The sequence below is a fragment of the Salvia miltiorrhiza genome, chromosome 7 (genome assembly GCF_028751815.1).
Source record: "Salvia miltiorrhiza cultivar Shanhuang (shh) chromosome 7, IMPLAD_Smil_shh, whole genome shotgun sequence".
NCBI classification, from domain to species: domain Eukaryota; kingdom Viridiplantae; phylum Streptophyta; class Magnoliopsida; order Lamiales; family Lamiaceae; genus Salvia; species Salvia miltiorrhiza.
In genome coordinates this window covers 41790679-41933345 of record NC_080393.1, presented here as the reverse complement: position 1 = coordinate 41933345, position 142667 = coordinate 41790679, and the positions used below count along the sequence as shown (strand labels likewise).

Genomic DNA, 142667 nt, shown 5'->3' with positions numbered 1-142667 from the left:
ATCTCTCTGCGGACACATCACAAGCCTACCGTCGCCGCCGCCCGCATTTCAAGCGGTAGCGCCGCCTTCCTCTTTCCCTAAATCCTAGATTCCCACATCCAACCACCATTGCCCTTTTTCCCTGCTGAACTCTGACACCTAACTCTCTGTCAGCCCCCATCTCTCTCTCCTGGCATCGGACAGGAATGAGCGACCAACCATCGTAGACTACCTTGCTAATTTGCTTTATTTTTGGATTTTTTTGTTGCTTTTCGTTAGTTGGTTTGGGCTAAAGAATTAATGTTCATGGGTTTGAGATTTTGGGAGGTGGTCGAGGCAGAAAGACTGGTGGTGGCTGGGGATTTGGGTGGTGGGGGGAGGAAGACGTGGTGGTCGGAGGTTTGGGGGGTGGGGGTGTTAATACATGGTATAAACATATTTGTATAGCTAGAAGACATGTTTAGGAGACTGAATTGTTTGTGTTGTATTGCTTGCCTTCTTTGAGTATTACAAGCTCCCTTTTATAGGGTTACAATTGAACTAAATAAGGTAAGTAAGTAAAAATGAAACATCTATCATGGATCTTTGATTGATTCTTAATTGATCTCTTTCCTTTCAACACTCCCCCTCAAGTTGAGTGACGGGATTTCCGATACTCAACTTGCCAAGAACTTCTGCAAATGTCTTAGAGTTCACGGCTTTGGTTAGGATATCTGCAAGTTGGTCTTCTGATCGTACAAACGGTAAAGTCACAATGCCACCTTCAATCTTTTCTTTGATAAAATGCCTATCAACCTCAACATGTTTGGTTCTATCATGTTGAACAGGGTTCTCAGATATGCTGATGGCAGCTTTGTTGTCGCAGAACATTTGGCATGTTTTTGTTGGATGAAGACCTAACTCCATTAATAATCTCCTTAACCAAAGAACTTCAGTCAGCCCACTCTTGATTCCTCTGAACTCTGCTTCTGCACTTGAGAGAGCCACCACCTTCTGTTTCTTACTTCTCCATGATACAAGATTACCTCCAATAAAGGCAAAGTATCCCGCTGTTGATTTCCTGTCAATCGGGTTTCCAGCCCAATCAGCATCCGTGTAGGCCTGTATCTCCAGATGTCCCATCCTCTTGAACAGCACTCCATAATAAAAGGTTCCTTTCAAGTACCTCACAATTCTGAGTGCAGCTTCCAAGTGGTCAGCTTGTGGCTGATGCCTAAATTGACTCACAACACCAACAACATAGGCAATATCAGGTCGGGTATGAGAAAGATAGATGAGTTTTCCCACCAGACGCTGATATTGTCCTCGATCAGCTAACTCAGCTCCTTTCACAATTTGTAGCTCATGATTTACAGCAATAGGAGTTTCTGCTGGCTTGCAATCTAGCATCCATATTTCTGCTAGAAGATCTAGAGTATACTTCTTCTGGTTGATGAAGATCCCCTTATTTGATCCGAGAACTTCAATTCCGAGGAAGTATTTTAGTTTTCCCAAGTCCTTCATCTTGAATTCTTTGAACAAACTTTCTTTCAACTTCTGAATCTCCTCTGTGTCATCCCCTGTTATGATCATGTCATCAAGCATAAATCAACATGTAAGCGGTTGATTGACTTTGCACGCGGTTGATTTTGTATAATTGTACACAAACTCAAACAACTGTGTACAAGTTATACATGTGATTTTGTTAACTGTGTTATTGTGGATCCAACTGTGTACTTAGGAGACAATTGAGCCCAATTGTACACAATTATTTTTGTTCATTGTGTCATTATGAAACACAACTATGTAGTTAAGAACATATTCATAGCTCCCTATTGTGCCATTCCAATCAAGCATTTATTTTATATTTTTCATACTTAATATGGTATTACATGTGAAAAAACTAAAGTTTATCATTAGAAAACAACAAATCATGATTTTCATCTCAATATAATCTTAACTGTGTTATTGTAAACACAATTGTGTACTGCACGATTACTATGTACAACTCACTAAAAAATCAGAAATTAATTTATGCAATCGATATATTTACTATGAATTTAACATATATACCTAAATACAATCAAAAGACCCAAACAGTTTCGATCAATCCAAGCTTTTTCATGTAAAAAATTGTCATTTTTTGGCTAATTTTTGTGGATTTTTTTTCAAAATCTAGAAAGAAAAGAGAGAACAAAAATGATTTTCATCACTTTTCATGTATTTTCCTTCACCAACCTCCGTTATATTAGCATTCTTGTCCATTAAATTAGTTCTACAATAAATCTATAATATGCGAAGCTATGCAAAAAAAAAAAAAAACGAAAAAGAAGAGGGAGAGGGAGAGGTTGCACATATGAGAGAGAAATAAAGAATATGACTTTTAGGATCTGTTTGTTTTTTTATCCTTCTAAATGGAGAGATAACAAAAATTTATGTCTTTAAATTTCTCCTTTCTTATCCCACATTTTACACAAAAGAGAAGTTCATCATTTTTCCTTCGTTATTTTCACTTCAAGGAGGGAGTGATAATATTATCACACCAAAATAAGGAAAAAAAAATGGTGAACTTCTCTTTTGTGTAAAATGTAAAATAAAAAGAAGACATTTAAAGGGATAAATTTTTATCCCTCATTTTCTCATCCATCAAAGTGAATGCACCCTTATTTTTTAAGAGAGAGAAAAGTCACCTCAGTTGTAGGCTTAGATATTTAATATTTTTATTTATTTTTATTTTTATTCATTAAATAGTAAGGATATAAAGCTTACCTAATATTAGTGGCTAAATATGTCTTTTAACCAATATTTTAATATCCCTACCTTAACTCGTAGTAGAAATTTGATTGTAGCAATGATTACCTCAGACTTGAAAATCAACTATTTAGCGGGAAAATTACATTCTCCACTCTTGCCTCCCACTCTCCCCATTCGCCTTCCTCACCACTCGCCGGCAGCCGCCGCCGCCGCCGCACTCACGATGAAGAGATGCCGGCAATCAAAATCCGTAGCAAAAGAGACATTCGATGTTGTTGACTTAGAAGATATCGGCTTCAGCAGAAACGATATTGAAGAAATCAGGGCTTCTCTGCTACAATGGTACGACGAGAATCGAAGGGATTTACCATGGAGAAGGATAAGCAGCAAAGAAAGTAAAGGTGGTGTTGAACAGAGGGAACGGAAGGCGTACGCTGTGTGGGTGTCTGAGGTGATGCTTCAGCAAACTAGGGTTCAGACTGTCATTGACTACTTCAATCGATGGATGGAGAAATGGCCTACAATCCATCATCTTGCTCAGGCAACTATTGAGGCGTGGTTTCCCCACCTGCATTTTTGTTTGAACAGTTATGATTTTTTATTTGTTTTTCCAATAAAAAAAGTTGTGATGTTTCTGCTGTGCTATGTGTGAGCAGGAGGTGAATGAGACGTGGGCGGGTTTGGGCTACTACAGACGGGCCCGGTTTTTGCTTGAGGTCAGTGTTTGTATGGCTTTTCACCTTAATTTACGTACAAAGTCTGTCATCGAAGTTCCATAAGCTAATGCTCAATTGCTCTGTGAAGTCTTGATTTGCAGGTTTCACGAGTAGAATGCTCCTTATAGCAATAACTAATTTGTTTTGTTATGCAAAATTTTTGTCTCTTGGTTGCAGTCTAGAAAAGTTGGAAAAAGAAAAAATGGAAGTGAATAAGTCTTTATTTGTTTATTTAACTGGAAGATTTTGCATTAAGAAATAATACGGTATAATTTTTGGTGATAAGTAGTTTCTTAGCTGCTTTTGTTAATTCCATCAAGGAGATTCCTAGGTCTTTCTTCACTGCTGTTGAGATAGGATCTATATATTTGAAGGGGGAAGGTGGGGGTTTATAGATCTATATATTCTCCCATCAATATGGAGTACTCATGATTAAATGAGCAAGAAATGGAGATTAGTTTCTTTCTTAAATTTAAATCAATCATGTTTTCACCTTACTTTGTAGACTGAATTGAAGTTTCTCTTTATTTAGACATATATGTTTTGCTTGTCTATTATCATGCTGATGTAGTAGGATTCTTATTTGCAATGGCCTTACTGTTCAGAATATGTTGTAGGGAGCTCAAATGATTGTTGAAAGTGGAGGTGAGTTCCCAAATACAGCATCTTCTCTTCAGATGGTCAAAGGGATCGGAAGCTACACTGCAGGAGCAATTGCATCTATTGCCTTTGATGAGGTTAGCGATATACATTCTCCTTTTATCCTATGATGACCTAGTTTGGTAGTTAAATGACGTGATAGTGCTATTCAGGCAGTACCAGTGGTCGATGGAAATGTAGTTAGAGTAGTTACCAGGTTGAAGGCCATATCGGCCAATCCAAAAGACTCAAAAACAGTCAAGGATATATGGTAAGATTAAAGATTGTAATCATTAGAATTGTTCTCCTCCCTCCCTCTCTCTACACAGACACACAAAACACATTGCCAACAAGAATGATTGTTGGAGAAAAATACAGAATGACTAACTTGATGAAATTAGTAGCTTTACATGTCTCATGTGTGTTTGTATCTATATACATTGTTTTCAATAATTTTCATCTTCTGTATTTTAAACTGCTCAGGGAACTGGCGAGGAAGTTAGTTGATCCTTTGAGGCCTGGGGATTTCAACCAGGCTGTCATGGAACTTGGTGCAACAATATGCAGTCCAACAGCTCCGGGCTGCTCCCGATGTCCTATATCCCCTCAGTGCCAAGCACTCTCTCTCTCCATGAAGCAAGAATCAGCTAAAGTGACAGACTATCCAATGAAGGTTGCAAAGGCCAAACAAAGACATGATTTCTCTGCTGTCAGTGTTGTGGAGATAGTTGAGGAGGGATCTCAATCTGACAACAAATATCTTCTAGTTAAGAGACCAGAGGAGGGGTTGCTGGCTGGACTGTGGGAATTCCCATCAGTTCTATTAGAGGGAGAAGCTGATTTAACCTCACGAAGAAAAGCGATCAATAGTTTTTTGAAACAATCATTTGGTTTAGACATGAGAAAGTCCTGCAAAGTAGTTTTAAGGGAAGAAGTCGGTGTATATGTGCATGTATTCTCACACATTCGTCTCAAGATGTACATAGAGTTGCTAACTTTGCGCATGACAGGTCTATCCTCTGCTCTCTGCTTTCCCCACCACCCCCCCACCCCACCCCCCCAGCAACTGATGCACAATACTTTATTTGGTTTGAAGGTGGGACAGATTCTATACAGGAAAAGCAAGAAGAAAATACAACTATTAAATGGAAATACGTTGATGAAAAGGCACTTTCAACTTTAGGGTTGACATCTGGTGTAAGAAAGGTAATCTTCTAGTACTTCTCAATTTTTTTGAGTCTACATTATGGATCTTGTGTTCAATCAATTTTTTATTGATATAGGTTCTTGAAAACTCATACTGCTAGTAGCTACTTTAGAACATAGATGAAAAGATGAAAATATGTTTTCTATTTGTAGTCAAACCTGCTTTGTAGTTTATTATCTGTTTGAAGGCAAAATTCTCTTTCCAGCTAATGGTCCCTAAATCATGAGATAGATTTCATAAATTTTGGTTGAAATTTATACAGTCGCTAACCATCTGCTTATCTTTTGTGATGCAGGCTTACACCATGATCCAGAAATTCAAACAGGATAATAAGTCCAAATCTGTCCCTGCAACTGCAAGAAAGAGAAGAGACAAAAAATCATCAAGTGTCACCCATCTAAGTTACAAATGAAACTCCTATCAGTTCAACCTTTTGTCCCAAAGCAGTTACCATCACTTTTGGAGAAACCTACCACAGAAAGATGTAGAATTGAAGGATGTGTTGTTTCTCTGCTTCGTGGTTCCTTTCGTTGCTTCCACCACATTTTTGCAAGGTAACATCAGTCGCAGAGGTCAAATACAAATGTTCATTCTGAACTAATTGAGTTTAGTTTCTTGACAGAGTTAGCATTGTGTGCCTCATAGCTAGTTCGTATCCAGCCTGAAGAAATTCATCAGATTTTGAAGTTTTTGCTATCAATTCATGAGTTGTATGTTAGCATTGTGATGAATTGTTTAGGTCACTCATATCACTGTTTATCATTGTTTCATGTATATTGGATCTGTAAACATTGTTATCAAATGTAATCATAGAACAATATTTAGTTAACCAGGGGGCTTAGCCCACTGGCCACCAGGTCCTCACTTAAGTGAAGTGACCCGGGTTCGATCCCTCTTGGGAGCGAATTGGAGATTGGAGATATAAGGTGAATTTGGTGAATGAAGAGACAAGGTGGTTCTTGGAGTGGATGGGGAACTAACTACTAACATCTAACATGACTTTGCCCGATAAAAAAAAAAAAGAACAATATTTAGTTCAAATTATTATTTTATTTCATCAACTGATTCCATTGCTTGTTAGCAACGATTTTCCAGTTTGTTCTTCCCTGAGAATGCAACGAATTTATTCTAGATAAACAACCAACTTCAACTAAAAAATCTCATGCGACAATTATTGAAAATAACAAAAAATTCAGAATCTGCAATAATGTAAATTAGGAAGTTAAATATAGTTTCATTCCAATGAAATGGAAACCCTCTTTGTTGGTTATTTGATGAGAGTTTGCTCTTCGTTGAGCTAACACTACATAGAGCAGATACTCACTGACAGTCACTGTCACACACCTAATAACAAAACGACATGAGAAATAAATTCCAAGTAATAATCTATATATATAAAAGAGGAGTCTAACGTAAACTTTTTCCCACCAAATTTTATCTCTCTTTATTTTTCTTTTTGTAGTTTTGATTTTCTTTTAAAATCTTCAACTTTACTTTATAAAAAAATATTCGATATGGATGTCAAATTAAAGATAATGAAAATATCTTTAATTTGATGTAAAAATTATAAAAAATAAATTTAAAATAAATAAATTATTATAATTCAAAGTTACAAAATTATTTTTCTTTTTCCCTCTCTCCTCTCTCTTCTCCCTACATATTCTCTCTCCTTCTCATTTTTCAAATTGTCACGGTTGTTTTTTCTCTTTCATTAAATTTTCCATATTTTTTTATTTTATTTTTTTATGTTTATTATATATTAGTATTTTTATATTTACTATTTATATTTCTATTATATCAGTTTAATGCAATTACAATGATGAAACTTATATTTGTTCAATTTTTAATTCTTTAGCTTAAAAATATATTTGTAAAGGTTAAATTTATATTAATATAAATATTTTATAGATAAATAACTAATTATATATATTTATATATCTTAAAATCGAATTTTTAAGCTTCAAAATAACTCATTGAAAAATCATTAATTGGAGAACCATTATCGATTTTCTTTAAAAATAAAAGTAAATTGAAGAGTTTAATTTTGTAGTAGCACGTTTATTTAAATTTACTGAAATTGTATACATTTTATTTTTGAAAATGAACGATACATATCTCATGTTAAACCCTTTATTTTTCCACTTTCCAATTGATAAAAAAAATTGGATACGTTGATAGGAACTTTATTTTAAAAATTGTATTTAAACAAAATGACCTCATAAATATGATTTAAATATATGTATTCGAAAACTATATTAAACTATAGTTATATTATTATATGTAAATAAATAGTTTTGTCCATCTTAGAATATTATATAATCCATAATAATTATAATTACCATCTATACTTGCTTTTCATATTTCATAATTTATATATTTATACACATTATCAATTAAATCGTTTTCGATGATGGTCGTGCATCGCACGAGTGGGCACTTACTAGTAGTTAAATAAAAAGCAGTTGCGGCGAAGTTCCACCCATCCCACACTACAAGAAACTGGGCGATTAGCGACGGAATTTTCCGTCGCTAATCCCCAATTTTCCGTCGCTATTTTCAATCATCGACGGAAGGCCGACGGAGGCCGTCTGTCGCCGTAAAACCGGTCGCTAAATCGAATACCGACGGAATTTAAGTCCGTCGCTAAGTTACCGACGGAAATAGCGACGGCGCGACCGTCGGCGGAAAAACGACGACGAAGGCGTCGTCAGTCAATAGCGACGGAATTTCCGTCGCTAAATAGCGACGGACTGAAATTCCGTCGTTATTTTTTTTTCAAAAAATAATAAAAAAATATATATTTTTTTTTAATATCAATCTAGCTTTATTCTCCACAAGTATTTTGGTATTTATAATGTATTTTGAACTTAATTGCATACGTTAAGACGAACTTCCCAGTGGGTCACCCATCTTAGTTGTGCTCTAATTCAAGCACGCTTAACCTTGAAGTTCTTTTCGAGTGGTCACCAGTACAGAACACGCGTATTATTGATATAACTATCACCTATTAATTCATTTAAACTTTATTTTAATATACAATATCATTTATTCATGACCTTAGAATATGCTGAATTCATATCTAAGACTTGTGGTGCCGACGAAAGAATGACGCTAAATATACGATCGCATTTAAAATAAAAAAAATATTAATATTATAGTTAGTTAGTTGAAAATAACAATAAATTTAAAATATTCTTAATAATTTAAAAATAAGAATAAATTAGAATATTAATTAAAAAAAATTAATAATATTTTTCAAAAAATAAAAATAACAAAAAAAATTTAAAAATTAAAAAAAAATTATATTTAGCGACGGAATATTTTCCGTCGCTATCTGTTTACGAAAAATAATAAAAATATATATATTTTTTAAAAAAATAAAAAAAATAAATAAAAATAAAAAAAATAAATAAATCATATTTAGCGACGGAATATTTTCCGTCGCTAATAATTCCGTCGCTATTTCTGTCGGTATATTTAAAAAAAATTATAAAAAATAAACGAAAAATAATACTCCCTCCGTCCGCCAAAAGTATTCCACAATTACTATATTTGGCGTCCGCAAAAAGTATTCTACTTTCCTTTTTAAGCCGTGGTCCCACCATCCACCTTTATATTTTATCCTTACAAACACTCTTTATTTACAAAAAACTCACCCCAAATTCAATTCCAACCACACATCTCATAAAGTGGTGGGGCCCTTTCTCCACTACATCAACATCATCACACATTTTATTAAACTTCGTGCCCGGCCAAAGTGGAATACTTTTGGCAGACGGAGGGAGTAAATAATATTTAACGACGGATTATTTTCCGTCGCTAATAAGTCCGTCGCTATTTCCGTCGGTATATTTAAAAAAAATGATAAAAAATAAACGAAAAAGAATAAATAATATTTAACGACGGATTATTTTCCGTCGGTAATCCGTCGGTAAAATTTTAAAAATATCTTCGTCAGAATTTCGTCGCTGTTCTGTCGGTGATTACCAACGGATTATTTTCCGTCGGTGTCCGATATGTTTTTTTGTAGTGCCAGCCACCGCCACAATCATCAAAATTGCACCAAAAAAAGTCTTCATTGCTACCTCATCTTATATATGCAACGCACTTGTATTACCTTCAAATATATGTATATTTTATAGGGAGAGATAAGCTAGCCTTTGTTGCTCAAGTTTTGCATGACCAACCTAATTGCTCATCATTTCTGTGCCTTCACATGTCACCAATACTCCCTCCCGTGCACCCCATGATATGTTTTATAATTTTTTTATTATCAGATTAGATAAAGAGAGCACTTTTGAAATAGCCATTTTGAAGAAGGAAACACAATATTTGGCTACTAATTAAAAAAACACAAAATCTGACCATTTATTACGTGTAAAGACTGTTTTGCCCTTAATTAGGACGGATCAAATTCGGGTCGAATTTGAGTTTGCGCGCGGGTAAGGCACATATGGCACTATTAGTGCCATAAGTACCATTCGTGCAACACTACATAAGAGAGTATATGACACTAATGACACTAATATGGCCATAAGTACCATTCGTGAAGCACACTAAATGGAGAATCTAAACCCTAAATGAGAATTTAAACCCTAAATGGATAATCTAAACCTAAATAGATAATCTAAATCCTACGGAGAAGTGTTCAAAATGGTCATATAACTGTATTCATCTAAATAATATCAACGCACACGTATATGCACTAATGGCACTAATATGACCATATATAAGTACCATTTGTGCAGCACTGAGTATATGGCACTAATAGTTCCATGTGTGGCTAACCCGTGCGCAAGCTCGAATCCGACCCGAATCTGGTCCGCCCTAATTAAGGGTAAAACAGTCCTAAAACGTAAAAAAATGGCCAGATTTTGTATTTTTTTTTCAATTAGTGACCAAATATTGTATTTCCTTCTTTAAAATAGTCATGCGAGTATATTGTTTCTAATGTAAAACTGTCATAACATCATTATTTACACAAATAATGTTTATTTTTTAAAAAAATTATTAGTTATTTCATACATTTTCATGTGTCTATCATTTATTAAGTCAATTTTCACATTAAATATTTTCATGCAGATATTAATCAAGCAAGAAAACTTTCATTTCTCAAATCAATTAGGTTACTATAATCTATATGAAAATGTAAAAATCATAACATCTATTTGTTCTTACGAAAAGGATATCATGAACATTTTCTTAAATTCCTGAAAATTGTAAAACTAAGTGCTTTATAAGTTTGTAATAAGCACCAACTTTCTCATCTTGATGTCCCGGAGAATGGGTATTAGTGGCCAACTTTCACAACTAGTTTGTCATGTGTAAGAAAAAAAAATTAAAAAAAAATTGAATCATTTGTGATTGTTTGTAAATTTTGACATAAATTCCTATCAAAATACAAAGAGATTGAAACAAATGATTCAACTATAAGCATACCTGGAAAAGCAATGTGTTAGATCAATATATGCTCATAAACTTTGGACACTATGATGTAGATTTCTCTCCAAAGTGCACCACTCCAGTGATGGAAGTTGGAAACAATTCATTGTTCCAATAGGAAATGAAACGAAACTCTCAAAAATTTCAGTAAACGATCGAAAATTAATTTAGTAAACTGGTTGTGACGATCGAAAATTAATTTAGTTAAACTAATTGTGACAATGACTTCCCGGTGTGTAATTTAATCGGTAGCAAGAAATAGGATCTTGCTTCAAATACATTTGTGATTTAGCATAGTTATCTTGCAATGTAATGGAGTAACATTAATGGAGTCATTTCATATTTTTGCCACTTTTTAATAAAGAGAAATCTATTTTTTTTTTTTTTTAAAGCTCTTAGCTGTAGTTTGTAACTACTTAGAGTAAGAAGCAAATGACCACATCAAAATTCAATCTCACAAGCAGCCTCAAAAATCTTAGAAAAATAGAACAAACAACATAAATTGATCCAAAAAGTGATTTCGACAATGTTGCCAGAGCATAAAAGGAACATTAAATTTGTTGAAAAAATGGGAGTGTAAATGTTTAATTAAATATTATTTATTTGATTAAGTATTTATTAATTTGTTCTACTCGTCTCGTTGAGTAGATTGTAGTATGTTTATTTTCTCAATGTGAGTGAGAAATGATAAAATCGTGTGTTGATGGACTTCTCTGATTCTATTTCAAACCGTAGTATAAACCGTAGACAGTTTGATTCAGAACCTAAGAAGGTCCAAGGAGGTATACATTTATGTTCCAAAACGTAGCCCAAACCGCAGACGGTTTGGTGTAGTGCGTCGAACAAACAGTTTGATTCAGAACCTAAGAAGGTCCAAGGAGGTATACATTTATGTTCCAAAACGTAGCCCAAACCGCAGACGGTTTGGTCCAGCACACAAGAGGTTTTATTGCCTACGAGCCTTGATGGTATTCAAGGTGTAACTCCCAATTTTGAATATGTGGTTTATGGCTATTCATGCTATAACCGTTGTAACAAGCATATGGATGATTATTACACTTAATTGTGTGTTATTTCCCCATGATGAGACCAACCTATAAATAGGTCTAGAGCATGGCATTGTTGGACACACAGAAAATCTGCACTTTCATACATTACATACTAGCTCAAATTCTCGATCATTGCTCAGTTTGTCGGAGCTCATCGGATTGTGGTGCTACATCCAACGAGACATTGTCGTTTTACCTTTGGGGAAGAATGGGTAACACCGAGAGCACTACCTATGATATCCCAATATTTCCATAAGAGAAATAGAAGACCTTTAATTAGTATATTTGATGAGGACTAAATCCTCCATCAGCGTTGTACTTAACAATATCGAAATATCTCTCTCAATTATTACTATTATTAAATAAAGCTAACCAGCACAGATTTAATTGAAGACGTGGGATCATAAAAGGAACTCGAAGCACCTGCACAGTAAAGAGAACCCGAAGCACTTGCGCAGCCGAGAAATAATGGAGCTTCCGGCACAGTCAAGCCAACACAGGCGACTCAAAACCAAAGTTAATGTAATAAGGGGCTTAGGCCCAATTATCTAAAGAATGGGCCTAAAGGCCTTAGGGCTTACTCTCATACCTATAAATAGAAGGTTTATCATTAGAGTTAGAGGATGGATTCTTAGTTCACTTGTAATATGTAAACATTCTCAAATCATAGTGAAAATATTCGTAGATCTCCCGTGGATGTAGGTCTTAATGACCGAACCACGTAAATTATTGTGTCATTTATCGTTTTATAGATAGGTGTTGATTTTTAAACTTATCGTTTATCGTCTGTAGGAAATTGAGCTAAGGCGTGAGTATTTTATTATTTCCCGGTTACTATTCATAAAAAAAAATCAGAAATCCTTTTTCCGGCGACAATGGCTGATGCATCTCAATTTCAGTTTTCTTTCCCAAAATAGCTGTCTCTCTCTCCTGCATCCATCGATCTATCATTATTCTCACAAATCTGAAATTCTCGCCGACAATCTTTGGTGAAAAATTGAAACTCAATTCCCAGCAAAACACTCGGTTCTGTCAAAAATTCGGCAACACCCGCCGCCACCTCCTTATCTGAACTCCGGACGAGGCCGGCGCCTCGTCCGGTCAGCGATGCCTTCGCATGACTCACCATTTCTATCTCTCTCTCTCATACACAACAGAACAAGCTCCCAAACAGATTCGAACAACGCCGCCGCCTTATCCGGCGAAAATCGGTGCCGCGGAGAATCACCATCCACCGTCGTGCCCTAAGGGTCCCCAGTTCTAACCTCCAATCGAATATCAAAGAGCAAGAAAATCAAATCCCCAAAAATCGACCAAAATCAGATCCACAATCTCCATCATCCCAAATTTCGAGAGATCTCATGTGAAAATTGATCGGTGAAAGGAGAAGAAGTTCAGCTAAATTTCGAATAAGAGTGCTGCACTAGCGCCACCTCGAAGTTACGGCGATTTCACCGACACACCGCCTCGCGCTGTGCAGCGCCATCGTGGATCAGGGGCGTGACTCACTGGATCTCCCAAATTCACGGCCGAGCCTTCAACTTTCACTCAACAATTTTTTCTGTATTTCTTATTTTCTTGCAACTTGAGACATACATCGTAACTAACAGATAGCTCTCCATGTCCCATATTCATTTTTACTTGATCATTGCTCGCCTCGGCGACGTTCGAGGCTTGCAATGAAAGAGCCATTTTCTTGGAAGTCCTTCTCAAAATGAAACATACTGGTGCCATTGATAAGATAAGGGCTGGGTTTACTGCTCTTTATAGCCGCCTGCTTTGCTCAAACGACTCTAGTGGGAAGAGGAAATATTTTGTCTGTGCATGCCAAACATGGAAGGGAAGGTATACACTGGGTGTTCGTGTTGAGATTATACTCGTTTATTAAATTGAGATTTGCAAATTTGTTATCGTGATTTTGTGAAATCAATTTAGCTAACACTTCGAATAAGATTTTGGAGAAACGCAAACACTTAGCTTGATTTTGATACTAAATTTATGAGGTGGATTGTTATTTTGCTGACACAAACACAATAGTAAATATTAGTATCTCACAATTCCAAAAGGTCAATAAATGGTCATCCTCATTTTATCTCGATGTTGATGCTTAATTTCCACTTTGGTGGTGTTCATGATGGTGAATTATTTAATAGTTGGGATATTATGCCATGATTTCAAGTACGAACCAAAGGAAAATAGAATTTTCATGGGGCTTCATCTTGGTTAACAGGTGCATGCTGGTGTAGTGCGTCGAACTCGGGCTCCCCCAATTCATCACACACAAGGACGTTCAACGTCTTAGGCGGGCAGCGGTGAAGGGGTCAGAAAGTCAGACCGCAACGGAAGCAGGTACCAGCGGCCAAATGTTTTTGAATCTCTGATTGCGGCAGTTGGCGAAAGTTTTTGGCCTTGCTTAAAGGTAGTGAGGCGGCAGAAACCGTGGAGTCGGAAGAGTAGGTAGCTGTGGCTGTTGGTTGGCCGGCTGTGAGAGGGGTAACATGGTGGAAAAACACGGTAGGGGTACTAGGACGGGCAGCACGGCGCGCTGCGCTGACCGCAGAGGTGTAGTAAGTGAGAGCGTTATCCTGTATCTGCTCTCGCACCGAACGCTTGAGACCACCGAGGAAATATCCTAAGCACTGGTCATCCGAAAGGGGAGGCAGATGGGCCACGCGGCTTTCGAAAGCAGCGATGTAATCCTCCAGAGATCCTGTTTGATGTAATAGAAACAAGGCCTCGTAGGTGTTGAGCGTGGAGGCATCGCCAAAATGCGCCAATAAGGCTTGGGTGAATTGTGGCCATGCCGGGTTGGGGTTACGACGCAGGAGTAGTTGTAACCAGGAAATAGCTGCGCCAGACATGCCGATAATAGCAAGCTGCAGCTTCATGGCCGGGAGAATGCGATGGACGAGAAAATATTGGTTGGCTCGAGCAATCCAGCCCACGAGATCAGATCCATCGAACCCGGGTAAGTCAGATTTTTGAATCGGAATAGTGGTGGGGTTGGTGTTGTCGGGAACGAACGGCTGTTTCCTAGTGGAAGAGTCGTCGGGATCATCTGGAACGAAGGGTTGTTTCCAGAGGAAGAGACGGCGGCCAATATGGCTGCAAGTTGAGTTTCCATGGCAGAACGGTTAGCGTCGACTGCTTTGGTGAGGGAGGTCAGCGATGTCTGCAACTCTAACACCACCTTCTCTAAATAATCCAGTCGAGACTCGGTGCTGCGCGTCGTAGCAACCATGGCAGGTCGAACCAATTGATAGAGTAAAGGTGGAGAACGAGAACTGAACGGTAATATTATAAATGATAGAAATTAAAAGAAACTCCTCACCTGAGGCCTACAGCAATAACTGTCCTAAACAATACTATAATTCCACATAAACGACTCTAACTATGATAAGCCTATTAAATAGGTAAAGAGGAAACCCTAACCCTAAAAGCCCATGCACACGTTATAGGCCTTTAGCCCAAACTATTTGACAAGAAGAACTAAGAATAAATAACTGACTCAATTAAAAAGAAAAAGAAAAGAAAACAGATGTCACGGTCTATCACTTAGCGTGTGGAATAAATGATTTTAAGGGTGGTGGTGGTTTAAATACATTAGCATAATCTTTAATAAATAAATATGATAGCAAAATATCTCATTATTTGATGATTTGGGGTTTGCTTTTATCTTGATCTACAGATCTATTTTCAGAAGTGTAATTACACTATGACTTGATTAATTCTAAGAATAGGGAATATTTTGTTATGATAAGCATAGTGAAATCAATGTGTAGCAATATTTTATATGATCAAGGTTTTGGATTTTCTCAATAATTGGTTTACAGCTCTCTTAAAAGGGGCTCTCATATTTTACTAATATTTTTGCTTAAAAGTTCTTAAAGCACAGGATAAACATATTTTGGGAAAAACACTTGAATAAGTATGATACATGTTATAATGCGAAAAGGTAATCCACTAACAAGTGGTGACTCAGGTACTTCGCAGAACTATAATTTCTCACTACATTATCTTATGATTATCTCATCGAAGCATGTAAGCATGATAGGGATTTAGGAAATGTTATATTTTATCACTTGAGAAAAATCATGACTTATATTATCTTCTAATGGGATTTGAGAATTTGATATTATCTAAGAAACTGCACTCCTTCTGCATATGTGCCTAGATATGTGAAATATGAATTAACTAGCATACGAAGCTGCACATCTTTTGCATATGTGCTACGGCTTGAAACATAATTTGAATATTTTACTTCATGATTATAGTCATGTCAGCGCTGTCACTAGCGTCATAAGTAGGAACACCAATCACAAGCATACACATAACATGTTTATTTGAATCATGCACATGCTACTAAGGGGGGTGGAGGGAGTAGGGTATATGTCACTATTTGTATTCTTCTTGAAAAATTTACAACGTAGGAATAATAGTTGACAGCGCTGGAAAACCTGCTTCGGCAAAGATTGAGCTTTAAGTGGCAACTCAGCCGCAAATGCGGATGTACCAATGAAAGGGGCCATAACATCGGCACAGGGGCTGTAAAGCATTTTAAGGGGCCATAACATCGGTACATGGGCTGTAAAGCATTGAAATGGGCCATAACATCGACACAGGGGCTGTAAAGCATTGAAAGGGGTCATAACATCGGCATAGGGGCTGTAAAGCATTTTAAGGGGCCATAACATAGGCATAGGGGTTGTAAAGCATTTTAAGGGGCCATAACATCGGCACATGGGCTGTAAAGCATTTTAAGGGGCCATAACATCGGCACAGGGGCTGTAAAGCATTTTAAAGGGCCATAACATAGGCACAGGGGCTGTAAAGCATTTTAAGGGGCCATAACATCGGCACAGGGGCTGTAAAGCATTGTAAGGGGCCATAACATCGGCACAGAGGCTGTAAAGCATTTGGAAAGTTCTACAAGTAAATTATGTGGAATCTGGGTCTTCTCAGTGCAGGTCATCTGGGTCTTCTCAACACAGATTATCTGAGGTATTAACAGTGCAGTTATCTCAGCGCAGTCAGGGCAGCTATCTTAGTTATCTTAGCGCAGTTATGGCAGCTATCTTAGCTCAGTCAGCGCAGCTTTCTCAATTAGCTCAGCGCAGTCAGGGCAGTTATCTCAGTCGGCGCAGATTGTTTGGGTCATCCTCAGCATAGGTCATCTAAGTTATTTTCAGCACAGGTCATCTGAGTTATCCCCGACGCAGGTTATCTAAATTATTCTCAGTACATGTTGTCCAAGCTCCTGTCATCTTTGATGATGCTCAAAGGACCAAAAGGAAAAATTACTATCTTCTTTATCTTAGTTCATTTGCATTGCTAAAATACTTTGTCACTATTATTTTGCAAAAATTGACAGTTCTTATCTAATAAGTTGCAGGGAATCATCTATGTTTAGTTGGCTCGGGGAAGCAGCACATCGCTGACTCTACACCATAATGCACCACTGGTTGAACACGAACAAAGACACAGTTCAACCAGACTATGGGGAAAGTAGTTGATGAGGACTAAATCCTCCATCAGCATTGTACTTAACAATATCGAAATATCTCTCTCAATTATTATTATTAAATAAAGCTAACCAGCGCGGGTTTAATTGAAGACTTGAGATCATAAAAGGAACCCGAAGCACCTGCGCAGTAAAGAGAACTCGAAGCACCTGCGCAGTCGAGAAATAACGGAGCTTCCGGCGCAGTCAAGCAAGCACAGGCGACTCAAAACCAAAGTTAATGTAATAACTTAGGCCCAATTATCTAAAGAATGGGCCTAAGGGCCTTAGGGCTTACTCTCATACCTATAAATAGAAGGTTTATCATTAGAGTTAGGGGATGGATTCTTAGTTCACTTGTAATATGTAAACATTCTCAAATCATAGTGAAAATACTCGTAGATCTCCCGTGGGTGTAGGTCTTAATGATCGAACCGCGTAAATCCGTGGGTGTAGGTCTTAATGATCGAACCACGTAAATTATTGTGTCGTTGATTTTTGAACTTATCAATATTATTGATACACACCCAATATTAAATAAATTATGCTTTTCCAAAGAAATTTCATAAGTTGTATATCAATGATATTAATTTTGGCTGATCAACAATTATGAATTATTACTAAATTATACTCTCCCCGTCCACAATTTAAAGCCCTATTTGCTCTTAAATTTTTGTCCACAATTTAAAGCTCTACTTTGCTTTTTGTACTTTTTTTACTCTTCTTCTTTTGATATATTTACTACCCTTTGCCACTAATGGACCCACCTTAAAATACCTTTATCATTTTAATTTTCTATATTTACTACACTTTATCACTAGTGGACCCACTCAAAACACCTTTATCACTTTAGTCAACTACCTTTATCACTTTAGTCAACTACCTTTATATTTCATCCACATCATATTTTTCAGTTTTCTTAGTCTCCGTGCCCACACCAAAGTGAGGCTTTAAATTGTGGACGGTGGAAGTATGAGATATACTACTATATATATATATATATATATATATATATATATATATATATATAAAATATTCATTTTTCTCTTCCAATTTTTGCTGTGAACACAGGAATCATTGTATACAAGCATAAAACGTTCTTGCTTTCAGTATACAAATCCAACAGATCTCTCATAAGCACGCAAACTAAACTCGGGAAATTTTCATATCTCATCATCAATAATCAATTCAATCATTCTATTATCCATTATTAAGTCCAATTAGCACATAAATATGATCAATTCAAGTATTGATACCATTAATAAAAAATCCCTAAATATTAGTAAACTAAATTTAATCAATTTTAGCCATTCTTAATGATTAATCAAATTGATCATAAATAATCATTTTTAACATGCTCAATATCAATTATGCATAGCCAAATTAGACAATTAACACATAGATCAAAAGTCATAATTTTGGTAAATTAAACTTTTTGAAAATCTACAAACATGTATGAATCATTAATCAAACTTTAAAACTAATAAATTAACTCACTCAATTGCATAACTAACTCATCAATTAACAATTTATAGCATGAAAACAATTTTACTTAACTCTCATCAAACTAACTCATATCAACTTTCACCAATCCACCTCAATCGTCAATTTAATCCATCAAACATCATATTAGCCTCATCAATAACACATATCAATCATCACTTCATCAATAAATCCTCAAATTCAAGAATACCGAAAAATAGGTAAACTACACTAACTCAAAATCCATAATCCAATGTAAATCCATTCTTTGCATTTAGAAAATGACTAAATAGGATCCCAATAGCATAAATATGCTATCAATTTAAGAATAGAAGATGCATTTTATTTGAAAGGGATTTAACCCTAATTTTCGAAAAATTGAAAGAAATAAAAGGTGGGGTTTTTCATGCTATTTTCATCCATATATACACATATCTAACTCAAATATGATTAGATCTAGGTAGATCTAACACTTACTCAAGGATTTTTTAGTAGAAAAGATAATCTCCTCTTCTTGACTCAAGCTTCAAAATCCTTCAAAGGTGCCCTTGATTCAAGGATATAAGGCTTGAAACTTGATTTTAATGGAAATCTAAGTATAGAATGGATATTGGAAGCTTAGAGATTGATTATCCATGGTGGTAGAAAGAGAAAGAAGGGATGGGGAGAGAGAGAGAGAGAGAGAGGGTGTTGGGCGAAAATGGGGGGGAGGGGGGGGGGTAGAAAGAGAGAGAAAGTTGTTTTGTTTAAGTGCTACAACTTGATCCCTCACATGCTCAATTGCAAGTGGATAAAATATCTCCAAGTAAAATAATTAAATATTGTATTAGAGCTAAATAGATAATCAACTTGCCCACTTGCACTAATTACCAAAGGTTAAAAGGTAATAATTAGTAAATGGTAAAATTTGTGTAGTAAAATGTGTAGGGAAAATGTGATTTAGCAAATCACACTCGGATTTTACGTGGTTCGATCATAAGATCTACGTCCACGGTGGGTCCAAGCTAATATTCATGCATTTATAAGCCTTAATTGGATAATAACCATAATGGATAAGTATAAATAAAATGATGTCCAGCGCTGCTAAGTATTTTGCTCCTCATCAATAAAGGTTAATTAAAAATATTAATGTATTAATTATGAACAATTTAAATTAAAAAAATTGAAATTTAAAAATGAGTGTATTTTGAAAATAGTCACTTTAGAATAGTAAGTTTAAAAGATGGGACATCATTGCAAACTAATTATTTCTCGGTAATAGTAAATTTAAGTTTTGCTGTGAAATAAATGTGGGAGGTGATTGTAAAAATCTATACGTCAAAAATAAATGTATATCAAATACATCACAAAAAATAAATGCGAGGCGTGAAATTCCAGGTGCTAGGATGATATGCTTGAAGTGAGCCTCCATACATAGGGTGATGATGCATCACTCTATCCAAACGGTCAATCAGGATCCGGAGCTCATGCATGCAGAAAGGATATATCATCCGACCAGTGCTGGTCATAATGCCACCAGGCCTGGTCCTAATGCCAACCTGCATGCCGATGGTCTGCTGCAGGCTCGTCGCTACGATACCTACATCATCATATGAACCAGATGTAAAACCACATGCATGTAACCCCAATGCGGTATAGTGCCTGATAGCTAAACGGAAGTAATCCTCGGGGGTGTATCCAGATAAGCAGGGCCGGTCCTGAGAATAATGAGGCCTTGGGCGAAATTATAAAAATGGGCCCTCAATATATTAGCGCATCAATATATTAAAAAATAAAATTTTCCATTACTTATAAAAAATGACTTTATCTAGTAAAAAATTTTACTTGCAAAATCATCGACATGTTATCTAAAATCTCTTAATCTCTTTTTCTATACATAACTAGTATTACTCGCGTGCGATGCACGGCAAACAAAATTATATTTCTTAGAATATTATATTTAGAAAATAAAATTCTATAAGTTACTTATATTATTATCTAAAATAACTCTAATAAAGATAATAGCATTAAAATGAAGATAAAATCATCTTATAATTGGAGGCATATAAAATGAATGACCAAGATCTTGACAAAACCTTTTTAACTAACGATTATTATTATCTATTTAAAAAATTTCCACCAAAATATCTAGATATTTTTCTTTCAAATTTTCCAGTAGTTTTGAAAGGATTTTTGGAACTTTTAATTACTTTTTACTGATTTGCATTTCATAATATATTTTTTTGAGACGTTAATTGACTGTAAATCCACAAACTATTAGTGAATTTTGCTATTTTTTCAACTGTATAAAGTTGCAATATAAATACATAAACTTTAGCTCATTCTGGAATTTTCCCTGAATTTTAATTTCGTTCATACATGACAAAATTAAAGATGATATAATATATACACATTATATTAAAATAACTTATACAAAATTTCTACTGAAATATACATAGTACTAATATATGTGTGTGTGTGTGTGTGAGTGTGTTAATATATTATATCTATATCTATTATATATATATAAATATATATATATATATAATATATATATATATATATTTATATTTATATTTAATGAATATATAGTGAAATAATTTAGTGCCCCAAATTACCAACAAAGTATAACTGTGTAATTAAAAGAGTAATGTTAGCAGGAATGTTGATAACAGGATGTTAATAACATTCAAACTAACATGCAGCGGAAATTAAAGAACACACAGGAATATTTTTTCACGGATTATATCACTATAATCCGCGAGTGCCTCAAGGCTAAAAACACTATGATCATCAACAATACAGAGTACAGATTTGAGATCTCTCGGAGATCTATCTTTACAGAATGGCTGCCTAAGATAAATCAACCTATCTACTCACTGCACTAGAATGTTGAATCAACACAGAACCAAAACACCCTGCTACGCTCCAATGGCCTTGTACTTCAATTCTTACCCTTGACATCCCGTCAATACAAAGTGAGACTTTACAGATTAGCTGCCTAAGCCCCCTTTGTGAAAGCAATCCTTGAAGAACCGGTATCACGTTTGCAACATGAATGTTGAAACAACACAGCCGAGTAACTCGGACAAAACAGTCTGCTGCACTCCAATGTCCTCGATCTTCAACACTTACCCTTGACCTCCCGTCAATACAGATTGAGCCTTTACAGATGGGCTTCCTAAGACTCCTCCGTCAAAGCAAGGTTTGAAGAACTGGTGTCATGTTTGCAGCAAGACAAAATGACGAGTTAGTTGTGAGCAAATGTTAGGTCGGTGAAAACGCACTCCCAAAACGTGTGGATGAATGAGGCTTCTTGCTGCTTTTATAGACCTTCATGTCGTGGTTAGTTTCCTCCACTTCCCACTTCCAGAAGCTTCCTATAACCGCCGCAATCCACCTCCGAAAACTGCCAGTCGACCAGTCTGGAATATTGGTTGAGAGATCATGGGTCCTGAAAAATAGGAACTAACAACCCACTACTTTGGACCATGATAAAACACCTTTCCACTTATTAAAAACGTGGTCAACAAGCATAAAACCTTTATTCCACAACCAAAGAATAATAAAACGTGAAAGGAAGGTAAAGATTAAATATATACAATTACCAATGGAGAGTCAAAGTATGAAGTCAAGGCAGACTCCGGAATGTTGGTTGCAACCCAGAAATGTTGACACCATGAATGTTATCAACATTCCACCCAACATTGAAACCATGTATGTTATCAACATTGGTCCCAACATTGTCGGAGTCAACATTGACTCTAACAATCTCCCCCTTAATCTTTTCCTTCCTGCAACAAAAACACAAACAAAGAAAAAACTATATACAGAAAAGAATTCTATATTACAGGATTTCAGATTAAGAAAGAGTTAGAAACTCCCCCTTAATCAAACAAGAGGTGAACCTCAAAAACAGTCCAGAAGAGATGTTGGAACAACACTCTCCCTAAAACAAACAAGAGGTCAACCTCAAAACAATCCAGAATGAATGTTGGTACAACATTCTCTTTGGAGCAAGAACGAGAGAGTTTGGAACTCCCCCTAAATCACACAAGAGGTAAACCTAGAAAAAGTTCAGAAAAGACGTTGGAACAACACTCCCCCTGAAATAAACAAGAGTTGACAACCTCATCACAGTCCAGAGAGAATGTTGGAACAACAATCCCTTTGAAACAAATTACGAGAGAGCTTGAAACTTTCCCAAAAATCAGCAACACTGAAACCTGCAAAACAAATGTCAGTGAAACACAACAAGTATTGAACTTCAAATCTCCTTCTCAACCTTATAAAGGTCGGCCGAAGGCCAAGACCTTCATTTGCGATGTTGGGATCTGCGAATTCAAAAGCTCAACACAAAATAAAATATACTAACAGTATATTAAAAACAAGATAAATGTTGAACCAACAGATAATCAAAAATCAAGATAACATAAAACGATGTTACCAAAACAGGTGCTCATGCACCAACAAACATCCAGGGTGTGAAAACACCACAAAAACAGATGACAACATCAAACTTCAGCATATCAACACCAACTGCATCAGCACAGGCATCAACGTTAGTTGATCATTAAAACAGAAACTACTCCCCCTTTTTGTTGAAGGAAGAAAATTTAGAAGTTGTTGGAACACTTCCTCTAGGTGTTCAAACCGTGCAATGATGGCATCGCCCATTTTTTCATGCTTTCTATCAACATTCTTGACTTGGCCTTTGAAAGTAGCAAAATTCCACCATAGCCTTCTTTAGTTCATTAATGTCAATAGCAATATCCACCTCTTTTGTTCTGGAATCAGCATGTGTGAGCTCTTCGCCGTTCTTGGAATGAGAAGAGGAGCCTGCAAACAAGTGTGTCTTTGCAGTGGAGATGTTAGTAACATTGGATTCAACATCTGTACCCCAGACAGTTATAGCGTCAACAACATTTTCCTCAGCCTTCATGGCTCCATAAGAATTCTTCATCATTATCATGATCATTCTGAGCAATTATGGGTCCACCAAGCTTCGTTGGACTATATGGAAGATCCTTCACACGATCAACAAGTTGTGGGTAATGTTGGGGTAGAGCCTGCTGACTTGGATGTTGCACAACTAATGTTAGCTAACATCAATTCACCAAATATAAAAACAAGAGGCTTACAAACTTCATGAAGAAATTCAGCCTGATCATGAGTAAGCACAGTGGTGTTTTTACTCGGCATCCATTTGTAGACATCGATCTTGTGCAGAAAAACATGCTTCCATATTAGCCAAAGGCAACAATTTGATGTCCATTCGGTCAGCTTTTCACCAGTCAACATCAGCATCATTTCGTTTTCATCAATGTTGCTAACAGAGGAATCAACATTCTCCATAACAAATGATTTATCAACGGTAGTAGGAGAAAAAACAAATACCTCATAATATCAAACACGCACATTTTCATGTTTTCCAAACTCAACATTGAAGACTTCACTCACCAAACTAGCATAGAATATCCTAATAATCTCCCAATCATATCAATGAACATTCATAATTGTCCCCACATCCTTGTATCTTGTAAGAGCACATCAAGCTTATAAATTTAAAAGAAATTTTCATCAGCATGACGTTCATTCAGGAACTTCCTAGACATAGTCTTAAGCAATCCTTTGGCTTCACTAGAATAGAACTTGGAGGAGTAGGACTTGCTTACCTCAACCTCTTAAATAGAGGTGTCGTCTGAAGTATATCTGTGGGAGATGAAGTTTGAGAGACTGTTTGAAAAGAGGTTGTTGCCTTGCCTGATTTAGTGGGATGAGAATGAGAGATCTTCATCTTCGGCAATGAAGGCTTGGATGTTGGTGCAACATCAGACTCAGAACGGTCTGGAAGATTGAGGTTCTGTGAGACATGGAGTGTGGACTTCAATCTGGTGGATCTCCGATATCCTCTTAAGGACACAACCTTCTTCTTTCAACCTCCTCACAAGAACCTTGGGCAACTACAATATCAACATCAGCAACAGGGGTATCAACATCTGGAACATCAGCAACAGGGCATCAACATCTGGAGCAACACCTTTCTCAACATGTGTGCCAACATCCATCGAAGAGCTTGAAGAGCTCTGTTTTGGCGAAACTTTAGGCGAGGACACCAGAGATTTTGTGGATTCTAGAAAGTTGGCCATTGAATGTTAGGACGATAAAGAGAGTAGTGCTGGATTGGACGTCAGTAGGGTAGAGAGAAGTTTTGCAGCGATTTCTGGTGAGCTGAAGTGTTGGATGAAGCTTTCAAAGAGTTTACTCAAGTCAGGATTTTGGTCCATGACTCTTGGATTTTAAGGCCTGCACAACTCTTCGAAAAAGCTTCCAACAACCAAGGTTAAATCATGCAAAGTTATGAAAGTGAGGCACATATATAACCCAAGACACCAGCCAACATCAAACTCTCCAGCACAAGGAGATAACTTTTAAATCCCATAAAAATCTCTTCAAAAAACATATCAATTCAGTACCAAATCAATCAAAATCTGGAGAGATAGGCAGATAAACATGAAGAAACAAACCTAAAGAAAATCAAAATTGCAGATAAACTCACACGCGATCAGATAATGAGAGATAAAGAAAGAAGAAACAACGATATGCCTAATGAACGCAAACATGGAGGAGACAATGTTATCTACCAATGTTGGAACGCCACCAGATAACATTAACAACCAACATTCTCAATTCAGAGAACATATCACCTTATGCAGAGAAGATTTCTCCTTTTCTTTTGAAAAACATTTGAGATCTTTTGTTCTCAACATCTGTTTTCCCTGAGTGCATCGTCGCAGCGAACGCCGTGCCCCGAGTACTTAGATGAGAGTTCTTTGTCTCTTTTCTTGGGGATATTTTATGACCATTAAGCCTCACTCTTGTGCTACCGGTCTTATAACATCAAAGGATTTTTGAGAAATCAACATCTGCTTATGAGACAGTCTCACATCAAGTCAGTTAGAAAATCAAAGTATCCGACTTTGTTCAGAAATGTTAGTAACATTAGTCTCCACATACATATGCCTAAAAAAATGAAAAATAAAACATAAGAAATAGAAATTAGATGTTGGGATCCAACAAACATCCTAAGTCCCAACATCCATGACATGCAAACATCCTACATGCAACATAAACCGAAAGACTTCCTAAGAAGGGAAAATCTCTCAAAATCAACAACCTTAGTGAATAAATCTGCAAATTGTTTTTTTCAGTAGGGATGCACTCCAATACAATCAACTTTTTCTCAACAAGATCTCTAATGAAATGATGGCGAATATCAATATTTTTTGTGAAAACATGTTGAACAGGATTTTTTGGAATCTCAATGGCACTAGTGTTATCACACATCACAGTGAGAATGTTATTTTTCATACCATAGTCATCCAACATCTGCTTGAGCCAGAGAAGTTGTGCACAATCGTTTTCAGCATCAAAGTATTTTGCCTCAATTGTGGAGAGTGAGGCACGATGTTGTTTCTTGCTAGACCATGGCACAACTTTGTTACCTTGAAGATAACATCCTCCTTTTGTCCTCTTGTTGTCATCAACATCATCTGCCCAATCAGCATCACTAAAACTAACAATGTTAGGATTAGTGACATTTGAAAACAACATTCCAAATTCTGCAGTCCTAGCAACATAACGAATTATTCTCTTGACATTCAAATGAGACTCTTTGGGCATAGCTTGATACCTGGCGCACACTTGCACACTGTACAGAAAGTCAAGTCTACATGCTGTTAAGAATAACATACTGTCAATCATACCTCTATATAATGTTGGGTCAACATTGGCACCAACATCGTTCCTGCACAATCTGTCAGTAGAACCCATGGGTGTTCTCATGTGTTTGGTAGCGTCCAAACCAAACTTGTTCACTAAGCACTTGGCATATTTACTTTTAGATAAAACAATGCCATCAGATGTTAGTTTCACTTGTAAATCTAGGAAGTAGTTCAACTTACCTACTATGCTCAACTGAAAAGTGGTAGGCATTACCTGAGCAAACACTTTAACAAGCTTATCATTAGTAGCACCAACAATAATGTCATCAACATCGATCTGTGCAATAATGATGTTACCAACATGTTTTTTAATAAACAATGTTTTATCAACTTGACCTCTAGAGAAACCATAGTTAACAAGAAACATTGTTAACCTTTCATACCATGCATGCGGTGCTTGTTTTAAGCCGTACAAAGCTTTTTTCAGTTTAAACACATGGTCATGTTTACTAACATCCTCAAACCCTTTAGGTTGTTCAACATAGGCTTCTTTAGTCAACACACCATTTAGAAAAGCACTTTTAATATCCATCTGTACCAGAGATATCCCAACCATATCTTTGTAGCTGGTCTCCTTCCTCTTTCGAGTTTGCATTTGTTCTGACACATCACCAATAAGCTGAGTGTTGGTGTGATTCTTTCTAACATGTCCTGGAGGATCGCACCTACTGGAGTCATGAAGAAGATGTCTTCCCTGTTCATCATCGAGGTCTGATGTATTTTCAACTGACTCAGGTTCGGGTGTTGAGTCACTGGATGTTACATCCGATGTTGGGTCAACATTCACATTTCTCTGTTGTTCAGACGTTTGCTCAGATTCCTCATGTTCTTCCAGTAACACTGACACATCTTCATCATCTGGTCTCAAGTAACCTCGATTGATAATGTGACATGCAGTGTTAACTGCTTCAGTCCACAAACATTTGGACAACCTCTTTGCATGTAACATTGCTCTCATCATCTCTTGAAGTATCATGTTCTTCCATACTGCAACACTAGTCTGATAAGGGGTTTTGAGAGTCGAGTACTCAAGAAGAAAATAATGGTTAGTGCATAAATCATCAAACAATAAGTTCTCAAACACTTTTCCATGATAAATTATGATTCTGCCAACATTCATTCCATATTGTGCACCAAATATTTTATACAGTTTATCAAACTGACAAAAAGTTTCAGATTTTATTTTCATGAATGCAACCCATATATATTTTGAGTACTCATCAGCACAAACAAGAACATTCCTCTTACCTCCAAGACGTTTTACCTCAATATGACTTATCAAATTCATATGTAGAAGCTCAAAGCATCTGGTGGTGTTGCATGTTGACAACATTGGATATGCAGTCCTTAGTTGCTGCCCCTTCTGAAAAGGTTGGCATACAACATCAAGTTTGATCACAAACTTTGGGAGTCTACGAACAACATCATGTGCAATGAGCTTCTGGAGATTTTTGAGATCAATATGGCCGAGTCTTTGATGCCACAGCTCGACATCATTCAGCTTGGCAACATTGCAAATGTTATCATCCTCAGATTTGTAGCTGATGTCAGAGGATCTTCTACACATCATCACACATTGATTGATGTTGTCAAACACTTCACATATGTTCTTGTCAAACTTCACCAACATGTCTGCTCTAAAAGTAACATTTCCCCCATTTGCTGAGACATAGTCAGTGAGCAACGCTTTAGAACCTGTCATGTATCTTGAACAACCACTATCAAAATACCAACTATCAGAGATGTTAGCATGTGAAAATATGTATATAACATTGCAAGGTTCGTCATCTTTTTCAGTGTTGGACATTGCTCCAAAAACAAACCTGCTAATGTTACTAACATTCGTTTGGTAACAATCAAACATCTGTTTGGCAGATAGATCATCAACATCACTGATGCATTTAACATTGTAGGGTTTAATGTGACCTGGAGTTGAGCAATAATGGCACGCATAGGATTTAAGTTTCCTCTTTGATTTTTCTTCATGTGAAAATCCTATGCTAGTAACATTTTCCATGATCACTCCAACATTTCTCTCCTTAGCACACACAGTGGTATTGTGATGTTCATTCAACATACTGAGCCCTTCAATTATGTATCCTAATCCACATTGACCAGTTTGAACTTGAGGTAACACTTCGTTAAGATCAGAGGTACCTTTGTTCAGATGCTCAAATGTTCTTTCAACACTGACGACCTCATCATTGAGCTTACCCAATTCAACAACACATTGTGTTAGAAAACCTTCAATTCTGGTAACCTCATCTTTCGACTTTTGATTCTCATCCAGCAACAAACAAAGGTCATTCATCAATTCTCCACATTGATTGTCCACTTCTTCATACAAGGCTTCATTGTTCTCCATTTCTTTCAGTGGATCAATCACCTGTTCTTCAACAACAGCAGTACAAGAAACATCTGGTATGTTAGTATTGAATTCACCAAGAAAGATTATTTCATACCAGTTTGTTGCGTTAGTGGAGATCTCCATATCATCAACATCTTGAATGTTTGAAACAATGTTATCAACATTATCACCAACATTCGTCAAATCTGGTTCAGTAACATCATCAGATATTTCAACATCAGAGATAACATCAAGCTCTTCAAGGACTTCTATCACTCCGGCTTCTGACAATTCATCTTCATCAATAGTTGCAGACCACTGAAATTGTTCTTCCTCAGATTTTGAAAAAGAACTAAAGACGGGTGTAAGTCCAGCTTGTCTTTTTCTTGCAACTGTAGGACACTCATTTTCATAATGACCCATGCCTTGACAACCCCTGCGTTGAATGTTGTCAACATTTATAATCTCTGATGCTGGACTAATGTAGTTCCTCTTAACATTACAGATGTTAGATGAGGATCCCACTGACATCCTTTTGGCTCCAGATTTGTTCTTCGCTTTCTTCAGAGACTTCATCATGTTGTTGAAGTTCTTGGCCAACATGACAAGATTAACAACATCATCATCTTCCAGATCAACATCTGCGCTCTCAACATTGTCAGTAACATCAATCGCAGAAGTAGATTTGTCAACATGAAAAGCAACATTCTTAGGATAGTAACCGTGTTTTTGCTGCTCAAGATTCATCTCAAATGCTACTAACATACTAACCAAATCACCAATTCTAATCGAAGTAACATCAGCAGTTTCTTCAATAGAAGAAATTTTCATGTTATACCTTTCCGGAAGTGATCTCAACATTTTACTTACAAGTCTCTTGTTGTTGATCGGTTCTCCAAGATCAACTGCCTCATTTGGGATCTCACACAACTTCTCATAATATGTTGGAATAGTCTCATCTTCATGCATCCTCAATATTTCAAACTTTGTGGTCAACATTCGCAATTTTATTGCTCTAACACTTCGCTAATCCTTCACATTTTTCCTGTAAAATAAACCAAGCATCACGAGCTTCAACACAGTTAGAGATCATGCGAAAACAAGGAACATCAACTGAGATGAAAATAGCCTTCAAAGCCCTGGAGTTGTGACTGGAAATGAGTCGTTCATCTGCACTCCATTGACTTTCTAGTTTAGGAGTAATGTTGCCAACATCATCAGTAACACGCGGTGGAGTCCATCCATCCAACACAACAACCCAGGCACATTCATCAATGGATTTTATGTACATCTTCATCCTAGTTTTCCACAAGGAATAGTTCTTTCCACCACTATCCAATATAGAAGGACGAACCGGAGCATTAGACACATCCATTGGTGGTAATTTTGCACACAGGAATCGATTCTTAGATCGTCAAGAACCCGCTCTTGATGCCAATTGAAATAATTTAGTGCCCCAAATTACCAACAAAGTATAACTGTGTAATTAAAAGAGTAATGTTAGCAGGAATGTTGATAACAGGATGTTAATAACATTCAAACTAACATGCAGCGGAAATTAAAGAACACATATGAATACTTTTTCACGGATTATATCACTATAATCCACGAGTGCCTCAAGGCTAAAAACACTATGATCATCAACAATACAGAGTACAGATTTGAGATCTCTTGGAGATCTATCTTTACAGAATGGATGCCTAAGATAAATCAACCTATCTACTCACTGCACTAGAATGTTGAATCAACACAGAACCAAAACACCCTGCTACGCTCCAATGGTCTTGTACTTCAATTCTTACCCTTGACATCCCATCAATACAAAGTGAGACTTTACAGATTAGTTGCCTAAGCCCCCTTTGTGAAAGCAATCCTTGAAGAACCAGTATCACGTTTGCAACAGGAATGTTGAAACAACACAGCCGAGTAACTCGGACAAAACAGTCTGCTACGCTCCAATGTCCTCGATCTTCAACCCTTACCCTTGACCTCCCGTCAATACAGATTGAGCCTTTACAGATGGGCTGCCTAAGACTCCTCCGTCAAAGCAAGGTTTGAAGAACTGGTGTCATGTTTGCAGCAAAACAAAATGACGAGTTGGTTGTGAGCGAATGTTAGGTCGGTGAAAACGCACTCCCAAAACGTGTGGATGAATGAGGCTTCTTGCTGCTTTTATAGACCTTCATGTCGTGGTTAGTTTCCTCCACTTCCCACTTCCAGAAGCTTCCTATAACCACCGCAATCCACCTCCGAAAACTGCCAGTCGACCAGTCTGGAATATTGGTTGAGAGATCATGGGTCCTGAAAAATAGGAACTAACAACCCACTACTTTGGACCATGATAAAACACCTTTCCACTTATTAAAAACGTGGTCAACAAGCATAAAACCTTTATTCCACAACCAAAGAATAATAAAACGTGAAAGGAAGGTAAAGATTAAATATATACAATTACCAATGGAGAGTCAAAGTATGAAGTCAAGGCAGACTCCGGAATGTTGGTTGCAACCTAGAAATGTTGACACCATGAATGTTATCAACATTCCACCCAACATTGAAACCATGTATGTTATCAACATTGGTCCCAACATTGTCGGAGTCAACATTGACTCTAACATATAGCTTAATTTTAAAATTTGTATTTTGATAAAATTAACAAATAAAACCTAGCAAAGATGAAATTTAAAATTTGTCATGATCAAGGATCATAACATTTTAAAATTTGTTTATTTTATTTTGTTTTATCATATTTTTACTATATATTAATATTTTTATATTTATATTTTTTATTATAACAATTTAATGCAATTACAAAGATTAAACTTATATTTGTTCATTTTAGACCTCTTTAGCTTAAAATATAAATTTGTAGATAAATAATTATATATATATATATATATATATCTTAAAAATAGAATTTCTAATATGGTTTACATTTATTAAATTTTTAGTACGTTTTTGTATGAATTTATTATTATTATTATTATTATTATTATTATTATTATTATTATTATTATTATTATCTGGTGTAGACAAAATTGATAAAAAAAATAGAAACAAAAAATTATTTCCAAAAATACTACAAAAGTTTACATACATAACAGTGCATACATAACGGTTTTTTTAAAGATAACGGTTTGGCAAAAGTCCGTTATCTATGTACTGTTGTCTATATGAATAGATAACAGTTTGAATTAATTCGTTACGTATGAGCGTTATGTATTAGTTGCATACATAACGGTATTATCGAACCGTTATCTATGAGCGATAATACCGTTATCTATGAGCGTCTTTTTATAACGGTTGTTTTAATCGTTATATATGAGCGTCTAAAAACTGTTATGTATTATTTTTTATATTTATTTTTAAATTTAATAATATTATAAAAATTAAAACTCTAACATTCCTCCCTTTACCTCTATCTCGTCTCTCATCCCCCAGCTTTCTCTCTCTCTCAACTCCGGCCATAGAAACACGCCCTCCCTCTGTCCTCCGCGGCCACAGCAACGACAGCCACCAAGCTCGTCACACTTCCCTCGTCTCCCTTCCCTCGTCTCCCTCTCCCCCATCTCTCAATTCTTATGAAGAAGACACAAAGCCCCAAATTTACTCACAAAATCGTGCCCTAGCTGCTCCTCCGGCGAATCGCCGCCGCCAGTGGAGGGTCGGCGAGGTGCAGCCCTTCCCTCTCTCTTCCTCTTCACTCAATACTTCTCATTTTCTCAAACTCCCAACCTCAAAATCGTACCGAGCCCTAATTATTTCTCTCTACCTGAACCCAGCGATGTCACCGCGGTTCCAGTTCGATGTACCGTCGTGCCATCGACTTGGGTTCCACAGATTGTGTTTTGCTTCAAAGAAAATCAGTAAGGGCTGTCGTCGACGCTAGGTCCTGAAACGGTGAGGTTCGCCGTTCTAACTTGATGGGAACAGGGCAGTCGGGCTTCCTAAGAGCTAAGTCTTACTCTTGTCTCATTTCTTATCCATTGTGATATAGTATCAATGTAAGCATGTTGACTTCTTTGAGTAAGAAAATATCAGAACTTAACATCTATCAGTGTGAGTATGTCGTGGCTAAAATTTATGTTCGATTTGTGCTATGTGGTCCCTTTTGCTTGTCAGTAAAATCTGTTGAATTTATAAAAAATTTACTAGGATTTTAGGTGGTAGAAACCATAGATTTTGGGGATTTTTTTTTTCTCTCAAATTCAACATATATGCGAAAGGTAAAACACCCTACTTTTTCAAGTGTCCTTATCTCTTTGCGTCGATGCTTAATTAGTTCTTTTAGTTGTTTACCAATGCATCCATGCACAGGTAGTCAGGTACCTCTTGTTATTTAACCATAATATTTGACCTGAAGGTGGGGAGTAATCATTGTTTGCATTGCTGGATATCTATTTTCTCTGAGAATGACTAATCTTTAGTTGCTTCAGGTTGTTTCTGCAATGGTAAACAATGACTTAATGAGCATAGCAAACACCAGGCCTCTGAAATCATGGAAGGAAACCCTTGCTCTCTTTTGTACAGTAAGTCTATTCTTTCCTGTAAACAAAGTTGGAGTTTGTAGAACTCCAAATTGTGGTTATATCCGGCCAAATTATGTCAACATATTTTAGATTGTAGTTCTTTACTCAAATAGCTTCTACTTGCTGTTTGTCTTCGCACTCTGATTCTTTCAAGGATCAGTGTTTTTTTAAGAAGGAAGGTTTAGTGTTTGGTTGTCAAGACATTATACTGTATTCTGTATATCATGATTAAGAACTCAGGTTCGAATAGTGGAGCAATTTGCAGATTTCATGTTATAAACTTAATGATTGTGCTCGTTTACCGAGGTGTAGATGATGGACATCTGTGTATGGTAAGACAAACACTGTGTCTCTTACTATATACAAGCTTCAAAGGCCTAGACCGAAACATTTTTCGATCAGAATTCTGGCTAATTGGTTTTGTGAAGTCCCCACTCACAGTATTCCTATGATGTGTGGCTTAACTCTGATTTTACCATTCTTTGTCAAATCTTTTCTCTCATAACTCATGACTTTGTTCTGTGTGTTGCCTATGTGTGATTGACTAGTTTGGTGTTAGTTCAGAGTGTGACCTTCACATGGAATATTTTGCCTATGTATGATTGGTTAGTTTGATGTTCGAATCTCAGCAGAACTGTTGTATTATGTGACAGAAGATCCCAGTGTTGTCCTTAATTCTGAAAGAATTTGCAAGTTATGAAATAATATAAGCTTCACTTGTTAATCATCTTATGTATTTATTTTCCTGTTCTTATACATCAGCTTTTAGCTTCGTTGAATATCTTGAGCATTTTGATTCACATCAGGCCTAAGGTTTTTCGAGCATATATCTAATGATTTTTTAGTGCAATCATTTTACAAAGTTTTGAAAATGACACAAAAGAGGGGGCAATATCAGGAGAAGCAGTAAGGTTTACTTATCTCTTCTTAATTATCAAAGTTGATTATTCATTACAACTTTATTGGTTATCAATTCTTGAGCTACTTCTTTTATTTTCTATTACCGAATTCGATTATCAATTGTTGTTTGAGAAACATGTGAGGTCCAATTTATTTATCAAATACCAGAGGCAGAGAATTTCAAGAGAGCAGTCATTCATTAATTTTATTTTAAATGCAGTCTTAATTTATTTTATCTTCAGTCAAAGTTCATTAATTTATTTATTTTACCCTTGCTGCATTTTCTTTGAACCAGGTATAGTAATATTTAGAAGACAAGTATCTCTAACTTCTTGGAAATTTGATAAAAGGCAGGGTAATTAATTGGATGATGGATTATATAGGTTTTTTTTTTCACATTTCATTTTTTTTACTATTTCATTCTTTAAATAAAACATTTTTTATATGGTTTGAGAGTTCATAACTTTACAGCTTTGCTTGGAATAGGAGAAATGCATCATCCTGTAGCCTTAAACAAAAGCTACTAATTTTTTATATTAGCACAAGGTTATGTTGCTTATTTGCCGGTACTATTGTTTATTTACATTTTTTTAATGTGTTTATATATGATGGGAGAAGCTAAAAAGTATATTAGTAATTCTATTGCTTGAAGGAAATTCAGAAGATCTTGCTTGATAGGCAGCAAGTATTAAAATTTGATTTCTTCTACCATTTGATTTCTTCTACCATTCTGTGTAATTTGCTTAGATCGAGTCTGATTTCCTATATTACATATAGAGGCAGATGGAAATCAATCTTATGCTGTCCATTGGGAGCTACCTCCTAAAAGTGCCTACAAATGGAAACATAAACATCCATCTTGTCCTAAATCTTCGCGAATATATGAATGCCATGTTGGAAATGTGCCTTGTTTCGGTCTAGGCCTTTGAAGTTTGTATATGAGAAGATTGTATATGAGAAGATCAGTTGCCATTAAGGCATCTAAATAGATATATCACAATATCTTGATTGGATGGAAGAATTTGTTGTCTCATTTTCTAGTCAATTCTCTTTACTTAAACTAAAATATAGACGTGGTTGTTCTTCTCTGGAGAGTTAGTTCCTTTGACAAAATTATGCAGTCAGCATCCCTCACTGTGGTTTTCTTATACCACTGTCCCCAAAAATTTCAGAAACCCCCTGGTTGATCATGAAGATTACATGAATCATGTAAATGGTTTTTGTTTTTGAATTGCATACAACAAATAATCCTAAATGTCTCTCAGGTATAAGTTTGATGATGAACGAGTGACAAAAGAAGATATGAAAAAGGCATTAGATGAGTGAAGATGAAGTAGGTTTTTGTGATATTATTTTTTGTAATGTTCTTGATTGAAGGTGGACTTGACCATTGAGCTCTTGGAGCTACTCTTTTATTCCACATAATTTATTTGGATTATTTTTCTATTGGCAGGTTGAGCTTGTGTGTCGGGTTCTCTCCTGAATTAGTTGTTGCAGATTTATCATAGCAGGTTGATCAACTAGTTCTTGAGGATTTGGTGCTAGAACATATAGTATGATAGATTTTCGTTTTAGCTATAACATAGTTGGTATTTTCAATTTTGAATCGAAATATGCAATGATGATGTATACTTGATGTAACACCCCAATTTTCATAAACTTTACTATTTAAAAAAATTAGAGAACAAAAGATAATAATAATAATTTCTTGATTTATAAGGAAAAATTTAAACTAATTTAAAAATCAATTTTCCAAAACTAAAGTAGTATCATAAAAATAAAATAAAACTTAATAAGTTCAACTAAAATGTTCAATGAAAAATCCTTATCCCTAGTCATTCTCCACTTCCATGGCCACTTCGACTCTGAAACTGCAAAACTGAAAAGATAAGGGGTGAGCATATTGAAAAATATACTCAGTGAGGAACATAACAAATATCCATATATGTCACATATATAATCAAATCACGTTATCATACTTGCAAACATACGCCAAGAGACCGGAGCCCCTTGACAAACATAATCATAGTTTGAGTCGATGGCTTAAGTCCCATGACCAAACACATACATAGATCAATGGCTTAGGTCCCATGATCGATCGATGGCTTAGGTCCCATGATCACACATAACATAGATCAATGGCTTAGGTCCCATGATCGCACATAACATAGATCAATGGCTTAGGTCCCATGATCGCACATAAAATAGATCAATGGCTTAGGTCCCATGATCGCACATAAAATAGATCAATGGCTTAGGTCCCATGATCACACATAACAACATAGATCAATAGATACACGTAAACAAGTAATCAACGCAATAATAAAAATATATATAACCATATGAATAAGCGTAAAATCCCTCACCTAATTCTTGAAATTGATAACTCCCTTTGATGATTTCTACCAACGCATCCCTATATGAACTCTTGAAATTTCTAAAGTTTTCGTCAAACTCGCAGCTGAACAGACCAGTCAGCTTCAAGCCTTCGTTTGAAGCCTCAAACGTCCTCAAATCGTATTTCGCCCAGAAATACGACTTCTTTGTCTTCGAGAGAGCTTTCCGTGGCCGCCTGTTTCGCCTGAATCGGAGTTCTGTGGAGGAAGTTATGGCCGTTCTCCCGAAACTGCCAGAACTTGATTTCCTGCGAAAAACTGACTCCAGCTCCTCACGTTTCCTGCGCCCCACAGCTCTCCAAAACCCGACTAAAATTTACTGTTGGCTTCGAGTTTCTATGTCTAGGGTTTGTAAATTGATTTCATATTTATACTAGTCTTTAAAGAGTTCTAGTTCTAATAGGAAACAAAAATAATAATAATAATAATAATAATAATAATAATAATAATAATAATAATAATAATAATAATAATAATAATAATAATAGTCTAGATAAAATTAATGGTGCATATCTATATGTATCATGTAATTATTTAAAAAAATAAGCTATACAAGAAAATACTATTAATTAAACTTATAAAATAAATCTAAATTATCGGGGTGTTACACTTGATACTTGGTTCATTTAGATGATAATGTATGAATTTTTTGGATGATATATAATATTGTTATGGTTGATTTTATCATTTTGTTGTTTTAAAGTTATTTATTTATTTCTTGAGATAAATAACATAAAAATCGAGAAAAAATATTAAATATGCTAGTTGTAGTTGAAATACATAACAGTATAAAAAGTACAAAAAAATCGTAATTTATTTCTATCAAAGATAACGGTCAAAACCGTTATAATAAGTAAAAAAAACTGTTAACTATGATGGGAAAAAAACAAAAAAAAAATACAAAATAACGGACAAATTCTCATATATAACGGTAATAAACCGTTATGTATAAGCATTATAGATAACGGTTTCATACCGTTATGTATAGAAAAAAAACTGTTAACTATGATAGGAAAAAAAACAAAAAAATACAAAACATAACGGAAAAATCCTCATACATAACGGTATAAACCGTTATGTATAATCATTATAGATAACGGTTTCATACCGTTATGTATGAGCGTCTCGTACCGTTATCTATTCTCACATACATAACGGTTTTTAAACCGTTGTCTATTATACGTATCATAGATAACACCACTATACACAACGGTTTTTTTGCTCATAGATAACGGATAAAATCCGTTATCTATGAGCGTTTTTCTAGTAGTGACCGTTCATCTTGACCCCAAAACATAGGAAAATAATTATATTCAATCTAAAGACCCCTCCCCAAGGAAGGTGAAAATTGTTTTTAATCAAATGTTAGATCAAAATAAGACAAGATCTGGTTGTCTAACAAGGTGAAACGTGGTCCTAATGGACTTTTAACAGCAATATAGCATCCTATGATACACAAGCAGGTAACACACTGAGTCATCTTCGACATTTTGGTGCTAGGCAGATAGATTACATTGGAAGGTGCAGCACAGGAACATGGCATAAAGCACATACAACAAATCCTAGTCATACAGCTCAAGGATCAAATCCACCAAATGCTAAGTTAATCGCATATAAGTGGTGAGCAACGGATTAGGAGAAGGGACTTGCATTATCCATTGCCTGTCGGAGTTCATTTAAGAAATCTCCCTGCAACCCACTAGACGCCCCACCGGTAGGTTGAATCAGCTGAATGCATAAACCAAAACTAATTATCAGGGAGACATAACAAATGGCAAACTTTTGTTGTCTTGTTTAGGTAATTTTTCATGTTTGTTATTACAGCTACTTATATTTCCAGATTTTTGGCATTGAAATCAACCATACCAGGTGTGGAAGAATTGTGTGACCCCATGGTGCAGAACTCTTCCTTGCATACAAGACCGGCCTTTCTAAAAAACACAAGAAGAACAGCATTAAGATAAACCACGTCACAGATCTCAAAACAAAGATAAATTGCTTAGTCATCTTACATCCAGGGACGGAGCCAGGGGGGTGCCCGGGGGGGCTGAAGCCCCCTCCCAAATTTTGAGATTTTTTTTTTTTAATTTATAAATTTATTTTTGAAAATATATATAGATATATGTCTTAAATTTGTTATACAAAAGTTGATTTGCTTGTTATATTCACCCGTATATACTTAATTTAAGGATAATCGTGTTATTTAAAACTATATAATTTATTAAAATATTGTTCATTATTATTATTATGCTTGTCTTGTCATAGAAAATGTATGAAATGTCCAAAAAAAAAATTGTTTGTTATTTAGATTATACTTGTCTTTTGATAAAAAATACCTAAAGTATACGAAATGTTAAAAAAAAAAAATTGCAGTGTTTTGAAACTAATTTGTAATATATTGAAACTATATAATCTATGAAAATATTGTTTGTTATTATTACTATTATGCTCATATTTTAATAAAAAAATGCCTTAAATATATGGAATGCCCAAAAAAAATTTATCCCCCGTATAGGTTCAGCCCCCCCCCCCCCCCCCCGAACTTAATTTCTGGCTCCGTCCCTGCTTACATCCGGAGATCCAAGTTTGGTGCACTACAAGTCTGACACTATTTTTCTACACTTCATGCTTGTAAGATGTATTTATTCAATGAAAGGACAAGCATATAATGAAATTCTTTAAAAGAAGGTGGTGCATTAATTACCAATATTGATATATTTGACAATTCTTATACTCACCAGATGAATCTTCAGGCAAACTGTTGTGTGCATTCATGGCAGCTAGGGAAAATCTCAAAACACATTAACTCAGAAAAATCTCTAAACATCTAGGCTGTTTGCACCTAGGGAAGCCCAAAGAATAGAAAGAAAAATCAAATAGAATGGATATACAAATTTATGCTCCCAACAGAACAGCAATTCTTAAACAGACATGTTAAAGCAAACCATATTGTGTAATGACATTGTCATTAACCCTGTTTACAGGTAACAGTGTTGGTATTTGGTTACCATACATAGGCTCAGGTCCGTTTTCTATTACATACTTGTAAGACTGCACGAGAAAAGGTTCAACTTCTAATAACACCTCAATAAGCAATAAGTACATACCATTGAGAATAAAATGAGAACCCAAATACTATATGTGTCATGGCTGGTACTATTGTTAATTCAATTATAAATCAGCAAATGAATCTGCTCCCAAAGCTCTAAGGTCATCAATGCTTATTCGGAAAGAGCTGAAGTTGTCACAAGATTGAAGAATAATTTCATACATCCATATAATGTTTACCTTGAAAGAGTGGGAGTAGGGCATAGGTTATTAGTGCATCTATAATCTATATAACAGATCTCAAAGAAATACTAAACCAACATTTCAACTCAAAGATAGGCAAACGAAGAAACATACGGTTGTTCAGCAGCTGAGAAGCTTCACTGTTGCAACACCCATGTAAAGGTATTAACTTCGCACGAAGACTTTCATTGGCACGAGTGGCATAGCCTAAATCCCCATGATCTGCTAGACCACCACCTTTGGGGGCGCCAACTGGGTTTCTATCTACATCATTCACATAGCTGTTTGCCCGTTCTAGTCGATCTGCACCATTGACACACAAAAACAAGAGAATGGGGACACGATCATCATAAAAGGTTTATCTACTAGACCCTGTAAGCATTTCTAATTGGATGAGTTTTTAAAAAATTATTCACATGAAATAATTGTGGGTGTATGATCAGCTTACCTATGGGATAAACTTCTACTTCCTATCAATGTGAGCTAATGATGGTTTGATGAATTCAAAATTTAGATTTTTATAATGTATTAACAAAAGAGAAAGAAGTCGAAGTTTTTCAAGTGACCAAGTTCAGCCCAAGAAAGCTGAAACTGTGGAAGAAGAAGGATTGTGCAAAATTTAGGGCTTAGAATGCTAGGCATGCAAAATTTGAGAAGCATCTGGTCTGATCAGCTACGTCATCTAATGTAGAAGTGATAGCATGCACCTATTTGATAAATAAAGCAAACAACTACAGGTTTCAAAACCTGCAAGATACATACAAATACATCTCAAATTAATGTATTTATTCTTTCACAAACATCTGAATTTGAAGCAGCACACTCGATGCATGCACGCGCATAAACCTTTGTAGGGGTGGAGCAAAATACCGAAAAATCGGTATACCGCACTTACCGTACCGAAAAAATACCGAAAATACCGAAATTTCGGTATACCGAAAATTTCGGTACGGTATTGTACCCTACCGAAAATTTTCGGTACGGCAACGATATCAATTTTCTCATACCGCGGTATACCGATATATACCGATACCGCGGTATATGCCGAAAAACCGGTATATACCGTTGTTTCGGTATATACCGAAAAAACCTGTATACCGTCAAAATAAATTATATATATATTTAATTAGTGGTAAATTATTAAAAAGTTTTTTTTCATAATTATTAAAAAATTAATGACAACTTATAAAATATATATTTATTAATAATTAAAAACATGTAAATAAATTGAATAAATATAAAATAAATTGCATCTATGTTATTTAACTAAAGGACTTTGAAAAGTATACAAGTATATTATATAATTGTACAAGTATGAGCTACATATATATCTATATTTAATATGTCTACATACTATAATTCTAAATCTATAATAACTATATCTCTAGAATAAGTTACATTCATGTTATAAAAAAAATCAACTAATAGATAATAATAAGTCATAAGTAAATTTTGAAAAGTAAATAAATTGATTAAATATAAAACTCAAACAATAATTACAAGATCTACTAGGTTATTGATGAAACTAGAATATCAATATATAGTAAATTATAATATATAACGTATATGTGTGAGCTATATAGTTATACTATATGTGTAGACTATAACTATAATTTTATAATAAGTTAATTCTACGGATGTAAAGTAAACAACCCGAATTGAAGCGAATATTATTGGATTCGATTCACATTCGTAAAAATAATTGCATATTCCAATGGTTACTAAATTTTATTTGCTATTCATATTCGATTCGTACACTGATTCGCGAATATTCGAATCAAATCAAATATCCGTTTCAATTTTTTACAAGTATATTTTAAACAATATAAATCGAAATACTTCCTACTATTTCATTTGACTTCTTACTATTTAACTCAAAATATGAAATACTTTCGTATGAATTGAATTTTAAATCAATGTTTTTAATGCTTTGATTAATATTATTTTTTATCTAAGTAAATATTAATTTTTTGTTTATTTTACTTTATATCTATTTTATTCTTTATTTTTAAATACTGAATCGAGCATTATGATTTTCAAATAATATTTGATAACTAATCAAATCAAACAAATATTCATATTTGTATTTGAGTTAATCACAAAATTTCGTATTCGAATATAAAAACTTTGAATTGAATACCAAACTGAACCAAAAATATTTGATTCATTTAATTAAGGGGAAAAAATATAATTATGTTATTTTCCTAATATAAATAAAAGCAATTAATATCAAACAATGAAATACTTACTATATTTTCATTAAATTATTATTCAATACTCATTAAATCCTTGAATATAAATATAAATATAAATAATATAATGCATTATTTAACAATATATCTCATAAAAAGATAAATAATAATATAACTATTTATTAAGTGCAGTATTAGATACATAATATATATAATTTCATTGTTATCTAAGTTGATAATTTAACTTAATTATAGTGCACTAAAATAATTTTAAAAGTTATAGGGTTACGTATATATTATGTTCTATATAATAAAAAACTATATACATATTATATATTACATATATTGATATTAATATACTAATAATTTCAATATACCATAAGGTATGGTATACCGACTTTCGGTATGGTATACCGCACTATCGGTACGACAACGGTATGGAAATTCTCATACCGAAATTTGCGGTATGCCGATCTTCGGTATACCGAAAAGTACGGTACGGCAACGGTATGGAAATTCTCATATCGCAATTTACGGTATGGTATACGGTATGATGGAAAATTTTCGGCATACCGTACCGATCCACCCCTAAACCTTTGTATAAAGGTTCCAAAATTTTCATTAAGATGTACTAGTAAGCAGTGAAGTCAAAAGGAGAAAATATTCATAGTAATCCATGAAAATCAGGGAATGAATGGCCAAGGGAAGAAACTTCATGACTAAAATTATTTCATAACTAAGCAGAACATGCGAAAATAGAATGTTACTAGAATAAAGATAAATAAAATAACTGGACCTACAAATGACAATAATAACTGCAATCAAACTATGAGGGATGAACTATGACTAATCAGAATCAAAACTTGCTACAATGGAAATCAAGAGAAAACCTAATTTTCACATTAAATGAAATTACCTCCACCAGATTTGCGCCTGCCAAGTGATCGGTTCCTGCATGCAACAATCCACCAATCAAACCATCAAATCATCGCCGAATTTCTCACAAATCCAATTTCAAAAACGGGTGGAAGCAAAAATATAGAACAGGAATGCACGAATAAATATGTAAATGTAAAAAAATAACCATAACAATACCGTTGATTGGGAGGAGCGTATCGCTTGACGGTAGCGATGCCAGCAGCAGCTGGTGCATCTGAACTAGGGTTTTCCAGCATTGCGGATTGATTTTATAGTTCACCGCCACCACTACCACCACCAACGAAACCACCGCGGCGGTAGATGAACTCTAAGTTGCTACCACTACCACAACAACTTTGTCAACTCGGATCTGATAAATGTACAATAAGATGGTATTGGAACCAGGATAAAGAATGGTGGATGGGGGGATGGACCTAAGAATTTTCACCTTTGAAGAGAAGTCATGCTGTGGAGTCTTGTTGTCAAAGTCAGACCACCAGCTTTTTATTGAATTTATTCTTTTACAGTGTATTGTGTTTATTTTAGTTTTTTCTTCTCATCTTCTGCATTCAATTAATCACAGTTATGATTCTGGATGCAGGATCTCATCAATTCAAGCCTTCAGGGCATAGTTTCTGATGAACTAAGAAAAATTAAGGGATTCTCACTGGATGAAAGTTCAGCTCCAACGTGTCGTAATGCTACTGATGACATGATATGGGAATATGATGGTCTTCAGACAGCTTATGCAGGCGACTGCGAGGAGATTCTATTAGAAATGCAAAACATATTTTATGAGGATCTTGGGAGAGGAGAAAGTAGAAAAGGTTTAATACCCTCCTCTCTAAAGAACATGATTAACAATGATCTCGGATTGGGTGCATGTTAAACAATGATCTATTTGGATTTATTCCCTCCACTTTGGTCATTTCTGCCTTGGATTAATTTTTGGTTCGCTGCAGAGCCTGAAAAATTGATCACAACATGGGATGATGAAGAAGACGAATATTTGGCTCGTATAGTGTTTGATCACATGCAGCTAAATAGTGATCAGGTATGATCCCTATGCAACTAAGTCTCCTACTACTTGCTCAGCAAGGATGTTCATTGCTAATTCTCTATCTCTGTGTGGAAAGGACCTTTTTTGGCAATACACTCCCTCATGAACACCACTCCCGGGCATTCTGGAACATGCGCAGCCACGGACTGGGGCCTTTCTTGTCAGCGTTCCAGTTCTCGGGATACCAAGGATACTGCCACATCAAGAAACAACGCTCTGGATGAGGCATCATAGCAAGATGCCTACCATCCGGGGAGCAAATCGCTGCAACGCCTAAAGGAGAGCCGTTAGCATTGAAAGGATAAACTTCTGTTGGGTCGTCACAGTATTTTATGGGGACCAAGCTTGAATTCAATACATGTCTAAAAACATCATCATCTGGGAAATAAGCTCTTCCCTCCCCATGAGCAGCCCATACCCTCCATTCCTTTGAACATCAAAGCTGGTGAATCTTCAATTTTCACACTAGTGAAACGACATTCAAACCGTCCAGATTCATTGTGTATAAAACTCGGCTGTGATGGATCTCCATTATTCCCAAGAACGCCTCCAACTTTGGGGCCTGGAACCCATTGCAAACTCCCAAACTAAAAGTGTCCGGCCGATCGTAGAATTCTTGAAATTGAGCTAGTAGAGGCTTATTGAATCTTATAGAAGCTGCCCAACCTTTCGCCGAATCTAGGACATCGGCGTAGCTGAATTAACATCTCTATATAAATGTAACACTTATTTTAATCAAGAAAATACGTGAATGGGCCTGTTTAACCCACTAGAACGACAGCCCAATAAGATGGCACGTGGCCCATTTGGGTCCCCAATTCACTCTTATCACTTTTCATCATCTCAGTCTCTTTACATAAAAAAGGAACAAAAGATTTGTTGGATGTTTTATAGAAAAATCAGTGGCACGCATGCACTTAACCAATATGTGGATGATAGAGCTGCTTCATCTTCCTCCATGTTGCCGTTGGCAGTATCCACATTCTCAAAGTTGACACCAAAAAAAAAAAAAAAAACGTTGAAAAAATATATTTGAAGATGCTTGATTGATTAAACAATACAAAAGAGAATCGCAAACACTTCCTACAACAATACAAGAAAAATGGCGACAACAGGAGGATCTGTTGCTGCTTTCAGATGCCCATCTTATTTGTGCCAGAAAAGCAGATCATCATCATCACTGGTATTACTTCAAGATTTTCCCTACTGCATGCAAACATCTTCATAAATTATGTTTCTGATAATTCTTCTTGGCTTTAACCAAGTTCATTGGTGCAGGTTGTGAGTGTAATCAGCCACCGGAGAAACACGTGCTGTTTAGCAGTTCAAGAGCCATCTACATCCACAGGTAAGTTTACACTGCCTTTCATTAGTTGCAATTGCAAATCAATCAATTTTTGATATCTTCTTATATATACACACATGATGATTGTTAAATCAGTTGCTGCTGAAAAAAAGAAGGAAAAAGAAGCGGTGGAAGACGCAACTGCAGAGACTTCTAAACCAGAGCCAAAGGCAAAGGCAAAGCCAAAGCCAAAGGTTGCAGCAAAAGCTTTGCCTGAGATGATGGAAGAGGATGTCATCCCTTCACTCAAGGCAACTCTAGAAGCTCAGCAAGATATCTCCGAGCTCGAGCTTTCCTTCAATGAGAACAAGGTAGGTGATTCGATCATCCCTGCATTTGCTCTTTTGTGAATTGCTCATTCTTGATTTTGTTTTGCAGTTGGAAGGCTCTTTCGTGAAGAAGGAGATACCTTATTCATTCTGGGCATTTTTCCCAGATGGGACTCTCAATGGTATGTGAATTTCATTTCAAGAAAATAGATATGTTGATTGGTTTGTGATATGTTTGAACACTACAGGACCCAAGGGTTTCTCCATATCCTCATATGGTAGAGGAGTCAGCACTGTGGAGCCATTTCTTGTTGATGAGAAGAAGCCTACATCAAAACATGTTGTCTTTTGGGTTGAGAAGCGTTTGGCTGCTCAAGGCATAATCCCTGTCTGGCAAGACTGGTGATCAATTTTTTTGAAATGTAAATCAAATTTCTTCTTTATCATATCTTGTTTCCATGCTTGAACATTAACATAGATGCCAAAATTCAATGTATCTTCACCAAGCAACTCAATGCAAAAATCATCTGACGAGTCCTCATCCAGAATATACCTAGAAATACTCCCTCCGTCCCACTTCAAATGTCCCATTTTTTATTTTGAGTTGTCTCACTCCAAATGTCTCATTTCCTTTTTTGGCAATACACTCCCTCTCTATACTTATAATATTTAAACAATTTTTGCCAACCCACTTTATCTACTTTATACACACTTTATCTACTTTATACACATTTCTTAATCTCCGTGCCCAAATGAAATGAGACATTTGGAGCGGGACAGAGGGAGTATTTATTATGGAAATGAACCATGAATCACTCTATCAATAGAAAGATATCAGTCTAAGACGACACACAATTCTCCTTTGGATGCTACATGGACATCCACCGTTCATCTTGACCCCAAAACATAGGAAAATAATTATATTCAATCTAAAGACCCCTCCCCAAGGAAGGTGAAAATTGTTTTTAATCAAATGTTAGATCAAAATAAGACAAGATCTGGTTGTCTAACAAGGTGAAACGTGGTCCTAATGGACTTTTAACAGCAATATAGCATCCTATGATACACAAGCAGGTAACACACTGAGTCATCTTCGACATTTTGGTGCTAGGTAGATAGATTACATTGGAAGGTGCAGCACAGGAACATGGCATAAAGCACATACAACAAATCCTAGTCATACAGCTCAAGGATCAAATCCACCAAATGCTAAGTTAATCGCATATAAGTGGTGAGCAACGGATTAGGAGAAGGGACTTGCATTATCCATTGCCTGTCGGAGTTCATTTAAGAAATCTCCCTGCAACCCACTAGACGCCCCACCGGTAGGTTGAATCAGCTGAATGCATAAACCAAAACTAATTATCAGGGAGACATAACAAATGGCAAACTTTTGTTGTCTTGTTTAGGTCATTTTTCATGTTTGTTATTACAGCTACTTATATTTCCAGATTTTTGGCATTGAAATCAACCATACCAGGTGTGGAAGAATTGTGTGACCCCATGGTGCAGAACTCTTCCTTGCATACAAGACCGGCCTTTCTAAAAAACACAAGAAGAACAGCATTAAGATAAACCACGTCACAGATCTCAAAACAAAGATAAATTGCTTAGTCATCTTACATCCAGGGACGGAGCCAGGGGGTGCCCCGGGGGGCTGAAGCCCCCTCCCAAATTTTGAGATTTTTTTTTTTTAATTTATAAATTTATTTTCGAAAATATATATAGATATATGTCTTAAATTTGTTATACAAAAGTTGATTTGCTTGTTATATTCACCCGTATATACTTAATTTAAGGATAATCGTGTTATTTAAAACTATATAATTTATTAAAATATTGTTCATTATTATTATTATGCTTGTCTTGTCATAGAAAATGTATGAAATGTCCAAAAAAAAAATTGTTTGTTATTTAGATTATACTTGTCTTTTAATAAAAAATACCTAAAGTATACGAAATGTTAAAAAAAAAATTGCAGTGTTTTGAAACTAATTTGTAATATATTGAAACTATATAATCTATGAAAATATTGTTAGTTATTATTACTATTATGCTCATATTTTAATAAAAAAAATGCCTTAAATATATGGAATGCCCAAAAAAAATTTATCCCCCGTATAGGTTCAGCCCCCCCCCCCCCCCCCGAACTTAATTCCTGGCTCCGTCCCTGCTTACATCCGGAGATCCAAGTTTGGTGCACTACAAGTCTGACACTATTTTTCTACATTTCATGCTTGTAAGATGTATTTATTCAATGAAAGGACAAGCATATAATGAAATTCTTTAAAAGAAGGTGGTGCATTACCAATATTGATATATTTGACAATTCTTATACTCACCAGATGAATCTTCAGGCAAACTGTTGTTTGCATTCATGGCAGTTGTCCAACCTTCAAAACAAAATACAGCAGTCAAACGCATTAACTCAGAAAAATCTCTAAACATCTAGGCAGTTTGCACCTAGGGAAGCCCAAAGAATAGAAAGAAAAATCAAATAGAATGGATATACAAATTTATGCTCCCAACAGAACAGCAATTCTTAAACAGACATGTTAAAGCAAACCATATTGTGTAATGACATTGTCATTAACCCTGTTTACAGGTAACAGTGTTGGTATTTGGTTACCATACATAGGCTCAGGTCCGTTTTCTATTACATACTTGTAAGACTGCACGAGAAAAGGTTCAACTTCTAATAACACCTCAATAAGCAATAAGTACATACCATTGAGAATAAAATGAGAACCCAAATACTATATGTGTCATGGCTGGTACTATTGTTAATTCAATTATAAATTAGCAAATGAATCTGCTCCCAAAGCTCTAAGGTCATCAATGCTTATTCGGAAAGAGCTGAAGTTGTCACAAGATTGAAGAATAATTTCATACATCCATATAATGTTTACCTTGAAAGAGTGGGAGTAGGGCATAGGTTATTAGTGCATCTATAATCTATATAACAGATCTCAAAGAAATACTAAACCAACATTTCAACTCAAAGATAGGCAAACGAAGAAACATACGGTTGTTCAGCAGCTGAGAAGCTTCACTGTTGCAACACCCATGTAAAGGTATTAACTTCGCACGAAGACTTTCATTGGCACGAGTGGCATAGCCTAAATCCCCATGATCTGCTAGACCACCACCTTTGGGGGCGCCAACTGGGTTTCTATCTACATCATTCACATAGCTGTTTGCCCGTTCTAGTCAATCTGCACCATTGACACACAAAAACAAGAGAATGGGGACACGATCATCATAAAAGGTTTATCTACTAGACCCTGTAAGCATTTCTAATTGGATGAGTTTTTAAAAAATTATTCACATGAAATAATTGTGGGTGTATGATCAGCTTACCTATGGGATAAACTTCTACTTCCTATCAATGTGAGCTAATGATGGTTTGATGAATTCAAAATTTAGATTTTTATAATGTATTAACAAAAGAGAAAGAAGTCGAAGTTTTTCAAGTGACCAAGTTCAGCCCAAGAAAGCTGAAACTGTGGAAGAAGAAGGATTGTGCAAAATTTAGGGCTTAGAATGCTAGGCATGCAAAATTTGAGAAGCATCTGGTCTGATCAGCTACGTCATCTAATGTAGAAGTGATAGCATGCACCTATTTGATAAATAAAGCAAACAACTACAGGTTTCAAAACCTGCAAGATACATACAAATACATCTCAAATTAATGTATTTATTCTTTCACAAACATCTGAATTTGAAGCAGCACACTCGATGCATGCACGCGCATAAACCTTTGTATAAAGGTTCCAAAATTTTCATTAAGATGTACTAGTAAGCAGTGAAGTCAAAAGGAGAAAATATTCATAGTAATCCATGAAAATCAGGGAATGAATGGCCAAGGGAAGAAACTTCATGACTAAAATTATTTCATAACTAAGCAGAACATGCGAAAATAGAATGTTACTAGAATAAAGATAAATAAAATAACTGGACCTACAAATGACAATAATAACTGCAATCAAACTATGAGGGATGAACTATGACTAAGTGCTCGTTTGGTTCAAGTAGAGGAATGGAAAGGGAATGGAATCAAATAAAGGAGTGGAATGGTAACAATAATCATTACTTTTATTGAGTGTTTGGTTTAACAATGGAAAGGAATCATTAAGTAAGGGATTCCCTTTCTTTTGATTCCCCTCTATTTTAAGGGGTAACAAATTGGGTGATTGGATTACCCTCAAGTAAGGGTAATGATTATCTCATTACTCAAACCAAACAACAAGTAATGGATTCAATTACTTGATTCCCTTTCCAACCTCTAAAAACACCCAACCAAACGTGGGCTAAATCAGAATCAAAACTTGCTACAGTGGAAATCAAGAGAAAACCTAATTTTCACATTAAATGAAATTACCTCCACCAGATTTGCGCCTGCCAAGTGATCGGTTCCTGCATGCAACAATCCACCAATCAAACCATCAATCATCGCCGAATTTCTCACAAATCCAATTTCAAAAACGGGTGGAAGCAAAAATATAGAACAGGAATGCACGAATAAATATGTAAATGTAAAAAAATAACCATAACAATACCGTTGATTGGGAGGAGCGTATCGCTTGACGGTAGCGATGCCAGCAGCAGCTGGTGCATCTGAACTAGGGTTTTCCAGCATTGCGGATTGATTTTATAGTTCACCGCCACCACTACCACCACCAACGAAACCACCGCGGCGGTAGATGAACTCTAAGTTGCTACCACTACCACAACAACTTTGTCAACTCGGATCTGATAAATGTACAATAAGATGGTATTGGAACCAGGATAAAGAATGGTGGATGGGGGGATGGACCTAAGAATTTTCACCTTTGAAGAGAAGTCATGCTGTGGAGTCTTGTTGTCAAAGTCAGACCACCAGCTTTTTATTGAATTTATTCTTTTACAGTGTATTGTGTTTATTTTAGTTTTTTCTTCTCATCTTCTCATCTTCTGCATTCAATTAATCACAGTTATGATTCTGGATGCAGGATCTCATCAATTCAAGCCTTCAGGGCATAGTTTCTGATGAACTAAGAAAAATTAAGGGATTCTCACTGGATGAAAGTTCAGCTCCAACGTGTCGTAATGCTACTGATGACATGATATGGGAATATGATGGTCTTCAGACAGCTTATGCAGGCGACTGCGAGGAGATTCTATTAGAAATGCAAAACATATTTTATGAGGATCTTGGGAGAGGAGAAAGTAGAAAAGGTTTAATACCCTCCTCTCTAAAGAACATGATTAACAATGATCTCGGATTGGGTGCATGTTAAACAATGATCTATTTGGATTTATTCCCTCCACTTTGGTCATTTCTGCCTTGGATTAATTTTTGGTTCGCTGCAGAGCCTGAAAAATTGATCACAACATGGGATGATGAAGAAGACGAATATTTGGCTCCTATAGTGTTTGATCACATGCAGCTAAATAGTGATCAGGTATGATCCCTATGCAACTAAGTCTCCTACTACTTGCTCAGCAAGGATGTTCATTGCTAATTCTCTATCTCTGTGTGGAAAGGACCTTGTTTAGTTGAACTGACAAACATCGTCCTGTTCCTGCACAAAAATGAAGAATTTCTGCGCTATAATTACCAAGCACCATAGTTAGATGTCCATGCAATTTTTTGGAAGAATGTGTGGCAGTGATGTTCTATTCCCTACATTAACTTGCTACATTCTCTAATTCTGTACCTACAAGGTGCATTTAAAATGTCTTACTTTTTTTACTATCTGATTTATATGGTGAAGTATTTTTGGTCTTATTCAAAACAATAGCTTCTCGATTCCATATGAAATCTAGGTAAATGTAATATCAGAGGGTGTATGCAAAAGTTGGCTTTACAGAAATTTTGGAACAACATTCTCCTCTCTAAAGAATATGAAAAAGAAAAAGGGGGGGTTGTACTTTATATATGAAATAGCCAATTTAGTTCTTAATACAGGATGATTCAAGTCAGGTTTATAGAAACTATTTTTCAAACAATCTATGTTTATCAAATCTTCCTCCACTAAGTTAAACTGATTGTGCTCTTTCCAGTTGCAACTTTCCATGGTAGGATCACATTTGGTAGTAGCATAACTGGAGCTGCATATTGCATATGTTCTGACATCTGGAGATAATGCTCATTTGAAAACAAAGATAGCACTCTATAACTTGCTTATTATGTAGATCTGTGAAATCTTGGGCTGACAGTATGGTGTTGAAATGCTTACCAAGTTAACCTTGATAGCAACTCTTGTAAGTTCACATTAGGTGGTTGGCATCTTGAGTTTCATTCAGCCCCTAATCATGATACTCTATGAGTCGGCTTCTCAACTGCTGAGATGGTCAGATCCTCTACATTTATTTGTATCCTTGGGTAATTTGAGAGGGAATGCACCTGATGAGATCGATGCTGCTACTTTGCATCATATCCAATATCACCTTGCATATCTTTCATCTTTCAACCATGCAACTCCATCCCTAGGTAACCTGCATTAGCACCGAACAGGCTTGATTTCTGTACCAGGCCCATTTTGCATCAAGATTTGTTACCTGGTGACTAGTCAAGAGTTAGTAGGTTGTAAGTATATTGGGTTGCAACATGCTAGTTAGGCTATTGTGGTTGATAGACAAAAGCTTTAACCTCATCCATGCAACTGCAGTCAAACTACTTAACTGTCGAAGAGTAGCAGTTGCTAATTGGCAGGTTTACAATGTATTTTTTTCTACTGTCTTAATTATCTTATTTTGACATATAGGTTTCACCGGAGGTTTGGTGCCCCATCTGCAAACAAGGGAAGTTTCAGGAAAATGGCCATAATATATATTGCAATCGGTGTAAATTCGAACTAAAAAGAGAGCATGAGGTACCTCTCTCTCTCTCTCTCTCTCTCTCTCTCTCTCTCTCTCTCTTGTTGGTGATTGGAGAGGGAGAAATGATTATTTAAAAGGAGGACTCAGATAGGAAACTAGGAAGCTTACTTGCAGGAGTATCAATGAGATGAGTAATTATAGGCACAAGTAGTTATTTTACCCAATACATTTTCTGTATGCAAGTCGGAGGCCCCAGCTCACCAGGACTTTCACTATATAACTTACATAAACTAGCAGTGGCCACAAGTCTGGAACTATTCTGGGAACAGAACAAGACAGTATCGGAAGATGGATGGAGTCAAAAGTTCACCTAGTAGATGAAAGGAACACCTTATAAGTACTGATAGCAGGATGTGTGAAGCAGTTCTTTGAGCTTTTCTAGAGGGCCATTTTGGTGCCTTACTGTGTCAGTCACAGGGCCTTTATGTTACCTGATAGGCTTAACGGTTGCCATGCACTAACTTAAGTATATTTTGTGATCTTAGGTTGATCTGAACTTCTTAAGGCTGAGGCTGGGTGAAGCTCACACAGAGCATCTTGTTAAAGGATGCAGACTGAAACCTGAGTTCTGCGTTGAAACTAAGTTTCAACTGACTGCAATATATATCAAGTGTCAAGGCTGCGACACATTTGATATTGTCCTATAAGCAGTCACCCCAGCTAGGGCAGGCAGATGATATATTGATATGTACGTACCCAACTCCCAGGTAAAGTAAACCAACTTCGTTTGCATTTGTTAATTATGGCTTTACGCTGCCATGTTTTGTAATGGTTGTCTTGAAAAGGGTCTTTACTACAGTAACAAAATTGTTTTATTTCTTCTGTGAGTTTCTTGAGAAATGTGTAGTGCAGATATACACCATACCAACCACCTTTATATATTGAAAAATGGCGTTTTTCAGGAGTCTTTTTTTTCTTCTTATTTTTGACATATACTTTGCTTTGAATATGTGATCCGTCTGGTAGTGAAGTTAGTGAGCGTGACAATGACACGAATTTAGTGAATGGAAAAATGATGTGTTCCTAATCAGACTAGAACTCTTTTGGCAATTGGAATTCGAAAGGGAAGTGTGTTTTTTTCAAAGAATCCACAGGATTGGTCGGCTATAAATCCACAAATGAGTAGTGAATTTTCCAAAATTTGTAAAATCAGTACTTAAATGCATAAACTTTTACGTATTTCAAAATTTCCTACGAATTCATATTCTAATAGACGACGTGGCAGGTCCAATAATAAGAACAATGTCATTTGAAAAATATCAAATATTTATCTTGTGAAAATTAAAACCAAACCGAAAAGGAGAACATAATTTTATGCGTGGTGTATCAAGTAAGACAATTCAAATAAAGAAATGATACTGGTGGTATGGATTATACTACTTTCGTCCACAAAAAATAGTCCTAATAAGAGACAACACGAGTTTTAATAAAAATGATTTATAATGCTAATTAATTATATCGTGGGCGAAGAATATAGCCCACCACATGATAAATAATTTTTAAAAATAAAAATGGACTAATTTTTATATACATATCAAAATGATAAAAAAAAAAAAAAAGACTATTTTTTATGGAGGGAGGAAATAGTGTTATATAACTGCAGCTGAATTATTCCTGATGAACTGGATAAGGCCAACAATAATGACCTTTTGTGCACTCAACAGGTAAATAGAGAAAAAAAAATAGATCCCTTTGTGTACACAAGGACAAGGGTAATTAACTGCCAAGATATGGTAAACATTTTTTTTCTCTATCTTTCAAGTTTGCTTCACTTGAGTCGTAGTATATGTAGCATTTCCATCAAATTTACACTTAGATGTACAAAGGGCTCAAGAATGTGAGCAGCACAGAGGTACACCTCGGAATACCAAAGCATGTGAGCATCATTAGTTGTATGTTTGGAGTGGAGAGCAGTGATGCTAGATGGTGTGTGCTTCCTCAGCTCAAAAATTAAGAATTAAGATAGCATTAGAAAAGCTCCTCCGAGTTGAATTTATTCCACGCCTCCTATTGGGACATATCAAAATCAATATTCAGACTCAACTACCTCATACCGTTCATCCCCACCGCATATCCAACTCAAATTGTAACACCCCGATAATTTAGATTTATTTTATAAGTTTAATTAATAGTATTTTCTTGTATAGCTTATTTTTTTAAATAATTACATGATACATATAGATATGCACCATTAATTTTATCTAGACTATTATTATTATTATTATTATTATTATTATTAGTATTATTTTTGTTTCCTATTAGAACTAGAACTCTTTAAAAACTAGTATAAATATGGGATCTATTTTCAAACCCTAAAGGAGACGGACACACTAATTAATTAGGGTTTTAGAGAGAGCAGAGAGGGCCAGAAACGTGTAGGCAGAAGATCTGAGCTGGAGTCAGATTTTCGCAGGAAATCAAGTTCTGGCAGTTTCGGGAGAACGGCCATAACTTCCTCCACAGAACTCCGATTCAAGCGAAACAGGCGGCCACGGAAAGCTCTCTCGAAGACGAAGAAGTCGTATTTCTGGGCAAAATATGATTTGAGGACGTTTGGGGCTTCAAACGAAGGTTTGAAGCTGGCTGGTCTGTTCAGCTGCGATTTGACGAATTCTTCTGGTGCGGCGCTATTAAGACCTTCATTCCGGATTTGATTTATTTAGCTTCGACTTTAAGGTGAGGGATTTTACACTTATTCGTATAGTTATATATGTTTTTATTATCGCGTTGATTACTTGTTTACGTGCATCCATTGATCTATGTTGTTATGTGCGATCATGGGACCTAAGCCATTGATCTATGTTATGTGCGATCATGGGACCTAAGCCATTGATCTATGTTATGTGTGATCATGGGACCTAAGCCATTGATCTATTATGTTATGTGCGATCATGGGACCTAAGCCATTGATCTATGTTATGTGCGATCATGGGACCTAAGCCATTGATCTATGTTATGTGTGATCATGGGACCTAAGCCATTGATCGATCATGGGACCTAAGCCATTGATTTATGTATGTGTTTGGTCATGGGACTTAAGCCATCGACTCAAAATATGATTATGTTTGTCAAGGGGCTCTAGTCTCTTGGCGTATGTTTGCAAGTATGATAATGTGATTTAATTATATATGTGACATATATGAATATTTTGTTATGTTCCTCACTGAGTATATTTTCAATATGCTCACCCCTTATTTTCTCAGTTTTGCAGTTCTGGAGTCGAGGTGGCCATGGAAGTCGAGAATGACTAGAGATTTAGTATTTCCATAGAAATTTAAGTTGAAACATGTTATTTTTTTAGTTTATCATTTTATTTCATGTTACTACTTTAGTTTTGACAAGTTGATTTCAAATTGATTTAAACTTTTATAATTCAAGAAATTTTATTTTTATCTACTCCCTCCGTCCCTAAAATAACTTCCTCTTTTTCCATTTTGGGACGTCCCCCAAATAACTTCCTCTTTCTTTCTTTCCATTTTTGGAAACCTACCCCACCACTAACAATACTTTATTTATTCTTACTTTTCACTTTTCACCACTCCCAATACTAATTATAACACTTTTCACAACTTCCAATAATAATTATATCACTTTTTCTCCACTATCAATACACTTTACAACTTTTTATTAAAACCCGTGCCGTCCCCAAAGAGGAAGCCATTTCAGGGACGGAGGGAGTATTAGTTTTCAAAGGTTTTATATTGAAAAGTTTATGAAAATTGTGGTGTTACACAAATAAAGAAAAACAATAACGCAAGATGCTTGATAATACCTTAAGCAGGTCGAAGACCTTTTCAGCGATGTACTTCTGTTGGAGAGTGGCGCCCTTTTGCTGCACCTTGTCAGGATGAATGCAAAGGGTAGCTTTTCTATAGGCTTTTTTGACAGAGGCACCGATGATTAAATCTGTCAATGAAACAGGCTGCCAGCCACATTCAGGCCAAAGCACCTATCGTTCAGGGAACATCATTTAGCAACTTCATAAGAAACAGAAAGATTTGGAAATGAAACAACTTTTTGACATCAATTCTGATATTGGAAGTGAAAAGGAAATGATTAACATAACCAAAAGTTGATAGCATGCTGCACTAGGCAGAAACTAATATAAACGCACGTATTGCAAACTTGACAATAAGGCTCGCAGATTTCCTTCTTTTCCAGCGGCCCAGCGCTTGATTTCAATATCTAATGTCCCAGCAATCCTCTGCAATCAGACCAGATAAACATCACGTCATGCCACCCAACATATACTCAAGTATATCTAGTAAAGCAAATGAACTCAGACAGATTAGTAGATAAACTCAGACCAAAACTAGTTAACATATAAAACCACAATATTATTCCACGTAAGGGATGAGAGTAACTTCAAAATCAGCATAAGGCTTCTCATAGATGGAAGAATAAAATTCAGGATTATGTGACAAAACCATCATACATGATCATGGATTGGTGGCAGAAGAGGTATGGTAATGTTGGCAATTCAGTGCCTTTTTTTAACCGATGTAATGCTCATCCTAGCTAAAAAAAGCTAATAACAGATCACACAAAGTTGCCATCATAAAATGGTAAACAATTTTATGCATAAACTTACTATGAATCCACAAAAGTAACAGGAGTTTTCAGTAAAAGCTGAAACACCAGATCTAGACAACTACAGTCACAAGAATATCTACTTTATTGAGGGACTTACATGTCTTTCTTCTTGCTCCATCTGAGCTTGAAGGTCCCGTTGATTCTTCTCAGCCACTGCTTTAGCCTGGGTATGTGACACCAAATTTGTTAACAAAAATAGCACATCCAGAAGATGAAAACCCATAAAGTGAGTAGATCTAAAACCAATCAAGAGGTCATAAACTATGGTTCATAATATGACAGAAACACATACAGCACGCTCTTGAGTGCGTTGGTGGCGCTCCAGCCTGGCTTGTCTTCTTTCTTCAGTTTCCCCTCCAACATCCTGGAATTCTCCAGCTGATGGAGCTGTTTCGGAATAATTTCAAGACAAGAAAATCAATCAGCAAGATACAGATGCCAAATAACATCAGCCACAAGAGTGATATAAACAGTCATATACCTCCAAAAACAGAAGATAAATCATCAACAATATTAGAAGTGGAAAAAACTTTCTTCATGTTGGACGAGGCTCCACTAGAAGATGATGTTCTCTTTCCAGATTCAGATCCTCCCTTGTTCTGGAATTGCTGATCAGAAAAGGGATTCTAAAATGACATCAAAGAAAAAGTCAGAACATTAAATGACAAATTCTCATCAACTGAATTATGGCTCATGATTCTACCTCTTACAGTAGAATTTTCTCGTGCCTTAGGTGCACTGCTTGCTCGTCCCATGCTAAAAAAGGATTCCAGATCATCGTCATTCCTCTGTTGATTCATCTTTGCTGCTGCTGCAGCTGCCCTTTCACGTGCTTCTGTTGCAGCCCTTTCAACAGCAGCTCTTTCAGCCCGACGCCTTGCTTCCACTTCAGCGCTTACCGCAAATGTTTTCTCCCTAAGTTCTTTATCCTTTGTTTCTGCAGCAGTGGCTCTTTCCCTAGCTTCTGCAGCAGCCTTTTCTGCTCTCCCTCTGGCATCTACAGCAGCTCTTTCACGGGCCTCAGCTTGTACTCTTTGCACGGCTACTTTTTCAGCACGTCCTCGAACTTCAGCACTTACCTTCTCAACGGCAGCCCTTTCAGCTCTTAAGTGAGCTTCGGCTGCTGCTTTTTCACGTGCATGAACTGCTGCCCTTCCACGTGCTTCACGATTAGCCCTTTCTACAGCCTGTCTACCTTTCTCTCTTTCAATCTCCCTTGATCTCTCCCTCTCCCTCTCCCTCTGATGTCTTATCTGCTCTCTCTCTTCCTCCTCCTTTTGTTTCCTTTCACGCTCCAATATCTCATTGATTTCTCTCAGATTTCTCTCCTGACCATCTTGCTCATCTTTCTCCGGCTGCACAGGTTCCTTATATCTGGCAGCCTTTACATATTCCCTTTCACGCACCTCCTTAGCATGCCTGAATTTAGCCTCAGCTTTGTCCATGGCCTCCTTCATAGCTGCAGCTGATGCGTCAGCAGCAGCCGAGAATGCATTGGTATCTTCAGAGGAATGCAGATTTACACTTTCATCAAGGCCATTTTGCGACCCACCCTGGACAAAGTCCTCAGGTTCATCGAACTGTGGAAGTTGCTGGCCCTTGGTCACAGGACGTGACAGCTTAGGACTTTGGGAATATTGACTATGATTTGATGGTGGATGGAATTTATCACTGGTCTTTTTTGAACTTGAATAAGGGAAAAGTGTTTCTGCCCTTAACTTATGATGAGGAATGGGTGGCGGAGGTCGTGAAGGAGGTGGAGCAGCTGTGGGTCGCGTGAAAAGAGGAATCTCTGATACATTCAACCATACATCATCAGACTGCTGTCCCAATCCTGATGATGTTGGAGACATATCAACTTGTGAGCTTGCTTCAAAGTATTGAGGAGGAGCAGTTTGATCAAAAGATTTCTGAAAGTCTGTAGAAAAATTTGGCATGTCAAATAAGGGAGGTTCCTGAAAGTTATCTAGAGGAGTTTTCTTCTCCGTATTGCGTTCTGAGTATCTGGAAGAAGAACTCCCCATCTTTTCTCTCGTTGAAACAAATTGCGGTGATGCAGATCTTAAGGGGATCCCTTCTTTATCTCTTGTATCCTTCCCACGGGAAAAAGACTGGGTAGGTTTTCCAAGAGTATCTGAGTCATCAAATCCTCTGCCACCACCAGATGAAGCTTCAGCCCTTGTGCTCCTAGATTTTCCATGCTTACTGCTCTCCTCCAGTGGATCTGGAAATACCCTCGATGACGAAGAACCTTGGGTTGAAACTGATTCCGAAACTAGAAAAGTTTCATCCAGAACACTCCCATGCTTTGAGCCACCAACTGGTACAGAGCTCGAATTTGACTCTGTTATAGGTCTGTTCTCAGAAATTAAAGGCCAAAATTTCAGGTTCCTAATGACTTATATTATGATTTCAGAAAATACTAGGATTGTTTTTCCTTCTCTTCAGATTTTGTGTTTTCATCCATTGGATTTATAACAATAAGATACACAAATTATCAAAATTATGTAAGATTAGGAAAAACCATTTACGCCTCCAGACTTAATTGTTCTAATCAAATTACAAACTTTGAGCATAAAGCCAACATCCAAACAAATTTATAGAATAACAGTGCTGAATTCTTGATCGTCGAATTGCAAAACTGTGGTCTCAGTAGTGGCCGGGCTAAACGTCCATTTGGTTTAACTTTTTTTTATAGAAATATTAAGAGTCCAGAGAAAATATATTGACCATTGAATTCTCACTTCCTGAAATAACCACAATATATTACTCTATGCACATTCTTTAAGCGAAATCAGCAAACTCAGAAAGTTGTGGAAAACGCTACCTAAAGCTCTTTTCAATTTCAAAATAACTTTCTAAAGCTGTAACCTTTGGCCACTGAATGGAACCTTCAAAAGGATGGGACTGATCTTAGCGACAATCTCAGGCATTATAGGTTTGACCACTAAGTTGCTATAGTTATTTAGATATTTTACAATTACAATTACATCAGAATCATACACGGATACAATATGATAATCGACGAATGGATAAATTGCAGTACCTTATCATAATCACTTAGTTTCAAACAGTTAAACTACATTTGCCTACCTACATCCTAGCTAATACCAATAACAAGGTTCAATTGAACAAATGATTACTTCAGCACAAGTTTTCACTCCCTAAAACAAAAGCAACCAGTAAATTTAACTCTGAACTAAAACTGAAGCAAAAAATCACCTGTTGCTAGCAGCAGAAGCGCCGTTGCCAAACCCTGCAAGTAAATCATCAAACCCCTTTGAAGTCGAGTTGCTCTTGCTCCTATCACTACTACTCATAATGTTCTCCTTTGCTTGTTCGCTCCTCCCCAAATTCCCCAACAAATCATCAAAATCATGGTTCTGATTTCCACCCTTACTCGAGGTGTGAGATGATATCCCAGTAAACACGTCACTGTCAGACCTAACTGCCGACGTAGGTGAGTTGTTCTTCAACCCCGGCAGCCCTTTAAAAATATCGTCATCATACACCGGCTCATCATAAACAGGAGCCGACGCCGACGACGTTTTGCGGCTGCTAGTATTGTTAACACTATTCGCCTCCCGATTGAACATGGAATCATAATCAAGGTCCCCCATTGAAGAGTGTTGAGTGTTAGTACTATAATTTGTGCTGGGTGAGAACTTGGCGGGCTCGCCAAACACCTCGCTGAACTGCGCGGATCTCATCGGTTTGGATTTCCCTCCGGGCCCGAACCCGAAGTCGCGGGCTAGGATATCCAGATCGTCCATGGGAGAAAGCAATCAATCGCAGATCCAAACACAGAGGAAAACCGCCCTAATCTTGGCCGGATCGGAGAAATTCAACGGAAAGCAGCGGCGCGAGATGGTTCCCAGCAAATCAAAGCGGGTTTGATTAGGAGTGCGCGATCACATGTATGATCGGATGCGGATTAAGGACTGTGCTGTGTAGAGGAAGATTTACAAGTAAGCCATGAATACAAAACCTCTGTAGTCTGTACGTATAGGCGAATTACCAAATTCTGGTATCGCCATTACATTCATGCGAAGAGGGGGTAAACTCTAGGGTTTCGAATTTTAGTTGTCTCCCCCTCTGTAAAATCAACTGCCACTCCCTCTGCATATGGCGATAATCAAACTTGTTTCAGCTTCGTAGCGGAAAATTGATTGGCTTTCCACTTGAGATTTTGCGTCTTTGCTCAGAGTAGTTTGTACTATTGCATCTGCATCAGATATCTCTACGTTCAAATTTTGCTTATTTCTTCTTTTCGCTTCTTCTCTTTTCTTTTTCTTTTTTCTTTTTGTTTTGTCCTCTTCAATTTTATCACTTTTGCCATCTTTAATCCATTTTCACTGCCATCCATGCACAAAAAGGTCGTTGAAAACTTGAAATGAAGGAGGATTTATCAAAGGTTAGGATTTATTTTGCTTTTCTATTCAAATTAAATATTTTCTTTCTTTTATATATATATATATATATATATATATATATATATATAGGGTTGCATTCCATGACAACCACTATCTTAGATGTAGAATAAAGACCAATCTTGGTCCATTGATATCAATGAAATCAACGATTCACGTTAATTTGAGGTTTATTCTTTCTTTGTATTTAATAATGATTTGTATGAATTATATTCATCGAAAAGGGTATCAATGTAAAATTCAAAATCAGCGATCTCTCCTCTATAGCAAATCCCGTGTAATCCGAATTTTCCATTTCGGCGATAGATTTATGTTCCGGTAGAATGGCGATTATGTTTTCCATTTCAAAAAATATTTTCATATCAGAAAGATTTCCTGAAACATTCTTACTTCTTTGTTTTCACATTCATCGGTTGAAAGGTCATTTTTTGTGGGCATTTTTTCACATTCATCGGTTGCAGTCTCTCGACATCAACGAAATACGGTGAATCTGATAGCTGATTCTAGGTAAATATAATTTAATGATTTGGTGAACTGAATTATCAAAGATTGGTTCTTTGTGGTTTTTATTTTTCAGTCCGAAATTTTATGATTTGTTGAATTTTACTCATTTGGTAAATCTAATTTCATGATTTGGTGAATTTGGTTGATTACTCATTCGCATATCTGTTGAATTGTAAACATATACTTCATTCAAATATCTTGTGAATTTCATGATCAGGTGAATTTGGTTGATTACTCGTTCGAATATCTGTCGAATTTCTGGTGAATTGGTATATTTAAAGTTTTCTGTTCCTTCATTAGAATTTGGATGAATATCTGTTCAATTGTAAACAAGACATGTAATTTTTATTGTTAAATTTTGTTTTATGACTTGTAAACAAGCATAAAAAATATTTTCACATTGAGTTTCAAATCATGTCGAAACATATACTTGATGTATGAAATTTGTATATATATCCACAACAGCAGTTCTTCGTATATCTCTGTAATCTGAATACATATTCTTTGTTTTAGATATGGAATCTTCTCCTGGCAAAGATGTCATAGTACCAGGTAAATTTTCGAATTGTTTTATATATGATTGAATGTTAGTATTAATGAAGCATTTTTTGATGTATTCAGATTCAACAAGTGATTCTTCTATTTCACCAGATAAGAAACGAACGAAATTTGTTTCCCATCATCATTCTAGATTAATGAAAGGTTGGCTGTATACATATCGTTTTTTGTTAACTCAGTAAAAGTGTGATCTATATCAAAACATAATCATTGTATGTTTTATGTATAAATAGGTAAACAACAAGTACCTCTACGTGCCGCCAGTCGTGTAACATTTTCCAAGAATAGTGGTAAAGTTCAAAAATCATCCAAAGTGGAATCTGATTTGATTATTATTGATGATGCTCCTGCAATAAGACCTATTCATTCAAGCAAATCAGTCGAGTTTATACCGCATGAAGCAAAATCTAAAGTATTGTCATTGAATACAAGAACAACACTTGCTTCTTTTCATGATGCGTTGCTGAAACTTAATACTGCTCAGAAGGATGCAGTTAGGGACATAGGATTTGGTAACATACTTGAATTAAGGGTTAAGGAGCTTCCTGGTCGACTTGCGTATTGGGCATTGAACAGTTTCAACCCAACAACGTGTGAACTGGAAATTAGCACTAGTATTCGAGTCAAAGTTACAGAAAATGATGTATATCGTGTGTTTGGTATACCCAAAGGATTTCGGAGGATCAAAAGATTTGACCGCCAAACCAGTAGTGAACTTTTTGATGATTGGGTTGCTCTGTTTCGTGTTGAGAACCGAGATAAAATCAAGATTGGCTTGGTAGTGAACGAGATGCTGAAATGCAAGACTGGAGGGACTTGGTTTAAGCGGCACTTTATGATCGCCATGTGTTTCTCTATATTTGAAAGCTTTTCGAACGGAACAGTACACCCCCATGTATTGAATACTCTTGTTGATGTTGACAAGCTTGCTGAATGGGACTGGGCAGAATATATGGTGCGTAGTCTTATAGAGAACAGAAAAACGTGGGGTGGCGATGAGACCAAGATGTATACAGGGCCATCGATTTTCCTTGTGGTAAGTATGAATATGAAATTGTAAATTTGTGGTAATAATCATATTTAATATTATTATTGCACATTAATGTTTCAAACTATCTTGTTTCAGCTTTTTTATGTTGATCGTATCAACATCAGTGGCACTATCTCTAAGAGGGTTTTTCCTATTCTGATGAGCTGGTCAAGCAGTGATTTACGTGAACGTCAGCGAATAGAGAAGGACAAACCAAAGTTTGGAATAGGAAGGTTATGTGAACCATTGACATTGCCAGCCAGATATGGTGTGAAATTTGATAACTCAGCAAAGTGCGAAAAACAAATAGAAGTTGTCGAGGATTACATTATATCGAAGAAGCTTAGGGAAGATGCTAAGTTTATAGCAAAGCGTATGGCTCAGCTGAACATTGTTGCAAACAGTGCATCGATAAAGGAGAAAGGATCAAAATTCTTTAAAGATAGCGTAGAGGAAGTGTTTAAACTTACTGGTGTTCGTATAGTGATTGATACGCCTGACAAATTGAAACAAGCACCTGTTACAGTTGATTTGGAAGATGATATAACAATGAGGTATAGAACTCATAAATAGTTAATTCAGCCTACACTTTTCAGTCATCTATGAACTTATAAATATTTATTGCGCTTTTTAAGGTGCCAGTTACATTCGAAACGCCCCCTTCGTCAACCAAGCAAAGTGCTGTACAGGTATATTTTTTACTAATATTACTGCAGATGTTTATTGCTGTTAGTACAGATTTTTCTTGCTGTTAGTTGTAAATTTATAATCTTTTATGTCTTAAATAGATTTAAATATATAAAGGAGAATAGCATTTGCAATTGACAATGATGTCTTGAATCAGGTGAACTTCAATGCTGCTAAGATAGCGAACAAAGAGAACCAAGTGTTTTGTACGCCATCTAAAACGGTAGTAGCCAAATATCTCACATGATACACATTTTTTATATCAATTAAGAGTTTTGCATTTTAACTTTAATGTTTCATTATTTCAATCAGACAGGAAATAGGTTTCGTACAGCTCTTGTTCCATTGGATGAGAATTCATCAGAACTGGCATCTAATGTATGTTTTCAGATAAATCTGAAACTTCACCGCCTAAATTAAAGTTATCTATAATTTGATTTATGTTTTCCGTATCATGCAAATGAATCAACTGATGAATTTTTTGGAAAATTAATATGAAGGTCAATGGAGGGGAATCACCAATCTATGGATGTGTGAGGAAAGACTTTCCTGTTAGGAAATTGCATTACAGATCTTACGATATTGATAATATTATATGCTGCACTACGCCTCTAAGCATTAGAGAGAAAGCCATTGCCATGTATTGTATGCATAGTCATTTTCTTCCTGAGTATGTACTTTCACAATACAAGTAATATTAAGTTTGATTTTGTAGCTATATGTTATATGTCTAATCTGTATCTTTAACCATATATTCAGAGGGAAGGTTCTTTTCATGTTCAAGGACATAGAGTTATGTATATTCGATTTGGTGTCTCTCCGAATAGGTAGTGTTGTGCAACCATCGATAATCAATGCATGGTCCATAATCTTAAACCACATTTTTGTAGCTGGTTCATCACAAAAACCAGTTCGTTTCTTTGCCTCTACAGACATATATGTAAGTATTCATAATTAAAACACCATTTATTTGGTTTGGATGTGGATGGATGATTTTTTTCTGGTTTCTTTATATTGAGTGACAGATTGATTGCATATCCCAGCCTGGAATGAGTTATGTTTCACGGCGTAAATTATTTTTCGATGGGATGGATCGTGAGCTTCGCTTGTATCAAACCAATTCACTTGGCTCTATTGATATGGTAATAATATGTAAGAACAGTTTACGTTATTTTGTAATCAAATCTCAAATTTATTTATTTGCTTCCCAGTTCTTTTTCCCGGTGTTTCCCGACGACCAGCCATATGTTCTATGTTTTGATCTTCCGAAAGAGGTGATTTTCATCATAGACACTTCTGTGGAAGTGAACAAACATCCCGTTAGTTCCAACTACAACGACTTGTGTCATATCCTTGTAAGTTTTCAGGATTGAGCCGTTCAATAAATTATTCGATAAATATTGTTTTACACTACATTGTTAATTTAATTTCAGCGGTCCTTATTGGCGGAGTTTTTGAACAACAACCGTGAACATTTAAGTTCAGCATCTGTTTCGAAATCAGTTATAGAAGTTTTAAATCTCAATTGTACAGCCCGTATCAATTCAGTAGATGTTGGGTTGTATGTGATGAGGCATATGGAAACGTTCGAGGGAGATACCTCTGTGAATTGGAGTACTGGAATAATGAATGCAACACAACATCAACTAGGATTACTGAGGCTGAGATACTGTGCAACAATTGTTTCATGGGAGAAGAACAAGTACAAAGATGAGATTTTGAAAGAGTCATCTACGAAATATGAGGCTGAACTTTCAGAGAATGCGTCAAAGTTTGATGGAGTTTTTACAGGATGAGACATGTTTTTTTAAAGGAGATTATAAAGTATAAAAGCATCCACCTGATTTTTTGTTAACATATTTTAGATACACGAGACATTTATTTTAGGGGAGATATTAGTTTTGTTTTTTAATTGTATTTTTGCTATGTTTTTCAAACTTATGTGGACGGATTTACATTCTCTCATATTGTTGTCTGATGAACAATGAAATGAACGTATTGTTTAATTAAATAGATTAATAATAGCTTAGCTTTTCATGTGAGTTTGCCTACTTTTTAAATATTTGCATTCGATAGATAACCATGTCCATGAACATGGTTCTGAACCTGTGATTTACACAGCTTGAATTAAGCATCCATAAACTAATTTTGTCAAGTAAAAAAAAAGTTTTAAAAACATTTATATTTCTAGTGCGGGCACTCGACATAATTATTTGGTAAACACTTATAATGTTTTAGGTAATTTATAACTGATTTTTATGAGTAATTTAAATCATTTTTTAGAACATATGTTTACATCTATGAATGGCCGCTTATTAGAATTGGTGTTTTTTTTTGTCTACAAATCTATACGAAACAATTAGAATAGAAACTATAAGATTTCATAAAAAGTGATGTTGGAAAATAAAATACGTAATTTATATTGTCCTACTTTTTTTTTAGACATATTTGTGAACTTTGTAGGTTGTTTGAACATAAGTATGAACTTTTTTTTTTCTTGAGGGAATTAATATGTGTTATTGTAAAATGCATTCATGTGGATATAAAAAGACATGTACATAATAAATCAGATCAGATTAAGAATCTTAGTAAGATATATGCACATATGGAACGTTTGAGATAAGCACATAGATTATTATATAAACACGTAAAAATTTTGTACCGTGCATTTTAATGAACGTATGGAGGAACATTTTATTTCAAGTAAAATAATTTATATGAATATTTGTTTGGAGGTATTGAACATTGCGATATTGTAGTTCAGAGAAAACAATATTGCATATGAAATTTGATACTTAGCATGAGAGAGAAAGTCATTGCCATATATTCTATGGAACTGAAGAAATCATGTTTGTGCAAACGTGTATATTAAATTTTAATACTTTGAACCTGGGAATGTGCCTTGTTCATGTTTATAAGCAATTTTATTCCTTTGTTCATGAAATTAAAAATGCTTCGGTTTTATTTAATTTTGTGTATATCCACATATATATGAACTAGTTAGAACCCGAGCAACATAAAATGTTTCATCTACAAAAAGAAATAAATGTAAACCTTATGTTGCCAGCATTTTATATGAACATATGTTTGAACATGTGTATATGAACTTCTGTTCAAACTTATTGCCAATTAGAAATAAATATGAACATTGTTAAAATGTGTTAAGTAGTAATTAGATTGTTTTAATTGGTTGTCTTTAATTATTGCTTTAAAGGGTTATTATTCTTATCTTTTTTTTTCGATTTCATTGATGAACATATGGTTGAACTTATTACGCATTATATAGAGTTATGAACATCGGTAATCGAGGCATGAATTTTATCAATGTAACGTTGTCATTGCATGAACATGTATATGAACACATGAGTATTCTATCTAACTGGTAAAAATTTTGTACCGTACATTTTAATGAACGTATGGAAGAACATTTTATTTCAAGTTAAATAATTTATATGAACATTTGTTTGGAGGTATTGAAGATTGCGATATCGTAGTTTTGAGGAAACAATATTGAATATGAAATTTGATACTCAACATGAGAGAGAAAGTCATTGCCTTGTATTCTATGCACGTCTATATGAAATTGAATAAATCATGTTTGTACGAACGTGTATATTAAATTTTAATACTTTGAACCTGAAAATGTGCGATGTTCATGTTTAAAAGCAATATTTTTCTTTTGTTCATGACAGAGAAAATGCTTCTGATTTATTTAATTTTGTGTATATCCACATATATATGAACTAGTTAGAAACCCAACAACATAAAATGTTAATTCTACAAAACGAAATAAATGAAAATATGAACATTGTTAAACTGTTTTGCCAACATTTTATATGAGCATATGTTTGACCATCTGGATATGAAATTATGTTCAAACTTATTGCCAATTAGAAATAAATATGCACATTTTAAAATTGTGTTAAGTATTGATTAGATTGTTTTAATTGGTTGTCTTTAGCTTTGCAATATTCTTTCGAGTTTTGTGCTTTAAAGGGTTACTATTGTTGGCTTTTTTTTTTGTATTATGACTCAAATTCATGTATGAACATATGCTTGAACTTATCACGCATTATATAGAGTTACGAATATCGTTAATTTAGGACATGAATTTTATCAATGTAACATTGTCATTGCATGAACATTTATATGAACACATGAGTATTATATCTACACGTAAAAAATTTGTACCGTACATTTTAATAAACGTATGGAGGAACATTTTATTTCAAGTAAAATAATTTATATGAACATTTGTTTGGAGATATTGAACATTGCGATATCGTAGTTCAGAGAAAACAATATTGCATATGAAATTTGATACTCATCATGAGAGAGAAAGTCACTGTCGTGTAATGTATGTAAGTGTATATGAAATTGAATAAATCATGTTTGTACGAACGTGTATATTAAATTTTAATATTTTGAATCTGGGAATGTGACTTGTTCATATTTATAAGCTATTTTATTCTTGTGTTAATGACAGATAAAATGCTTCGGGTTTATTTAATTTTGTGTATATCCACATGTATATGAACTAGTTAGCAACCCAACAACATAAAATGTTAAATCTACATAACGAAATAAATATAAATACTATGTTTCCACCATTTTATATGAACATATGTTTGAACATGTGAATATGAACTTGTGATCAAACTTATTGCCAATTATAAATAAATATGAACATTGTTAAAATGTGTTTAGTAGTGATTATATTGTTTTAATTGGTTGTCTTTAGTTTTGCAATATTCTTTCTAGTTTTGTGACCTTAGTATGGTGTCTGTGCTTCAAAGGGTTACTATTCTTGTCTTTTTGTTTTTGTATTAGGACTGGATTTCATTGATGAACATGTCATTTAATTGTTCATGCATTAGATAGAGTTATGAAGATCGTTAATCTAGGCATGAATTTTATCAATGTAACGTTGTCATTAAACGAACATGTATATGAACATATGATATTTTGAACAGCGTAAGGATTCTTATTTACATTTGAAATCCATGTTATGAAAATGGTAATCACACGAACATGTGATTATATCTCAATTAACATATATATGAACATATGATATGAAATTTTGTTCACACTTATTGAGAATTTGAAATAAATATGAACATTATTAAACTGTGCATGTTTTTTAGTTTATGAACACCATTATTTTGGACATGAATGTATCGTTGTCATTCCAAGTGAAATATTGAATGTTGCATGAACCTGTACATGAACATGTAATATTTTATTGTGATTAATTTGTATGAACATGTGTGAACTTCTTAATAAACTTGTTAAGACTTCTACTTATGTGAATATTCTACCTTTTAATCATTATGACTGCACCAAAAAATTTATGAACGTATATATGACCATGTATTGGTTTGATCATGTTAATGTAAATATGTATATTAATTTTGCTGAATGTTGTCCTATTACGAACAATGATGCATAATTTTACTTGTGCTGAATGTTTATTTTGCATTAAATATGAACCAGTCAAAATTCAAACTACATTAAATAATCCACGTAACGTACTACATAAGTATGAATTTTATTTTGTCAAGAATGTATATGATAAAAAAGTTGGATTTATTGAAATTTGAAATGTTTTTTGCACATCATTACGATGCACATTCAACCATCGTAATATTACACGTAAACGAATGCATGTTTGAACATTATTTTCATAGTGGTATAGTAGCCAAATAATTTTAAAAAATGATTTTGATGAATAAGCGGATTCAAACATCGAGTATTACCTATGATTAAGTGAAAATCCCAAAAACATAAATTCATTGAGTTAATTATGATTTTTAAAATAATATTGTTTCATTATAAATTTAATTTACGATAACCAATTCACCATTCGAAATTTAAAATTAGAATATTTTCATAATAATTATTGGTATGGCAAGAATATTTTTTTTTTGCCTACATTTTTTTCCCCGAATTGTATATTAAGTATATAACAAGGAATGTAACAATTACATTACGTAGTAAGCTGCAAATCTATATGGGAAGTATAGTTGAATTTGATTATTTTTATTGATACAAGTCTCCAAAAATGAATATGATAACGAAAATATTCTTTTTGGAAATATAATATTGATGGCATTTTGCCTGAGTAATAACAATATTAAAGTTAGAATTACAATGGAGAATATTTTTAGACTTTTGTTTTGTTTTTGGAAATACTTAATTTTTTCCGACATTGATTCGTTTTCACTAACAAGATCAGTTATTCTTTTATTCAGAATACTGTTAGCAACCTCCAATCCATCTCGCTGAGTTCGTATCCTCTGAAAAAATCGTTTCTGATAAGGAGGAACATCCGGATCTAACCATTTGAAATACCTGCAATCTCCTTCCTATGAATTTCATCAAAAAACAATTTTTAAATTTATATAATATAAGTTATTAATACGAACGTTACAGAGAGATGCTATTATATAGCGTACCGTAAATTTACAACAATAAAATCTTCGAAATGGATTGTCAAATGACTTGGACGTTTTGATGTCGGCTCTACATTGATGGTAGCAAAAAATATGCTGAAACTCATTCGCCATATTGAAAACCTTTGAGATATGTGTTTTTAATGAATTGTATCTGTATGAAAACTACCGATGGAGGAAAATATGAACAGTTCGTTTTTATTTATAATGTTAGCGATATTTTACGTGATTAATGGATATAACTGTCTCATAAATTGAATTCATTTAAAATATAAGGTTACGTAACGTCCCTAATATTGGATACTATTTGTTTAACCAACGGTGCCCCCCACCTAATGATATTATTGATTTGTTCTATCAGTATATCATTGACCTAAGTGACAAATAATAAATATGGAATAAATATTGTATATTACGGAAAGTATATAGTATATTGATATGAATATTATTTTGATTCGCTGAATTTTATAGAGATTCACCAGTATTATAATATTTAATTTATAAAAAAAAATGTGTTGTACTAAAATATTGTGAAATACGAGTAAGTTTTTTTTCATTCGAAGTGGTTTATATTTAATCTCAATAGTATATGATACTAAGAACGAACCTTAATACTAATCATAATGATTATTGCAGAAAAATTCATGATTTTGTTCATCCTATATTTAATATGAATATTAGATTTGATTCGGCGAAATTTATGTTGATTCATACTAAAGGATTAATATTGACAATGGAGTCATCCTAAACCTAATGGAGTCATACTAAAGGATTAATATTTGAAACATATATTCGTTAAATTGAGAATATATAAGGTTAAATTAAATATTTTAATGATACGGTATCCTCTTCCCATTTACTACTGTCTAAACCAACATCTTAAATATTATATTTAATATGAATATTAGATTTGATTCGCCGAAATTTATGTTGATTCACGATTATTAGAACATTGTGAATAAACGTTGTGACATCCCGACATTTTCATAGGAAATATAGAAGACCTTTAATTAAGTATATTATTGATACACGCCCGTTATTTAACAACCATATTATATCAAGGAAATTGATATAGATATGCTCACAATATTTCTATTTTATTTGATTATCGATCGATTTAAATTTTAATCAAATGCTGAGTTATGTGAAAAATATTATTACTAGTATTCCTCATTTTATTTAATCATTTATCCATCACCTAGCTTATTTATTATTATTATTTTGAGTCTAAGGCCCATATATATGTATATATGGTATATAGTTAGAGGATTAAATTATTTATGTCCTTAAGCCCAAACAATTGTAGGCTTAAGTTTTATATTTTTATTAAAGCCCAAAATGGATACTGCAGCGTGAAAAAAAGAAATGAATGATTTCCATCTGACACAGATCAGATTTCTGCCAGCGTCTTTACACTCACGGAGAAATCCTTTCTTGCAAATCTGCCCAAACTCTTCTTCCCACTGTACTAACACCTTTTTCTTTCACTCCCAAACTCTTCTTCCCACTGTACTGACACCTTTTTCTTTCACTCTTATTCTTTAGTAACAATCCCACCAGAACATTCCCACTCTTTTGCTTATCAATCTGCAGTAACTTCATCTCCCTCTTTTCACTTCTCACTTTCACTACACATACTGTTCAACTCAAAAAAAAAAGGGGAGAACTTTCACTATTCTATTGCTACTTCAGGAACTCAAGTTCACCAAACATTTTGATCAAGCAAAACAACAAAATACAGTCACACAAACAAATCCAATACAAGGTTCGATCTTCTCCCTTTCAACTTTATATCACAGCATGTATCCCTCTACATCAAAGTTAGAATTTGACTTGAAATCTCACACATAGACATGAACTTGAGCAGTAAACTTTTATTCATAACTTGTAAAAATTTAGTAAACCACAGCTACAATAGATGATTAAAATCTGTACCAACAAAACACCAAGACTCGATCTTTTTCCCCTTCCTTCCTCGAGAACCAATTCCCATCATTCTACAAGAACTTACCTTGCTTCCCAAATCAAATCTGCAAGATTCAATCTTCCTTTCCTTTCCTCTTGGTCTGGGGTGTGAGAGTCAAGGGAAATGAGGGGGCTTTCTGCCGGTGCGAGGACGGCGGCGGCACGGCGACTTTCAAGGCGCCGATTGCTCGACCGACCGCGAGGGAGAAGGAAGAGCCGGCTGTACAGCGGCGCTGCTATGGTGGGGACGTCGCCTAAGTGGCCGACCACCACATGCAGAGGGAGAGACGACGGAGAAGGACTGGGCCGTGGGAGGAGACGCCGGTGGCTGGCGGTGGCGCGGCCGAAGGCCAGGCGCGCTGCCCGCTGCGTGAACGGCAGCAGCGGCGGCGGTCTTCCTAGGCCGTCCGCTGCAGAGGGCGCAAAAGGGGAGAGTAGCGCGAGGCGGCTGAAGGCGAGTCTCGCCGGAGCGGCTGCAGGCGGCGGCGGCGGCGCTCTTCGGCCGCCTGATGTGCGCCAGGAGGAGGAGACGGAGGAGACGGTGATGAGTAAGGGAGGCTTCAGAGCCGGCGATCCTCGCCGGGGATGGAGCGGGCGGCGGCGGCAGATCTTGGAGGGAGAAGCGGCGATGGTTCAGGGAGAGAGAGAGAGGACGGTGAGGAAGAGAGGGAGGGCCGATCGATGGAGTGAGGAGAGAGAGAGACCCATTTGTTTTAATTTCTTTTGACTTTCTTTAGGGCTTTCTTAGCATTAATTTGGGCTTAAGTTGTTTTGGGCTCCTCTTTTTTTTTTTTTTTCCTATGGGCCGATTTTTATTGAGCTGATGGGCTGATTTTATTAATTTTCATGGGTTCTACATTCTTAATATAATACTTGGGCTGCATTATTAATAACAAGTCTTTAAATTATTTTCTTTGGGCTTTAAATATTACTTTGGACCTGTAAATGTTTTAATAAAAATATTAATTTTTCTTCCAATAATAAGATTCTATATTTTCTTTAAATGATTAATAATTTTTAGATTTAGTGTTAATTATATTTGTTAAAATTACTAATTATGTATTAAAAGTTTATGGATTCACAGAGATTATTAATTCGGGCAAAGTGTATCAATAGTTAGTGATTTTCCCCTCTTTATTTAGAAGTTAGAATAGCACCAAGAGACCTATTAAGAATAGATTTCTTGTAGGCCTTGAGGACCAGGAGGATTAGCACTGCTTTCCCGTGACAGGTTTACGATTAAACTACAGGCTTTGCCTATTCAGGTGAGTTTTATTTTACATACAATGTATCTTGAGTTATATAAGCTCTGATATTTCATGAAAATTATCTGTTTATCCAATATAAATATTTTTTATGTGCGTTCTGTAATTGTTTAAGGCTCACTTAAGCATCGATCGAGATTCTCATTTGGCCTAACACGCTAAATGAGGATTGTGTACACAAGGTTAGTGGCTCGATGGGTTGATCGCCATCGTGCACTAACAGATTAGAACGTTATAAGGGTGGGTGCTTGACAGGAGGTTATCCGGAGCACGGTGCTTGACAGGAGGTTATCCGGAGCACAGTTAAGACTATTGATTCTGACCGGGTGCGTCCCGAGATCAATAACAGAATTTTGGATCTGACTGGGCGTATCCCGGGATCAGTGAATATGGGGAGAAAGTGAGTAACAATCGAACGTACATGGCGCGCCACTTAATGAAGAAAAGTTTTGTCATGCTTAGAAGTGGATTTCTGTTTTTAAACCTTCTGAGTTATGATTGAGATATTGGATAAACTACTTCGACTATTTCTTAAAATATTTCAAAAACTCGTGCCCACTGAGTACATTAGTACTCAACCCAAATTATTTTCAAATATTTTCAGGTTGATCGGCTGGTGCAGACGGGGCTGAGCTGAGGCTGGGTACCACAATGTCTTTTGCTTCCGCTAACGACTAGCTTGTCATTTCGTCTGTTAAATTCTCTAAACTTAGAATTTCTATTATGTGGTACAATATTATCTTATTGGGCTTAAACTCTTATCCTATATTTCTATTAATAAAGCTATCTTTGATTATGATCAGAGTCACGAAACTAAATTTATGTGATCCTGAGTTGGAATATTGTCATTTGATTGGCAACTCTTAAGGCCTTTCAATTTACCTCATTTCATTTTATCTCATTGGAATATGAATACCCAATTTAACGGGTAAATTGTCGAGTTTATTCCGGTTGATTAAGACTTTTCATTATTTTTTCCTATTTCTTCTTGCTTGGGGAAGTCGGGTCGTTACAAACGTGGGATAACTTTACACAACCTTTCATTTTCAGGATTCATATGATACAATACTTTAATAAAGAGAGTGACTCTATATAATATATTATAAGGGTTTCGAAAAACTATATTGACAATAAGGAGAAATTCAGCGAACATTTACAATATGATTGTAAAGAAAATATGGTTTACATATATAGTGTCATTCAACAAATTAGATACTTACATAAAAGAACATAGATTTTTATATATGACAATTTGGAATTGTTTTAAACTAATCTGAAAAGTTTTCCATTATAAAATCGTTAATGTTTATTATTTAAATGTTATATGATATTAATTACATACCGTAATAATATTTCAGTAATAAATAACATTATTGTGCTCAAATCAGATTAAATTAATTGTTACGCGGAAAATGGGAATATCCTAGATTGCTGAAAGTTTGAAATACGTATTAATTAAAATCTTTAAAACTATTGTTAGTTTTTCATTAAAAATAATAATAAGATATTAGATAATTTTTAATACTTGCAAGTACTAAAGAGGGGTTTTTTGTTTGTTTGAATTTTTTTTTTATGTAAATTATAAAGCGTGTTTCATTAATATGATAAACATTAAAATAATATGAATTATGCAGTCACCTACTCACCACATTTATTGATTTAACCTACCATTTTAACACCACATATTTTCTATGTTCACAGCGATTGCAGAGTAAATAAGGTTGGATTTCTTCACGCATTTTTTAGAGAATATATATGCGAATCATATTTAACTTGTATATGATAATACTTCGGATATAGGCAGAAGTGGGAAAATCGTCGGATCATTGGCTTGGAAAAACGTACTTGCTGATTTAGGTAAGCGAATCTTGTTAGTTATGTGCTGACTATTGTTCAAGGAATTTGAAAATGATTTGAATCTCATAATTTGAAAATGACTTGAAAATTTACTGACTTTGGAGTTTTTTTTTTCTGACAAGGGTTTTTAAGTAACTGTGTGAAATGTCGAAGATGGATGATGTCGGTGGAGGTATGAAGTTGGAGTTATTTTTTTTCGTTACAAGGGTTTTAAAAAGAACAAGGGTTCGTCACAATTTTTCAATGTGGATCCCATTACTAACTTCGGAATACAGCTTAAATTGATAGATATGTAGACTGTTTGATTTGTGCATTATTTCTCTATAATTTGAGTTTGGAAATATGTATAAATCAGAACACGTGTGTTACAAGAATTAAGATGTGGAAGGGAGGGGGGCCCGTTATTGTTTATTTCTCAGCATCAAAGGGGGACCATATGTGTTTTTTTTTGTCTGGAAGTCCTTTCATTCTCATGTAATTAACTGCTCTAACTACTTTCTCTCGTATGTAAATTTTTAAAAAGATACAGGTGATTCTGTGGACCAGGAAAGTGTGGAAGGGGGTGAGTACTATATATTTAAAACGTACTTGTTTGCCTTTATTTGGGGCTTTAAAATTAGATAAAGACTGACAATAATTTGTGTGATTCTTATGATATTTTGCGTCCAATAGATACAAGGACATCAAGAATATGTAAGTTAATCCGAATTCAATCCGAGGTATGTAACAACAAACTATGATAATTTTTTTGCTTACTTCAGTTTACGGAGGTAATCCTGCATCGAAAAGAAAGAGAACTGGCAAAGGGAAAATGAAGGTGGATAATCAGTTTGTGGGTGCGTCGTCCGAACCGGGTATGTAATACTGTCAAATAATTAACGTAAAGTTAGTACTAAAAAGTTATTTACAATACGCCAACTTATATAGTGTATATTAGCTTTGTTAGACGTCATTAGTTTCGTTATATAAGTTCATATTCCCTTTTTTTGTGGTTTGAACACAAGATCAACTTATTCTGTTGACAAGATGCGAGGTATATTGAACATGAACGGCGAACGATGTTTTTGATTTTGCTTTAGTAAATGGAATTAATTTTCTATAATTATCTTGGTTTCAGATTCTGAAACTCCAAAAGATACAACAGCAAAGAAACGAAGATTTCCGTCTTCGAAAGTTCTCACGGTGATAACAGGTATGACAAACCATATATATCACTGTGTTGTCTATTTAGAATGCTTCTTAATCAACAAATTTGATTCATAAAATTCTCAGATGGAAATGGTGGTTCCAGCAACGAACACCCAATGGATGTAACAGGTCTTTAACATTTATATATATTTTGTTTGTCTATATATGATTTTGTGCAACAGTTCTCTTTTTATGATATAGTGTAACTTATGTTTTCTGAACAGGTCTGGCCAGTGAAAAAGATAACGAAGTTGGAGATGTGACAGATAAGGCTAACGAGCAATCTACTGACAAACCAAATACCGCAGGTGGCAATAGTAAACCAGTCTTCTTGGGTCTACATACAAGGACCACACCTGCTTCTTTCTGCAGAACATTGTCGAAGTTAAATACGGCTCAAAAGGAAGCAGTAATAAGTATGGGTTTTGGAGGCTTGTTGGAAATGAGAGTGAGCTTTCTGCCCAATCAGTTGGCATACTGGTTGTTAGATAATTTTGATCACAAAACTAGGGAATTGGTGATCGATGACAATGTAAAGATAAAAGTAACTGAAGATGATGTGCATAGGGTATTTGGTTTTCCTAGAGGTAGTGAAGTGATTAATAGATTCCTCTATTCTAGTTGCACTGCACTGAGTCTGCAGTGGGTGCGCTCCTTCAATGTTATGAATCGTGACAATATCAAAATTAAGGCTGTGTTAGAAAAAATGTTAATGGAGACTGATGGGGGGCCATGGTTCAAAAGACAGTTTCTTATTGCTGTGCAGTTTACTTTGATAGAGAGCTATCCATTCGTCATGAAATGCTTGGAGGATTTAGATGTGGTGAAGAATTGGAATTGGGGTAGATATGTATTGAATGCTATGGTTCATCATGCTGAAAACTGGTCCAAGAATCGAAAGAAAATATTATGTGGTCCGATACTCTTGCTTGTGGTATGTTCATATTATGACTTTTTTATTTACAATCCTGTGCAGCTATAGTGTTCTACACATATTAGTGAGAAATTATATTAAAAATTTACATTCATGTGCAGTTTTTATATGTGGACCGAATGACCATGAAAGGTATGAGGGTACCTCGATCGATACCAATATGCGTGAACTGGCCAAGCAACGAATTAATGCAGCGCCAGAAACTTGAGACTGATAAACGTTTTTTTGGTTCTGGATCACTGCGTGGTCCAATACCACTGCCAACATCTGAAGACTTTGCTCTTGAAAATGTCAGCGGGGATATAGCTGTGGGTGTTGGAGAGTCGCCAGAGAGACTGCTGCAAGCAAGGATGATTAAGATATCACGTGAGATAGGTGAGAAGTCAAGGTTTCTTAAGAGTGTTATGTTAGAGGCTTCGGATGAGCATAGAAGTTCGGATGTTTTCAAGGAGTGCGTTGTCAAATGTTCCCGTATATCGGGTCTTCCTCTGGATGAGATCTACAGCGGTTCAACACAAGCTGATGTGATTCCACCGTCAACTGAAAGGCAGTATGATACGGGTGGTCGACTTGAGACAGAAAATGTATGTCCTTTTTTTTCCAAAGTATTATGATTGATATAGTACACAATTAACGACTTATTTAATTTATAATGTGTCAGGTTGATATACCTGTTGAAGAGGCTGTTCGTGATGAGGTCGATATACCTGTTGAAGAGGCTGTTCGCGATGAGGTCGATATACCTGTTGAAGAGGCTGTTGAACAGGTTGATATGCCTGTTGATAAAGAGGTATTCACCTATGTAGACCTCTTCATGCAAATATCTTGATTTGTTCTCTTAAAATATTCCATATATATATTGTATATTAATAAGATTATTATGCGGAGTGATCCAATTCTTTTTATAATTGTTTACTTCCATACTCGTATTTATATATTTTTCCTAATATATTGGATCCATTTGAATTAGTTTGCAGTAATTTTACTATACTTGATATTCGACCTGTAAATTATAATAAAATTTTATTAAAATAATCTTTTAGGCAACGGTGAGTGAGGGGTTGTCTAATGATGTCGTTTTGACTGATGATCTTGAAGCTGGACTTACTTGTTCTGCCATGCCTGATAAGGTAAATATTATTTGGAAGACATGTTTGAAATTTGAAATACCATTCATTCTTACTGTGAATTAAACACAAATTTTTATATCCTTTTCGCAGAATGTTGAAAATGAAAATCTCACTATCGAAGGTGATGAAAGGGATAAGTTGATTGGTGAATATGTGACGGAGGAGATTCACACAAAATCGTCTCCTAAGCTATGTGTTACTGAGCAGGTATTTATTGAACACCTTCAATAACGTATAGTAATTGTTGTATATGTGTATATTGTAAACTTTGCATTTTCTGGTATTAAACTCTATATGATAAACATTAGGAGGTAGGAAATAAAAGTGCTGTTGAGTCAGAAAGCTCCTACCAGGTTTCAACTGTTGACAAGGTCCGTGGGAAGGTATATTATTTTGTTTAATGATACTATATTATATGTCTCCTTATAATATATAGACTCACATATTATGTTAACTTAAATCGAAACAGAGTATATCGAAAGTTCAAAAAGTTAAGATACCTCCGAAGATAAGGCAGTCACAACGGGTAACAAACTTCTCCTATTTTTTATTCATTTCATATGTTTATATATTGTTTTTATATAGACAACGTCGTGGTTTCAGGTTAGGAAGTCATCAAATGATGTGAACGAAGGTGGTGCGAAAGAACAGGAAACTAATCCAAAATTGGTAAAATATAAGTTTACTAGAAGGGGTAGAAAGTAATTCGATATGGTTGTATGATAAACAAATATTTTGTGAAACAGGTTCTTGCTAAACACCTCAATCTGTCACAGGTTTTGCGTCTCCCACTGTGCAGGGTAGACGAAGATGTATGTCTTACATGACTAGTACTTGTTTGATGGTGTTAGACTTCGTATTATGATATGTATATATTTTGCTATATACTGATTGTTCACATATTAAGTTTTTGTATGTGCATGTATGACTTTGAACATATTAATGAACATTGCGTGTGACTTTGAACATATTAATGAACATTGCGTGTGGTGTTCTTATGAACAATGGTTTGGACAGGGTTATTTATTATGAACACTAATGCGAACTTATTAAGAGAAAGCACGTTTCTGTGAACTTGTGTTTTCTTAGTACTGATTAAATATGCTATTACTCGATTTAGATTGGAAGTAGTTTATCTATCGGTAGTCCAATTATAAATGGACCAACTGAAGAAGGTGGCATTCGGACAAAGGCAAGAAAGTTTAAGTCTCCATACCTTCAAAGGGAACAATGCCCATTCAAAAAGTTGACTTTAGAAGAAAGAGAAATTGGGTTGTACACCATCTATTGTGATACACGTGACGGGTATAATTATCAAATTAGTTTTGCATGCAGCTAATATTTTATTTGTGCATTATACTGAATTTAAACTATGTAGGTCTGAAATACTATTCTCATACAAATCAATAGAGGTTAGTAGAGCAGGATTTCAAACATTGCGAAAGGGACGCGTTGTTGGATGTTCGATAATTAATGCTTGGTGTTTGTGGTTGAATAATCAAGAGGAGAAACGGTCTAATGATTCACCATTGAGTTTTTTTTGCGGCACAGGTTTATACGTAAGTTCTAACTAAATTGTTATTGTATCATTTAATAGACGTGGCATGACTTGAGTATATTTAATTTACTCTCTATAGACTGGTGGGTGTGACATGCAATACTCTGAACATAGTAGTAGATTCAATGTTGGATTGACTACTGAGTTGGCCATGTATAAAGGAAGACATCTACATCTACTAGATATGGTCAGTATTTAGTAACAATATTTTATTTAGTTATATATAATATCTCATTTGGTTGTTTTAAGACCATGCACAAATGTATGTAGATTTTCTTTCCAGTCGCAGACAAGGGTATGTACTTTGCCCTTTGTTTTGATACAAAAAGGGGAAAATTGTTCGTGCTAGACAGCATGGTTGATGTGGATGAAGATGGTCGCATGAAAGAGTATGAACGAGTGTCTAGCTTAATGGTAAGTTAAACAATATTACTTAATTTCATTCGGGCATTAAAAGTTTTAAATACCAATAGTATTGATTATATTTTGTTGCCATGTTCTTTTAAGCGTCAACTTCTGGTTGATTATTTGAATCATGCCGGCGAAGAAAACAGAGCAAAGAAAGCTGGTAAAACAAAACTTCATGTAGTTAAGTTGAAGTGGGCAGATGGCATTAATAAAGAGGACACGGGAATTTACATGATGCGACATCTAGAGACATTCATGGGTGATTATGGCGCTAGTTGGAAGTGTATTTCTGTTGTGTCACGAGCGAAGCAACTCCACGTTTTGCGAGTCCGTTATGGCTCTACACTTGTGGGCTGGGAGCAAAATAAAAATGGGGTGGCTGTGAAGAGTGAAGCATCTGAATATTATGTTACGATTAGCCAGGTTGAAAACTTCAATGCCAACATTATGTTGATTGGTTCTTAAAGTAGTATTCGTTTTATTACTATGGATTTTGACATTTGAATTTAACATATTTAAGTGAACTTAAGTTTTATTTGTTTAGTGTGTTTCGGTAAGCGTTGTTATGATTACATAGTTATAAAAAACATAACTGTTTCCAAAAAGTATTTAATATTATAAGCTTCAATAAACTAAATTTTATAGGTGATAATTTTTAGTTTAGCTTCCATAAACTAAACTAAAAATTAACAATTTAACACTAATATATGTATCGAATCATCTTTATGTGAACATATGCTAAACATTTTCAGATAGTAAACTAATTGTGTAAATGCATGAAAAAGTGAATTTTATTGTGGCAGTAATTTATATGAACATGTGCTTGAACATATTAAGTATTGGGCAGTTATGATGAAGTTCAGTAATCTACACTTGATTTGAATGAATATAACTTTGTCATATAAACTGAATAATCGAATTTTGTTTGAATGTTTTTCTGCACATGTATTATTTTGAACATAGTGTCTTATTTATATTTATGAGATATCTTATGTATTTAGTCCAAATGAGAGCTATTATTGAAACATATTTACATAGGTCGGATTGTAAATAAATGTGAAAACTATAATCTCATTAATAATTGAACATAAATTTAAATCCGATATAAATAACCTAAATTCATATATTCAACAGAATACATATAGTATTCTGCTAAAGATGATTTTTTTAACTAATATTGTTTGATACTAAATTTATTCTACAGAAACTCATAAATGTAATGTTTGACATAGATAAGAATTTTATTGTGGCATTAATTTATATGAACGTGTGCTTGAACATATTAAGAAATGGACATGACTATGAAGATCGGTTGATCAATTTGAATGGATATAACGTTGTCATATAAACTGAATAAGTGAATTTTGTTTAAACCTGTTGAACGAATGTTGTAATCTAGCTTTGTTCTGTGAACCTGTAGAACGAACGTTGTTAATACCTTTGGGTGTGTCATCTCAAACAGAATATTGAATATTCATCTGTACAAAATATTGAACATTATACCAGATCATCAATCAGTATACTAATATTGATATATTATACTACAAACCAGATCATCAACATTTTCTGTTCCTTGACGAACAATCAGTATCAAAATATTGAATATTATACTACAAACCAGATCAGGAACATTTTTTTATTACAAGTCAAGGGCTTAAGTTGCATGTTCTGGATATTTTGGATGAACATGATAAACGTAAATGTACACTCCATGTTACAGTTCATTCCATAAAATTTGCAATTAAGTATTTAGAGCTCTTTTCATCGAATAAGTTTCATTAAAACTGAAAATATAGAAATCGAAATAGTCCATGAAAGAAAACAGAAATTTAAATCAATCATGAGTATCTAAATAAAATGAATACTTTCACTTTCCAGCCCTTAGAATCACGATTTCATGAGTCTGCGACTTTTGTCGGACAGTTTCTGGAGTCATGATGTCCCCAAGTTTTGCATTTTCTGCAAAGACGCTTAGGTTTCTGTGCGAGAATCATGGCCTTCTCTTGTTCCGATCTTCTGCGTCCACCTACGCCACTTCCTTTGGTCTTGGCTATGTCAGGAGGCAGCACGGTTGGTGAATCTGTAGGTGCTGAACCATAAAATTCATTAAACAACCTGGTCTTTGAGCATGCAGTTGTGCTTGTTGCTCCATTCTCCGCAAACTTATCTCGAAGTTCAATGAGATTGTTGTATAATTCCTCCGACAACTCCTCATTGCCTCTAACATGTGCAATTGTCTCACTAACAGCCTTAAAAATACGAAATTCCCAACCTGATGTCGGCTGTTTGGAGCTACTACACTGTAAATTATATGAATCATTGGGGCATAAAATGCTAAATTTGCACCACCGCACGGCAAGGTACTTTTGAGGAATATTGTCAAGATTCAAATTCCGGAATACGAAAAACATATGCTTGCAGGGTATACCTTTCCTAACAAATAAATTACAACTGCAGACCACTTCGCCCTCGGACTTCATGTGACGCACCAAGAAAACACCATCAAGCTTGTCATCCACCTCGTAGATAGTGATGTTCCCTTCGGAGTACATCTTATGCATTCCACACGCCTTGCTTGCATGATCTATTTCATCCTGTACATCTTTAAAGACAGATTTAGTGTAGACCACTGATGCATTGCGTTCGATGGGAAGGTTAGTGACCATCATAGGGCTACGTGTCTCGTCGTTGTGAGTTGACAATTTGTAGTTATACCTCTGCGCATCAACACCACTGCAATAATTGGTATAAAGTAATACCAGATCAGAAGTTTTGTTGATGAATCTCTTGAAAAAACTGTTCTCGCTTTCGGATGATGAAGTGGTACGAAATATGCCGCTCATGGATACATGTCTAAAATACGCAGGAATCCACATTGATCTGTCTTCGAACATGTCAGTGAACCACTTATTTAAAGAGAGCTCAAACTCCTGAATCATGTTATTCCATTTTTCCTCAAAAACATCCGGATCATCGTCGTCAGTCCAGACAATATTATCATATGTTGTTTTGAAATCGGTATTTTCTCTCAATCTCGGTGGCAATTTCTCAACAACTTTGATATTTATGTGCCACATGCAAAACCTGTGGTGTGTTTCTTTCCAACAGGATGCAACCGCTTTTTTGAGACCTGGGTCTTGATCCGTTATTACAATCCTCGGTGCATTTCCCATTATTTGAACGAACCTATCCAACACCCAAGCGTACGACTCCGTGTCTTCATGAGATATTAGCGCAGCTCCAAATGAGACGCATTTCCCATGATTATCTTTGCCAGTGAATGGGGTGAAAATCAACTTGTACCTGCATATGTATCAAAACTTTAAAAGATCAGTATTACTAAGTTCCTTATAGTATTCATATATCGCTGCATTGTTGAATAAAATAGATGCATATATCAACAAACCTAACAGTTCCTTATAGTATTCATATATCGCTGCATTCAATTTGTAACACACCTGTTGGTATTATAGGTAGCATCAAATGACACGGCATCTCCAAACAAACTGAAGTTCTTAACCGACGTCTCATCAGCCCAAATAATTCTACACAATTTATTGTCTTCATCGACATCATGGAAGAACTTAAATCCATTTCCAAGTTCTTGCCTATTTGTAAATGTCTCCAAGATCATATGTGCATCAGATCCTTTGGAGTGCACCTTCAAGTCCCTGACAAAATTCTTGAAGTCAGTACCCGTGCATCCAATTCCTTCATAACTGCCCATAATCTCTCTGAACATTCTGAACGAACGCATTGGACCAATGTTGGCCTTTATACCAGAAAGTATGAATCTTTGTTGGAATTCATCCACATTCCTGTTACTTGGCATGACATCTCTTGCTGGTATAGGAACCATGGAATGTGTATGTCCCTCAACAAATTCAGTAATCTTGTAACATGTTCCCATCGCAAGCTTGAATATCACTTTGGCTTTACAATCAATCTTGCAAGAGGTTGTCTTCCTCTTCTTAGACGTTGAATCATTGATGCGGGAGACTGGTGCTTTAAGCTTTTCCCATACTCCTTCTCTGTTACACACAACATATTGTCTGGTTATTGTTTCATCTTTTGCTTTCCTATTAGTGCTCATGCGAGGCTCAAAACCACAAGCTTCTGCATAGTCCTTATAAAACTTCACAGCTTCAAGCAATGTTTGAAATATCATGCCAACATACGGTTTAATAGAATCTGAGCATCGAGGATAACACAATTGTCCATCTGCTGTTCTTGTTTGCAAATTATCTACAATTAAGAACAACATAGAAATTAATATGTTTCAAAGTCTACTCATGCTGCTGCATATCATGAATCTCCATAGACAAATTTATAACTCTTCCACATATATTGTTTTCATCTGAATTGTTTTAAAGTTTCAGCAGCAATTAGTTCATTGATGTTCAGAATTTTAAGATGCATGTTTTAAATATTTTAAGTTGCATGTTCAGAATTTCATTGATATAATTATTTCAGTTTAAAGATTTTACCCCAGGAACGTTCCATGGTATTATAACTTTTTTAATGAACAATTTTTTTTAAAGATTTATCCTACTGCTGCATTTTAAAGTTGCACATAAAATTATATTAATTTTTCAATGAACGTTCCATGTTCCATCATTCTTCTATGTTCGTACCAATGTTCTTCGGCTCTTACGAAATCTTCGTGGAAACTGGAAACAATAAGCTATTTGAAATTGTTCTTACAGATGAGGGAAAACTAAGTTCTTCGAATCTGTTTCGCAATAAGTTATTTGTAACGAGTAATCAGGAACGCAAAAAAACATGCAACGAATTGACATGACAGACGTAGCAAAACAATAATACTCTATTACTATTAAATCGCCGGAAATCACTTACGTTAAGAGTATGAATATAGGCAAATTTGAAATAACTTACCTTGAGATTCCATGAAATAAATTTGAAACAGAGGTTTCTTTCTGGAGTGTTGAACAGTAATTCTCGTTGATGAAAGATGACGACGGCAGGTTAGGAAATAAGCGATATTTTGGTAACTACCATATCCCACGTTATACTCTACCGCAAATAGACTATTTAATCGTATCTAATTTATGAATTAAACGTATATGATGAGATCAGAATTACAAAGTTGTCCTTTAGTCATAAAACGGATGTATATCATAGATTCATGATCAGCGAATTTTCCAGCCCTTAGATTGCCCATAATCGACGAACCAGATTTGGTCTTCGTTCTTTGAAAAATTGGTGGTCTCTATAGAACCCCTCCCTATATATATATATATATAGGATGGGGATCTACAAAGAATCTCCTTAGTATAAAGATTAAGGAATTAATCTTAACCATAGGATCTGAAAAGATTAATGGACAAGATTAAATCTAATTAATTATTAATCTCCTTTTTTTTCTGAATAGCCGAAAAAATGATTAAAAAAATCGGCTAGGGTGTATTACTAAGTTTCATTATTCACTAAACTGTCATTCCTAAATTAACGCAAGTAATTACTGAATTTACTCTCCCTCTACTCACCTCTTTCGCACAACAACAACATGATTCAGCAAAACCCTACACAAGACGGCGATTCATCTGTATTTGCATCGGTGGAGACAACGATTCATCTGTGATTTTGCATCGACGGACTTGGATTACAGCGTAAGTATTGAGGAAGCAAAAAATATTGCCTCTCCCCTCCCTCGCCGGAATCTGGAAACAAAAGACCTCCCCTTCACCGATCCCTTTCTCTTTTTCTTTTGATGAATAGTAGCCGAAAAAAACCCTCACGCCTTAGCTCGGCTCGTTTTTCCGACAGACGGCGCCAGTTGATGAAGCAAAAAATATCACCCAATTATAAAACGATAAACGAGATATGGATTTACGTGGTTCTGTCATTCAGACCTACATCCACGGGAGTTCATCGGGTTTTTCACTATATTGACAGTGTTTACATATTACAAGTGAAGAACAAGCAAAAATGAATGAATCCCCCCCTTTAATACACATATGGGCCCTATTTATAGAAAAATGATAAATTTAGGGCCTTTGGGCCCTTTGGGCCCCTAAAGACCCATTAAGCCCAATGAATCAAGCTCAAGCTCTGTTATTCTAATCTACATCTTGGAACTGAGCCATCAGAGCTAGTGCATGCCAGAGCTGGCAGGCGAAGCCGAGTTGGGCCAAATCGAGAGTCAAGTCAATCTTGTACCAAATATCAGAAATAACCACAATAACAACAACAACAACAACAACAACAACAACAACAACAATAATAATAATAATAATAATAATAATAATAATAATAATAATAATAATAATAATAATAATAATAATAATAATAATAATAACCATAACTAGAAATATTCCCGTTATGTAATGCACAGCGTTGATGCATATTTTATTCCTCATCAGCTACTATCCCCCCCTCCCAGTCTGGTTGAACCGCTTCGTGTTCAACTGGTGAAGTATTGTGTAGAGTTAGCGTTGTCCTGCTATCTCAAGTAGAGTTCAAATATTACGGCCCTACAACCCTATAACTTATCCAAGATTAAGTATTACAAGTTTACAAAGCAATCAAAGATAAAATATTACACCCCTAAAAGTTGTCAACACAAAAATATTCCAACTCTGCCAATCTATTTAGAATAACAACAATAATAATAATGAAGAAACTCCCTTTCGATAGCACTCATTTAGTCACTCTTTGATTGTTACAACCATGTGTACGGGTATCGGCTTCTTTGTTTTTGAGTTTTCCCTCCAATAGCTCGCGACTGAGGCAGCTTCTAAAATTTAATGCCCACGCTAAGCCAACATTGAGATCCTGACTTAGGCAACTTCTCAAACTTAATGCTCTTAATGCCCGCGCTAAAGCAGCTCTGGGAGCTCGCGCTTAGGCGACTTCTAAATCCTAAGTGCTCGCGCTACTATCAGTATTGGGATCCGGTGTAGGCAGCTGCCTACGCTAAGCCAGCTCTAGGAAAAAGAGTCAATATATCAAACTAGTCTATTTCTTATAGTAAATTGAAAATTTACCCACTCAAATAATAACTTTAGAAATTACCGACTTTTTATGTTAAATGACCAAACAGCCCCTAATATTAAAATTAAAAAATTACCCACAAATAGATCATTACAAATACACTACCATTTTTTTTAAAAAAATATCACAAATCTCATCTCTCTCTTTCTCTAGAGTGCACGGTCTCTGTCTCTGTCTCTCTCTCATTTCTCTCTCCTCTTTTTCTCTTTCTCTCTCTGTACGAACATCACACTTCTCATCTCTCTCTCTCATCTATCTCGCACTTTCTCCTCTCTCTGTACGCACATCACATGGTGGTGGTACTAATTTCCAATTCCAATGTGGGGATGAACACCATAGTCTGCACTGCACTTGCTGCACTAAATTCCAATTCCAATTCTAACTTACGGTGAAGATGAGGTCGGATCCGAGCTCCAGCACGCCGTCGAATGTGGGGATGCAAACCATAGTCTGCATCTCGTGGATCTATGCCTCTTTAGCGCGGTGATAGTTGTAGAATCGAAGTGATTGGTGCCGGTGAGACAGAGGAGGGATCCAGTGTTGAAGGCCTTGCCTACAACGCCGTCGCAGATCGCAATTTCTATTTATTTGTGTTAAATGGAGTTTAGATCTCTCTCTATATCATCTGATGATTTTTTCAGGATTAGAAGTTTATTTTAAAAATAAAAAATTAATTAATATTCTTGAATTCACAATCAGATCTATAAATTCACAACACAGTGTTCTTGAATTTGCAACCAGATCTATGAATTCACAACTTAATGTTCTTGAATTCACAACCAGATCTATGAATTCACAACTAAAACTAAAATTCACAACCAACTCGATGAATTTACAACATAATCATTAGTGTTGGTTGTGAATTCGAGTTTTAAAGCTTTGTTTTAGTTGTGAATTCGAGGTTTAAAACTAGAATTCACAACTGAATTGCTAGTGTTTGTTGTGAATTCGAGTTTGAAAAAGCTCAAATTTCAGCCAACTCTATTGCTGATTGTGAATTCAAGTAGTCGTGAATTTGAGTTTTAAAGCTTGAATTCTCGACTAACAATATTTCTTGTTGTGAATTCATGCTTTAAAACTTAAATCAACGACTAACAATATTTTATAGTTGTGAATTCACGCGAATTCACGACAAACATTATTTTTAGTTGTAAATTCAAACTTGAATTCACGACTAACACTATTTTTAGTTGTGAATTCAAACTTTAAACTTGAACTCACAACCAATACTAGCTATTCAGTTGTGAATTCGAATTTTAAAGCTTGAATTCACAACCAAAATTAATGATAGTTGTGAATTCACGGGTAATTTTTAAATTTTTATATGCAAGGGTTAAATGGTAAGTGTGGTTAATTTTTAAATTTTTTATTTTAGTGGTTAATTTTTAAATTTATTATTCCAAAGTGGCTATTTTAGAAATCCACTCAATAAAAAAATACAAACGTTGAAAAAATATAAAAAAACGTTCAATAGAAAAAAAGAAATTAAAAAAAAATAGAGAAAAAAACGCTGACAAAGATATTAAAAAAATGAAATAAAAAAAGGAAAAAATGATGACAAAATAAAACACAACTAGTGGGTTTTGAACCCAGTGCCATTGTGTAGAAAGTAAGACGACTTACCCATTAAGCTAGTAACTTTGGAATACTGTAATTCAAAAAATAAAGGAAAAAACGCTGACAAAATAAATCACAATTAGTGGGTTTCGAACCCAGTGGCATTGTGTAGAAAGTAAGACGACTTACCCACTAGACTAGTAACTTTGGAATAATGTAATTCGAAAAAATAAAGGAAAAAACGCTGACTCGAACTGAAGAGAAACATTAGTTACAGGTTCTTAGCCATATATCTCTCTAGTTGGGAATGCTATTAGAAGAAATCTCCTCTAAGGTACCTTTTTCCACCTGTTTACATCTTCGTAACGACACTGCCTTTTATAGCAAAAGATAAACCATGTGAGAACTGAAGAGAAACATCATAGTATTCCACACAATCCTCTCCTTGTCCTAGTTCAACATCCAATTTTTGTGAGGCTCCAAAAGATGAGGAAAAACATCTAAATTGAATGCATGGAATCAGTTCTTTTCACAAGAGCACCATTATATTTTGAGCAAATATATAAAACTGTCCACTTTCATATTGTAAAGATAAAAAATGTCCACTAAGATAAAAATGATAAAAAATGTCCACTTTGTGGTTGAAAAGACAGAAATAACCCTCACTTTAAAATAATAAAAAATATCCACTCACTTCTACCCCCTCTCTCCTCTCTCTCTCCTCACCTTCACGTCACTCTCTCTCTATCTCACTACCGCCACCACCTCTCCCTCGTAGCATCCTCCGCCGCCGCCGCCGCCTCCACCATCTCTCTCGACGTCGGAAATCCGCGCCACCAGAAGCTCCTCCGCTCAGCGAGTTGAGATCTGCTCCATCTCTTTCTCGGCGTCGGAAATCAGCCGCCTCGTCGCCTCCGCCATCTCCTGCTTCACCCCCGCCGCTCCGCCGCCACTCAATCTCCGCAGCGCCGCACAGCCACCACCACCGCGGCGCCTCTTTCTATCTCTCTCTCTCGATTCTGACTTGGAGAGCTTCGCCAACAACAACGAGATCTCGTCGACAATGATCGACAGATCTGGACATTTTGGAGCTCGACAATGGTGGCTGGGCAGATCTGGCGCGGCCGTGAGCTGCCCACTGAACGGCAGATCTGGCGCAGGCAATAGAGGATGGGGTCGGACGGCGGTAGGTGGGGTGTTGTCTTCGACATCTTGCTCCAGATCTGGTGAGTCGGCCGTGGGACATATACGCCGGGGACAGCCAGTGGGACGCGGTGCTGGACGCCGAGATATTGAAGGACACCAGGATGCAGGGGGCCCACCAGGACAACATCGTGTACAGGGAGGAGAGGGTGAAAGATGGGGCGGAGACGGCGCTGCTCATACACGCCATGGAAGAGGCCTTTGATCTCATCAGGGTGGGGAGGAGGCATAAGGAAGATACGCCGCAGCTGCTGGGCCTCAGCGAGTGGAATGACCTGCCGGAGCTCGGACCCGTCGGGGACATGCTGGCGGCGTCGGATCTCACTGTGCCTGTCTCTGTTTTGGTTGTGCAACACCAGAATATCAAATCTATTTAATTCATTACCTACATCTGTATATACTAATTCATGTTTATATTAATTCATTTTTAAAGAAATTATTTCAATCTAATTACCTATAGACTTGTCCAAACTGTGATTAATTTTTACACCATCTCCACACTCAAACTATAATTAATTTGCAGATATTCTGTTTGAGGTAACGTTGAGGGTGGAAAACAATATTTTCACTTATTTTTTTATTTATTTTTTGTATGTATAGTGAATCATTTTCTTATGAATTCACAACATAATATTCTTGAATTCACGCTCAGATCTATGAATTCACAACTTAATGTTCTTCAATTCACAATCAACTCGATGAATTCACAATTTAATATTCTTGAATTCACAACGAGATCTATGAATTCACAACCAAACTAAATTCTAGTTTTAGTTGTGAATCCAAACTTTAAAAACTCAAATTCACAACCAAAATAAATTATAGTTGTGAATTAAATTCAGGTTGTGAATTCGACTGGTTGTGAATTAAATTTTGGTTGTGAATTCGTTTGTTGTGAATTCACAACCAAAAAATTCTAATTGTGAATTAAATTTTGGTTGTGAATTCGACTGGTTGTGAATTAAATTTTGGCTGTGAATTCGACTAGTTGTGAATTCACAAACAAAAAATTCTGGTTGTGAATTCGACTGGTTGTGAATTCTCAATTCACAACCAGTGTGAATTCACAACCAAAAAATTTTGGTTGTGAATTCACACTGGTTGTGAATTGCGGGATTTTTTAAAGGGGTGATGTAAAGTGGACATTTTTTAAATTTTTAATGTGAAGGGTATTTTGGTAATAGTGGACATTTTTTAAGTTTTTTATTTTAGTGGACATTTTTTATCTTTACAATATGAAAGTGGCCATTTTAAAAATCCACTCTTATATTTTTGGCCATGGTAGAAGGGAATATGGAAAAAGGAGTTGACAGAAGGAAATGTTCCACATTATTGACTCCATATTTTTGGCCATGGCAGTGGGATTTTTACAACAGAAGAAGTAGTAGTTTACTAGACACTGCTCAAACTCTTCAACAATATCAAAAAACTCATTCTACATAAAATAATTTTTAAATAATAACTTAAAGCATTTGAAAGTAGCTATTGGAAATTCAAAGCAGAACTGGAGTGCCAGAGCTGGATTGCCAGACCAGCGCTAGATTTCCAGAGCTGGAAGGGCAGCGCGGTGCCAGAGCTGGATTGCCAGACCAGAGCTGGAAGGCCAGCACGCCATTTCAGTAATTCTTTCAGTAACAATTGAGGAATGATTATATGCAAACTACTAATGCCATTTCTGAAAACAATTCTTTAGCAACCTTACAAAATCTTACAAAATGAGCAACCTTACAAAATCTTACTTCTAATAAATATTAGATCTATATTAAAGCAAATCAAGCCAATGAATAATTAAAACAAGACAAAAAGTCTTTCTCTATATATATTTCAAACAAAATATAGGCAAGCCTAACAAAGCATGGCACATACGTGAAAACATCAACTATTGGATCACAGCCCTCAACTACTCACATATTCAAATACTAGATCATTGGGTCACAGCCCACCACAAACTCTTCGAGTAGTATATAAAGCAAAAATTTATAATTTTCACAAAATAAGTATGAGAATATGAGCTCATCCGTGCTTGCCTTGATCGTCGACTCGTTAACCTGAAAGCAATATTAACAATAGGGCGTGAGTATTATTGAACTCAGTGAGGTAAACGCTGCAAGAATCGGACAACCTGCCACCATAAAATAATTAACAAGACATATTTTACATTAGTATCACTAACTAAAAAATGCTTATGTCTCAACAAAAGTCCAATTTAAATTGCACAAAGCTTCTGTTTTGACAGATAGAATCTATATGAAGAATAAAGGCCAAAAAATTCACCTACTAAATCATTGATCTGCTAATGATCATGTAAAATACAACCAATAATGGTATAATAGAACCAAAGGTTGTCATTTTCCAACATGCTGAACCGTACAAAAAGACATAATATAATTAACAAGACATAATTTACATTAGTAGCATACAAATTTAAAATGCTTGAAGTAGTAATTAAATTGTCACCTAGTGTGCATTCACGTACTGCAGCCACATCTCATCAGCCAATGCGTCTCTTGAGGCATTCCATTGGGGAGAATTCTCTATAGTGTCAATGAAATCATCAGCCTCTAATTCAAAGTTAGTAGCATTCGTATTTGCCATAGCATCAAACTGTGCCTCCAGAGGATCGATCGGCATTTCCGTTCGAATAAAATTGTTAATTAAAAATGTAGCCATTATTAGCCTATTCTGTGTTTTTATTGGATAAAACGTAGTGGACCGGAGAATGCCCCACCGCATCTTCATTATCCCAAACGCCCTCTCAATGACATTCCGAGCCTTGCTGTGCCTCAAGTTAAAGAGCTCTTCCTTGTTTTGGGGCCTTCCAGCATTGGAACCCCACTCTTTCAGGTGGTATCTAACTCCTTTGTAAGGCGTTAGAAAACCATCACTATTTGCGTAACCATTGTCACACAAATAGTAACTTCCTATTGAGATCCCAATAAACCAACAGATATGTTAAAATCAGACAACAATTCTCACAAAGCCCACTTAAAAAAGAACATGGGTAGTAATAAGGTATAAAGTATTGTATATGTGTATTTACCCTTAGGAACTTTAAGACCATGGGGTCTGTTGAGGGCATCCCTTAAAATTCTAGAATCCGCAGCAGAACCTTCCCAACCGGACAGAATATAAACAAACTTCATATCCCGATCGCACACACCTAGAACATTAGTAGAAATCTGCCCTTTCCATGTTCTATATCGTGGTTTGTCATTATTGCTGACAGTCACATTAATGTATGTGCCGTCTAACGCTCCTAGACAGCCCTAAATCAATATAGATTGCGAAACAAGTTAGTAATACATAAACCGCCGGACAATATTAGTTACAATTAACATGACTACCTTTCCATCTTACTTACCTTAAACCATTGCCACCTCGGCTCTGTGCAATCATAGGGTACGGGCGTGGGTTTAGATAAAAAAATTTGGTGCAAATTCAAAATTGCTCCTAACACCGCATGTACGTAATGCGAAATGGTCTGACCACTCCTCCAAAAATCAAATCTTACGACCCTATTCTTTTTATGATGTGCTAGGACAGACAAGAACATAGCTACTTGTTCTTCAACGGTGACGTAATTACCTGGCACTAGACCTCCTACTTCTCGTAATATGTGACACAACCGCCCAAACGTGTTACGGTCCATACGCAAATTGGCAATGCAATCAACATCGTTGGTTCCTATCAGGCGGTGTAAGTGCTTATTTTGGTCAGGCATTCTGCTAAGCATCTCATATGCTTTACCACCATTCCCACGTTTCCTTTTTTTTTATTTACAGTGTTGGGAACCTTGTGGAATATCCTAACCCTTGTTTTGATGATACCAAAATTCATAGGACTTAAATGTAATAGACTAGAATCGTTTTTGAACTCAAGTGTTAGAGTTCGTTTCTAGTTTAGTTGCGGTGTCAAAGACTGAAGACTGAATACTGAAGAACGAAGACTGAAGACTGAAGACTGCAGTTACCAACTGAAGTATCAGTTGAAGAATCAGTTGAAGACTAATTATTTGATGCGCGCCATGGATTGATACTAAAGTCAAGTATCAGTTGAACATTCCTCCTAGGACTGATCTTCCAACGTTCAGAGGAAGCCACGTACGCTCAAGTACAGCCGCATTAAATGCAGAGATATCTCAATATCTTATCTCTGCAGAGGTCATTCCTATCTGGTGGTTACTTTTCAGAGATGTCACATCTCCTGTCCATCAAAGAGAGCCGTTTCCACACAGACAAGGAACCTCGAAGATTGAAGCCTCAGCCCAAATTCGAATTGCTCTCCAACGGAAGAAATCTTGAGGACGATTTACGCCAACGGATCTATTCAAGAGTTCTCCTACAAATAGCGCTCGAGGATCACTTCAATCTTCACCGATTCAACGACATAAGCTGAAGCTCTGCCGAAATAGCTACTCAGCCTATAGCTTAAACCGCCCAAAGCTTGAATCGAAGAAGAGAATTCCAAAGCCAAAATCAGTCACTGCTGATTACATACATTCTCTTAGACCCTAGGCATATATTCTGTGTACCCAGAAGCCAAAGGTCAAACTTACTTCAAAGAACTCGTTCTTTGTAAGTATAGTTGGCACTCGTTTAAACCTCTCCCCCATAAGAGTGTTTGAGTGACTCGGAGTTTAGGAAGGTATTCTGAACTCTGATAGGGAAGTCTGAGCACGAGGTGTGCTTAGCAAGGAAATCCTGCGCGAGCTGTGTAGGTGCTGAAATCCTGCGCGAGGTGTGTAGGTATGGAAACCCTACGCGAGGTGTGTAGGTGCTGAAGAGAGTTTATCTTCAGTTCACGGTTTGCAGTGCACCAGGGAAGCACTTGCGGAGTGGATTGTTGGTCTGATCAACCAGCCGTGGATGTAGGAAAGAGTTTTTCCGAACCACGTAAAAGTCTCTATGTTATTTACAGCTTTCAGTTTTACATTTATAACTGTGTTATTTCAATTGATAAAAACTGAATGCTGACTAACTGAAAAGAGAAACCCTAATCCAACTATCTGCTCCACCGAGGCTATTCGAAACTAAGTTTAATTTCCGCTGCGTATGATATCAATCTGACTCACTATCCTCTGATAGTAAGGAAGAGAGATATCATCTTCATCTCTGCAAACACGACTAAAGCCCTTACTTGGATCAGTTAAGTTCCAGTGACTTAACTGATAACTCTTTACTGAAGAGCTTTCAGTATCAGTCGTCAACCCTGTTGGTCAATACTTATTTCGGTTAAACAGGTGTCTTGTTTGCGTGTAAAGTTTTGTTTCTATCTCTGACTGAGATCCCTCTGATTGAGGTTTGTAGATAGTCATAAAAATAGCCTATAGGTGTATTCCCCCCCATACACCTATTCGAGACCCCCCCGGACCTAACAATTGGTATCAGAGCAGGTTGTTCGCAAGAACTATCTGTCTCTGACTAGTTCCTACTTGAACTAGATCCTTATTAAAGGTCTCGAAAAAGTTTTACTCTTTCTTATTTTTGTGCTTGCTATTTGCTTTATCTGCTGTTATCTGTTCTTCTTTTTTTTTGATGGAGACTAACCACAGCAAATTATCTTCTCTACCTATGTTTTGTATTGAAAAATACGACATATGGAAGTTTCGGCTTGAAAGTTTCCTCATTGCCCAACATTGTAGAATGTGGGAAGTCATCACCAGCGGTCCGATCATTATCACCGAAACTGTAAAAAGGGTTCCTACTGACATCCGTCAGGAACCTTACGATGAGGACCAGCCCAAGTCAAAGGCAGACTTCACCACAGAAGAAAGGAAGCAAGATGAGCTAGACAACCTCGCCAAAAGCATCATCTCCGGCACCGTTCCTGACAAGTATGTCATGAAGATCATCAAGTGCAGGACAGCAAAGGAGATGTGGGATATTCTGGAAAGAATGTGCGTAGGTTCTGAGGAGATCAAGGAAAATAAGCTATCCATAGCTTGTCAGAAATTCGACTCCTTCCTCATGCTCAAGAATGAATCTGTCGAGGAAATGGAACAAAGATTCAATCTTATATTGAATGAAGTTCAATCCATTTCCAAAGACAAATACATTCAACGAGAAATCAACTTGAAGATTCTTCGAGCACTGCCACGAGGAGAATGGCAGATCTACTCAGTCGCTCATCAGCATAAGCCAGGATTCAGTCAGCTCCCGACAAACAAGCTTTTCTCCGATCTCATGGCAAATGAGTTCGACCTTCTGAGAAATCTTGGTATCAAGAAGGCTGGAGGATCAGACGAAGATGGTCCATCAACCTCAAGAGGAGTTGCACTGAAGGCCTCGACCAGAGAAGGCAAGAAGATCGATGATGAACGAGCTAAACATCAGACAATCATCTACTTTCCGGATGAAACATGTCTTGATCAGCTAATCATGGAGAACAGCCGACTGGAAGAAGAGCTCAGAATCTCCAACTCAGAATGTGAAAGAGCTTCTCATGAAATCAAGAGGCTCAATCACAAGCTGGAAGAAACAGTCAAGAACTGCATGATGCAGTCTCCCATGATGAGCAACTTTCCATCGAAAGGACTGGTCAACAGCATCGGAGGAAAGGTTGCAGCTGCCAAAGGAAAGGATATCATGATCATCTCTAAGAATGATCCTTCTGAAATCACAACCTCAGAAGAATCAAGAGATCATGATATGGATGAAGTTCACAAGCGCAGACTGATGGCCAGATCAAATGTTCCACCTCCACGAAGCTACAGACGAGCTAAGGAGGCTCCCAACCAGATCATCTTATTGAAAAGGCTGGAAAGCAGATTTCAGTCAAAGATCCGGGAAGGAACATCAGGAGCCAAGAAGAATCTTCCTCATCAACCCAGGGGGAAGAAAGGCCACATCAGTCAGAAACCGACATCCTCAGTTCAGTTTCAGAAAGAACAACATCCATGGAGATCAAGCAATGCTGAGTCCAGTCGAGCCATGCCACTTCCTCGACGACAAGCCGCTGGACGTCAGACAAATCTCCATAAGTCTGCAAAGACTAAAGTATCTCACGGAAGATACTTCGGCGAGCAAAGAAGACCTCAACCACTCACCAGACAGAACTGCTACAAGACTGAGGTCTTCAAAAGGATTTCTCAACGGAAGAATGCTCATATGCCACCTGAAGCGCCAACGACACCGATCAGACATCCAACAATGCGCAAAAAATCAGCCAGACCAATTCTGAAGCAGATTTGGGTTCCAAAGGGAACTCGAACTAACATTGAAGGACCCAAAGCTTGATTGGGTGCCTGAAGCAACTCTTTCTTGCAGGTCAATGTCAGGAAACATAAAAAGAAGGAAGAGGCCAAAGCTTCAATCAGAACGTGGTATCTGGACAGTGGCTGTTCGAAGCATATGACGGGCTACAAAGAATATCTATCCCAGTATGTTGAGAAAGCTGGATCCAAAGTTGCATTCGGAGACAACTCGATTGGAGAAACAAAAGGCTACGGTGTGCTCAACATGGGTAACGCCAGTATCAGTAATGTTAGCTTTGTTTCTGGTCTTAAACATAATCTGTTGTCTGTGAGTCAATTTTGTGACAGTGGTTTCACAGTGAAAATCAAAAAGGATGAATTCACTATTAGAAACAATTAGAAGAAGGTGGTTCTGAAGGGATTCAGACAAGGAAGTCTCTACGTCGTTTCTTGGGAAGACAGCCCACCAGAAACGTGCCTCATCAGCAAAAGCAGCTCAGAGCTCAACTGGCTATGGCACAAGAGACTCAACCATCTCAACTTCAAGACGATCAACAAACTTGCTAAACATCAACTGGTAGAAGGTCTCCCTTCTATTGTATTCCAGAAGAAGCAAGAATGTGAAGCATGCCTCAGAGGAAAACAGACGCGGACATCATTCAAGTCAAAGACAGGACACTCCTCTGAAAGGATTCTGCATCTACTTCACATGGATCTGTTTGGCCCGATCACTCCAAGAAGCTACAACGGTAGGAAGTACACCTTGGTAGTTGTGGATGATTATTCACGATATACCTGGGTTATCTTTCTTTTCAAAAAGAAGGAGACACTGGAGGAACTGCCAAAGCTGCTGAGGAGACTGAGCGTTGAAAAGGAAGTCAACATCATCAGCATCAGATCAGATCGTGGGACTGAGTTCCTCAATACTGTCATTCGTGAGTATTGTGATGAACAAGGAATCAGTCATCAAACTTCTGCAGCAAGAACTCCACAGCAGAATGGAGTTGCAGAAAGAAGAAACCGGTCTCTAAAGGAAGCAGCAAGGACGATGCTAGCCGAGTCAAAACTCCCCTTGAAGTTTTGGGCCGAAGCAGTCAACAACGCATGCTACACGCAGAATCGCTCCTTCCTCACTCAGAGACATGGAAGAACTCCATACGAGTTATGGAAGAACAGAAAGCCATCGATTGCCTACTTTTATGCTTTCGGTTCTAAGTGTTTCATACACAACAACGATAAGAAGAGGCTGAACACCTTCGATTGCAAGGCTGATCCAGGAGTCTTCCTTGGATACTCTGGAACAGAACGTTCAAGCAAAGCCTATCGAGTGTTCAATACTCAAACTCTTTGTGTAGAAGAAACACCTCATGTGATCTTTGATGAGTCTACAGATGGTTTCAGGGAACAAGATGCTGAAAAGAATGTTCAGATCACTGAAGGTTCCAAAGCTGAAATCCATACTGACGAGCCCTCTACTGTCTTGGTATGGGGACCTGGCAAGGATGAAGATACTGAGATGCTTCAGTATCAGAAGATCAACCAACGGTCTGAAGCTCAAACTGGAGCCAATACAGATGGCAATAGTCAAGGGGGAACTCCAGTTGCTGAAGTTCAAGTTGAACGCGCAGAAGCCGCCCCAGCTCAACTCTCCCCTGCTCCAGAAAGTGCTCAACATCCCAGAGCTATTCTAACTGAAGAAGCTCCACCATCTCCTGAAGAAATCAAGAAATATCGAAGATGGTTTGAACTCCACTCTAAGGAGAACATCATTGGAGAACCATCAGATGGCGTCAAGACTCGGAGATCTATGTGCAACCTCGTCTTCGACATCAACCAGAACTGCATCAACGAAGATAAGAATTTCAGTTGTTTCTTATCAACTACAGAGCCAAAGGATATTGAAGAAGCTCTGAAGTCCACAGAATGGGTCATCGCAATGCTAGAAGAACTCAATGAATTCAACCGGAATTCTGTTTGGGAGCTTGTGGATCGACCAGACGATGCAAAGGTGATTGGCTTGAAATGGATTTTCAAGAACAAGAAAGACGAAGAAGGAAATGTTGTGAGAAACAAAGCAAGGCTTGTGGCTAAAGGATACAGTCAAGAAGAAGGAATCGACTACGACGAGACATTTGCCCCAGTTGCCAGATTGGAAGCAGTCAGACTCTTCTTAGCTTTTGCAGCTCACAAAGGTTTCAAGGTACACCAAATGGATGTCAAGTGTGCATTTCTCAATGGAGTGCTCACAGATGAAGTCTATGTAGAACAACCTCCAGGATTTGAGGCTGCTGGACCAGAAAAGGTGTACAAGCTGAAGAAAGCGCTCTATGGGTTGAAACAAGCACCAAGAGCGTGGTATGATACTCTCTCGGAGTATCTAGTTGAACAAGGCTTCAAAAAGGGATATGTGGACAGAACGTTGTTCACTCTCAAAGAAGGAGAAGATCTCTTGCTTGTTCAAATTTATGTCGATGACATAATCTTCGGATCCAAATCCGAACACATGTGCAATAAGTTTGCTGACATCATGAAGAACAAATTCCAAATGTCCATGATGGGAGAAATGAATTTCTTTCTCGGATTGCAAGTCAAGCAGACCAAAGAAGGAATACTGATCAGCCAGTCCAAGTATGCCAAGGAGCTGATAGCTAAGTTCGGTATTCAGCACATGAAGTCAGTCAAGATCCCAATGAACACAAACTGGAAAGTTGATCCAGGTTCAGAAGGAAACTCTGTCTCTTCGAAGAAGTACAAAGAAATCATTGGATCTTTGCTGTATTTGACTGCGAGCAGACCAGATATCGCATTTGCAGTCGGGGTTTGTGCAAGATATCAATCAGATCCTAAGGAAGCTCATTTAGATGCAGCTAAGCGGATTCTGAGATATCTTAAGGGCACACCCAATTTAGGATTGTGGTACCCAGTAGAGGACGACATCAAGCTCACCGGATTTTCAGACTCCGACTTCGGTGGATGCAAGCTCGATCGCAAATCAACCTCCGGAACATGTCAATTCCTAGGCAACAAGCTCATCTCTTGGTTTTCTAAGAAACAGACTTCAGTCGCCACCTCTACAACTGAAGCTGAATATGTTGCTGCCGGAAGCTGCTGCTCACAGATCCTGTGGTTAGTCCATCAACTAAAGGACTATGGGATCGAGGAAAAGGAAGTTCCTATCTATTGCGACAGCTCCAGTGCTATTGCAATCTCCCAGAATCCAGTTCATCACACCAGAGTCAAACATATTGAGATTCGACATCACTTCATTCGTGATCATGTCGAAAAGAAGAATGTCTCTGTGGAATGGATTTCCACTGCTATTCAGAGAGCGGACCTGTTGACCAAGGCTCTTCCAGAAGAGAGGTTCAATGATCTTTGTGCAAAGATCGGCCTCATCAACCCTGAAGAGTGATGCTATGTTTGAAGATTTTCTCGAAGAGTCATGCTGACTGGTGGTCTACCAACTGCTGCTTCTACGATCGTCGACGAGAAAAGCAATGTAGTCCAAGTGCTCATCTGAAGAAGAAGACATCTTGATGAATCATCCAGGATCACGAGGTATCAACTGACTACTATGATCAGTTGATCAGTAAGTATTTTAAATGCTTACCTTTTTCACAAATCAGTTATTTCAGTTTAGAGCTTTAAGTGTTTAGTTCAAAACCTTTTCTCTAACTGATCAGTTTCTTTCAAAAACTTTAACTGATTGTTGGAATTGTTGGAATTGGAATATCCGAAAAAGGACAAGATTTTTATAAAGTGAAAATCTGTTTTGATTGAACTTGTCCTGATCTTTTTGCCAAAAATCCTTCCAACCTTTTTGCCTCTGCAATAAAATTTCTTGAAACGCTCATTGACATGACATATGTAATGATGCCTTTTGAAGTCCCTCGCAGTGACGGCGGACGCAAAATTTTTCTTCAATTGCATTTAAGGCACAGTTTTCGAAAAACCTTTTCATCTTCTACATGGTTCACATCTTGTCTATTTATACACCATGCTGTCTTCACGATTTTTCTGCATCTACTAACAACTCTCCACAGCCTTCACTGTGAGAAAAAGTTTCAAGTATTTCCAAACTTGCAGAGAAAAATAGTTCCGACTAAAGGAGAAATCTATGACTGCAAAGTCATGGAGTGGAAGAATGACACTCATAGTCTTGGTCTTCACCGGACCCTTCCACTGGATCACAACGTCTCTCCGGCGTCAAAGTTTGCTCTACCCTCACTTGTATCCAGCGAAGCGAGTGTCTTCCATCCTCATGCCCGGTACATTGGCTTGAAGTATCTGTCTGAAATAACACAGACTTCATCGTCTTCACATAGAGGCCTCTTGCCCACTGTGAAGCTTCGATGCCAAGCAACAACAAGGAGCAGGAGCTCGTTGTCAACCGACGCAATATCGACCGTGTCTATCCTCACGATAGCCACTCAGTCGATTTTCCTCCTCCATACATTTCTTCTCATATGCCTCTTTCTCTTCACCATCAACCCTCCTCTCAACCTCCTTTGGTTTGCATGATTGCTGCTCTCTTCTTCCCAGTCTCGAGAGCCATGCAAACCTAATCCCACCCCGTTCTCCATCTCCTTCCTCCCACTCCTCCTCACTCTTCATTTTTCTTTTCTAAACCCTCCGCCTTCTCCGTATACCTCTGACCCTCAGCATCTTTCTCTGGACCATTCTGCGATTCAGTTTCCACGCAGTGGTCTTAGCTTCATCCTTCAGTCAAAATCCCGCCTTTTTGATGTTGCCAAAAAGGGGGAAATCTAAGAGACTTATTCTCAAAAGACTGAAGACGATCAAGCAAAATGATCGTCCTATTTCATCAGGATGATCATGAGGAAGATACGCCAAGAGGAAGAGACCTCAATTCAACGGAAAACAAGTGAGAGTGGAACAAGCTTAGGAACATTGAAGACACGAAGACAGAAGATGAAGATCAAGAAGTTCAAGGCGCAGCCAAGCAGACTGCTGGAGTCCATGGTTTACCCATGATGTTGTTTTTTTGTTTTTCTTGTTACTCCAATGTAAGTCTTGCTCTGTACCTAGACTGATGGCTTATCAGTCCTATTAATGAAATGAACTTCTTATTGATCTCACCCTGAAGACAATGACTCTTTGTCCAGGCTCTGATTTATGGTTTTTCTGTCTTCTTGCTGTTCTGTGTTTAGAACTGTTTTCGTTCTTGCTCTGAGTACAAGTTATTTAGGTTCTGTTGTTAAGGGGGAACAGCTTTCACCCCTTGTCTAGAACTTGTACTGTGAGCTCAGTTTTTTTGTTGTCTAGAACTGCTGTGTGGTTTTGGCATCATCAAAAAGGGGGAAATTGTTGGGAACCTTGTGGAATATCCTAACCATTGTTTTGATGATACCAAAATTCATAGGACTTAAATGTAATAGACTAGAATCGTTTTTGAACTCAAGTGTTAGAGTTCGTTTCTAGTTTAGTTGCGGTGTCAAAGACTGAAGATTGAAGACTGAAGAACGAAGACTGAAGACTGCAGTTACCAACTGAAGTATCAGTTGAAGAATCAGTTGAAGACTGATTATTTGATGCGCGCCATGGACTGATACTAAAGTCAAGTATCAGTTGAACATTCCTCCTAGGACTGATCTTCCAACGTTCAGAGGAAGCTACGTACGCTCAAGTACAGCCGCATTAAATGCAGAGATATCTCAATATCTTATCTCTGCAGAGGTCATTCCTATCTGGTGGTTACTTTTCAGAGATGTCACATCTCCTGTCCATCAAAGAGAGCCGTTTCCACACAGACAAGGAACCTCGAAGATTGAAGCCTCAGCCCAAATTCGAATTGCTCTCCAACGGAAGAAATCTTGAGGACGATTTACGCCAACGGATCTATTCAAGAGTTCTCCTACAAATAGCGCTCGAGGATCACTTCAATCTTCACCGATTCAACGACATAAGCTGAAGCTCTGCCGAAATAGCTACTCAGCCTAAAGCTTAAACCGCCCAAAGCTTGAATCGAAGAAGAGAATTCCAAAGCCAAAATCAGTCACTGCTGATTACATACATTCTCTTAGACCCTAGGCATATATTCTGTGTACCCAGAAGCCAAAGGTAAAACTTACTTCAAAGAACTCGTTCTTTGTAAGTATAGTTGGCACTCATTTAAACCTCTCCCCCATAAGAGTGTTTGAGTGACTCGGAGTTTAGGAAGGTATTCTGAACTCTGATAGGGAAGTCTGAGCACGAGGTGTGCTTAGCAAGGAAATCCTGCGCGAGCTGTGTAGGTGCTGAAATCCTGCGCGAGGTGTGTAGGTAGGGAAACCCTACGCGAGGTGTGTAGGTGCTGAAGAGAGTTTATCTTCAGTTCACGGTTTGCAGTGCACCAGGGAAGCACTTGCAGAGTGGATTGTTGGTCTGATCAACCAGCCGTGGATGTAGGAAAGAGTTTTTCCGAACCACGTAAAAGTCTCTGTGTTATTTACAGCTTTCAGTTTTACATTTATAACTGTGTTATTTCAATTGATAAAAACTGAATGCTGACTAACTGAAAAGAGAAACCCTAATCCAACTATCTGCTCCACCGAGGCTATTCGAAACTAAGTTTAATTTCCGCTGCGTATGATATCAATCTGACTCACTATCCTCTGATAGTAAGGAAGAGAGATATCATCTTCATCTCTGCAAACACGACTGAAGCCCTTACGTGGATCAGTTAAGTTCCAGTGACTTAACTGATAACTCTTTACTGAAGAGCTTTCAGTATCAGTCGTCAACCCTGTTGGTCAATACTTATTTCGGTTAAACAGGTGTCTTGTTTGCGTGTAAAGTTTCGTTTCTATCTCTGACTGAGATCCCTCTGATTGAGGTTTGTAGATAGTCATAAAAATAGCTTATAGGTGTATTCCCCCCCCCCCATACACCTATTCGAGACCCCCCCGGACCTAACATACAGCTAGAATAATAAGCAACTAGAATGGCCAATTGAAGAACATGTTGTTGCATGATTTCTTGTAATAGCAAAAACAAAATATCAGACAAACGTGATCGGTCTCCACCAGGCATTTAATCCAAGTCTGAGATGATATCAATAATCTGCAATGAACAATGAATCGTTATGTAAAAGAAGTAGTAGTTTGTTATGGGGAAAAGAAGAAGTAGTAGTTTGTTATGTTTTCACAGAAGATGATGGAATTGGTCTTCAGACTAATGATTTTCAGAATGGAAAGCCTACTAGCACCTGTAAGACAGTTCACAGCTAAAAAACTATTTCACCATATAATTGCAAATTGTGCTACAAATGAAGTACCAGAGTGTTTCGCAGTGAAAGTGGAAGACCAAATGGAAGCAAATGCATGCACTGGCAAAACAGCAACGCCGCTATATCTAAATTGGCTTGCCATGGATAGCCATCAAGGAACTTAAAAGGTTAGATTAAATTCTGAAACTATCAGTATAGCCGATGCAATCAGATCTAAGTATTAAGTGCCACACCTCTCCATTATCTGGAATGCTGGGATAAAACTGTTAAAGCTTTTGAGGATCTAGGCATGGCAGTGGGATTTTTACAACAGAAGATGTAGTAGTTTGTTATGGGGAAAAGAAGCCAAAACATAAACAAACAGAGGTGGGTGGCATGTTGACACTTTCATCACTTCATGGGGATTTTTATAAAATTTGAATCTATTTATTCACTAACAAAGAGCCTCCACCATCTCCTTTTGTCTCTCTCTCTCTCCCCACCACCACTGCTCTCATCCACTCTCCTCCTACCATTTTTGCAGACAATTATAAAATCTAATTTACCATAAAAGTAGCATTACTTTATTGCAGTCAATTACACATAGTTAATTTAACATAAATTACTAATATAGCCCATACATAAGATTTAACTTGGGACAACAATATTGGCTTTAAAAACAATTTGAGAGCAAGACATAGTGTTCTTATTTTTAACCCATACAAATGAAGACATGAGAAGATGGCGGCGTCCTAATCACTAATATTCATATTCTGCAGATAGAATCTATAAAATATATGAACACAATTCAAGTGAAGTCTAATATGTTTAAATTACTTTAAACTTGAGCTAGAACTTGTTACCAATAACTACGGATAATAAAACCCAAACATACTATATCAACAAGAAAGAGCATTGGGTGACAATTTCTAAATGATGGTCATTCACAAAAGAGAGTAGACTAGTGGAGAGTAAGCCTGATATGTTAGCTTTTTTTTACTCCACGAAGAATAAATCATTATTCTTTATTGTGTTATGCAAAACCCAGCAGCTTAATACAATTATAAAAATTTCATAGAGTTGTTTGATGCAGCAGTATCTGGAAGTATTTTTCTTTCTCAAGTCGAGTACATGTCTATCCAGCATAAAGACACAGAGCTATAGAGATAGATCCTTACCTTCCACCGTCTTTTCTGTACAAGAGTTTTGTTTATTGCATCCAACGTCACAATTATTTCCTTGAAAGTTGGTCTTTTTGATGGCTGCTCATGCCAACAGTCTTCTATTAACCTGTTAAGAAGTCATTATCACCTAGTGATATCCTAGCACATAAATTAAGCACATTTTTGGATGAACAAATTTAAAAGGTTAAGAGAGTAAAACAGGAATGCTTCATTGAGGGATGTCTGGAAATAGTTTTAACATGACATGAGAGTGAAATGAATGTAGAAACCAAGAATTAAAATCTCTCCTTCTCCAAGATCTAAACTCTTAATATGCATTAAGTTTTCCACTACTACTAACAAAAGAAAATATGCATCACCCTTTGAACGGAAAAATAAAACTACAATACATTGCAAGGCATATTGATATGTAATCTTCTTAATCTTGAAAACGTGTAATCACAATACTTAAGTAGAGAGCTAGAAATGTATTGATGATGATATATGGATCATTGAAAGTATTTTGTTATAAACTTTACGAAGCAATATCTTGAAACTTGATGAGATCTAGACCGATATGCAATCTTAAAGAGAGCTCCCATGATCTGTAAATTAAAAATCTATACAAATAAAATGTAAAGAACATAAACAACTAATTATGTTTAAGCTGGTTTTCCCTTTTCAAAATAAAAATAAAAATTGTGTTTAGGTTTCCCTTAAGATCTTGTGCTCTGGTTTGTTTCCCTTCCTTGATTTATATAGATATATTCCAAAATCTAGAAAGAAACAATGTATGGTCGGTCCAAAGAGTCCAACCAGCACAATCATTACAAACAGAAAGTTGGCAATTAGATTTTGCACCAATAACTGATTTTGCAGGCACCTTATATAGAATTTTCAAGCTAAGCCACAATTATAAAAATTCATCTCTTTGAGGCATTTTATCGAACAGTTTTCAGGCCTAAACTCCCATGGCTAACATAAATCCCAAGCAATCGCTGTGATGACAAATATTGTGACTAAAGACAGAAAAGGAAGCCAGCGAGTTTGTGCAATTGAGAACTCATTGTAAATGGAAATTGTAAATTTCAATTCACAACAATAATTGAAAGGAGCAAATTTGTGCAAGAATAATTGCAGCAAACACGTAGAACTACTCACAGATGAACACAAACTCACATACAAATTACAAACAGATTGATAATAATGGATTACAGCATATACCGTTCACAAATTCCCGGAAATAGTTCGGCAGAGGATCGACCGGCAGATTTTGCGGCGTCTTCTTCCTGGGCGATTTGCGGTTGCTTTGTGGAAGAGGGGGTGCCGCTGTGATTTACTGCGTGATATTTTGTGAGATTTGAGGGAAAAAAAGAGAAAAGAAATCAAGATTAAATCGATGGATACCGTATATGAGGGGGGGTGGGGTTTACGTAATCTACCGTAATCTCTAATTTTTGGACCGGGCCTTACATAATCAAGGGCTTAATGTGTTAACTTAAAATACTACCATCCACCAATAATAGTCAGTATTATTATGCTAACTAGTGCGCAACCCGTCGAAATTCGACGGGAAATTATTTTAACTTATTATATAAATTATTTTTAAATTTTTTTAATTTAAGATAATATAGTTGAAATTATATTAATTTGAATCATATTCCTTAATTAAATGTTAACCTTTTGTTAGAATAATAAATATTATTTTTATGTAGATTTTTATTTAATAATATTTTGAAAAATGTATCGATATTGAAAATTTTATTTCATCTGAGCATCATCTCGTCTAAACCTTGCAGGATCATATCATAATCTTAATTCCGGAAGACGACAACTAACGTCTGAACATCAGACTTTTGAGTATCATCTCGTATAGACCTTAAAATACAAAAAATTAACTTTTATGCGTCAAGTTTTTTTAACATCACTATCTGGAGCTTTAAAACTCAAAGTTGACTTGTGAGGTTGTATGATTTGGAGCTTCTAACATCATAACTAACTTGTAAACATCATTTTGTATGGAACTTGAAAAAATCTTGACAAACTTTTATGCATTATTAGTTCTAAATATTATAATTGGGTTCAATAATCATCTCGTTTGGAGTTTAAAAAAATAAATTTAACTTGTGAGTATCATCTCGTTTGAACTTTGAATGACCACAATTAAGTTACAAGAATTATCTTGTAAGATCATAACTAACTTCTAAACATCATCTTGTATGCAGCTTGAAAAATCTTGACAATTTTTTGTGCATTATTTCATTTGGAGCTTGAAATATCATAATTGAGTTTCGAGTATCATTTCGTTTGAAATTTGAAAGAATAAAATGGACTCGTGAACATTAATTATCTTCAAATCTTGAGTTTCGAGCATCATTCCGTCTGAAAATTGAAAGAATAAAATTGACTCGTGAACATTATCTTATTTGAAGTTTGAAAGACCATAACTAAGTTTTGAAAATCATCTCGTGTGTAGCTTAAGAAAGATGACATGAGATTCAAATTGTATTAATTTATTTAGTAATTTAATTGATAAATTTTCATAAAAAAATCTATGTTGAATCCAAATTTTATTTTTAAAATTTTATACAAAATATACTATTTTATAATCAAATTAAATTGAAGAAATAGTTTACTTAATCAAACCAATTTATTTTTTCAAATTAAATTAATTAGACCATGTATTTAATTAAATAAATTCTGTCAAATTAAATTGACAAAAAAATTCAAATTGTATTAGTCTCAATCATTCCGCCAATTAAATGTAAATTTTTAATTTGGAGAGTAAGAGCTTATTCTTATATAAGTTTTATTTTGGTGAAATCTTATAAAAATACTCAATGTGAAATGAGGTGATTTATATGAATTCTTCACTCGATTGAGATTATTATAAATTTGATACATGATTAATGATTTCTAATATATTTTAACATCATATCCTCTATTGTTCTTTATCTAAATTCTTCATTTATGCATTACTAATTTCATAATTTATCTATTATTATTATTATTATTATTATTATTATTATTATTATTATTATTATTATTATTATTATTATGGACGAACAGAAACAAATAAAGTTTGCAGAAATGAAAAATATATTTTTCTTCCCTATATAAATAAAATGTATGGATTTATTTTATAAAAAATTAAAATAAAATTTTAATTATTTTGATAGACATAAAATAAGATTTTGTTTTAAAGTAATCAGTTTATAGAATTTGTGCCTTATTATGCAAACATGTAAATCAATGACCAGACCCGTTTATAATTTACATATACGTGCATGCCTCAATTCAAACTTATTTTAAAATTAATTTTATTGAAAATTAAGAATATAAATATTATATATATATATATATATATATTATATTATATTCATATAATATAATATATTGCAACATATACATATAATATGTACGCTATTGAGAAATATAAAATTAATAACAAATATAAATCTAATCACTAACATTCAATTAAAATAATTTATCGTATATAGATTATACTCGTAATTTTTTTCTTATCAAACATGTAAATCTAATTTTTATCTAGAAAAAATAAATAATAAAATTTATTAATTTAGATTATATGTAATGTTAATATTATTATTATATCTATATATATATACATTTATTATTAATTATATTTATTATGATTAATGAATCTTTATATAGAATGTAATAGTTAATTAATTAATAAATGATGAAGATTATATATGGTAAATTTTGAAATGGTGAGATTTTAGATATGCCACATAGGTTAAGGCTTAATCCTATTATATAATAGATACTGCATAAACCATAGCAGCAAACACGCCTGGGCTGGTTATATTGTATTGACTGTGTATTTGGTAGCAGAGGTTTAAAGGCGTGAAAATAGAGTGCAGTTGTTTGGTAATTACTGCTGAAATCTTGAAAAACGCATGAATGACAAAATGTAACCAGCCCAACTCAAGACAAAACTCTTGCTCAAGAAGGATAATTATCGGCTAATCAAGAAAAACTCTTGCTTGCCTCAAAAAAAAAAAGAGAGAGAAAAAACTCTTGCTTAAGATTATCATTCCAAACCTCCCTAATTTGAACGGAATCATCTCTTTGGCAAGCGGTAGTGTTGAATATTGCAGGGAATGGTTGTGGTGTTTGGCAGGCGGCAGTGACGTTTGGCATGCAGCGGTGGTGGTGAAATAAAATTGGAATCAGGCGATGGGAGTGGTTGTTGGGTATCTTGATTCTTCGTCTTCTTCTTCTCCTCTGTAGACCTTTGAATTCGCTGCTCTGGAGCTTCGATCTCTCTGCTCGGGGGAAGCGACTTCTCTGGCAGCGGGGACCCGATTCCGCTGGCACCCGATCCCGCTGGCGTCTCGATCCCTCTGGCCTGGAGCTCCTTGATTCCGCTGGCCTGGAAGCTACTCGATTCCGCTGGCGCTCGTCGACTTCTCTGCTACTTCTTCACAATTTGGGCTAAACAACTCTCATCAATGAAAGCAAGCTACAAGAGGTGAACCGTTGTGGTCTTTGGCAGGCGGCGGCGGTGGTTAAATAAAATTGGAATCAAGCGACGGGAATGGTGATGTTTGGCAAGCGGTGGTCGTGAAATATTGCAGGGAAGGCGGTGGAGATGGTGAATAAAGTTGGAATCGGCTATGGGAATTGGGGGCATTTGTGAGAAGAAAAAGTTAAACAAGGAACACTGTTTGGTGCCCATTACTACACCGGATTAGCTAATTTAAACGGGAGTAATCTGGTGTTTGGTATTTTGATGCGCATCACGTTTGGCCCGGGGTAATGAGGCGGCCCGGAGGAAATAATACCGTTTACCCCGTGTAACGCATCCCACCTCCCCCCTCCGATACCGCCGTGGGAATTAAATCACTTTTCTACCCCTTCGAATTTTGGAATTCAAAATGCACGCAACAAAAAATTGACCGCTCCTCACTTTGTCTCCATTATTCATGCGCTTCTGGAGAGAAAAATGGTGAAAGGGGGTGGAGAGAGAAAATGGTGAAGGGGTGGTGGGGGTGTTGACCGATTTTTGGTAAATGTTTTCACATTTTTTTTGTTTTGTTTGAGTTGCTAAATGTTTTCAATTTTTACTTTTTAAATTTATGAAAGATATTTAAATTTATAAAAGGATATAATTGTAATTTACTTATTTAATCTAGATTTTAATTTAGAATATCAAACAATTAATTCATAGTATCTACTCCCTCCGTCTCAATAAAAGTGGCCACATTTCCTTTTTGGGTGTCTCACTAAAAGTGGCTACTTTCTAAAAATGGCAAAAGTTTACTTTAATTAAGTCAACAATTACTCACTAATTTGGTCAACAATTGTAGGCCACTTTATAAAAATGCCAAAATTACTCACTAATTTGGTCAACAATTGTAGGCCACTTTCTAAAAATTACTCACTAATTTTGGTGGGTCACACTCAATTAAAACATCACAATCCATTTCTTAATCTCCGTGTCCAAAAAAAAGTGGCCACTTTTATTGGGACGGAGGGAGTATATTTTAATCTTGATCTACCAAACACTGAGATATATTATTAATCTCACTTTATATACGATACACATCTCATATTTTATCAATCTGGTCTTATCCCAAGAGAGATATCAAACATGCAATTAACCGAGGGTGACCCTCGTATCTGTTTCCCTTGAGTAACAGTATTTTTAGCTCAGGCCCAAATCTAAATACGGGCTTCCCTCTTTATTTTACTTATCTATCAAACAGAAAAAAAAAACCCAGCTAAACATGTAATGAGGGTTTAACTTACCTATCAAACTGAGCCTCATTGCAATAATTGTTCAATTTGGGCTACTTATATATATGCATGTATCTCTTCCACACTAATAATTTATTTTGAATATTTTTTTTAAAAAAAATCTTGAGATTTTTATAAATTTTTGCCAATATCTTCCGTATAAAAAAAGAGATATTCGTCCAAATTGCATCGTCTCGTTCTCCCAAGTAAAAAGTTATATTATACTCCGTCCATCCTAATTTAATAGGTCATATTTACTTATTCAGATGTCACAATTCAATGGGTCACTTTCAAAAGTAAAAAAATCAACACATAATAAATATTCTCATATAACTTATTATTTACACCAAATGCTATTATATTTCACACATAATTATCTTTTCTTTATTTCTATCTCCTACTTTTTTGACACATATATCCTCAACAAAAGTTACTTTCTCTCTCTTATTTTATTATAAACTAGTATTTTACCTCGTGCAACGCACGGGTACGAAATTCACAAATACAAATATAATTATAAATATTAAAAAAATATATAATATTAAATAAAGTAAAATATCTTAATTATAGAAATCAATTCTATAGATTCTCATATAAACAATATATTATCAAGAATAAAAAATTTCAAGTTTCAAATATCAATAATCAGTAACCATTGATATACGAACATAAAATAAATCTAACGAATGGAATAATCAATGTGCAAGCTAAAATCAATCCAACCTATGAAATAATCAATAATCAGTAATCCATGGCATAAAAAGCATCTTTATTATGTAAAAAGTTAAACGTGAAAGATATCCAATTACACGATTATATTTGTGTGAAATAATGAATGAAACTTATGATCCCTACACAACATAACATTCAACCTTAAGAGAAATACAATTGAGAAAAATCTTCCATTCTTAGTTTAATTAAAAAAATTGAATTACGCAATTTTAGATGTATATATATACAAAATTAAACGAAGTAAACTAATTTTTTATTTTGAGGGAAAATGAAGTAAATTATTGATGTGGATAGTTGTTGTTATTTTATTTTCACAAACCATGGGCTTAATTTTGTAGGTCCAACCCATGATTTTGTTTTGAAGGCCCAATTGCTTTTGTTATTTGTCATCTAACAATTCTATAGTTGTTGCAGTACATTCGAATATATTGGGAAAAAAAAAAACATGTGTAGCTACTTTTCTTTGTAAATATGGATTATTATTACAATGATGTATAAATATGGCTTCTAATTAAAAGAATATATAAATTACCATACAAATATGTATTAAATATTACATTAACTGAAGTCCGCAATTTAAATAAGTACCCACTAAAACATTAAATAAAATATATGCTGCTACTATTCTCAAAAAACGCATAGCAAAATTAGAAAATATTAGTGTCACAAATTACTAATTAATAAAATTCACTAATAAATGTAGTTGGTACTACTCTCAAAAAAGAAAAAGAAAAAAAAATTGTAGTTGGTGATGAATAATTAATACTACTCACTATTATCAAGAACTTTCATCAAACTTTTCTTCTTCACAAACCCTTCCATCTTAAGAGATACTTTCTTTCTCCCACTAACACTCGCCGTGAACATCTCCGCCTTTTATGGGCCTTGCGAAGATTTTCAGCAATTCTGACTACCACTGCTTACTAACTATTTAGTGGAATTAAATAAATAAATAAGTTTAAAAGTTTATCAAATAATTAATAATTTTATTAAAATATAAATAATCTATGAGGAATTAATGCATAAATAAATTTAAAGTTATTTAATTCAATTAAGGATTTACAAATTATTATATTAAATGTTGGTGTAGATACCTAAAAAATATGAATTATTGAAAATTAATTATTATTCAAATAATTTTATTATTATTATTATTTTTATCTATTATAAATAATAGAAAAACAGAAAATAGAAATTAGGAAATAAGTTTCTGTTTTTTCTTTCTCACCACCATTCGCGCTCTCTCTCTCTCTCTCTGCCCTCTTCGGTTTCACTCTCTCTTGGTCTCTCTGCAGCCGCCGGTCGCCGCCGCCCCCGCCTCCTCCGGTCGTCCGTGGCCACGGCCTCCTCCGATTTGAAAGCGCCAGGCAGGCAACACAGCAGCAGTGCGCCGCCCAGCCCTCGCCGGCTTGCCCCGCCCCGTCTCCTTCGATTGACAGCTGCAGTGCGACTGTGCAGCGCCGCCCTCACCTATTCTCTCCCGCGCCCCGCCTCCTTTGGCCTCGGTGCCTCTGTCCGGCGACTCCACAACAGCAGATGTTTCCAACAAAAGGTAAGATGGTAGGCTATTTGGGTGTTTTAGAAGTTTGATTTTTAATTTTTTGTTTCTCGCCTTACCGAAGAATCCACCGATTAAGTCGAACATTTTTTAGATCTATGAAACTAATCGGATGTTAGAAGAAATTATGATTTTGGAAATTACTCCATGTAAATATATTTATTTTAGATCCACCACCATTTAAATTATTTACTGTAAACATTAACTTAATTTCCTTATTATGTGTCAGAAGCTTCAGGTTGAGAAAACTTATATATATTGCTGTAGAATCTGTATAAATGAAGTGATATTTGGCGAACAAATTCGAGTCTTGCTTTTAGTGTTTAAGCTTCAGGTTGAGAAAACTTATATATATTGCTGTAGAATCTGTATAAATGAAGTGATATTTGGCGAACAAATTCGAGTCTTGCTTTTAGTGTTTAAGTACTATATTTGCAGAATTTGAAAATGAGGACTATAGCTTCCATTTTTTATATTTATACTCCTATTTTGGGTCGTGATAGAAGCTATAGTCCTCTTTTTGATGTGTTAAATCGGAGTGTAAATGTAAAAAATGACAGCTATGGTCCTCATTCAAATTTCATAACATATAGTCATCTTTCTAAAAACACTGAAATTTACGGTCCTATTTTATCAATTAGCTCCCTTATATTGTTTATGGGGGAGAAAAGAGTAGATTTTATTAGGTTGAGTGAAAAACTTGTTGATGACTCATGAGTTTATATAATTTGAAACACAAACGTCAGTTTTTATCGATATGTTTAAAATGTTTCAGTTACAACCATTTTTTTGTTTGTAATATTTTAAATTTTCTCCAATTTAGTTTGTCCAATATTGTTATGAGGAAACAACGCAATATTGTGAAGAATTGAAATGTGGTGCCACAATTGAGACTATGTTAAAAATCGTGATACAACTAAGTGCAAAGATTGTGATTTTCATAGTAGTACTACTTAAAAATATGACTTGATTATATCGTTTCTTTACAATAGAAGATGAACAACAATAACAAAAATAATAGTAATTAATACCAATAGGAAGAGGACGAAAGTGACCATTTTTTGGGATAAACATATTGCATATAGACGTCGCAGATCTCAATGTTAACAGTGGGTATTAACCAAAGTTTAGCCAATTTTCAGATTACATCGGACTTCAGTAGCCCCACAACTTGCTCATTATATTAGATTACTTAAATCCTAAAAATAAAATTATTTTATACTTACATAAATTTACCATAACTTTATCGAAAGTTTGAATTTCTATACATAGGAACATACTCTTATTTGTTAGTTCTTTCACTTACAATACAATATACATTGTATGTCAAAATAATTAAAAACGACTCATGTATATATTCAAACATTTTGGAAAACCTCCCTATAAACTACATTTTGAGTACAATTACGATCTTCAACATCATCTTCACATATCAGAATTTTCAATCCTTGACGATTAGTAACCCTTGATACTGCTACATATAATTGACCATGGCTAAATACATGTCTCTTCAAAAATAAACCAACGTGCGAAAGAGATTGGCCTTGGCTTTTGTTAATCGTCATCGCATAAGACACAACTAATGGAAATTGCTGACGTTGGAACTTGAACGGTAATTGACTCATCCAAAAACACCTAACGGATGGACTCGAATTTATACGAGGTCGTCCTAGGGTGGTAAGGTGACTCAAGTCGTCTCACAAGGAAGACTTAGCAGGGCTCTAACCGTATTGCTCACAAGAAACTTAAAAGAAATCTAAACACTCTAATCGGGTAATTGGGTCTGGCACTCTCTCCGATTAACTAGCGCGTAATTAAATAAGCTTGTAATTATCTAATGCAGAATCAACAGAAAGCATATAAATCTATCTAGGCGGAATGAGAAGGAAGCAGATTAAGAACGCAGGAAACTAAGAAACCTAGGGTTTTAACTAGCAATCTAGAAAGCATTAGATAAATCAATCAATCAAAAACAACGATTATCTAGGCGAGATTAAAGAACAACGATTCATCAATTGAACATGGAACAACGATTATCTAAGCAATGCAATAACGAGAAAGCTTGTAAAGATTAACTAATCAAAATGAAAAACTTACAATCGATCCAATGAAATCAACGATCTAGCGGAATCCACAAGTATCTAGAATGTTTCTATCTATCTAAACTATGGGAAAAAGCATAAAATCGCAGGTGGAGGCTGCTGGAGTCGGAAGTGTGAAATAAAACCCTCAAAATCGGATTTTATAGCAATTTCCGTAACTGCCAGATCTGCACAGGGGCGGCGGCCGCCGTGAGACGGCGGCGCCGTGGACGGCGGCCGCCGTGGGACGGCGCCGCCGTGATGCCCCTTCGCGGTTTCTTTCAAAAATTGTACGGCCCGCGCCGTGGGGCCGCGGCCGGCGTCTGGACGGCGGCCGCCGTGAGACGGCGGCGCCGTGGACGGCGTCCGCCGTGACACGGCGGCGCCGTGGTCCGTCTTCGCAGATTGCTCCCAAGGTTGCACGGCCTGCGCCGTGGGGCCGCGGCCGCCGTCTCCACGGCGGCCGCCGCCTGGCGGCGGCGGCCGTGAGCCTGACTCCAAAACATGCTCGAAACAATACCAAAACGCTCGGCAATTCGCGAATCCTGCACGCGACAATAGTACATCCAAAAAGATCATCAAGCACGTGAAATATAGAGCAAAAAGGTACGAAACGAGCTCGAATGCACAGCAGGAAAACTCATAAAATCATCACGAAATAGGGCTAAACAGTAATCTTGGATCCGACGGTGTCAACGACAACCTAGGTATTAAAACTTTATGTCCAGCATTATGGCCATTCAACAACCTTGCCTCCAAAACTCTCTCACAAAGTTTTGTAATGATCAATCGGCTTCCATTACAAAGACCATTTGCATGATCTATATCTCTCAACAACATAACCGGAGTTCCAACCTTCAAAAATAGTTCATGATTAGGTGTACCAGAACACTTAATTCCATTCAAAAATTCTGGGGTATGAATTTCATCAAATAAACTGTTACTTGAATTAGATTTGCATGCAGTGTCTGAACTCAAGTAATTTCGACCATCAAATCTATTAAGGTTAATCATATATTGATTTACCAAATCAACCACATCCAAAGTAGGAGCGAGTATGGCTCTCTATTGTAAATATGAATCCTCAAGCCCACCACTATTAGCAAAAGATGGATAAGTGCTTGACACTATATCATGCAAAGGATCTCCAGAATTCTCCAATAAAATATCATTTGATATTTTAACAAAAGAATGTCCATCCCTTGAATCCCCAATAGTTCCATCTCCAATGCTTGCAATCCAAGAAGAGAATTCTTCCAATTCATGAGCTTCATCAACAGATGACACTTGCTGAAGCCGCATATTCTGTGTTAACCTTAAAACCTTACAATTCTTCCAAATATAAGAAGAATTAATTGTAGAATTCACAACTTCTTGTCGCGAAGCTTTAGGAATAACCGGTAAAATTTGCTGAAAATCACCACCAAACACAATAGTCTTGCCCCCAAACGGTAAATCTAAATTTGATTCAGAGTCACTCGCATGATATCTTGCAAACTTCGATCCAAAGCTTCAAAACAATGTTTATGCATCATAGGAGCCTCATCCCAAATAATAAGCTTAGCTTTTACGATAAGTTCTGCTAGTGGACTTCCTTGCTTAATATTGCATATAGAGTCTTCATTAGCATTAATTGGAATTCTAAATCGTGAGTGCGCTGTCCTTCCACCGGGCAACAACAAAGAAGCAATTCCACTTGAAGCTACATTCAAAACAATTCCACCAGTACATCGAATTGCTGCTGACAATTATTTCCAAATAAAAGTCTTTCCAGTACCTCCATATCCATAAACAAAGAATACGCCACCAACACCAGAATTAACTGATGTCATGATGGAATTATAAACATCAGACTGTTCCTCAGTAAACTTGGATAGATACTGTGAGTGCTCTAAAGACAGCTTCTCTCGATCATATAACAATTCATCAACGATCAATTTGTTATGGGAGGACTTCAAGAAATCAAAAGATGAAAATGGCATGGAATCAAATTCACGTAAACTCCTACATTATTCAGTAACTTCTCAATCTCCACCAACGCATAATTTTCAATTTCAGCATCAGTCAATACTAAATCTGAAACACAATTAAAAGAAATTTTAATTATACAAATAAATGAGCATAGATATGCTCTAAATTATTAGCATAATAATTTATAAGTAAACATAATTAAGTAATCAGTAGTACCTGGATGATCATGAATGAATCGTTGTGTACGTAGTATGTCGTCAGACATAACATTCCAACAACTACTCCAAACAACATGTGGACGACTCATAGAATTTGATGCAAGTAAAGTTACAAACAAACTCCTCAAAGCTGAAGGTAAAGCCCATGTACTTGCTTCCATGATTCCGTCAATATACTCTCGATCATCTTCTAATAATCCAGAAGCATAGCAAGCATCACGAAAGTTTGAATATAACACACCATGAATAGTTCGAAGATCTTCAAAGCAAGTAGCACCTTGAACAATATTGATAAGGCATCTCAAATAATACAACTCACCATATGCAGGAGGTATAAAAGTTAATCTACCAATAGAAAATCCAATTTTTCTAGGTGTCCATTCTCCAAAACCACTATTCCAAACAAACTTCGTAGGGAATTCAACATACGTCAACAACCTTGCATCATGATACATTTTATTCGCTGCAAACCATGCCAATAACATACTCTGATTCACTTTTTTCCTTTGCATAATACCTTCCAATGGCTCTGATTCAGAAAAAACAATTGTGTGTTCCCCCGGCAAATGAAACGTTAATATCTCAATAGGAGGTTTTCGATATTGAATTTCAAATCCAAATAACCTCCAAGCAGCCTCACGTGATAAAATATATCTACAATCATAATATTGACTAACCTCGTCAATATTTTTATCCGATGCACCATCTTTGCTAGTATTGTAGAACGCTGCAGTAACACGATCATGGCCTTTATTAATATATTTGAACAAATACTTAATTGATCACGATTGATTACACCACTCTACATTTATATGAGCTCCATATCTCAAAAGTAGATAACAATTGTGTGGCACAATATATCTATTATCCAAAGGTACGCCATTCTTCATCAAAACACGACCATTATCCCGTCTTCTATAAATTGGATACCCCTCATCATCCACCGTAGTCGTATCAACAAACTTTTTTGGAAAAAACTTAGTACAACGACCCTTTGACATGCAAGGAGCGGAACCATTACCAAGTCCACATGGACCATGCACCATATAATTTTCCACTGCAGCAAAATATTCAGCATCACTATCAACATCTGGGATTTCAGCAGAGATAATTTTATCAATGTCTTCAGGATTAGGATGTTTGTACTCTCGTGCTAAAAACAACAAAATATGCGCATGAGGCAACCCTCGTTTTTGGAACTCCACTGTGTACACAACTACAAAAAAATTAACATGTACATCAACAAATAATCAATACAAGTTATTATAAACCTTAATATCTATTAACGAAATAAGTAAAAATCTTTATACCTGCTCTCACAACACCAAATAAATTATCTTCACGTAGTATTTTAACCAAATGATCTAACTTCACTTTAAAAACCCGACAAATTATATCTGGACGATCTTCAGGCCTCAATCTCCTTTCACTTAGATACCTTGTAATTTCAGGCCACTTTGGATTGCAAGTAAATGTTAAAAATAAATCAGGATACCCAGTCCAATTGCATATCGCCATTGCGTCTTGATAATTTTGAAACATATATCAAGAACCACCAGTAAAACTCGACGGTAAAATAACTCTTTTTCCTCGACTCGCTGGATCATTCTCACCCCTCAATATTGCATCTGCTAAACCTTTATAAACATCACATCGCAACTTTTTTTTATTACATCGAATGTAACGCAATCTCCCAGCTTCAACCATAGTATAAGCATCAACAATAAATTGTTGGAAAAGACGCTTGTAAAACATCAATATAGAAAGCTCTCCAAGTCTCTCGTGTAATCGATAAGAAATAAATTCTTTTATACTAATTGTGCTTCGAAATTAGGTAGAAGAGCCAATACCAACAGAGAAGCCAATGTCTTCTCTATATCCATCTTCACCATAAGGGAAAATCAATGGATACTGCAACGCAAGATAAGATGGATGCAACTCATTAATTCGTTGTAGCTGGCCACTTCTGAATTCTATTACAATATCTCTATCTCCAATCGACTCATCGAAGTCTCCAACAATCAACACAGCAACTTCAGAAACAGATGGCAAGTTATATATTTGACCATCTTTACCTCTCTTACCAATCAATTTCAACTTCACATCTTCTAAATTTCCTCCATAGATTTTCTCCCTAGCCATGCAAAATGATTTAGCTAGAACATTATGTTCATCCATCATTTTTTGTAAATCTTCCACTATTTCAATATGGAATAGACGTCCATTATCCCCATGCCTGTTACACAACACTAATTAGAGAAATTCAATAGTAATGAGTAATTTTTTTTCGAATAAACTTACTTGATAGAATGTATGTCACGACCGGCCCTAATTAAGGATAATTAAGCCAGGGAAACCGTGACTAATGGAGGGAGATTAGAAGCGGGGTAGAAAGGGGATAATCAAACAAGGAAGGATCACATTTCATCATTTAACAAAAGGGATATTTATAATATAACAGAGGTTTAGTCGTATAGACTCAAATAACTAATAAGTTCAGATAACTCTGTCTTAGCCAAAATAACATAAAACTTCTGAGTACGCAGCGGAATAAGGTTCTGATTACATGTATGAAGACATGTAACCCTAGAGTTTTTCATAGCATATAATATTGCGACAAAAGAGGATTCCACTCGTCACTTCATCACCATCGTCTACTGCTCAACCTGCACATTTAGAAATACATGCAGGGCTGAGTACAAAGGTACTCAGTGGGCACATATGCCTATTATGAAATATAACATGCTTCGTAAAGATTTAAATTGTCATGCCATTATAAACAGTACAACAAGGGGTTTTTCGCTAAAAAGGCCCAAGCTTACTAAATTCAGTTGTGATTCTTAAAGTTCGACTGCAGTCTAAGTTCTCTTGTAATCTATCATATCTGGAACTGTGTGCCGGAGAGGTGGCCACCTCTCACGGTCACTTGACCGGCCAACCCGCTAGATGACTCACGGTCACTGGTGTACACTAGTCCTAGCAGGATAGCTATCAACTGCTCAGGACCCGAATTCGATTACATGATAACTGGCAAAGCCACATCAGATAGATATCATACCAAACATTGAAACATTTATGGCAAGACAACAGTTGAAATAATTTTCAGTTCAATGATTTTGCAATGAAATAACTGTTCAAACATAACATTAAACTCATTTGATATATATGAAAATAAACCCACCTGATAGCAAAGCTTTGCTACAGATTAGTGACTCCTTGACGAGCTCTTATTCTTGCGCTCGACCTTTATTGCGATGATATAAAGTAAGATATTTGCTCGAATAAAATCCTCAATTAATGACAATGCGTAATTTAACTATGCATGACTCGTATTCCGATAATTATTATTCTGAGATAATAATTTGGAAGATTCTATTATAAATCATACTTGTCGGATTAAATAAATAAATTAACTAATTGAGGATCGTCTCATGAGGATGGATAAATAATTAATCCGCTCATCTTAGAGTATTTTAACTCACTTACTAATTAATAGCCTCATTCTAAATTAATCAATAATTAAAATTAGCTCAATTTAATTAATAGATTAATCTAGACTACCCTTAAATTGGGCCTGATTTTAAGCCAAAAATAATAATGGCAGTCCAAATAAAAATAAATTCTAGCCCAAACTAATTAAATACAGCCCATTATCAATTTAGATATGTAGCCCACATAATTAAAATGAATTGGCCCAAAGAAAATAAAATACAAGACCCAAATGAATTAATAAAAGGCCCAAATCATAGCCCAAACACTAAAATAATAAAGCCCAAAGAATTAAAAATAAAGGCCCAATCTCTCTTTCTCCAAATTCTCGGTTCTCTCTCTTTCTTAGCAGTTGCTCGACTCTCACTTTTTCTCAGCAATCATTCGAATCATCCCTCAAAAATCAGTCAAAATCTCTCTTGATTCAGTCGACATCCGACGCCTTCCCAAACCCGCTCGACGTCTTCTTCTCCGGCTATTCAGTTGCTGCCTGCTCCGGCGGCGTCTACAGTCGACGCGTCTAATCCCGGCGACGTCCTCTCTCTCCTCGTGCAGAGCTCGGTCGAGCCCTAGCTCTGGAAATCATCGCCGCGGTCGCACCTCCGTCTGGAATCCGGCGGCTTGATCGGCGCCGGTCGTCGTTCATCTCCCTCTCTCTCTCCCTCACAATTTCGGATCTCCCTGCGTCTGGACGTCCGCCGCCTCCGCAGCTCCGCCGCGAACGGCCCCGGCGAGGTTGATGCCTCTATTCCCTTATCTCGATCTTCCTCACGCACAGATTCGCGGTCGACCTTAGCTTCCTCTCTATTGAGTGAAACCGTCGCCGCCGCTGCTCTGAAATTCCGGCGACGCCGCCGCCTTCAATGGCTCTGCCCTCTTTCCTCTAGTAACATCAAGTGGAACTCAAATCAGGGCCAAAATCTCCTCGCTTTCTCAGTCTCAACGAAGACACACAATTGGGGATGAAAGTCGAGCCCCGGTTTCTCCGTCCGAATCGCGGGTCTCCGCCCTTGTTCGACGCCGTCGCGTCCTCCTTGGCCGGAGATCGCCGCGCCGCTGAAATCTGTCCTCTGCTCAAGAACCGGGCTCAACCTCATTCTGTCCCTTCTTCTTGGTTCAGGCAAGTCGCCTCCGTAACTTTGGTCAAAGTTGACGCCGCTCTTCGCCCAAAGGTCTCCCAAATTCCCGTCGTCACAGGGTTCTTTCCCGATCTCGTCTGGCGAGCAACAGAGCTCTGCCACTGTGGCCGGGGTCTCCTCCGCCGTTGCTCCTCGATTCAGCGAAACAGGGCAGCCTTCCCTCCTTAATGAAAGCTAAGTTCATTCTTAATTCTCTATTGTGAACGAAACTCAAAGTTTGTTGTAAACCTAGTTCATATTTCTATTGAGTTCTAGCATTTCTATAATTCGATTATGCAGTGGGTAAAACTAGCCATAGTAGTTTGTTTATCATGCTTAAGTGTAGAGTATGTATGATGGAAAAGTAGTATATGGAGCTCAATGAATACCTTGAATGCTTTGTGAATGTTTGGTGCATGGTTGGCTGCTGCTGTTGTTGAATCCAGAGGATAGGAACTGAAATAAACTGTGGATTGCTTTCATTCTGAATGCAGGTTGAAAATTCAAGAAAGAAGTTTGCTGCTGAATTGTTAAAGGCGTGAGTTTGGTAGTTATACTTGAGTATCTAATCCTCTATGCCATGTGAAAGCCTTGAGAGAGAATAGGTAGAGTTGCGGCTGATGTGATGGGCTGTAGGTGGTTGAGTGACATGGTCAAAATTTGCAGCTATTCTGCACTCCTCCGCACGTCCCCTTTTTCCTCCTTTTGATGGAATAGGGTAGTCTTATTGTAGGAGTAGGAAATATGGTGATTGTAAGTGTAAAAGCTTTGACGTGATGATACAAAAATCCCTCTAATTCGATCATTTTGTAACTAATTATTAGTATCTGTAATATTGCGCATTCATAGTCGAATACTAATTACTCTAATAAATCTCGTACTTCAATATCTGATTTCTTGCGTGCTAAATAATTCTAAATTAAATCTGTAGCTTTAATTAGCTTAATAAGTCAAAATTAATCCACGACTTCAAGAAGATAATAGAATAATATTTCTATCACTTGTAAAATAATAACATGACTTTAGTGATCTTAATCATAAAATAAAAGAGTGGGCTATTACAATGTAGTCTATTGCTGATTTCATTAGCAGTGTCAAAAATGTAAAGTTGAGCAAATTTTGGAACCATGCCATCAGACGGCATCAAACTACCAATTCGATGATGGTTCTGACCATTCAAACGAAAAACCGGAGCACCTTTACCAAATTCAAAGAATGATCTATCCTACCACCCATTGAAGTGAACCCAAACATATTACTGTTAGACCGAACATTATCAAGAAAGTGCTTACTCTTAGAATTTTCACCAAAAAATCAAATCATATAATACTTTGGGAGGACATGTCACTTTAGGAAGCTGAATCTTCCCATTACAACTACATAATGTATATGTTGGATGTTCCACATTTTTTGCTTTCGCTATCCTTTCTTCGTACAAAAAAAAAGCTCCACAAAATGAACAATTGTAAGTTGGATCACCAATATCCCAATATTCTGCCAAAAAAATAAGATATACTCCCTCTGTCCCACGAAGCATGACACAGTTTCCTTTTTGGTCTGTCCCACGAAGCATGACACGTTTCTAAAAATGGCAAAAAAATTTACCCTTTATTCATATTTTCACTTTTTCACCTACTACACTTAACACACAAAATATTAATTTCTTAATTCTCGTGCCGAAAAGAAGTGTGTCATGCTTCATGGGACGGAGGGAGTATTATTTTTTGGAAAAAGAACATAATAATCAAATTAAGAAGATGAATTCTATATAATTGATTTATTAATAATCTCTATTGTAATTATCTAGTACTTTAAAAATAATAAAACCTTCATTGTCAAGCTTTTTACTCTTCACACCACGACCAGTACTTGAAGATCCAGTTCGAATATAAGCACGTTTTTTTCCTTCTACGTTGACACCTACTAACGTCGGTCATAATAGAGTCCACAGTAGTATCAAAGTTACACACACTATCTTTATTCTTAGACATATTTGACAATAAAGCAGTCTCACCGTCTGCACAAATAGAAGCCAAATATTCTGATTAATGTATATTTCAACAATACAAATTTCTTAAACTTTAACAGAAATGAATTCCATCTAAAGACAACATACCAATTGCAATTTCTTCCAATTCGATAGAAGATGTACAATTCAAATTAAAGTTTATATTCTTATCAAGAACACCACCACCATTGATAGAAGTTGCTTATGATAAAACACAATTTTAATTAGCTACAAAATTAGGAAGTAAAAAGCAGCAAATAAAATTTCTTCAAAGATTAATTCAAACACAGTAACATAATTGAATACAATACATTGTTGAACCAAAAATGCATCAAAATTGGTAATTTCTTTAACTCACATTTACCATATTACACAACTTTATTAAAACTATTTAACATGAATTACACAATACCTATATTACCTAAACCCAATACCTAATGCCTTCAATTACAGTGTTGCGATAAACCTCAACATAAATTAAAAAATTAAAATTACATGTCATCTTGGCTTACCACTTAAAATATGTAATTGATACAACATAACAAATTTGACAAATAACTATAACATGTGTTTCGAACAAAGAATTTCCAGCAACTATAACACAATTGTTTTTTTTAGAGAAACTATAAAACAAAATTGATTAACTTATAAAACATAAGTATCTAATAACACAAAACAGGTGAAAAAAGCCCAAACAATTTGCTAATTATATTCTAGCCCAATTTCAGATAACCATATATGCGAGAAGCCCAAAAATTATCAGCTTTTTTGTTGTTGTTTTAGTTCAATTTTTAAAAAAAATTAACTAAGCTTTCAACTTCTTTACACATAAAATATGGAACCATTAAAATTACCCTCTATCTTTATACATAAAATACAAATATAAAACAACTGGATAAAAAAAACCATCTAATAACATAATGTGATGATTTGTAAAATGCTAAGACAAATTAGAATTTATTCCTTGCGATTAAATTGTAAAATATCATCTGTATATAACTTAAGTGTATATAACTTAAGTAAAGCCAAAATAAAATAATCATTATCCTACACCCATTTAAAGATATCCTCCTCTATATGCTAACTCCATGTATATATTCACTGAGCAATATAATTATAAATATAACATGTATCTGGAACAAATGTCTTATAAATAAAAATAAACTATGACATTATTTTTAATAGAACAAAATAGCTCAAATAAAGTTTAAATTTTGGAAGCCCAATAACATGCACATATCCGAAAACTTCACAAATCTATCAGTTTTTGAACTAAGTTAGGAACTCCTATACACATTAAATATACCACCAACTGTCACATTTATTATAATTATTATTATAGACCCATATAAATAGAGAAGACCACCCATTTTCTAGGGTTGCCTAGCACTGCGCCGCTCCCCCTTCTACATTCTTCTCAACTGAAAACCCTAAGTCATCTTCAAGAGTTAAACATGAGGCGCCGCTCCCCCTTCTACATTCTTTTCAACTAAAACCCTAAGTCATCATCAAGGGTTAAACATAAGGCGCCGCTCCTACCCCTTCTACATTCTTCTCTACCGAAAACCCTAAAACTTACAAATCAATATAAGATCTGTTGCTCCTACTTTTTCTACATTCTTCTCATCTTCTATGCTTACAGATTCGCCGCTACAAAGGGCTACTCTTACCACCTCTCAGTCACAGCCTCTGGCCTCAAATACAATCCAATTTTTTTTTACCAATTTTAGCACTAACATGTAAATCCTTAAAAACTTAGAAACCATTACTACTGATCTTCAACCATTTTCTATGCACTGAAAAAAAAAAGACGATTGCTCGGGTACAAAGAAGAAGGAAAAGGTACAAATCTCGCTCTTTCGTTTTTAATATAGATCTATGCAGCATCTATTTTTATTTTACTTAGTATAATTTTTGTATGTATCTGGAACATAATTTTAAATCTAACGATGATTTTTAGGTACCGCGTTCGATAGCAATTCGAATGAAGGCAATTTGAAGATAAGTATCAGATCTATTTTTCGAAGATAAGTATCAGATCTGTTTTTTCTCAACTATTTAGATATATTCCAAATATTTTTATACTAATATTTATTTCACAATATGACAGAAATTCAAAATCCTATATACAGAACAACAAACACAACATCCATTGCTTGGAGATATACGAAGAAATAACTGGAATTACTTACATAAACTAAACATAAAGAAGCAACAGCAAGATAAGTATTATTTGTCATCATAAAAATACAAAAATAGTACAGTGCATTTGTAATCTCAACTTTAAAGTTCTGCATAATACCTCCAACATTTTCATCTACATTCACTCTCTTGCCACTAAACTTAATAGATTTTGTGAGTTTTCTCATTTTTATATACCTGCGAAAATACATAAAAATAGTTATTTTTGGCAAAAATTACACTCAAACTATAGTGAAGTATCAATGCAAATACTTGAACCTTCAATTTCGATTATACTTTGTTTACTAAATCTGTGAAAAGTAGAAGTATCTGGGAATTTTAGAGGAAGCTGGAAATGTTTGTGAAATAACATCTGAATGCAATTTTAGCCTTTCATAATTTGTAATCTTACAACATTTGACATAGCAGTGCATATACTATATATATTGCACATCATAGATAAGTTTTACAAAAACAGAAGTAGCCAAAGGCTATGTAAGATGACATAAAGTTCACAAAATACATCATAATATTATAATACCTACATCCATACCATAGCTAAGCTAATGCATATTACTAATCCTTCTCAACCTTCACAACAGCCAACTTCTTCACCTTCTTTGGACTAACACATGCGTCAAATTGTGCTGCCAAATTTCGCTTCACAGAACTTCTTGAACTCTTTTCATAATCTCCAACCAACTCATTATCTTTCATAATAGAAGACCTAACCGACTTGAAACGAACCTGGAATAAAAAAAAAACATATTAAACTAAGTACAAATATGATGCAGACTTTCTGATTTAAAACATAACAAAGAACCAACTTATAACCTTTCTATTTCCAGAGAGAACTGGCAAGGTTGTGATCTGGGACAGACCCTCACATTCCTCCTCAAAAGATTTCTGAGAATCTTCATCTTCTTTTTTAAAATCCTTAAAGTCTTCTTCAGGGTCCTCAATCTTAGAAGCATACTGTTGGGAACCTTGTGGAATATCTTAATCCTTGTTTTGATGATACCAAAATTCATAGGACGTAATTGTAATAGACTAGAATTATTTTGAACTCAAGTGTTAGAGTTCGGTTCTAGTTTAGCTTGCAGTGTCGAAGACTGAAGACTGAAGACTGAAGAACGAAGGACTGAAGACTGAAGACTGCAGATACCAACTGAAGTATCAGTTGAAGAATCAGTTAGGAACTGATTACTTAATGCGCGCAATGGACTGATACTAAAGTCAAGTATCAGTTGAACATTCCTCCTCGGACTGATCTTCCAACGTTCAGAGGAAGCCACGTACTCACAAAGTACAGCTCATTAAATGCATAGATCTCAGGATATCCTTATCTCTGCAGAGGTCATTTCTATCTGGTGGTTACTTTTCAGAGACGTCACATCTCATGTCCATCAAGAGAGCCGTTTCCACCCAGACAAGGAACCTCGAAGATTGAAGCCTCAGCCCAAATTCGAATTGCTCTCCAACGGAAGAAATCTTGAGGACGTTCTACGCCAACGAATCTATTCAAGAGTTCTCCTACAAATAGCGCTCGAGGATCACTTCAACCTTCACTGATTCAACGATATAAGCTGAAGCTCTGCCGAAATTGCTACTCAGCCTAAAGCTTAACCTCCCCAAAGCTTGAATCGAAGAAGAGAATTCCAAAGCCAAAATCAGTCACTGCTGATTACACACATTCTCTTAGACCTTAGGCAAACCTCTGTTTACCCAGAAGCCAAGGTCAAACTTGCTTCAAAGAACTTGTTCTTTGTAGCATAGTTGGCACTCGTTCAAACCTCCCCCCCAAAAGAGTGTTTGAGTGATTCAGAGTTCAAGAAGGTACTCTGACTCTAAGTGAGAAGTCTTAGCACGGGTTGTGCTGAGCAAGAGAAATCCGACACGAGTGAAGTGTGGGTACTGAAGAAGGGTTTTCTTTAGTTGTACGGTTGTGTGCACCCGACAAGCACACGGTTTGGTTTGCAGTGCACCTATTAAGCACTTGCGGAGTGGATTGTTGGTCTGATCAACCAACCGTGGATATAGGAAAGGGTTTTTCTGAACCACGTAAAAGTATCTGTGTTGTTTACAGCTTTCAGTTTTACATTCTTACTTGTGTTATTTCAATTGATAAACTGAATACTGATTAACTGCAAAGAGAAACCTAAAGACCAACAACGTGCTCCACCGAGGCTATTGCGAAACTAAGTTTAATTTCCGCTGCGTATGATATCAGTCTGACTGATCTATCTTCTGATAGTCAGGAAGAGTGTTATCATCTCTGTTTTAGCAAACCCGACTGAAGCCCTTACGTGCATCAGCTAAGTTCCAGCAACTTAACTGATAACTCCCTACTGAAGAGTTTTCAGTATCAGTCGTCAATCCTATTTGGTCAAAACTGTTTTCAATAGAACAAACGTCTTTGTTTGCATGTAAAGTTTCATTTTAATCTCCATCTGAGATCCCTCTGATTGAGGAGTTTGAAAAATAGCCCATAGGTGTATTTCCCCCCCCCCATACACCTATTCGAGACCCTCAGGACCTAACAATTGGTATCAGAGCAGGTTGTTCGCAAGAACACTCTGTATCTAATTAGGTTCTAATTGAACTAGATCATTTTTCTCAAAGGTCTCGAAAAAGTTCTCTCTTTCTTTTTGTGTTTGCTATCTGTTCTATCTGTTGTTATCTGTTCTCTCTTTTTTGATGGAGACTAACCACATCAGATTATCTTCTCTACCTATGTTTAGTATTGAAAAATACGACATATGGAAGTTTCGGCTTGAAAGCTTCCTCACCGCCCAACATTGCCGAATGTGGGAATTCATCACCAACGGACCAATCACCATCACCGAAACCGTCAAAAAGGTTCATGTCGATTCCCGTCAGGATCATTACGATGAGGTCCAGCCCAAGCAAAAGGCAGAGTTCACCACCGAAGAAAGAAAGCAAGATGAGCTTGACAACCTCGCCAAAAGCATCATCTCCAGCACCGTTCCCGACAAGCATGTCATGAAGATCATCAAGTGCGGAACTTGAAAGGAGATGTGGGACATTCTTGAAAGAATGTGCGTAGGTTCCGAGGAAATCAAGGAGAATAAGCTGTCCATAGCTTGCCAGAAGTTCGACTCCTTCCTCATGCTCAAGAATGAATCTGTCGAAGAAATGGAACTTAGATTCAATCAAATCTTGAATGAAGTTCAATTCATTTCTAAAGATAAATACACTCAACGAGAAATCAATCTGAAGATTCTTCGAGCACTGCCACGAGGAGAATGGCAGATCTACTCAGTCGCTCATCAGCATAAGCCTGGATTCAGTCAGCTCCCGACAAACAAGTTTTTCTTCGATCTCATGGCAAATGAGTTCGACCTTCTGAGAAATCTTGGAATCAAGAAGGCTGGAGGATCAGACGAAGATGGTCCATCAACCTCTAGAGGAGCAGCACTGAAAGGCTCAACAAGAGAAGGCAAGAAGCAGATCAAGGAACCAACGGAACTCAACCCTGAGGACTTCTTCAGTCAATATGCTTTGTTGACTGAAAGATTCAACAAAATGGAGTCCAAGTTCCGGAAGTACAGAAGGTTCCACAAGCAGCACTACAAAGGAAAGGAAAGAGAAAGCAACTCCAGACATTCCACAGATCGAAGCGGAGAAAGGAAGTCAGCCGCTTACGACATCAAAGACATGGAATGTTTTGGATGTACAAAGAAAGGGCACTTTCGAAATGAATGCCCTGAACTGACTCAAGCTGAGCGCAAAGAGCTGAAAGCCAAGAAAGATTGCAGCTTTTCGAAGAAGAAAGCGATGGTTGCTGACGATGCTGATTCTTCCAAAGACACATCAGAATCATCCGACTTCGACAGCTCCAGCTCAGACGATGAGAGCCGAGCCCTGATGGCCAATGAAATCTAAAAGCGTGGCTGACAACAGCTACGACAATGGAATGAATGGCTCAGAGGTAATCTCTCATTCAAAAACTTCTTATACTGATAACTTCCTGATGCTTTCAGGAAACCACTTAGAATCTGGAGAAAGCTCATCCGATGAAACTGACGAATTTGATCAACTCATGACTGATCACTGTCAGTTGAGGAAAATGTTCGAAGAACTCCTCAAGCAGAATCAGAAAATGGACAAGGAGATCAATGATGAACGAGCTAGGAATCAGACAATCATCTACTTTCCGGATGAAACTTGTCTTGATCAGCTAATCATGGAGAACAGTCGACTGGAAGAAGAGCTCAGAATCTCCAACTCAGAATGTGATAGAGCATCTCATGAGATCAAGAGGCTCAATCATAAGGTGGATGAAACAGTCAAGAACTGCATGATGCACTCTCCCATGATGAGCAACTTTCCATCAAAAGGCCTTGTTAAAAGCATTGGAGAAAAGGCTGCAGCTGACAAATGAAAGAAAGTCATGAGCATTTCAAATGACGATCCTTCTGAAATCACAACATCAGAAGAATCAAGAGATCATGATATCAATGAAGTTCGCAAACGCAAAATGATGGCAAGATCAAATGTTCCACCTCCACGGAGCTACAGACGAGCAAATTAGGCCCCCAACCAGACCACTCTACTGAGAAGACTGGAAAGCAGATTTCAGTCAAAGATCGGGGAAGGAACATCAGGAATCAAGAAGAATCTTCCTCACCAGTCCAGGGAGAAGAAAGGCCACATCAGTCAGAGACTGACATCAGTTCAGTTTTAGAAGGAACAACATCCATGGAGACAAAACAATGATGAGTTCAGTCGAGCCAAGCGACATCCACGACGACAAGCAACTGGACATCAAATGACTCATGTTCCACGACATCAGTCAAGTCTCCATTAGTCTGCAAAGACTCGAGTATCTCGAGGAAGATACTTCGCCGAGCAAAGAAGACCTCAACCACTCATCAGACAGAACTCCTACAAGAGTGAGGCCTTCAAAGGAAATTCTCAACAGAAGAATGCTCGTGTGCCAATTGAAGCGCCAACAACGTCAGTCAGACGATCAACAAAGCGCAAGAGATCAGCCAGACCAATTATGAAGCAGATATGGGTTCCAAAGGGAACTCGAGCTAACATCGAAGGACCCAAATCTTGATTGGGTGCCTGAAGCAACTCTTTCTTGCAGGTCAATGTCAGGAAACACAAAAAGAAGGAAGAAGTTAAAGCTTCAATCAGAACATGGTATCTGGATAGCGGCTGCTCGAAGCACATGACCGGCTACAAAGAATATCTATCTCAGTATGTTGAGAAAGCTAGATCCAAAGTTGCATTCGGAGACAACTCAATCGGAGAAACAAAAGGCTACGGTGTGCTCAACATGGGTAATGCCAGTATCAGTAATGTTAGCTTTGTTTCTGGTCTTAAACATAATCTGTTGTCTGTGAGTCAATTTTGTGATAGCGGTTTCACAGTGAAGATCAAGAAGGATGAATTCACTGTTAGAAACAAACAAAAGAAGGTGGTTCTGAAAGGTTTCAGACAAGGAAGTCTCTACGTCGTTTCTTGGAAAGATAGCCCACCAGAAACATGCCTCATCAGCAAAAGCAACTCGGAGCTCAACTGGTTGTGGCACAAGAGACTCAACCATCTCAACTTCAAGACGATCAACAAGCTTGCTAAACATCAACTGGTAGAAGGTCTGCCTTCTATTGTGTTCCAGAAGAAGCAAGAATGTGAAGCATGTCAAAGAGGAAAGCAGACGCGAATGTCATTCAAGTCAAAGTCAGGACACTCCTCTGAAAGAATTCTGCATCTACTTCACATGGATCTGTTTGGCCCTATCTCTCCAAGAAGCTACAACGGTAGGAAGTACACCTTAGTAGTTATGGATGATTATTCACGATATACTTGTGTTATCTTTCTCTTCAAGAAGAATGAGACACTGGAGGAACTGCCAAAGCTGCTGAGAAGACTGAGCGTTGAAAAAGAAGTCAACATCATCAGCATCATATCAGATAGTGGGACTGAGTTCCTCAATACTGTCATTCGTGAGTATTGTGATGAACAAGGAATCAGTCATCAAACTTCTGCAGCAAGAACTCCACAACAGAACGGAGTTGCAGAAAGAAGAAACTGGTCTTTGAAGGAAACAGCAAGGACGATGCTAGCCGAATCAAAACTCCCCTTGAAGTTTTGGGCCGAAGCAGTCAACAACGCATGCTACATGATTTATGCTTAATTGTTCTAAATTTTGGGGTTTTCATGTGCATATTTTAAGTTAAATCTTCTGGAAATTGGTGCGTTTTATGGTGTATTTTATGCTTTGCAGGAGATTTAGGTTTTCGAGATGAAGAGTGCAAATTTTGGAGAATTTGGGCTAAGAATTGTGTTTATGTGCATATTCTGGCACGTCAGAGAAGCGAAATTCCGTGCCAGAGCCGAGAAGGCCCGCGCCAGAGCTAAAACCCCGCGCGGGAGCCAGGCCAGAGAAATCAAGGCCAAAGAAATCACAAGTCAGAGGAGAGAAAAGTCATAGCAGCGAAGTTAAAAGCTGGGCCAGAGGAATCGAAGCGCCAGAGGAATCGATGCGAGCGCGGACATGCCAGAGGAACCGAAGCGAGCGCGGAAGCGTCAGAGGAGTCAAGAGCCAGTGCGGAACCCGTTCCTCTGGCGAGAGCAGCGAAATCACCATTTGTCTGGCGGGACCCGTTTCCCTGGCGATAGCCATTTCTCTGGCGAGAACCCTGAATTCGCCCGAGTGGAGATTACTTGCTGAGCGCGTCACAGCTGGAGAGTTGCCTTTTTGCACGATTCTATTCCTTTTAGAGTTCAGCTTTGCATGGCAACTTCCATGGTGATCCAGAAGGATTTGAAATCTATAAATAGGGCCACACTTTTCATTGTAAATCATCATCATCAATCCCTTACCCTAGTTTTAGACGCCATCTTAGTGATCCATTGGCATCCGAAGCTTAGGATTTAATTGCTTTCTTAGTACTTTCATAGTTTCGAGTTTTCATTGTTCTAGTTAGATTTCAATTTAGTTTTATGTAGTTTTTATTCTTGGATTGTGATTGAGTGACACAATTACACATTCAAGACATTTACGGTATTTCGCACTTTAATTCAATTTATTTTCGTTTAATCATGTTTACGTTTTTCGTTCATGTTTATGCTTTCGTTTTAATTATGCAATTTAAATTATGCACTTTAGTTTCATGTCTAGATTAGAAGTTTTTAATTTACAAGTCTTTAAATTCATAAGTGGGTTTAATTTAAGTTCTTTAAAATCTTGCCTAGGATTTAATAGTTCAACTCGCCTAGTTTAATTTTAAGTTTAGTTTTTAATTAAGTTTTTAATTCTAAGTTTTAGTTTAATAATCAAACTCTTTATTGCTTTCTTTACTGTTTTTTCTCGCGATACAATTAGAAGCCCTTTAAGACTTTCCTTGAGAGATGACACTGGGTCAACTTACCATCACTAGGATGTCCTTGTTCTATTGCAAGTCAAACTAGAGGTGTTCTAGGTTGAGTCAAATTTTGGCGCCGTTGCCGGGGAGAGTTTTAGGCGTTTTAGTTGTGTCGTTTTTATTAGCTTTATTTAAAATTCGGTTTTTCTCGATTATACTTTTCTTTTCCTCCCACCCGGTGCGTTTAATCCGTGTGTTAAGTGTTGTGTATGCAGGGACGCCGTAGTCTGAAAAGAAAACTTACTCCCCCGCTGGATAACACTAGCACACGTACCAGAGCAGCCGTGTTATACTCTGACTCTGATTCTGAGGTGCACTCTGAAGCCAGCTCTGAATCTAACCAGCCAGAGCAGACCACAGCCACGGCAGAACACACTAAGGAGGAAGAGGCCAGCTCCGCCAATTTCAGCCCTAAGCAGAATTTAAACGAGGAAAAGAAGGAGATGGCTCAAAACGTGGAGTACATGGGAGACTTCACCAGACCGGTGATCGGAGATACCAACACGTCGGCAATCGTGCTCCCCACTGCTGTGAGAAACTACAATCTCAAGCCCAATGACTCGAATTTGCTGCCGGTGTTTCACGGGATACCAAACGAGGATGCGCTGCAATTCATCCGCGATTTTTGCACCCAAGTGCAAACGATTCCCTTACTCACTCTCATAGAGGACCAACTCATGCACTTAAAGACCGGGCGAGGACGTGGATGCTATCTCTGCCGCCCAACTCTATCACTACGTGGGGAGATGCTTGTGAAAAATTCATGCTGAAATACTACCCAAGTCACAAGACACAGGAGCTGAGAACAAAAATAATGGAGTTCACCCAAGGAGCGGACGAGCCATTGCATGAAGCTTGGGTGAGATATGAAGAACTCATCCGTCAATGCCCTCAACATCAGTTCACCAATGTTATGTTGATGCAGTTCTTCTATGATGGGTTAGTTCAAACTGCCCAATTTATGGTGGATAGCACGGCAGGAGGCAACATAGCTCGGAAGACGGCAACAGAGCTAAAAGAGATTTTCAAGACTTTGGCCGAGAGCTCCCAACAAAAGTCAGTTCGTGGACGGAGAGTGGAGGCTAGTGCCGTGACAAACCAGTTTGAGCTGCAGAAGCAAGTAGCCGATCTTGTGAGGCAAGTGCAGCATCTTACGATGGACAAGAAGGAAAATTCAGCTCCGGTGCAGAATCAAGCGCTGCCGATGTCACCGCCGCCGAATCCAACCCTTGTTGGATTTGTATACTGAAAGCAAGAACGTTTTATGCTTGTATACAATGTTTCCTAAGTTCACTATCTAATCTCCTATCTGATTGTGTTCATGATTGCATATGTATGTTCTTTATCTCTATATAAGTAGATTATATGGTGTGTTGTAGATCACAGAAGACCATATAATTGGAATAACCTTAAGAGATATAATATGATCACAGCCGAAATAACTCTAGGACAAGTTATTGGTTTAGGCTGCAGTATAGATGGAAGTAGTTTGTCTTGGCTACTTGTCTATACTGGTACGTCATTACGTATTGATAGGACCACAGTTTGAGATGTATTCTTCTATCTGACTTAAGTGAAGAATCAAGATCTCGGTGACTTATAAATCTTAATACTAATAAGTATTCAGATATATATATTAATTCGTATATCACTTTGACTTACTATGGGTGAAAGTTATATACTAACTCGAGTACTCTGTATCTTGGGTGATAACGGTTAATATATGATATTTGATTATCTGTATTAGTACCCGTATCCGGTATAGGATAATGACATCCCCTTAAGGAGCTCAATAAGGTTTATTACGCTAAACCCTGCAGGTTGATTAAGTTCAGGCGTAATAATAAAGTTTGAGTGGTACTGCTTAAGGAATTATTAAGAGATTAATTAATTTAAGCTGTCAGAGCTCTAATTAATTAATGGATGTCGGATATTTTAAATACGGAGATTTAATAAGTCTAAATACAAGCCCCGACTCATCACCGGCAATAAAGGGGTAAGTCAGTATCGGTTCTCTAGTGGAATGAACTGATATTTATAAATTAATTATGGTCTGGGCTGACCATAGATAAATTAATTTATTTGAGGTCCATCTTTATTCCTTGTATCTGGTCCCTGGACTGGCCCAAAGTCTCCTAGCCCAGGAAAGGAGAGAACACGCCTACTACACCTTTTCAGCTCCTCCTACGTATTTATTTTTTATAAATACAGCTGTCAGCTCTCAGGAAAACTGACTGATAAAATATTAGGGTTTTGAGAGAGCTGTGGGGCGCAGGAAAAACGTGTGGAGCATTCTCTCTTGGGACTTTCATAGATCGTTGTCCATCCAACGGTGAAAGCTGAGCGGGATACAGTCGAGAAGATCAGAGCTGGAGTCAAATTTTCGCAGGAAACCAAGTTCTGGCAGTCTCCGTAAAACGGCCATAACTTCCTTCACAGAACTCCGATTCAGACGAATCAGGCGGCCACGGAAAGCTCTTTCGAAGACGAAGAAGTCGTATTTCTGCACAAAATACAATTGGAGGTCGTTTGAGGGGTCAAACGGAGCGTTGAAGTTGGCTGACCTGTTCAGCGACAGATTGACGAATTCTTAGGAATTCTTCAGGTATTCTCTAACTCCAACGTGCAGTTGTTAAATTCATAGGAGCATGTTAGGATTAATCGTTGTATGATAAATTAATAATAATCCAAGAAACGATCATCGGGCAAACGGAACGTTAATTCAATTTAATATTCCTTCAACCCTGCCGTACGTTGAGCCTTGTGGTATATGTGGAGATTTCAGTCATGGAGCAAATGAATGTCATCGAATGGGAGAATTTACTCCAGAAGGACAAGCTGAGGTCTATGCGGCACAAGGATTTCAAGGCTACAATCAAGGGCCAAGCAGACCCTATGGGCAAAACATGAATCAGGGTCAACAAAATGTCACTGGCGGATGGAGAAATCTGCTGAATGCAGGATGGGGAAATCAAAACTTTGGGGGGAATCAATATCGTCGACCACCCCAAGTGGGCTACCAACAGCAACCACAATACTTCCCTCCGCAGCAAGGTTATTCTCAACCATATAGACCGCAATACCAACACCAACAATCAGCCCCGCAGCAGAGTGCACAGCCCATGCCACCACAGAAAACTTCTCTCGAAGATACCCTTCAAGCCTTCATGGAGATTAGTAAGCAAAATATGGAGATGCCTAAGCAGAATATCGAGTCCCAAGCATCTACCATAAAAAGGCTTGAAACAACTGTCGGGCAACTTTCTGGTACTTTGAATCAAATTCAACAACAACAGCAGCCCGGGAAGTTTCATAGCCAACCTACTCAGCCGCATCAAGCTCTAGTTGTCACTGTTCTCCGCAGTGGTAAGATGTTGGATAACAAAGTGGATGTTCCAGCACAAACCAGAGCAGGGGAACCATCCCGCCAGAGCAGAGCCGATTCCTTTGGCTTCGCCAGAGCAGAGGAACCATTCCGCCAGAGCAGAGCCGATTCCTCTGGCTTCGCCAGAGCAGAGGAACCATCCAGACAGAGCAGAACAAATCCCTCTGGCGTTACCAGAACAGAGCTGCCGAACCCTGTCCACACCAGAGCAGAGCTGCCGAGCTCCGCTCTGACCAGTCCGACTGATGGAAAGAAGGCAGACCAGCAAAAGGAAGGAGAGAAGGAGAAGGAGGTCAAGCTCCACAAAGCTTCTACACCCTATCGACCACCGATTCCTTTCCCGGGCAGATTGAGCAACGAGAAGCAGGACCAACAGTTCGCCGACTTCTACAACATGCTTGCCAAGGTAAACGTGAATCTTCCTCTCCTTGATGTGATCAGAAAAGTCCCGGCATACGTGAAGTTTTTCAAGAAATTGGTCTCCAACAAGCGGAAGTTCGGAGACAATGAGAAGATTCTAGTCTCAGAAGTAGCAACCTCAATCATGCAGCAATCCCTACCACCAAAGCAGCGCGATCCAGGTAGCTTTGTAATTAATATTGCTTTGGGAAATGGTAAGGAAGCCACGGGTATGTTAGATCTGGGAGCGGGAATTAACTTGATGCCTTACTCTATTTTTCAACAATTAGAGTTAGGTAATTTGAAATCCACTCGCATGTGTCTACAACTTGCTGATAGGTCCGTTAGGTACCCCCGTGGGATAGTAGAGGATATTCTGGTTAGAGTCAGGGATTTGATTGTGCCCGTTGATTTCGTAGTGCTTGAAATTGGGGATGTGCATGAGAATGGTAGAGATCACACTCTGCTATTAGGAAGACCCTTTATGGCGACCACTAACACTTTAATTGATGTCAAAAATGGAACTATTAAAATGACAGTGTTAGGGGAATCAGTGTCTTTCTCGGTGCATGAAAATCGGGCTATGCCTTCCGTCAACTTTATGAATGAATGCTCATATATAGATGCTATTAATGGCTTGGTTGAGAAGGTATTTCTACAGGAGCAGGAATGCGTGGAAGTTTACGCTGGATCAGCCGACATGGAGGAATTAGGTAGGGAAGCTGAAGAGTTCAGTGCTGCCCAGCCAGCTCTGCCCGTCAGCGATGCCCAGCTAGCTCTGCCGAGTTCAGCGCTGGAACTGAAGGAACTCTCCACCAATCTCAAGTATGTTTTTCTGGAAGAAGGCGAGGAGAAGCCAGTTATCATCTCGGCTACTCTGACTCTAACGCAAGAAGCAGCGTTGATTGAAGTGTTGAAGAGAAACAAAGTAGCGCTGGGATGGAGCCTAGGTGACATACGTGGAATTAGCCCAGCCACATGCATGCACAGGATCAACCTAGAGGAAGGAGTTGCACCCAAGCGAGACGCCCAGAGACGCTTGAACCCTATGCTGATGGAGGTCGTGCGCAAGGAGATCCTTAAGCTACTTGCCGAAGGGATTATCTACTCTGTTGCCGATAGTGAGTGGGTGAGCCCCGTGCATGTCGTGCCAAAGAAAGGAGGAATGACGGTTGTGCGCAATGACAAGATGGAGTTGGTACCGACGCGTCCTACCACGGGATGGCGGATGTGCGTCGACTACAGAAAACTAAATGCCGTCACCAAAAAGGATCACTTTCCTCTTCCTTTTGTTGATCAAATGTTAGATCGTTTAGCAGGACATGAGTTTTATTGTTTTCTGGATGGCTTGTCAGGATACTACCAAATCGCAATCGCACCGGAAGATCAAGTCAAGACTGCCTTCACCACGCCTTTTGGGACATTTGCAAGGAAGAGGATGCCGTTCGGATTGTGCAATACACCCGGGACGTTTCAACGATGCATGATGTCCATATTCTCTGATATGATTGGTAAATTCATGGAGGTTTTTATGGATGATTTTTCGGTTTTTGGGCAGTCCTTTCATGATTGTTTGACTAAGATTGATGTAGTGTTGCAAAGGTGTATTGAAAGTGGCCTAACCTTGAGTTGGGAAAAGAGTCATTTTATGGTTACTCGCAGGATTGTCTTGGGTCATGTGGTGTCTAAGCATGGACTAGAGGTCGACAGAGCTAAGGTGGAGGTAATCCAAAAGTTGCCGCCCCCTATTGATGTCAAGGGAATTAGGAGTTTCTTAGGTCACGCCGGTTTTTACCGACGTTTCATTAAAGATTTCTCTAAAATTAGCCAACCTCTATGCAAACTGCTAGCTCAGGATGTTCCTTTTAACTTTGATGATTCTTGCATGCATGCCTTTGAAACATTAAAACTTAAGTTGAGCTCTGCCCCGGTTGTGATTGCGCCTGATTGGTCACTACCCTTTGAGATCATGTGTGATGCGTCTAACTCTGCCGTAGGAGCGGTGTTAGGTCAGCGTGTGGATAGGATGTTACGTGTGATTTACTATGCTAGTTTAACTCTGAACAGTGCACAAGTAAATTACACCACTACTGAAAAAGAGATGCTTGTTGTGGTCTTTGCCTTAGATAAATTTCGAGCATACATCATTGGGTCTAAGGTTATTGTCCATAGTGACCATGCTGCACTGCGATATTTGATGACTAAACCTCAAGCTAAAGCTCATTTAATCCGTTGGGTCTTATTGTTACAAGAGTTTGATGTAGAGATCAGGGATAGGAAAGGGAGTGAGAATCACGTAGCTGACCACCTTTCCCGTTTGGATAATAATCTGATAGAATCGAGTCTTAATTGCATCCCTGAATCTTTTCCTTTCGAGCATGCACTTGCATTCACCCTTGACAAGTGCAGAGCAGCCAACTCCCCTCTGGCCAGTTCCACCGAGATCACCTCTGCCAGCCTTGCCGAACTCAGCGCTGTTCAGTGCAGCTCTGCGAGCGACGAGCCCTGGTATGCAGATATTGTCAATTACTTAGCTTGTGGTATTCTACGGCCGGAGCTGACGTCGCAGGAGAGAAAGAGATTTTTAGCGCAATGCAGGCATTATTTTTGGGAGATTCCTTACCTCTTCAAGCTTGGAAAGGACGATGTCATCCGACGGTGTGTGCCGGCAGAGGATCAACACCAAGTGTTGAAAATGTGCCATGAAGATCATTGTGGTGGACACTTTGGGGGGCAGAAAACAGCGTATAAAATTCTTCAATCAGGTTTGTTTTGGCCTTCCATTTTCAAAGATGCACACACTTTCACTCTTGCATGTGATCGGTGCCAGAGAGTAGGGAATATCGGCCGTAGGAATGAGATGCCTCTCCAAAGCATTTTAATTGTCGAAATTCTTGATGTATGGGGCATTGATTTCATGGGGCCATTTCCTACTTCGCATGGGTTTCAATACATTTTACTTGCCGTAGATTACGTGTCCAAATGGGTTGAGGCTATTCCCACGCGGACATGTGATGCTAATGTGGTGCTTAAGTTTGTGCAAGAGAACATTCTTTCTAGATTTGGATTTCCTAGAGCTATCATTAGCGATGGAGGCAAGCACTTCTGCAACAAGTTGTTTGCAAAGCTCATGAAGAAGAATGGGATCACGCACAAGGTTGCAACACCATACCACCCACAGACCTCTGGACAAGCCGAGACAAGCAATCGGCAGATCAAAGGAATTTTGGAGAAAACAGTGCAGCCCTCGCGTAAGGATTGGTCTGCAAAGTTGAATGACGCTCTCTGGGCGTACAGAACTGCCTTCAAAGGCGTGCTTGGGATGAGTCCATACCGGCTTGTCTATGGCAAGGCCTGCCATTTGCCGGTGGAGATTGAGCACAAGGCTTATTGGGCGATCAAGGCTACCAGCTATGACGTGGACTCTGCTGTGAAGCAGCGCACGCTGCAAATGGAGGAGTTAGATGAGCTACGCAACGAGGCGTACGAGAATGCAAGGATTTACAAGGACAAAGTGAAGCGACTCCATGACCGCCGTATCTGCCATAAGAAGCTTTGCCCCGGGATGAAGGTATTATTGTTCAATTCTCGCCTGAAGTTGTTCCCAGGGAAGCTGAAATCTCGATGGAGTGGTCCATTTTTACTTAAGGAGGTGTTTGAGCATGGTGCTGTTGAGCTATTCAATGAAAACACGAATGAGAGCTTCAGAGTGAACGGCCACCGAGTGAAGCCGTACTACGAGCACCAGAGCTCGACTATGGAGGTGGAGTCTCAAGCTCTGCACCACCCCAGCTGAAGTTTAGCTCTGAAGTCGGGCTGGAGACTCTAACTCTAGCGCCTGGTGG

The 142667-nt window shown here is 36.7% G+C and overlaps 11 protein-coding genes, 4 long non-coding RNA genes and 1 pseudogene across 47 annotated transcripts; 10 read left to right on the top strand and 6 right to left on the bottom strand.

Annotated features, from left to right (window-relative positions):
• The first annotated feature begins 2768 nt into the window (after positions 1–2768).
• On the top strand, positions 2769–6101 carry LOC130996245 (adenine DNA glycosylase-like). Of its 2 annotated transcripts, XR_009092458.1 has the most exons (8): positions 2795–3265; positions 3369–3428; positions 4046–4165; positions 4241–4338; positions 4551–5077; positions 5164–5273; positions 5570–5828; positions 5897–6101. XR_009092458.1 is itself a non-coding variant. In XM_057921755.1 (7 exons), the coding sequence occupies exons 1-7, from the start codon at positions 2810–2812 to the stop codon at positions 5684–5686; spliced, it is 1488 nt and encodes a 495-aa protein (XP_057777738.1). In that variant the 5' UTR covers positions 2769–2809; the 3' UTR covers positions 5687–6101. The 2 variants fall into 2 exon arrangements, 1 of the variants encoding a protein (XP_057777738.1); XM_057921755.1 differs by having other exon boundaries at positions 2769–3265; positions 5570–6101.
• A 5889-nt stretch (positions 6102–11990) lies between these two features.
• On the top strand, positions 11991–15088 carry LOC130991186 (uncharacterized). Its single transcript, XR_009091096.1, has 2 exons — positions 11991–13610; positions 13996–15088. It is a non-coding gene; the product is annotated as an uncharacterized LOC130991186 (long non-coding RNA).
• Positions 15089–32244: 17156 nt separating this feature from the next.
• Positions 32245–35917, top strand: LOC130992994 (uncharacterized). Its single transcript, XR_009091560.1, has 3 exons — positions 32245–33386; positions 35552–35619; positions 35740–35917. It is a non-coding gene; the product is annotated as an uncharacterized LOC130992994 (long non-coding RNA).
• A 2061-nt stretch (positions 35918–37978) lies between these two features.
• Positions 37979–43648, bottom strand: LOC130992993 (uncharacterized). The gene is made up of 7 exons (XM_057917714.1): positions 43532–43648; positions 43261–43425; positions 43082–43116; positions 40088–40276; positions 39421–39462; positions 38549–38613; positions 37979–38410 (listed from the first exon to the last, which is right to left on the bottom strand). Exons 2-7 carry the CDS (start codon positions 43338–43340, stop codon positions 38315–38317), a joined length of 507 nt encoding a protein of 168 aa, XP_057773697.1. The 5' UTR covers positions 43341–43425; positions 43532–43648; the 3' UTR covers positions 37979–38314.
• Positions 43649–43678: 30 nt separating this feature from the next.
• Positions 43679–53528, top strand: LOC130992992 (uncharacterized). 3 transcript variants are annotated; one of them, XM_057917711.1, is made up of 4 exons: positions 43679–43910; positions 44046–44137; positions 52507–52614; positions 53107–53528. In XM_057917711.1, exons 1-4 carry the CDS (start codon positions 43679–43681, stop codon positions 53266–53268), a joined length of 594 nt encoding a protein of 197 aa, XP_057773694.1. In that variant the 3' UTR covers positions 53269–53528. The 3 variants fall into 3 exon arrangements, with proteins under 3 accessions (XP_057773694.1, XP_057773695.1, XP_057773693.1); XM_057917710.1 differs by lacking the exons at positions 43679–43910; positions 44046–44137 and adding exons at positions 50743–50974; positions 51110–51201; XM_057917712.1 differs by lacking the exon at positions 52507–52614.
• Positions 45003–46302, top strand: LOC130992990 (uncharacterized). 2 transcript variants are annotated; one of them, XM_057917709.1, is made up of 5 exons: positions 45003–45326; positions 45422–45491; positions 45585–45799; positions 45867–45939; positions 46014–46302. In XM_057917709.1, the coding sequence occupies exons 1-5, from the start codon at positions 45246–45248 to the stop codon at positions 46037–46039; spliced, it is 465 nt and encodes a 154-aa protein (XP_057773692.1). In that variant the 5' UTR covers positions 45003–45245; the 3' UTR covers positions 46040–46302. The 2 variants fall into 2 exon arrangements, with proteins under 2 accessions (XP_057773692.1, XP_057773691.1); XM_057917708.1 differs by having other exon boundaries at positions 46006–46302.
• Positions 46665–61545, bottom strand: LOC130992988 (auxilin-related protein 2-like). Of its 25 annotated transcripts, none has more exons than XR_009091554.1 (17): positions 60437–61545; positions 57925–59569; positions 57696–57840; positions 57507–57601; positions 57312–57377; positions 56736–56825; positions 56394–56570; positions 52146–52307; positions 51979–52048; positions 50816–51321; positions 50588–50710; positions 50317–50509; positions 50139–50173; positions 48784–48972; positions 48100–48150; positions 47235–47299; positions 46665–47096 (listed from the first exon to the last, which is right to left on the bottom strand). XR_009091554.1 is itself a non-coding variant. In XM_057917705.1 (8 exons), the coding sequence occupies exons 1-8, from the start codon at positions 60985–60987 to the stop codon at positions 52287–52289; spliced, it is 2790 nt and encodes a 929-aa protein (XP_057773688.1). In that variant the 5' UTR covers positions 60988–61545; the 3' UTR covers positions 51645–52286. The 25 variants fall into 25 exon arrangements, 6 of the variants coding, with proteins under 6 accessions (XP_057773688.1, XP_057773690.1, XP_057773685.1 ...); XR_009091544.1 differs by having other exon boundaries at positions 52146–52300; XR_009091545.1 differs by having other exon boundaries at positions 50816–51112; positions 52146–52300.
• A 338-nt stretch (positions 61546–61883) lies between these two features.
• Positions 61884–64670, top strand: LOC130994235 (uncharacterized). The gene is made up of 7 exons (XM_057919273.1): positions 61884–62151; positions 62662–62700; positions 62770–62850; positions 62940–63742; positions 63833–64290; positions 64372–64425; positions 64541–64670. The coding sequence occupies exons 2-7, from the start codon at positions 62664–62666 to the stop codon at positions 64668–64670; spliced, it is 1563 nt and encodes a 520-aa protein (XP_057775256.1). The 5' UTR covers positions 61884–62151; positions 62662–62663.
• Positions 64299–66366, top strand: LOC130992987 (uncharacterized). Of its 3 annotated transcripts, XM_057917700.1 has the most exons (7): positions 64299–64425; positions 64581–64646; positions 64736–64801; positions 64924–65093; positions 65183–65363; positions 65449–65778; positions 65857–66366. In XM_057917700.1, exons 4-7 carry the CDS (start codon positions 65062–65064, stop codon positions 66217–66219), a joined length of 906 nt encoding a protein of 301 aa, XP_057773683.1. In that variant the 5' UTR covers positions 64299–64425; positions 64581–64646; positions 64736–64801; positions 64924–65061; the 3' UTR covers positions 66220–66366. The 3 variants fall into 3 exon arrangements, with proteins under 3 accessions (XP_057773683.1, XP_057773682.1, XP_057773681.1); XM_057917699.1 differs by lacking the exons at positions 64299–64425; positions 64581–64646 and having other exon boundaries at positions 64667–64801; positions 65449–65565; positions 65635–65778; XM_057917698.1 differs by lacking the exons at positions 64299–64425; positions 64581–64646 and having other exon boundaries at positions 64667–64801.
• Positions 66367–73885: 7519 nt separating this feature from the next.
• LOC130992986 (uncharacterized) lies at positions 73886–75005 on the top strand. Its single transcript, XR_009091540.1, has 2 exons — positions 73886–74105; positions 74710–75005. It is a non-coding gene; the product is annotated as an uncharacterized LOC130992986 (long non-coding RNA).
• Positions 75006–77941: 2936 nt separating this feature from the next.
• On the top strand, positions 77942–80099 carry LOC130992985 (uncharacterized). 2 transcript variants are annotated; one of them, XM_057917697.1, is made up of 8 exons: positions 77942–78084; positions 78186–78668; positions 78746–78874; positions 79128–79214; positions 79305–79421; positions 79523–79585; positions 79684–79740; positions 79818–80099. In XM_057917697.1, exons 1-8 carry the CDS (start codon positions 77947–77949, stop codon positions 79917–79919), a joined length of 1176 nt encoding a protein of 391 aa, XP_057773680.1. In that variant the 5' UTR covers positions 77942–77946; the 3' UTR covers positions 79920–80099. The 2 variants fall into 2 exon arrangements, with proteins under 2 accessions (XP_057773680.1, XP_057773679.1); XM_057917696.1 differs by having other exon boundaries at positions 79523–79597.
• A 241-nt stretch (positions 80100–80340) lies between these two features.
• Positions 80341–81652, top strand: LOC130992984 (uncharacterized). The gene is made up of 5 exons (XM_057917694.1): positions 80341–80519; positions 80593–80773; positions 80852–80959; positions 81043–81186; positions 81280–81652. The coding sequence occupies exons 3-5, from the start codon at positions 80867–80869 to the stop codon at positions 81643–81645; spliced, it is 603 nt and encodes a 200-aa protein (XP_057773677.1). The 5' UTR covers positions 80341–80519; positions 80593–80773; positions 80852–80866; the 3' UTR covers positions 81646–81652.
• Positions 81653–83075: 1423 nt separating this feature from the next.
• On the bottom strand, positions 83076–86089 carry LOC130994234 (protein FAR1-RELATED SEQUENCE 5-like). Its single transcript, XM_057919272.1, has 3 exons — positions 86077–86089; positions 84639–85425; positions 83076–84483 (listed from the first exon to the last, which is right to left on the bottom strand). Exons 1-3 carry the CDS (start codon positions 86087–86089, stop codon positions 83076–83078), a joined length of 2208 nt encoding a protein of 735 aa, XP_057775255.1.
• A 6171-nt stretch (positions 86090–92260) lies between these two features.
• Positions 92261–94730, bottom strand: LOC130992982 (protein ALP1-like). Of its 2 annotated transcripts, XM_057917692.1 has the most exons (5): positions 94316–94730; positions 93995–94220; positions 93412–93875; positions 93063–93076; positions 92261–92539 (listed from the first exon to the last, which is right to left on the bottom strand). In XM_057917692.1, exons 1-3 carry the CDS (start codon positions 94685–94687, stop codon positions 93412–93414), a joined length of 1062 nt encoding a protein of 353 aa, XP_057773675.1. In that variant the 5' UTR covers positions 94688–94730; the 3' UTR covers positions 92261–92539; positions 93063–93076. The 2 variants fall into 2 exon arrangements, with proteins under 2 accessions (XP_057773675.1, XP_057773676.1); XM_057917693.1 differs by lacking the exons at positions 92261–92539; positions 93063–93076 and adding an exon at positions 92694–93002.
• Positions 94731–105063: 10333 nt separating this feature from the next.
• Positions 105064–107948, bottom strand: LOC130992983 (uncharacterized). Its single transcript, XR_009091539.1, has 3 exons — positions 107741–107948; positions 106532–106643; positions 105064–105208 (listed from the first exon to the last, which is right to left on the bottom strand). It is a non-coding gene; the product is annotated as an uncharacterized LOC130992983 (long non-coding RNA).
• A 7982-nt stretch (positions 107949–115930) lies between these two features.
• LOC130994233 (uncharacterized) lies at positions 115931–127826 on the bottom strand (annotated as a pseudogene).
• Between the last annotated feature and the right edge of the window lie 14841 nt (positions 127827–142667).

What these genes read in the sequence shown, in the direction of transcription:
- LOC130996245 (XM_057921755.1), top strand. Translation starts at nt 2,810, where the DNA reads ATGATTACCTCAGACTTGAAAATCAACTATTTAGCGGGAAAATTACAT. An exon ending in TTGCTCAGGCAACTATTGAG is followed by an intron (nt 3,266 to 3,368) that starts GCGTGGTTTCCC and finishes ATGTGTGAGCAG; the next exon opens with GAGGTGAATGAGACGTGGGC. An exon ending in GCTAACTTTGCGCATGACAG is followed by an intron (nt 5,078 to 5,163) that starts GTCTATCCTCTG and finishes TTTGGTTTGAAG; the next exon opens with GTGGGACAGATTCTATACAG.
- LOC130992993 (XM_057917714.1), bottom strand. Translation starts at nt 43,340, where the DNA reads ATGCTGGAAAACCCTAGTTCAGATGCACCAGCTGCTGCTGGCATCGCT. An exon ending in TTCTCAGCTGCTGAACAACC is followed by an intron (nt 39,463 to 40,087) that starts GTATGTTTCTTC and finishes GATTTTCCCTAG; the next exon opens with CTGCCATGAATGCACACAAC. An exon ending in ACACAATTCTTCCACACCTG is followed by an intron (nt 38,411 to 38,548) that starts GTATGGTTGATT and finishes TTATGCATTCAG; the next exon opens with CTGATTCAACCTACCGGTGG.
- LOC130992992 (XM_057917711.1), top strand. Translation starts at nt 43,679, where the DNA reads ATGCAGGATCTCATCAATTCAAGCCTTCAGGGCATAGTTTCTGATGAA. An exon ending in GAGAGGAGAAAGTAGAAAAG is followed by an intron (nt 43,911 to 44,045) that starts GTTTAATACCCT and finishes GGTTCGCTGCAG; the next exon opens with AGCCTGAAAAATTGATCACA. An exon ending in AACTAAAAAGAGAGCATGAG is followed by an intron (nt 52,615 to 53,106) that starts GTACCTCTCTCT and finishes TTGTGATCTTAG; the next exon opens with GTTGATCTGAACTTCTTAAG.
- LOC130992990 (XM_057917708.1), top strand. Translation starts at nt 45,246, where the DNA reads ATGGCGACAACAGGAGGATCTGTTGCTGCTTTCAGATGCCCATCTTAT. An exon ending in AGAGCCATCTACATCCACAG is followed by an intron (nt 45,492 to 45,584) that starts GTAAGTTTACAC and finishes TTGTTAAATCAG; the next exon opens with TTGCTGCTGAAAAAAAGAAG. An exon ending in CCCAGATGGGACTCTCAATG is followed by an intron (nt 45,940 to 46,005) that starts GTATGTGAATTT and finishes TGAACACTACAG; the next exon opens with GACCCAAGGGTTTCTCCATA.
- LOC130992988 (XM_057917701.1), bottom strand. Translation starts at nt 60,987, where the DNA reads ATGGACGATCTGGATATCCTAGCCCGCGACTTCGGGTTCGGGCCCGGA. An exon ending in TGGAGCAAGAAGAAAGACAT is followed by an intron (nt 56,826 to 57,311) that starts GTAAGTCCCTCA and finishes GTCTGATTGCAG; the next exon opens with AGGATTGCTGGGACATTAGA. An exon ending in AGGTCTTCGACCTGCTTAAG is followed by an intron (nt 55,259 to 56,393) that starts GTATTATCAAGC and finishes TCCGGAATGAAG; the next exon opens with GTCTTAATAGCGCCGCACCA.
- LOC130994235 (XM_057919273.1), top strand. Translation starts at nt 62,664, where the DNA reads ATGGAATCTTCTCCTGGCAAAGATGTCATAGTACCAG. An exon ending in TCATTCTAGATTAATGAAAG is followed by an intron (nt 62,851 to 62,939) that starts GTTGGCTGTATA and finishes ATGTATAAATAG; the next exon opens with GTAAACAACAAGTACCTCTA. An exon ending in GGCCATCGATTTTCCTTGTG is followed by an intron (nt 63,743 to 63,832) that starts GTAAGTATGAAT and finishes ATCTTGTTTCAG; the next exon opens with CTTTTTTATGTTGATCGTAT.
- LOC130992987 (XM_057917698.1), top strand. Translation starts at nt 64,715, where the DNA reads ATGTTTCATTATTTCAATCAGACAGGAAATAGGTTTCGTACAGCTCTT. An exon ending in CATAGTCATTTTCTTCCTGA is followed by an intron (nt 65,094 to 65,182) that starts GTATGTACTTTC and finishes CCATATATTCAG; the next exon opens with AGGGAAGGTTCTTTTCATGT. An exon ending in TTGCCTCTACAGACATATAT is followed by an intron (nt 65,364 to 65,448) that starts GTAAGTATTCAT and finishes ATTGAGTGACAG; the next exon opens with ATTGATTGCATATCCCAGCC.
- LOC130992985 (XM_057917696.1), top strand. Translation starts at nt 77,947, where the DNA reads ATGAAATGCTTGGAGGATTTAGATGTGGTGAAGAATTGGAATTGGGGT. An exon ending in GTCGACTTGAGACAGAAAAT is followed by an intron (nt 78,669 to 78,745) that starts GTATGTCCTTTT and finishes ATAATGTGTCAG; the next exon opens with GTTGATATACCTGTTGAAGA. An exon ending in TTGACAAGGTCCGTGGGAAG is followed by an intron (nt 79,598 to 79,683) that starts GTATATTATTTT and finishes AAATCGAAACAG; the next exon opens with AGTATATCGAAAGTTCAAAA.
- LOC130992984 (XM_057917694.1), top strand. Translation starts at nt 80,867, where the DNA reads ATGCAATACTCTGAACATAGTAGTAGATTCAATGTTGGATTGACTACT. An exon ending in ATCTACATCTACTAGATATG is followed by an intron (nt 80,960 to 81,042) that starts GTCAGTATTTAG and finishes AAATGTATGTAG; the next exon opens with ATTTTCTTTCCAGTCGCAGA. An exon ending in AACGAGTGTCTAGCTTAATG is followed by an intron (nt 81,187 to 81,279) that starts GTAAGTTAAACA and finishes TGTTCTTTTAAG; the next exon opens with CGTCAACTTCTGGTTGATTA.
- LOC130994234 (XM_057919272.1), bottom strand. An exon ending in GCTACCTATAATACCAACAG is followed by an intron (nt 84,484 to 84,638) that starts GTGTGTTACAAA and finishes ATACATATGCAG; the next exon opens with GTACAAGTTGATTTTCACCC.
- LOC130992982 (XM_057917692.1), bottom strand. Translation starts at nt 94,687, where the DNA reads ATGCTTAGCAGAATGCCTGACCAAAATAAGCACTTACACCGCCTGATA. An exon ending in CGAGGTGGCAATGGTTTAAG is followed by an intron (nt 94,221 to 94,315) that starts GTAAGTAAGATG and finishes ATATTGATTTAG; the next exon opens with GGCTGTCTAGGAGCGTTAGA. An exon ending in TGGTCTTAAAGTTCCTAAGG is followed by an intron (nt 93,876 to 93,994) that starts GTAAATACACAT and finishes GGATCTCAATAG; the next exon opens with GAAGTTACTATTTGTGTGAC.